The sequence below is a fragment of the Syngnathus acus genome, chromosome 11 (assembly GCF_901709675.1).
Source record: "Syngnathus acus chromosome 11, fSynAcu1.2, whole genome shotgun sequence".
NCBI classification, from domain to species: Eukaryota; Metazoa; Chordata; class Actinopteri; order Syngnathiformes; family Syngnathidae; genus Syngnathus; species Syngnathus acus.
The window spans coordinates 770,001-903,391 of record NC_051096.1 but is presented as its reverse complement, the minus strand read 5'-3'; the positions used below and the strand labels follow the sequence as shown (position 1 = coordinate 903,391).

General features: G+C 45.2%; 14 protein-coding genes across 32 annotated transcripts in view; 8 read left to right on the top strand and 6 right to left on the bottom strand.

Moving 5' to 3' along the window:
- The first annotated feature begins 8,565 nt into the window (after positions 1–8,565).
- On the top strand, positions 8,566–9,879 carry chrac1 (chromatin accessibility complex subunit 1). The gene is made up of 3 exons (XM_037264276.1): positions 8,566–8,794; positions 9,260–9,386; positions 9,479–9,879. Exons 1-3 carry the CDS (start codon positions 8,642–8,644, stop codon positions 9,565–9,567), a joined length of 369 nt encoding a protein of 122 aa, XP_037120171.1. The 5' UTR covers positions 8,566–8,641; the 3' UTR covers positions 9,568–9,879.
- Positions 9,880–9,976: 97 nt separating this feature from the next.
- On the bottom strand, positions 9,977–12,127 carry si:ch211-57n23.1. Of its 3 annotated transcripts, none has more exons than XM_037264186.1 (3): positions 11,672–12,127; positions 10,716–11,245; positions 9,977–10,350 (listed from the first exon to the last, which is right to left on the bottom strand). In XM_037264186.1, exons 2-3 carry the CDS (start codon positions 11,219–11,221, stop codon positions 10,209–10,211), a joined length of 648 nt encoding a protein of 215 aa, XP_037120081.1. In that variant the 5' UTR covers positions 11,222–11,245; positions 11,672–12,127; the 3' UTR covers positions 9,977–10,208. The 3 variants fall into 3 exon arrangements, with proteins under 3 accessions (XP_037120081.1, XP_037120082.1, XP_037120079.1); XM_037264187.1 differs by having other exon boundaries at positions 10,716–11,230; positions 11,767–12,125; XM_037264184.1 differs by having other exon boundaries at positions 10,716–11,230; positions 11,676–12,027.
- A 19,182-nt stretch (positions 12,128–31,309) lies between these two features.
- On the top strand, positions 31,310–34,401 carry pip4p2 (phosphatidylinositol-4,5-bisphosphate 4-phosphatase 2). Its single transcript, XM_037264189.1, has 7 exons — positions 31,310–31,562; positions 32,229–32,377; positions 32,486–32,592; positions 32,680–32,803; positions 32,972–33,024; positions 33,272–33,362; positions 33,454–34,401. The coding sequence occupies exons 1-7, from the start codon at positions 31,457–31,459 to the stop codon at positions 33,595–33,597; spliced, it is 774 nt and encodes a 257-aa protein (XP_037120084.1). The 5' UTR covers positions 31,310–31,456; the 3' UTR covers positions 33,598–34,401.
- Positions 34,402–34,755: 354 nt separating this feature from the next.
- On the bottom strand, positions 34,756–41,392 carry necab1 (N-terminal EF-hand calcium binding protein 1). Of its 5 annotated transcripts, none has more exons than XR_005099395.1 (14): positions 40,189–40,534; positions 39,390–39,414; positions 38,938–39,046; positions 38,674–38,699; positions 38,378–38,475; positions 37,747–37,883; positions 36,991–37,112; positions 36,723–36,799; positions 36,492–36,539; positions 36,241–36,353; positions 35,721–35,798; positions 35,440–35,531; positions 35,185–35,264; positions 34,756–35,142 (listed from the first exon to the last, which is right to left on the bottom strand). XR_005099395.1 is itself a non-coding variant. In XM_037264146.1 (14 exons), exons 2-13 carry the CDS (start codon positions 40,204–40,206, stop codon positions 35,387–35,389), a joined length of 996 nt encoding a protein of 331 aa, XP_037120041.1. In that variant the 5' UTR covers positions 40,207–40,262; positions 41,284–41,392; the 3' UTR covers positions 35,222–35,346. The 5 variants fall into 5 exon arrangements, 4 of the variants coding, with proteins under 4 accessions (XP_037120039.1, XP_037120041.1, XP_037120040.1 ...); XM_037264146.1 differs by lacking the exon at positions 34,756–35,142 and adding an exon at positions 41,284–41,392 and having other exon boundaries at positions 35,222–35,346; positions 35,387–35,531; positions 40,189–40,262; XM_037264145.1 differs by lacking the exon at positions 34,756–35,142 and having other exon boundaries at positions 35,222–35,346; positions 35,387–35,531; positions 40,189–40,262; positions 40,343–40,535.
- Positions 41,393–41,849: 457 nt separating this feature from the next.
- On the top strand, positions 41,850–45,211 carry tmem64 (transmembrane protein 64). The gene is made up of 3 exons (XM_037264152.1): positions 41,850–42,544; positions 43,808–43,963; positions 44,280–45,211. Exons 1-3 carry the CDS (start codon positions 41,873–41,875, stop codon positions 44,481–44,483), a joined length of 1,032 nt encoding a protein of 343 aa, XP_037120047.1. The 5' UTR covers positions 41,850–41,872; the 3' UTR covers positions 44,484–45,211.
- Positions 45,212–49,313: 4,102 nt separating this feature from the next.
- Positions 49,314–51,959, bottom strand: tdp2b (tyrosyl-DNA phosphodiesterase 2b). 3 transcript variants are annotated; one of them, XM_037264131.1, is made up of 6 exons: positions 51,655–51,959; positions 50,938–51,054; positions 50,628–50,783; positions 50,462–50,553; positions 50,256–50,377; positions 49,314–50,086 (listed from the first exon to the last, which is right to left on the bottom strand). In XM_037264131.1, the coding sequence occupies exons 2-6, from the start codon at positions 51,030–51,032 to the stop codon at positions 49,619–49,621; spliced, it is 933 nt and encodes a 310-aa protein (XP_037120026.1). In that variant the 5' UTR covers positions 51,033–51,054; positions 51,655–51,959; the 3' UTR covers positions 49,314–49,618. The 3 variants fall into 3 exon arrangements, with proteins under 3 accessions (XP_037120026.1, XP_037120024.1, XP_037120025.1); XM_037264129.1 differs by having other exon boundaries at positions 50,933–51,054; positions 51,655–51,958; XM_037264130.1 differs by having other exon boundaries at positions 50,256–50,374; positions 50,933–51,054; positions 51,655–51,957.
- A 3,875-nt stretch (positions 51,960–55,834) lies between these two features.
- Positions 55,835–57,365, top strand: acot13 (acyl-CoA thioesterase 13). The gene is made up of 4 exons (XM_037264263.1): positions 55,835–56,159; positions 56,255–56,439; positions 56,551–56,744; positions 57,247–57,365. Exons 1-3 carry the CDS (start codon positions 56,076–56,078, stop codon positions 56,708–56,710), a joined length of 429 nt encoding a protein of 142 aa, XP_037120158.1. The 5' UTR covers positions 55,835–56,075; the 3' UTR covers positions 56,711–56,744; positions 57,247–57,365.
- A 268-nt stretch (positions 57,366–57,633) lies between these two features.
- On the bottom strand, positions 57,634–60,684 carry c11h6orf62 (chromosome 11 C6orf62 homolog). Its single transcript, XM_037264203.1, has 5 exons — positions 59,348–60,684; positions 59,097–59,273; positions 58,799–58,924; positions 58,512–58,646; positions 57,634–58,428 (listed from the first exon to the last, which is right to left on the bottom strand). The coding sequence occupies exons 1-5, from the start codon at positions 59,474–59,476 to the stop codon at positions 58,303–58,305; spliced, it is 693 nt and encodes a 230-aa protein (XP_037120098.1). The 5' UTR covers positions 59,477–60,684; the 3' UTR covers positions 57,634–58,302.
- A 33-nt stretch (positions 60,685–60,717) lies between these two features.
- Positions 60,718–65,572, top strand: gmnn (geminin DNA replication inhibitor). 2 transcript variants are annotated; one of them, XM_037264201.1, is made up of 7 exons: positions 60,718–60,859; positions 61,078–61,155; positions 64,116–64,217; positions 64,311–64,455; positions 64,520–64,602; positions 64,948–65,058; positions 65,151–65,572. In XM_037264201.1, exons 2-7 carry the CDS (start codon positions 61,087–61,089, stop codon positions 65,334–65,336), a joined length of 696 nt encoding a protein of 231 aa, XP_037120096.1. In that variant the 5' UTR covers positions 60,718–60,859; positions 61,078–61,086; the 3' UTR covers positions 65,337–65,572. The 2 variants fall into 2 exon arrangements, with proteins under 2 accessions (XP_037120096.1, XP_037120097.1); XM_037264202.1 differs by having other exon boundaries at positions 60,767–60,859; positions 61,054–61,155.
- Positions 65,573–65,801: 229 nt separating this feature from the next.
- On the bottom strand, positions 65,802–77,299 carry tpd52 (tumor protein D52). Of its 6 annotated transcripts, none has more exons than XR_005099398.1 (8): positions 71,457–71,657; positions 69,064–69,206; positions 68,846–68,994; positions 68,637–68,738; positions 67,961–68,002; positions 67,455–67,503; positions 67,100–67,378; positions 65,802–66,897 (listed from the first exon to the last, which is right to left on the bottom strand). XR_005099398.1 is itself a non-coding variant. In XM_037264228.1 (8 exons), exons 2-8 carry the CDS (start codon positions 71,473–71,475, stop codon positions 67,271–67,273), a joined length of 612 nt encoding a protein of 203 aa, XP_037120123.1. In that variant the 5' UTR covers positions 71,476–71,521; positions 77,268–77,299; the 3' UTR covers positions 65,802–67,270. The 6 variants fall into 6 exon arrangements, 5 of the variants coding, with proteins under 5 accessions (XP_037120123.1, XP_037120125.1, XP_037120124.1 ...); XM_037264228.1 differs by adding an exon at positions 77,268–77,299 and having other exon boundaries at positions 65,802–67,378; positions 71,457–71,521; XM_037264230.1 differs by adding an exon at positions 77,258–77,276 and having other exon boundaries at positions 65,802–67,378; positions 71,457–71,521.
- Positions 73,291–87,211, top strand: zbtb10 (zinc finger and BTB domain containing 10). 2 transcript variants are annotated; one of them, XM_037263881.1, is made up of 5 exons: positions 73,291–74,193; positions 78,947–79,943; positions 81,675–81,731; positions 82,968–83,143; positions 84,057–87,211. In XM_037263881.1, the coding sequence occupies exons 1-5, from the start codon at positions 73,558–73,560 to the stop codon at positions 84,348–84,350; spliced, it is 2,160 nt and encodes a 719-aa protein (XP_037119776.1). In that variant the 5' UTR covers positions 73,291–73,557; the 3' UTR covers positions 84,351–87,211. The 2 variants fall into 2 exon arrangements, with proteins under 2 accessions (XP_037119776.1, XP_037119777.1); XM_037263882.1 differs by lacking the exon at positions 81,675–81,731.
- Positions 87,212–116,539: 29,328 nt separating this feature from the next.
- hey1 (hes-related family bHLH transcription factor with YRPW motif 1) lies at positions 116,540–119,049 on the top strand. Of its 3 annotated transcripts, XM_037264169.1 has the most exons (6): positions 116,545–116,787; positions 117,039–117,236; positions 117,326–117,401; positions 117,481–117,564; positions 117,632–117,713; positions 117,867–119,049. In XM_037264169.1, exons 2-6 carry the CDS (start codon positions 117,151–117,153, stop codon positions 118,451–118,453), a joined length of 915 nt encoding a protein of 304 aa, XP_037120064.1. In that variant the 5' UTR covers positions 116,545–116,787; positions 117,039–117,150; the 3' UTR covers positions 118,454–119,049. The 3 variants fall into 3 exon arrangements, with proteins under 3 accessions (XP_037120065.1, XP_037120064.1, XP_037120063.1); XM_037264170.1 differs by having other exon boundaries at positions 116,540–117,236; positions 117,362–117,401; XM_037264168.1 differs by having other exon boundaries at positions 116,545–117,236.
- A 906-nt stretch (positions 119,050–119,955) lies between these two features.
- stmn2b (stathmin 2b) lies at positions 119,956–132,598 on the bottom strand. Its single transcript, XM_037264247.1, has 5 exons — positions 132,432–132,598; positions 121,538–121,633; positions 121,285–121,457; positions 120,998–121,189; positions 119,956–120,729 (listed from the first exon to the last, which is right to left on the bottom strand). The coding sequence occupies exons 1-5, from the start codon at positions 132,448–132,450 to the stop codon at positions 120,670–120,672; spliced, it is 540 nt and encodes a 179-aa protein (XP_037120142.1). The 5' UTR covers positions 132,451–132,598; the 3' UTR covers positions 119,956–120,669.
- A 404-nt stretch (positions 132,599–133,002) lies between these two features.
- si:dkeyp-120h9.1 (uncharacterized protein LOC566469 homolog) overlaps positions 133,003–133,391 on the top strand; it is a 12,612-nt gene continuing 12,223 nt past the window's right edge. Inside the window, exon 1 of one of the 2 annotated variants that reach the window (XM_037263978.1) lies at positions 133,003–133,263. The gene's annotated coding sequence lies outside the window, so the exon portion shown is untranslated. Of the gene's footprint in view, positions 133,268–133,391 lie in introns of both variants that reach the window. The other variant, XM_037263980.1, reaches the window with a different exon arrangement.

Genomic DNA, 133,391 nt, shown 5'->3' with positions numbered 1-133,391 from the left:
TTCATGAAATTTTTCGCTCGAAAGTTTGAATCCATTAGGGATGAGATCAAGATGACCATTCCAATCGCTCAATCGAGACCGCCGATTACCGGCGCTGACGATCATGCAATAGCCCCAGTGGCGTAGCCAAGCCGGGGCGAGCCGGGGCGGCGCCCCGGTTAGGACTCCCTGCGCCCCGGTTGAAAAAAATCAAGCTTTTTCGATTCTTCATTTTCATGCCGTTTTTTTCTTTCGGTCTTGCGCGAATGTGCTTGCGCTATTCTATGTGCGCGATGTTATCCATTCACCGTTTGCCTCCCGGACCCGGATGTTGTTTTAGCGATCAGCGAACGGCGTGGGTGATGTTCGATTTCTTTTCCTGTGGGCGCGCGCCCCTACTGGAAAAATTCCTGGCTACGCCACTGAATAGCCCTCTCAAATTTTAAAAGCGTGTCCCTTGAAAGGCTTACACAATTGGTTAATGCGGCTAAACAAACAACATGTTTACTCGACCCGCTTCCAGCCAAACTATTTAAAGAATTATTTCAAATTTTAGGACCATCCGTCTTAAATATAATTAATCTGTCTGTCTCCTCTGGGATAGTGCCAACAGCCTTTAAAACCGCTATCATTAAACTGTTACTTAAGCGACCAAATCTTGACCCGGACTGTCTCAGTAATTATAGGCCAGTTTCAAACCTTCCATTCATAGCAAAACTTCTTGAAAAAGTAGTAGCGCAGCAGCTTATTGATTACATGGTCGCCAATAATCGATATGAATCTTTTCAGTCTGGTTTTAGAGCTAATCATTCCACTGAGACAGCACTTGCTAAAGTGACTAATGATCTCCTCATAGCTATGGATTCAAACACTTCATCGATATTGTTACTACTCGATCTTAGTGCTGCCTTCGACACTGTAGACTTCCATGTTTTATTAGAGCGTCTTAAAAGTTGTGTTGGTATTTCAGGGTCAGCACTAGGCTGGTTCTATTCCTATCTATCAGACAGGATGCACCGAGTGGTCCATGGCAATACGTCCTCTGAGCTCTATAACAGTGGTTCTTAACCTTTTTCCTTGTTCGCACCCCATTCAATTCACCAACCAGTTCTCGCACCCCTAACCCTAACCCTAAATAATTATTATAATAATAATTGGTTTACTTTACAGCTATAAGGCTTAATTAGCATTATCCCTAATGCCAATTAACACAATGACTTCTAGATTTCCAGAATTTTTCACTTTCTTCGGTTACCTGACCATTATCCCCGAAAAATTGTAAATTTCCCCCAGGGTATCCTCGCACGCCCTAGGAAGCATTCTCGCACCCCTAGGGGGTGCGAGCACCCCCCGGTTAAGAACCACTGCTCTATAATGTTACGTGTGGTGTCCCACAGGGATCGGTACTCGGACCAATTCTATTTAATATTTATATGATTCCGCTTGGGGACATAATACGTAAATATAATATTAGTTTTCAATGTTGCGCGGATGACACCCAATTATATATGCCGTTATCGATGACAGATCCGCGGGACTGTTGTAATCTTGAGGCGTGCCTTGCGGAGATCAAGCAATGGATGTCTCTCAACTTCCTTCGTCTTAACCCAGATAAAACTGAGATGTTGATAATTGGTCCAGCTCGTTATCAACACTTATTTAAGGAAACCACTATAACTATAGATAACCGTACTATCACTCAGAGCGATACCGTAACTAATCTCGGGGTAATATTTGACCAAATGCTCTCCTTTCAAAAGCACATTAAGAATATAACCAGAAATGCGTTTTTTTACCTTCGTAATATTGCTAAGATTCGTCCGATCCTCTCGACTGGTGATGCGGAAACTATTATACATGCGTTCATCACGTCGCGCCTGGACTACTGTAATGCATTATTCTCTGGTCTTCCTAAGTCCAGTATCAAAGGTCTACAGTTAGTACAAAATGTTGCTGCAAGGCTGCTCTCACGGACAAGAAAATGTGATCACATTTCCCCAATATTAGCCAACTTACATTGGCTCCCAGTCCATTTAAGATGTGACTTCAAGGTTCTTCTATTAACTTATAAATCATTGCATGGCTTAGCGCCTTCATATCTCGTCGACCTAGTTGTTCCTTATGTTCCGTCTCGTAACCTTTGTTCGCAGAACGCTAGTCTTTTAGTGACACCGAGGGCCAAGAAAATGTCTGCAGGGTCTAGAGCAGACATGGGCAAACTACGGCCCGTGGGCCACATCCGGCCCACGGGGCCGTTTAATCCGGCCCGCCAAACCTGAATAAATTGTATTATTAATTTTTTTTTGGGTCATTTTCCCTGCAATTACTATGTTTCCCCAGTAGATGTGGAAGCGCCCGCCCGCGCATTTACTCCCGGGAGCCGTGTCAGAAAGCTCGGTGCACACTCACAAGTGCGTGTGCGTACTCAGTAGTACGTAGTAATTTCATCTATCAGTGCCGAATTTCGAGTGTAGGCTGTGACGTCAATATTCTGGTAATTCGCGCACTGAGTTTTCAGATACAGTTTTACGCTAATGCCACCCACAAACCTTCCCCTGGAATCCTTCCATTAAAATGAGTGGCCCGAAGAAAAGAAAGGTGGACACTGAGTGCTGAATGTTAAAAAAGAGTGGACAATTTGGCTCGACCTACGTGTGTGAGAAGACGTTCAGCCACATGAACGTCAACAAAGCCCGTCACAGATCTAGGTTAACGGACCGACACCTCGGCTCTATCCTAAGAATTACCACAACAAATTGTACTCCAGACTATGATGCACTAGCAAAAAAGGGAAACCAACAATACTATTGATTTCTTTATTACTTTATTTAGATGTATTCTTTCACTGATTCTTCAAGATGATGAATTTGGTCAGAATGTTTGCCGTTGGATGTGATTTCGCCTCATTAGATAAACATATTTCATAAATCTGACCTGCAGGCGCTGAAGTGATGGAAAATGTTATTCATCATAACAGTGTCATATTTAATAAGAATCACTGATAGTAGTTTTTTGGTGAAATATTTTTTTAATGCTGTTAATAAATGCATTTGTTTTCAAAAAGCTTTTTTTTAATATCCATGCTTTAGTATCTACTAAAAGTAAAAACCTTTTATGCAATGACCTTTACATGTCATTTATATTACTTCACACAAACACTACATCCATCTGCTCCTGGTTCGGCCCCCCGGTCAAAATTTAGAACCCAATTCGGCCCGCAAGTCAAAAGGTTTGCCCACCCCTGGTCTAGAGCATTTTCTATTCGGGCTCCAGAGCTTTGGAATGCCCTACCAATGGATATTAGAACTGCTACCTCACTATAAACATTTAAGACACGTTTAAAGACACATTTCTATGATATGGCCTTTAATTAATCTGTAGTGGCCGATTCGGCTGGAGTTTGTTTTCGCTCACTCTTCCCACCACCCTCCCCCCACCCCTCCCCAGCTGGGGAGGTGGTTAGGTGACACCCAAGCTGACAGCGGCTATCTGGATTCTCGTGGACCAATTCAGGTTGAGGGAACTGCAGCTTACCCTCCTCGAAGACACTGCCAGGACAATCAAGGGCACCTCCGGCAGCTCTTCGCTTTGACTTGGACATCCCTTGGACATTGATTTTCATATTACGTATTTTATGTGCCCTCTCTGTATCCATTGCAGCCTGGTGATCCTGAAAGGGGGATCCTTCCATCTGTGGTCCCTTCTCAAGGTTTTTCAGTTTGAGAATACTTGTCAATATTTGGCTATGTGAAGCCCTTTGAGACTGCTTGTGATTCAGGGCTATACAAATAAACTTTGTCACGAACGGAGTGTAGAAATGGAGCAGGGCGACCAAGTGCAGCTTGGACCAGGGTTTATTGCAGCAAACTCAAAAGACAGACTCGGCAACCCGACGTGACTTAACATCAAAACTAACAGGACTGCCCGACAAAAACGTGATACACAAGACAGGAACCAAACGACCTCGTGGCAGTGACACATGCATTGTCCACAATGCTCCAACATCGAGTGGCACATAAACAGAACTTAAATACAACACAGGCAACAAGAGGCAGGTGAGTGTGATTACACTAATCAAGGGCACACAGGAAGGGAGGGGCGAGCACACAGACATACATCACAAGACTGGGGACGAGACATGACAAAACTTGACTTGACTCATACGATGCGAGGCAAATATAAAGGAGCTCGCCCGAGCTGTCAATCAAACGGCGCGCACACAAAGCAAACCGCGATCCAACAAACGGCACAACAGTGGACGGTAGTAACAATGAAATGTACAGTGCCTTGCGAAGGTATTCGGCCCCCTTGAACCTTTCAACATTTCGCCACATTTCAGGCTTCAAACATAAAGATATAAAATTTTAATTTTTTGTCAAGAATCAACAAGTGGGACACAATCGTGAAGTGGAACGAAATTTATTGGATAATTTAAACTTTTTTAACAAATAAAAAACTGAAAAGTGGGGCGTGCAATATTATTCGGCCCCTCTACTTTCAGTGCAGCAAACTCACTCCAGAAGTTCAGTGAGGATCTTTGAACGATCCAATGTTGTCCTAAATGACTGATGATGATAAATAGAATGCAACTGTGTGTAATCAAGTCTCCGTATAAATGCACCTGCTCTTTGATAGTCTCAGGGTTCTGTTTAAAGCGCAGAGAGAACCATGAAGACAAAGGAACACACCAGGCAGGTCCGAGATACTGTTGTGGAGAAGTTTAAAGCCGTTTGGATACAAAAAGATTTCCCAAGCTTTAAACATCTCAAGGAGCACTGTGCAAGCAATTATATTGAAATGGAAGGAGAATCAGACCACTGCAAATCTACCAAGACCCGGCCGTCCCTCCAAACTTTCATCTCAAACAAGGAGAAGACTGATCAGAGATGCAGCCAAGAGGCCCATGATCACTCTGGATGAACTGCAGATAACTGCAGCTGAGGTGGGAGAGTCTGTCCATAGGACAACAATCAGTCGTGCACTGCACAAATCTGGCCTTTATGGAAGAGTGGCAAGAAGAAAGCCATTTCTCAAAGATATCCATAAAAAGTCTCGTTTAAAGTTTGCCACAAGCCACCTGGGAGACACACCAAACGTGGAAGAAGGTGCTCTGGTCAGATGAAACCAAAATCGAACTTTTTGGCCACAATGCAAAACGATATGTTTGACGTAAAAGCAACACAGCTCATCACCCTGAACACACCATCCCCACTGTCAAACATGGTGGTGGCAGCATCATGGTTTGGGCCTGCTTTTCTTCAGCAGGGACAGGGAAGATGGCTAAAATTGATGGGAAGATGGATGGAGCCAAATACAGGACCATTCTGGAAGAAAACCTGTTGGAGTCTGCAAAAGACCTGAGACTGGGACGGAGATTTATCTTCCAACAGGACAATGATCCAAAACATAAAGCCAAATCTACAATGGAATGGTTCACAAATAGACGTATCCAGGTGTTAGAATGGCCAAGTCAAAGTCCAGACCTGAATCCAATCGAGAATCTGTGGAAAGAGCTGAAGACTGCTGTTCACAAACGCTCTCCATCCAACCTCACTGAGCTCGAGCTGTTTTGCAAGGAAGAATGGGCAAGAATTCCAGTCTCTCGATGTGCAAAACTGATAGGGACATACCCCAAGCGACTTGCAGCTGTAATTGCAGCAAAAATACTTTGTAGTATTAGCGCAAGGGGGCCGAATAATATTGCACGCCCCACTTTTCAGTTTTTTATTTGTTAAAAAAGTTTAAATTATCCAATAAATTTCGTTCCACTTCACGATTGTGTCCCACTTGTTGTTGATTCTTGACAAAAAATTAAACTTTTATATCTTTATGTTTGAAGCCTGAAATGTCGCGAAATGTTGAAAGGTTCAAGGGGGCCGAATACTTTCGCAAGGCACTGTATATACTCACTTTGTGTCAAACATAAGTCATCGAGACAACAAAATACATTTGCTGGCAACCGTTAGGCGCCGTGCCGCTGCATAACGGCTACTCATACGATGCGAGGCAAATTTAAAGGAGCGCGCTGGAGCTGTCAATCAAACGGCGCGCACACAAAGCAAACCGCAATCCGACAAACGGCACAACAGTGGACAGTAGTAACAATGAAATGTATATACTCGCTTTGTGTCAAAGACGCACACAATCACAGCAACATACTCAGTCGATACCGGGGCCGGCTCTACCCAGGGGCAAGAGGGGGCAACGCCCCCTCAAACAGATGTCCTGCCCCCTCGAATCAAACTTTTAGAAGTGAAAAATCCGCTGATAGAAACACACGTTAATCAGCCCCCTCTCTTCTCTCATGTCGGTGCAGTGTGTCCTCACACAGCCTGCTGTCAGGACTCCGTGCCCCTCCGTAAACATCCAATCACTGTGAGTATGCAAATGAGGCAAGACGCAGCCAGAGAGTGTCAAGTTACAGTCAGCGCGGTAGGAGTTGGAAGAAGCAGTAAAAACTCCACCAAACCCGTCGTAATGACCCGTGATATAACTAATGATTAACGACAACTCAAATAATAGTTAATATAACATTCATATTATATGTTCCCCCCCCTGAGAGATTGCCACCTTATTGTGGTCAGGGGGTTTGCGTGCCTCAGTGACCCTAAGAGCAATACCAGCAGAAGCTTTAATCTTCAGGTGGGACACCCAAGCTGGACAGGTCTTAGTGTAGAGGCCTGACAGAGTGCAATCCACTTCTCCAGGTTGAGATTGTTGGATTTTGTCCACAATTTAGGGAGCGCGCTATCTGCGCCTCACGGCAAAAGCCATTGCCAATCACCTGTTATCCAATTTACTCACTGGGTGCTCGTTTGATTTCTTCAGATTTAGGAAAATGCAAAGACACTGAAGCAGAAATTAGACTTACACAGGTTGGTTGAGTTCAATCACAATTCTTGTTAAGAAAGCTCTGTTTTCAGGAAAGTACAATACAGCGCTGGGCCTTTCAAGAGCAGAAAGTCTCCATTCAGAAAAGGCAACGTTCAAGGTTCTTTGGTCAGCTTATATTCAGTTGCACAGGCCGGTGTGGGGCGAGTTTGATGGGTGATGAGTCGTTGGGGTGGGGCGAGTTCGCAGTAGAGTTTGATTCAATGGGAGTGGGTGCTGGTTATGGACGATTCGGTGTGTGTGTGGGGGCTGCCGTCTTCCATCCTGTCTTTCGGCCTTGGTGATCATCTTTGGCCGAGTCCTTGGCTGTCTCCCTCTGGCACCTGCTGGTTTTATCTCCAAGTGACCTTCCTGTAAACATTCTGCTCCATTCTTACACTGTCGCACCTCATCCATTCGTCATTCTTTCAATTTTGTCATTTTGTACGGAATTATGTGAGCTTTTGGCTGTGACATCATCAATTTATTAATGTTCCCTGACTATGCAAAGTTTGTTCTTTTGATTCTCCATGTCTTTGCTTACATCATTACATTCTTAGTTTAATCATGCTTCCAACCGTATCTCTTCTTTATTAGGCAAAATATTTCCCTCTGTGCAGAGCGTTCAGTAGTAATCGAAAAGCTGGCGTCTCGCATTTAGGCGACATATGACGTTTAGTCAAAACACAAGATATAATCAAGTACTGAACGGTCAAGACGACTCTGGCCGTGTCCATGATTTAGAGAAAAAACATCAGGCATGCATTACACCAGTGGTCCCCAACCTTTTTTGCGCCACGGACCGGTTACGTGTCAGAAATATTTTAGCGGACCGGCCTTTATATAAATAAATAATACATTTATAATAAATATATAAATACGATGAAAAAAAATGATACGACTGGCATAAAAACAAGTATAAACAACATAATTTTAATTTTTTTTATTTATTCATTTATTTATTTGTTTGACCTGAATTAATTGATCGTCGAAAGAAAAAAGAATTCCTGTGCGGCTTGGCGGCCCGGTACCAAATGACCCACGAACCGGTACCGGTCCGCGGCCCAGTGGTTGGGGACCACTGCATTACACAGTTCCTTAAGGGTCATTAAGCTATTTAGGCGATATATCAAAAAACATTTGTTATTTCACAGTGCTCAGAAATATATATCAGATCATAAAGTTATAAAAACCTTTGTCATTACCACCTATTAAAAATGTCTAGTTATGTCTTCTTTATTGATTTGGTGTGTAGGTATAATTATATGCTTAAAATATTTCTTTTATTGATTTAATATGTGAATATACTTTTCTGCTTATGTACTTTATTCAATGAAGTTCGAGCATATCTGTTTTTGTAGCTAGGCAGGACTTTTTGTATTTCGACCCCATTCCTTCAAGATCTGGACACACAGCTAACAACTGCCGTGAAGAAAACACTAACAGTGTTAAAAATGTGTAAAAAAAAAAACATGCCCCCTTCACATTTCTGACTGCCCCCTCTTATGTGCATTCCTAGAACCGGCCCTGGTCGATACCAGCAACCTTTAACTTACCGCTGCACATAAGTGAATGGGTATAATGTCTAGACCCCGAATGTAAGACGACACCCACTTTTTCAGTCTTATTTCAATGCAAAAACATCGTCTTATATTCGGGCCAACACGGTATATCTTACCGGGAGGATCCGCTTCAACAGGGAGCGCTGAAGAAGTGAGCCCAGCGAAGAAGAGCGTTGCCGTTCAAAACAATAGAAGCAGTTGAATCCGTCGCCTCATTCGTACGACGGAAGATGTCTCAGATTAACCCCGACAAAGATGACCAGGCGCTGGGTAGCAAAAGGGGCCTTTCCCTGCCCATTTCCCGAGTGCGATTGATCATGAAGAGCTCCCCGGAGGTGTCCAGTATTAACCAGGAAGCCCTTTTCCTCACCACCAAGGCAACGGTAAAGAAATGCTAACTAACGTTCGATTTTCGGCTAATCCAAAGTGGCCATTCTGATTCGTGATCTTCAACACACTTTTCTATCTTATATTGAACCAAGAAACGTGTTTTACGTAAATCAAATCCCACAGCATATTACCACAGTGAAATATTCATGTTGTTTCTGAAATCTAGTGGAACACAGTTATGATTCTGTTGTATAAATGGCAACAGGTACAAATATGTGTATAAATACACGTTACCTGTTACTTTCTGCCATCGAAATGAAGAGCAATTAATTGTGTGTTACTATAGGTTGGTGACATAATTGTGTGTTACTATAAGTTGGTGACATAAACAGAAATATCTGTGGTAAAATGCTAGTTTTCTGATTAATTAGGTAAAATTTCCCCTAGCACACTTGACAGTCTCTCAGACACACTGGTTGGAACTGTTGTACAGTGCGTTTGTCGTGTTTTTCTCAAAGGAGATGTTTGTCCAACATTTGGCGCTATCGTCATTCAGCAACGGCCAAGGGAAGGAAAGCAAGAGTTTGTCGTACAGTGACCTCGCCAATGCCGCAGAGGAGATAGAAACTTTCCAGTTTCTAACAGGTGACACTCTCGGCTCACATGAAGCCTCTCAAAAGAATTGTACGTGTTCATCTCAATCTCTTGTAGCAAGACCGATGTTCTCCCCTCTGCAGATATCCTCCCTAAGAAGATCTTGGCTGGTGACTACCTCAAGTCTTTGGAGCAAGTGCGAGAAGAGGAAGAAGAAGCAGCTGACTTGTAAAACGAAATGGGCGTCATGTTTGGGGCAGATGTGATTGCTGAACTTTTAACCCCCCAAAAGAGTGATAGGAGTCATGTTGACTTGGCGATGGTGCCTTCAAAGGCGATTCCGTATCATGTGAATTTAGTACATGATGCTCACAGAAAGCTAGCGCTGGACACTGATCATCTGGTCAACGGTTTGAAATGTATGCAGTTGGGAAATTCAATAACTATCATGGCTGTGACCTTTCAAACTGGAACGGACACTGCATTGCGGCATGATCGTAAAAGCAAACATAGCAGGCCTGTCGTGTTGCATTTTTTTAAAAAACATCGTGTCACGCTAGAGCTGAAATACTTGACATTTGTTGTTTAAGACTATTTTTCCACATGTAGTAAGTAAACAAAAAGGGCTGTTGCTGAATAAACTCTGAATCATTTCATTAAATGGTTTTAGATCACCATGTGAGCGCCTCAATCATGCGTCGATTCAATTTTGTTCTGTTTGGTGGTTGAGACATTTTATTTAATATCAACCCTTCATCCTTGCACAGTTTACAATGAAATACATATTTTCAACTTCTGAACCATCCTTGAGCATCCTTTCATGAACCCAGCTGATGTCTCTCAAAAAGTGCAAGCCCAATCTTGTTCTCGTGGTCACTGGCGGATGAGCTTGTGGAGTCTGAGCTGCATGTGCATGAGATTCTCCTCCAGGCTGGACAAGTGCCTCTCCAGGGAGGATGCTAGGAGCTGGCGGGCGAACGCCGACTCCCTCGCCTGGGCCAGGTGCTCCTTGACACTGTGCATGGTGTGGAACACAAATTACAGGTAGCACAAGATGGGGGATGACAATGGCTGGAGCATAAATGAGCCAGATGTCAATCTAAAAATTACAATTGAGATTTTAAGTTCAGTATTGACAAATACATGCCACCAAATGGCAGTGTTGCCTTCTAATGTAATACTGTGTGCGTGCGTGTAAAACTCAATTTTAACGTAGTCCCACTTTGCTACAACGTTCCCAAAATGATTTGCCCTTTGTCAAGATGAAGGCCTTCCACTAAATGGTAGCTAATGACAGAATGTAGTTGTAATATCATAAAAAGGGGCTCTAATGCCTTCAAGAGAGTTGCTGTCCAGACTCATACAAAGACAGTGAATCACCTGGTGAGGAGTCCTCCGTCTTTGCCGTCTTTCCTCTTCTCCTCCAGGGAGACGAAGACCTTCTCCATGGTGTCCAGGGCCTCCGCCACACTGCGGTGGTCCGAGAGCACCCCCTCCACCTCGTCTCTGGCCTGCCGCTGGTAGGAGAGTCCCCCTTCCTCCACGCGGCAGGAGATCATCACACCCTCCAGGGCAGCCCGGTTCTGCAACGCCAGCAGGCGGGAGCGGGCCAGCTCCTCGGGCCTGGCTACGTTCTCCCAACAGATTCCCGGCGTGGACGAAGGCAACCAGAAGCGCTGAGTGCAGTTCATGGACCCCAGGGGACTCTGCCCTACTGCTGCTGCTTCAGGGGGGCTGTCAGCGAGAAAGCGGTATACAGGGGAGAAACCGGAACCCCACTCGTCATTGGTCCAGTTGTCCTCATCTACAGAGACGTCTTCACGGGAGGCGCACGCACAGAAGCCCAGCAAGAGCCAGGTCCAACTCCACATTAATCCGCAGAACATCTCCAAACTCTAGAAAAAAAAATTCTTGTAGATTGGGACATTTGTAAAATATTTTTAATACAATTTTGAACTGGTTTATGCAAATACTGTAGACACGCTGGAATTCTTTTTACCTATGTCATACTATGTATTAAATTAAATTTGAATCAAACATTAAAAGCAAAATCCCCCCAAAAATATTTTAAAAGCCTTTCCTTGCATGACAAACTTGTGTTAATTCTTGCAACCTCACAGGACGTGGCATAATAGGCCCACTCAAAACGTACTTCATAAGTCCCAATAAACATATTTTGGAATTTCTTCACATACATAGAGTATGAAAACTGCAAAGGTTCCCAAGCCCTGTTTGAGACAATATGTAAACAAGACTGGCAGGTAATTAGGACTGGAAAAACTGAGACACATCCTGTCATGTATATTGAATGCTGTTACGTCATCACACACAAATACTTGCCTTATTATCGAAACGAAATGTCCGTCCTTGCTTGCACGTAAACCTTCCAAAGACAGTGTGAGCGAGTGAAAGACGTGCGAAATAGTCCTGCCGAGCTCGTCCGCTCCGGCTGCCTGAAGTCATCGGAAAGAATGAGTGCTGGCCCATAACGCGCGCTCACCCTTTACTGGCCGCCGCCACCAGCAACACCGCGAAAACTTTAACTCGTCAAGAGCAGACTGCACACACAGGGAAGTATGTTGTTGTCTTGATGGAAAAATAGACAAAAACTGATCTGAGCTCCGAAACAACAGTTTGAAAATGTGTTCAAGCAACATGTTCTTTTGTGTGTGTTTGTGGTTGTATATGAACGTACCACATGTCTTTATAAAGCCCCAAGCCAGAAACTTGACATATGCACTTTGGAATTGGAAGTGAGTGCAATACATTTCTGCACAATCCTTCAAATCAATGCAGAAATACACACCGTGGTCACTTGATTAGGAACGCCCAGCAGTCAGCCTAATAACCTCTCTCAGATTTGTTTCGTTGTAGTGAAGTGAAGTGAAGTGAAATTTATTTTTGAACATAAGATCGACCAAACACAAAATCCTATTTTTTTCACATTTTCACATAATTTCATGGCACATAAATCAACATGTTCAAAAAAGGAGAAGGAAGAAGCTGTTGCTTGTTTTTTTCCTACCCCTTTTATACATCAACCTTCTCAACATGGTTGCTAATTAGTTTTTTTTCGAAGTACAGAAACCTGATTTATCGGAGGGAGATAATTTTAGAAATGAAAAGCAGTTTATACAATAATATTCTGGAAAGAAAAATAAATAAATAAGATATGGACTATATAGCTGAAAACAGACAGGCAGAAGATTTCAATTACTATAATTTTCTAGTGTAACATTTTTAAAGTGTTCTTTGAATTGGGCAATGTGTTTACTTTCTTTGATCGTTACAGGTAACTTATTCCATAGCTTTACCCCCTTGACAGATATGCACATGCTTTTCAGGGTGGTGTGCACCTTAGGTTGTAAAAGATTCCCTCCCCTTCTTAAACTGTAAACACTTTCTCTTTCTATGAACCATTTTTGTATATTATTAGGGAGTAATTTCTTTTAGCTTTATAAATAATTTGTGCGGTCTTGAAATCTACCAAATCCATAAATTTTAATGTTTGTAATTTAATAAATAAATTATTTGTATGTTCACAATAGCCAACATTGTTGATAATTCTAATTGCCTTTTTCTGCATTGTGCATACTGTCTTTGGGGTGGTTTTGTAGGTATTGCCCCATACTTCAACACTAGGGGTGTAACGATTCATCGATACACATCGATTCATCGATATAATGCTCTACGATTTATTGGCATCGATGCTAAACGTAAACATCGATTTATATCGCCGTGTTTGACCTCGGACATTAGACGCGACTTTATTTTGAAATCCAGTTCATTGTTGCTTGCTTCCTCTTTCCGGGAGCAGTTCGCGGCGCGCTGTGTTGTGAGCAGAGCAGGCACGTGAAAGGGGAGCCGACAACTACGCGGCTCCTGGGCTGGTGCTATGGCTAGTGTCCAAGAAGACGAGGAAATTCGCTCCCCTTTGGGCTTCAAGTCATTCGTTTGGAAGCACTTTGGATTCCAAAGAAAAGATGGCTCAACGGACAATTAGAATTATTGTAAATAAATAGTTCAGTAATGCACTTTAAAGTTAATGGTATTACAAAAAAGAAAGAATATTCATTTTTCTTTACTTATATGAGAAAAAATATAGGAATTTGATAAAGTTCAGTGTTAAAATAAGCACTTTGTATACTACAATACTCTTGTAATTTCCTAAATAAAGAGTTTGCAGTACCTTGTTGATTTTGCGTATGAATTGTTATAAATCAGGATATTGTTCTATATTTTTTATTTTAAAAAAAATATATATATATATCGATCGTGGAGCACTATATCGTGATGTATCGTGAATGAATCACAGCAGGCTTTAAGATATCGGCAATAATCGTATCGTGACCCCTTGGTATCGATATGATATCGTATCGTGACAAAACCCGCGATTTACACCCCTATTCAACACCATAGGACATGTAAGGAAGAAGCAGCGAGCAGTATAAAGTGTACATTGTTTTCTGGTTCAGTAAGCGTCTGACTTTACAAAGTATGCCCACGGTCTTTGCCAATTTTGAACAGATGTGTTTGACTTGCGGTTTCCACCTGAGACTGTGGTCAATTATTACTCCCAGAAAGGAGTTTTCATAAACTCTATCCAATCTGGTGTTATCACACAATACTTCAATAGTTATGTTTTCTGGGATTTTTCATTTCCCAAAGATCATAAAATTGGTTTTCTTTATGTTAAGAGATAATTTATTTGAGTCAAACAACAGTTTTAGCTTGGCAAGCTCATCAGAAACAGTCTTCATCAGTTGCTGTAGGTTCTCTCCTTCACAAAAGATATTTGTGTCATCAGCAAATATGACAAATTTTAAAATCTTAGAGGTGTTAATTATATCATTAATATATAATATGAATACTTTTGGTCCAAAATTTTGAACCCTGCGGCTTATAGTCAGGTGCGGCTTATATAAGGATTTTTTTCGTGATTTTTGTGATGACTTGATCACTTTTACACACTGCGGTATCTTGAAGAAAAAAACAACAACAAAAATACTATTTTGAAACACTACTATGGCTGCTGCTTATTCTGGGCTTTAGTAGGAATGCACGCTAGGTGACCTGCGTCAAAGGGCTCTAAACCCTTTCTCTTACTCTGCCATGAGACTCAGAGATTACACAAAGCAGTGGCGCTGTTTGGACCATCTGCATTGTATTAAAACCCAATCAATCAGCATTTAAATTCAATTCTTCTGACATTTTGCTCACCAAAAACAAGTTGTAATGAACGTGAACTTTTAATGCATTTTATTCAGAAGGTTACTTTGAACCCCGAGGCTTAAATGGCGGCGCGGCGTATTTATGGATTTTTACGGCCTCCAGGGGGCGCTCTAGCAGGAAGCAAGAGCGAGACAGACGAAGAAGAGATAATGCGCCGAAGAAGACGTGCTAGCTAGTTTGTGTTTTGAACATTTCGCGGATCACGCACACACCCTCATCATGGAAAACACACGAAGAAATGCATTTGATGCAGCTTTTAAGTTAAAAGCAATCGATTTGGCTGTCAAAGAGGGAAATAGAGCTTAAATGGCAGCGCGGCGCGTCGTATTTATGGATTTCTACGGCCTCCAGGGGGCGCTCTAGCAGGAAGCAAGAGCGAGACAGACGAAGAAGAGATAATGCGCCGAAGAAGACGTGCTAGTTTGTGTTTTGATAGGCGAATAGTGGCGTATAATTCACACAAAGAAGAGACAGAACGAGATCAAGACGGACATTACTGAAAGGAAGCTTTTATACACAAATCGTCATTATGGGGGACAAAAGAAATGCATATGAAGCCGCTTTTAAGCTAAAGGCAGTCGATGTTGATGACATTGTATTGCATCACCCTTTTCTTTATTTCGTGGTCCCGTCTACTCTGGAGCTATACGTGTCGCTCGCTAGTTTAATGTAATTTAGCGCTTCGTGCATGAATAAAATTAGCATGAACAGACCCTCATCACACTCGAAGAAATGCATAAAAGCGACGATGAAAGAGAGACTGAGAAAGTGTGAGGCGAAGGATATCTAACGCTATTCCAATCGGACGCTGAGGAGGAAGACTTCGATGGTTTCAGTGCACAGGAGGAAGATGAAGACGATGAAGCTCTTTTTTTACTTTTACTGGTATGTTTTTTAACGGGCCCTGTTGGTGCTGTGTTACCGCCGCGTCTCAGTGACTTTTACCGGGAATGTTTTTTTTAATCCAGCCCTATTAGTCTTGTGTTACTTCCGTGTTGCTGCGGTATTACTGCCGCGTCACGGGCAGTGTTTGGAAAGAAATGTTAAGGTATGTTATTAAAACTTTAAAAAAGCTTTGTGTGTCCAGTCTTTCTTTGTTAATAACTCGCGTGCACACTTCCGTGTGCAACAACAAGGAGATTGTTGTTGACTTCCGGAAGGGTCACCTGCCGCTGACCATCGACGGTGCTGTGGTGGAGAGAGTGAGCAGCGCCAGGTTCCTGGGGGTGCACATCAGTGAGGATCTCTCCTGGTCCACCAACACCGCATCACTGGCGAAGAAGGCCCAGCGCCGCCTGTACTTCCTTCGGAAACTCAGGCGAGCGGGCGCTCCTCCGGCCGTCATGACTACATTTTACCGCGGCACCATTGAGAGCATCCTCTCCAGTTGTATTGCTGTTTGGGGTGGTAGCTGCACTGACTACAACATGAAGGCCCTCCAGCGCATAGTGAACACGGCTGGTAAGATTATTGGTGCTTCACTCCCCTCCTTGAAGGACATTTACACCTCCCATCTCGCCCGCAAGGCGACCACGATTGTGAGTGATGTGAGTCACCCCGCTCACTCTTTGTTTGATCTTCTGCCCTCTGGGAGGCGGTACAGGAGCCTGCGCTCCCGCACCACCAGACTCTCCAACAGCTTCGTACTCCAGGCTGTTAGGATCCTGAACTCACTCCCCCTTTCTGCGTAGTATCCTGTTCTTTGCGCTATGCTTGCTGTCTGCTGTATGCGCACTGGCTCAGTTTTGCTCCTCTTATTATTGGGTTATTGGTTTATTATTTATTTATCGCTCATTTTATTTATTTATTATTTTTTATTTATTATTTATTGTTTGTGCCTTCTTGTTTTTATTTTGTGTCGTCTACTTGTATGTCTCGTCACCGTGGGATAGAGGAAACGGAATTTCGGTTTCTTTGTGTGTCTTGACATATGAAGGATTGACAATAAAGCTGACTTTGACTTTGCTGCGGTATTACTGCTGCGTCACAGGCAATGTTTAGAAAGACATGTTAAAGTATGTTATTAAAACTTTAAAAAGGCTTTCTGTGAACGGTCTTTCTTTGTAAAAAACGCGTGTGCACGTGCGGCTTATAGTCCGGTGCGGTTTATATAAGAAAAAACTAAAATATCCCCCAATTTTAGCTGGTGCGGTTTATAGTCCGGTGCGGCTTATAGTCCGGAATTTACGGTATATCAATTATTTCAGTTTTATCTGTATTTCTCAGAAAGATGGTAGCCGGGTTTCGTTCCCCAAAAAATTGTGATACACCTCCCCTTTGTGGAGGGATTATCTCATCTGCCAGTTTAGGCCCTACATTCACAAAGAATTTATTGAATCCTGCCACCACTTCATCACTATTATTAATTATCTTACCATTTTCAAAGAATTCATTTGCGAATCCGGCACTTAGACTTTTTCTTCTTATAATTGAGTTTAACATAATCCATGTGCTCTTTATATTATTTTTATTTGTTTCCAACAGTTTACTATAATAATCTTTCTTACATTTTCTGTAAATGATGCAAGTTTGTGCATGAAGCGTTCGCTGATTCCAGTGGATGGCGCTCTTGCTATCGATGTACTAATGATTTTGATTTATTTTGTTTGTACATTGTTTAAGTTGTGTACATTGTTTATGGCACTATTATCTCCATATTAGTAAATATATTCTATTTTTTGTAGCGAATTAGTCTAAAATGTGGGGTTTTACGTCACGTGAGTTTTGGCTCGAACTTCCGGTTCCCGTCCTGTAGCGATCAGTACGAGTGTATGGCGGACTCCGACGCTGGTGTTTAAATCCATATAAAGACTCATCTTGCAAGAAGATCAACCCCAGCCCTAGCCACAAGCAGGCAAAGTGGTGTGTTCGTTACTCTTTATTCGTGTGTAATGTGTTTACTTGTGTAATATGTATGTATGTACGAATTAACAGTTTTGTTGTTTCTATTTCTGTTAGTTCTACGGTGATATTTTGGCGAAGATCATTAAAATCATCTGTAAAAAGAACTCGAGTCTTCCCTTTGTGACTGAGGCTGGCATAGTAGAACACTTCACTGCTCCCGGTGAAGACCAACCTGAAGAGATCGACGCCAGTTGACGGAGCTGCTAGCAAGAAACGGGACTGCAACACGCGGCTGGACATAACGCATTGAGCAAGTAAAGCAGCAAGTGGACGAGCGACAAGGCTAAAGAAGCAAGCACTCAAGTTCGTGTCTTGAAAGAAGCAAAAGCACTCGTGAACGGTCTGTAAAGCCTCAAGTGTTATTAATAGAGCACGCAAGTAAGCAGTAAAGTATAAATTACACAATAATTATTTAAGAGTCAAAGAAAGTAATGACTACATTAAGTAATTAAGATAATAAGAAATCCAAGTCAAGTGGTATTTCATCTATTTAATTTGATACAGAGCATTGTGAGGTATTTTCAGTTTGTAAAAGTGCTAGTATTGAAGTTTAAATTTTGTTAATTGTAAATGAAACACCTTTTTGGGCATTTTAGTTCATTTTGCTGACTGCGACATCTTATGTTAATTGCATACAAGCATATCCTCACAGAGCATTAAGGCATTTACACATTTCACACCATTATAAGCCAAATACAAGTTAATGTTAATATACATCAGGTATTAACATGGCAGACAAAAATCAGATTACAACACACTCCACACAGAAAGACAGTTGTGTAGAGTCTGCTGTCCAAGAAGACCGTGATGACCAAATCACACAAGAGCAGGACACCAGAGAGGATGTTCAACAACCCCATGGATCCAAAGACGATAATGCTCCACAGGACATTCGCAGAAGTCAGCGTAGACGTACCCTCACTGAAAAGGGAAAAGCACTGCAAGATGCAAAAGTAAAAGACTGCAAAAGAGATTTAGAGCGAACATACAAAAAATGGAAGTACCATATAAATTGTTATAAGAATTTCCTGAAGAGAAAAGACACTGATATGATACTCGAAGCTCTAAATGTCATAGAAAGCCACCAATCAGACATAAGTTATCTGTATGAAGAAGTAAGAGACATTGAAGTTCCAGATGCTGAGCTAAGAAGGAAATGTGATGTATGCTGTGCTATTACTAAGGCAGCCAAAGAAAAGGCACAATGTCTTATTGAAGGAAATGGTGATCCAAGCGACATTCCTTGGCCTGACTCAGAATCAGTATTTCAAGACACACTGTCCAATGCTTCATCTGAACTCACATTCATGTCAAAACCCAAGTCCAGACTGTCCAATTGTTCCTGTCCTGATTCACTGCAACAAAGACATCAAGCAGCAGCGGAAGTTGCGGCTACAGAAGAGGTAATAAAATCAATGAGAACACAATATCAATATGAGGTGGAGATAAGAGAACTTGAAATAGAGGATGCAAAGAAAAGGGCACAGTTTTTAACGGAAAGTACCAACATAAAGACAAGGTTAGAAGAAAGGAGAAAGGAAGTTGAGCTATTGAAAGAGTTACAAAAGCATAACGCAGCACAAGCAAGGCTAAAGGTTTATGCTGAAAGTATTGCCAGTGAGAATGAAGACAAACCTCCTGTCATTGAAACTCCAGTAAAGCAAGAGGGCTTAACCAAACCAAGTTTTCCCAATATAGATGCACAACCATTTTCTCCTTTTCAAGCACCAAATCCTACCAGCCCGTCCTTGTATTCCTTTCCAACTCTAAGAACTCAAGCTCCTGTGTCTCAGCCAACCGTTATGGTAAGCCAAATACCTCCTGTTACATCTTCAGTAGCATCTATTGATCTTGTACAAACACTCACAGAAGCTATTACAGCCAATAGAATTCCAATACCAGAACCAGCAGTATTTCTGGGAGATCCTTTGCAGTATAATGATTGGAAGTTATCATTTCAAACATTAGTTGATCGTAAGAACCTGCCAACACAAGAAAAGCTCTTCTTCTTGAGAAAGTATGTTGGAGGTGCAGCAAAAAAAGCGATAGAAGGTCACTTTCTAGTTGGGACAGATACAGCCTATAGTAGTGCTTGGAAAACACTCAAGGACAGATTTGGAGACCCATTTGTCATAGGCAAGGCATATCGTGACAAGATTCAGTCCTGGCCTAAAATCACTAAGGACAGTAAAGATCTACGTGAATTTGCAGATTTCCTGAGCAGTGTAGAATCAGCCATTCCTTATGTACAAGGACTACAAATTTTGAATGACTGTGTTGAAAATCAAAGAGTAGCAGCTAAGCTACCCGATTGGCTAAGTTCACGCTGGAATAGGAAAGCGACTGAATACCTGGATGAACATAAAACATTCCCCAGTTTCAGCCATTTTGTCAATTTCCTCAATAAGGAGGCAAGAATTGCCTGTAATCCTATCACATCACTGCAAGCAATAAAGCCAGCTGAATCAGACTACAAGCAAGCCGTTAAACCCAAGCCAAAGGGAAACACTTTACATGCTAAAGCTCTTAGTACAAGTTCCAGTGAGAGGACAAACTTGACCTGTACTTTCTGCAAGAAATCTGGCCACACACTCCACAAGTGTCGAAAGATAATGGAAAAGCCAGTAGGAGAAAGAGTAAAGTTTGTGCAATCTGAGAAGTTGTGTTTTGGTTGCCTCAAGACCGGACATCACTCTAGAAATTGTACTTCCAGAAGTGTATGTGAAAAGTGTCAAAATTCTCACCCAACATGCTTACATCAAGATAGAGAGAAAAAAGACAAAGAACAAAGATCACAAGCAAACCAAGAAGGGATCAAAGAGAATCAAGAACCAGAAAGAAAGTCAGATCTACAAGAGATGAAGTCAAGGCAAGTGACAGCCAATAGAGTCGTGCAACAAAGATCAAAAGGTTGTACCTCGTCAGTCATTCCAGTTTATGTTTCAACTGTGGATGAACCAGACCAAGAGAAACTAGTCTATGCCTTGCTTGATACACAAAGTGACACTACTTTCATTCTGAAGGACACAGCTGAGATGTTAAATGCAAAGATTGAGCCTGTCAAACTCAAGATTTCCACAATAACATCCCAAAGTAAGACTGTACACAGTACTAAGCTAAGTAATTTACAAGTCAGAGGCATTAATTCTGAAGCAAGAATCAAATTGCCCCCAACCTATACTAGAGACTACATACCTGCCAATAGATCTCATATTCCCACAAGCAAGACAGCAGAAAACTGGTCTCACCTCAGACATCTAGCAAATGAGATGCCTCCAGAACTCGATTGTGAAGTCGGCTTACTAATTGGCTATAACTGCCCACAAGCTTTATTGCCCATTGAAGTTGTGACCGGAGAAAGAAATCAGCCATTTGGACAGAAATCTATACTAGGATGGAGCATCATTGGCTACAGTAATTCTGAGTGTGAATTTGAAGACGAGATTGGTGTTAGTCATCACATTACTGTAAAACAAGTCCTGCCAGCTGTTGAGTTTCACAACCTTAAAGATGAAGTACATTTTGTAAGCAGGAACAAAGTTAAGGAAGTAATCTCTCCAGCCGATATAATCAAAGTACTTGAAAGGGACTTTGTTGAAAAGACCACTGAAGAAGATCCCATGTCACAAGAAGACATGCTGTTTCTGACCAAGGAACTCAAAGAATCAAATTGGTTCACTGGGCCGAATTTTCTATGGAAAAAGGAACTTCCAAAAGACGAGGACAAAGTCAAAGATATTGACAGTAAAGACCCAGAACTAAAAATGTCACACGTTTTCAAAGTAGAAGCAAAAGAAGAGAATTCATTTATCAAAAGAATGCAAAACTTTTCAGATTGGAAAAGTTTGGTAAGGGCCATAGCAAGACTCAAACGCTTGGCAAAGTGTGTAAAGAGCAAGACAAAAATGTCACATGAAACGAGTACTTTGGAAGAGAGAAAGGATGCAGAAGAATTTATAATTCGAACTGTACAAAATGAAGCATTCAGCAAAGAAATCAAGTCACTGAAACGGAAGGGTGAACTTCAGACAGCACAAACTAACCTTCACAAGTTAAGTCCCTTCATTGACAAGAAAGATGTCATGAGAGTAGGAGGACGACTAACTGATGCATCACTACATCCAAATGTCAAACATCCTGCTATCCTTCCAAAAGAACACCATGTGTCAAACTTACTCATTAAGCATTTCCATGAAAAGATCCATCATCAAGGCCGTGGAATGACTCTTAATGAAATACGGGCCAATGGAATCTGGATTATTGGCTGCAGTAGTAGTGTGTCATCATTCATTCACAAATGTGTGAAATGCAGAAAATTCCGAAGATGTAATCAAGAACAAAGTATGGCAAACCTACCTCCAGAAAGGTTGGAAGCTACACCTCCATTTGTGTACACTGGTATGGATTGTTTCGGACCATTTTACATAAAGGAAGGAAGGAAAGAAATGAAAAGATATGGACTGTTACTCACCTGCATGTGTTCACGAGCTGTTCACATTGAAGTCTTGGATGATCTCAGTACAGATTGTTTCATCAATTCTCTACGCTGCTTCATAGCAATACGTGGCAATGTAAGTCAATTGCACTGTGATCGAGGCACTAATTTTGTGGGTGCGAAAAATGAGTTTCAGAACCTCATGGAAACAAGTAAACAAAAGCTCAAAGACTTAGGTTGCAAATTTGTTCTCAACCCACCTGCTTCAAGTCACATGGGAGGAGTCTGGGAGAGACAAATAAGGACAATAAGAAATGTTTTGAAGTCCATTTTGGATCAAGCTGCTCAAAGGCTTGACACCTCATCCTTGAGAACCTTTATGTATGAAGCCATGGCAATTGTTAATAGCAGACCACTGAGTGCAGAATGCATCAACGACCCTGTGGGACCTGAACCACTGACACCTAACCACATATTGACAATGAAATCTACAATCATTTCACCCCCTCCTGGAGAATTTGTCAAAGAAGATCTCTATCTGCAGAAAAGATGGAAAAGAGTTCAATATTTGGCCAACATTTTCTGGACCAGGTGGAGGAAGGAATACCTGTTGAACCTACAACAGAGAAGAAAGTGGAACAAGACTCGAAGAGACATGAAAATAAATGACATTGTATTACTACAAGATGATTGTCTACCAAGAAACCAATGGAAACTAGCCAAAGTGGTAGAAGTGTTTCCAGGAGCTGACAACAAAGTTAGGAAGGTCAAACTTCTTGTTAGTGACACCACACACGATAATAACAAAACACATACAACTAAATCATTTTTGGAAAGACCAATACACAAGACTATACTTTTACTTGAAGCTAAGGACTGATAAGACACAGCACCTATTTGACATTTCCACATGGTTTAATCAGTTTATTTTGTGTTAATTGTTAAAGAATCACACAGAGTGTGATGGTGGGAGTGTAAATGATGCAAGTTTGTGCATGAAGCGTTCGCTGATTCCAGTGGATGGCGCTCTTGCTATCGATGTACTAATGATTTTGATTTATTTTGTTTGTACATTGTTTAAGTTGTGTACATTGTTTATGGCACTATTATCTCATATTAGTAAATATATTCTATTTTTTGTAGCGAATTAGTCTAAAATGTGGGGTTTTACGTCACGTGAGTTTTGGCTCGAACTTCCGGTTCCCGTCCTGTAGCGATCAGTACGAGTGTATGGCGGACTCCGACGCTGGTGTTTAAATCCATATAAAGACTCATCTTGCAAGAAGATCAACCCCAGCCCTAGCCACAAGCAGGCAAAGTGGTGTGTTCGTTACTCTTTATTCGTGTGTAATGTGTTTACTTGTGTAATATGTATGTATGTACGAATTAACAGTTTTGTTGTTTCTATTTCTGTTAGTTCTACGGTGATATTTTGGCGAAGATCATTAAAATCATCTGTAAAAAGAACTCGAGTCTTCCCTTTGTGACTGAGGCTGGCATATTTTCTAAGAATTTCTGTTAGTTTATTTTTATATCTTTTATATTTAGTTTCTTTCTCCTCAGTTCTGTGTTTAATAAAGTCTTTATATAATTCATTCTTTTTTTTGCAGGCATTCAACAGACCCCCAGTGAACCACGGTTTATCTGGTCGTTTTGAGATTTTCTTTGGTCGCTGAATTGGACAGTTTTTATGATATAGAGTCAAAAAAGTATTTAGAAATAAATTATAGGCTGCATCAACATCCTCTTTTTCATAAACATTCCTCCAGTCTTGAGCTATCAAAGTCAAAGTCTGCTTTATTGTCAATCTCTTCACATGCCAAGACACACAAAGAAATCGAAATTACGTTTCCACTATCCCACGGTGACAAGACATAGTACACGACGTACATACAAGCAAACAACACAAAATAAAAACAAGAAGGCACAAACAATGAATAATAAGAGTGATGAATAAATAATAAATAAACAAATAACACAATAAATAAGAGGAGCAAAACGGAGCAAGTGTGCATACAGCAGACAGTCAGAATATAGCGTAAAAGTACAGGACGCTACGCAGAAGGGGGGAGAGAGTTCAGGATCCTAACAGCCTGGAGTATAAAGCTGTTGGTGAGTCTGGTGGTGCAGGCTCCTGTACCTCTTCCCAGAGGGCAGAAGACCGAACAAAGAGTGAGCGGGGTGACTCACATCACTCACAATCGTGGTCGCCTTGCGGGTGAGATGGGAGGTGTAAATGTCCTTCAAGGAGGGGAGTGAAGCACCAATAATCTTACCAGCCGTGTTCACTATGCGCTGGAGGGCCTTCATGTTGTAGTCAGTGCAGCTACCACCCCAAACAGCAATACAACTGGAGAGGACGCTCTCAATGGTGCCACGGTAAAATGTAGTCATGACGGCCGGAGGAGCACACGCTCGCCTGAGCTTCCGCAGGAAGTACAGGCGGCGCTTGGCCTTCTTCGCCAGTGATGCGGTGTTGGTGGACCAGGAGAGATCCTCACTGATGTGCACCCACAGGAACCTGGTGCCGCTCACTCTCTCCACCACAGCACCGTCGATGGTCAGCGGCAGGTGTTGGGCGTGACCCTTCCGGAAGTCAACAACAACCTCCTTGGTCTTGTTGACGTTCAGCAGGAGGTTGTTGTCCTTGCACCACGTGGCCAGAAGGTCAACCTCCAACCTGTATAGAGTCTCGTCGCCCTTGGTGATGAGACTCACCAGAGTCGTGTCGTCAGCAAATTTCACCATACGGTTGGTGCTGTAGGTTGCAGCGCAGTCATTAGTCAGCAGGGTGAAGAGCAGCGGACTGAGCACGCAGCCTTGGGGGGCCCCCGTGCTCAGCGTGATGCTGGCGGAGATCTTGTCGCCAACACGTACCACCTGAGGTCTCTGACTGAGGAAGTCTAGTAGCCAGTTGCAGAGGTAGGTACTGAGGCCCAGCTTGGCGAGTTTGCAGATGAGTCGTTGTGGCACAATGGTGTTGAAGGCAAAACTGAAGTCCACAAATAGCAATCTCACATACGAGTCCCTACTCTCCAGGTGGGTTAGGGCCGAGTGGAGGGCCGAGCAGATGGCATCCTCAGAGGACCGTTTGGCTCGGTACGCAAACTGGAAGGGGTCTATGGTGGGGGGTAGAATGGATCTGATGTGCTCCATGACAAGCCGCTCAAAGCACTTCATGATGATGGGCGTCAGTGCCACGGGGCGGTAGTCATTGAAGCAGGACGGGGCAGGTTTCTTCGGCACAGGTACGATGGTGGCAGCCTTGAAACACGAAGGGACGACGGCCTGCTGCAGGGAAATGTTGAAGATGTCCGTGAAGACACCCCCAGCTCCCCAGCGCAGTCCTTCAGCGCTCGACCCGGGATGTTGTCAGGGCCCGCCGCCTTACGAGTGTTGATAGCGGCAAGCGCCCTCCTCACGCTATCAGCAGAGAGGCACAGGGGCTGCTCTTGTGGAGGAGGAGGGGCCTTCAGCGGGCAAGGGCTGTTCTGAGCGTCGAAGCGAGCAAAGAAGCGATTGAGATCGTTGAGCAGACGGATGTCGCCCTCACAGCTCTGCGGCGCGGGCTTGTAGTCCGTGATGGGCTGAATGCCCTGCCAAAGGCTCCGTGCGTCATTGCTGTCCTTGAAGTGGGCGGTAATCCTGCAAGAGAACGCCCTTTTCGCCTCCTTGATGCCCCGGGACAGGTCGGCCCTCGCTGTCCTCAAGCCAGCCTCATCCCCCGCTCTGAAGGCTTTGTCCCTGGCCCTCAGCAGCCCGAGGACATCCCCAGTCAGCCACGGCTTCCAGTTAGCCCGAGAGACGATGTATTTCGAGTGGGTCACATCATCAATGCACTTCGCGACGTAAGAGGAAACAGAGTCAGTATACTCCTCTATATCCGTCCGATCATCGCAAGTGGCCACCTGCTTAAACATTTCCCAGTCAGTAGAGCCAAAGCAGTCTCGAAGCACATCAGAGGCACCCTCAGGCCACACTCTAACCCGCTTGCGAACCGGCCTGGATGCTTTCACCATTTGTCTGTATGCGGGCAAAAGCATAACAGTGATATGGTCAGAAAGTCCAAGATGGGGGAGGGGGGCGGCTTTGAAAGCTCCTTTATGTGAAGAGTAGACCAGGTCCAGGAAGCTGTCACCACGTGTTGGAAAATCAACATGTTGGTGAAGCCTCGGAAAAACAGACTTCAGGTTAGCGTGATTAAAAACCCCAGCGAAGATGGTGAAACCGTCAGGGTGCGCCGTCTGTTGTTCACTGACAGACTGGTACAGTTCACTAAGAGCCGCGATCCTGTCGCCTTCGATGTTGGAAGGCGGGATGTATACCGCGACTAGCAGAATCGCAGTAAATTCCCTCGGCAGGTAAAAAGGACGGCACTTAATGATCACAAACTCCGCCAGTGGCGAGCAGTGCTTGCATACCACGACAGAGTCCCGGCACCATTCGTCACGGATGTAGACGCATATTCCACCTCCTCGCGATTTTCCCCCTTTTACAATGGCCCGGTCCGCCCGATAGCACGCTAGCCGCTCCAGATGTACAGCAGAGTCCGGAATGTTGACAGTCAACCAAGTCTCAGTGAACACGAGCACACAGCAGTTACGCACTGTCCGGTTCGTAGATCTCAGCAGGCGAATGTAATCCATTTTGTTGTCCAGCGATCGAACATTCGCCAGAAGAATGGAAGGCACGGCCGGGCGAGCTGGGTTGGCCGCCAGCCTGGCCCGGACGCCTCCGCGCTTGCCCCTCTTCAGCCTCCTCGCACACCGCTTCCGACGCTCCCTAACCGGGGGAGGAATAGCAGGCGAGTCCGGCGATGTTTCAGGACGGAGCAGTCCTAGCTCCTTTAATGTCCCCGCTTCAAAGTCCAGAACGCCACAAAACTCGCTTTCGCCGATGTCGAGCAGAACCTGCCTGCTGTACTTGTAGCACGACTCAGTACGACGAGACGAACACACAAAAAATTCGGACAAACACTCATTAAACGAACAAAATACCGTACGGGCGGGACAGAGAGAGGTCGCTGCGTGTGCACGCGCCGCCATCTTGATTGTGTCGTTGTGGCACAATGGTGTTGAAGGCAGAACTGAAGTCCACAAACAGCAATCTCACATACGAGTCCCTACTCTCCAGGTGGGTGAGGGCCGAGTGGAGGGCAGAGCAGATGGCATCCTCAGAGGACCGTTTGGCTCGGTACGCAAACTGGAAGGGGTCTATGGTGGGGGGTAGAATGGATCTGATGTGCTCCATGACAAGCCGCTCAAAGCACTTCATGATGATGGGCGTCAGTGCCACGGGGCGGTAGTCATTGAAGCAGGACGGGGCGGGTTTCTTCGGCACAGGTACGATGGTGGCAGCCTTGAAACACGAAGGGACGACGGCTTGCTGCAGGGAAATGTTGAAGATGTCCGTGAAGACACCCGTCAGCTCCCCAGCGCAGTTCTTCAGCGCTCGACCCGGGATGTTGTCAGGGCCCGCCGCCTTACGAGTGTTGATAGCGGCAAGCGCCCTCCTCACGCTATCAGCAGAGAGGCACAGGGGCTGCTCTTGTGGAGGGGGAGGGGCCTTCAGCGGGCAAGTGCTGTTCTGAGCGTCGAAGCGAGCAAAGAAGCGATTGAGATCGTCGAGCAGACGGATGTCGCCCTCACAGCTCTGCGGCGCGGGCTTGTAGTACGTGATGGTCTGAATGCCCTGCCAAAGGCTCCGTGCGTCCTTGAAGTGGGCGGTAATCCTGCAAGAGAACGCCCTTTTCGCCTCCTTGATGCCCCGGGACAGGTCGGCCCTCGCTGTCCTCAAGCCAGCCTCATCCCCCGCTCTGAAGGCTTTGTCCCTGGCCCTCAGCAGCCTGAGGACAGCCCCAGTCAGCCATGGCTTCCAGTTAGCCCGAGTGACGATGTATTTCGAGTGGGTCACATCATCAATGCACTTCGCGACGTAAGAGGAAACTGAGTCAGTATACTCCTCTATGTCCGTCCGATCATTGCAAGTGGCCGCCTGCTTAAACATTTCCCAGTCAGTAGAGCCAAAGCAGTCTCGAAGCACATCAGAGGCACCCTCAGGCCACACGCTAACCCGCCTGCGAACCGGCCTGGATGCTTTCACCAATTGTCTGTATGCGGGCAAAAGCATAACAGTAATATGGTCAGAAAGTCCAAGATGGGGGAGGGGGGCGGCTTTGAAAGCTCCTTTATGTGAAGAGTAGACCAGGTCCAGGAAGCTGTCGCCACGTGTTGGAAAATGAACATGTTGGTGAAGCCTCGGAAAAACAGACTTCAGGTTAGCGTGATTAAAATCCCCAGCGAAGATGGTGAAACCGTCAGGGTGCGCCGTCTGTTGTTCACTGACAGACTGGTACAGTTCACTAAGAGCCGCGATCCTGTCGCCTTCGATGTTGGAAGGCGGGATGTATACCGCGACTAGCAGAATCGCAGTAAATTCCCTTGGCAGGTAAAAAGGACGGCACTTAATGATCACAAACTCCGCCAGTGGCGAGCAGTGCTTGCATACCACTACAGAGTCCCGGCACCATTCGTCACGGATGTAGACGCATATTCCACCTCCTCGCGATTTTCCCCCTTTTACAATGGCCCGGTCCGCCCGATAGCACGCTAGCCGCTCCAGATGTACAGCAGAGTCCGGAATGCTGACAGTCAACCAAGTCTCAGTGAACACGAGCACACAGCAGTTACGCACTGTCCGGTTCGTAGATCTCAGCAGGCGAACGTAATCCATTTTGTTGTCCAGCGATCGAACATTCGCCAGAAGAATGGAAGGCACGGGTTGGCGAGCTGGGTTGGCCGCCAGCCTGGCCCGGACGCCTCCGCGCTTGCCCCTCTTCAGCCTCCTCGCACACCGCTTCCGACGCTCCCTAACCGGGGGAGGAATCATTTCTAAATGCGTTCAGAGTGCCATTTGTTCTTAATCTCCTTTGTATGTTTACTTTGCTATTGTCTAAATTCTTATGTTTACATTCATGGATAACAAACACCGGCAGATGGTCAGTGATATCGTTTATTAATAATCCACTTTCTAAATTACTTGTCATATTATTAGTAAGAATATTGTCTATCACTGATGCCGAGTGGGTGGTAATTCTGCTTAGTTTGGTTATGCTAGGATATAATCCTTTACTATACATTGCATCTATAAAATCTTCTATCGCAGGTGTTTTATTTGGATTTAAGAAGTCTATATTATAGTCCCCACATAAAAAGGCTACCTTCTGCTCGGTGTTTGAAACCATGGCCTCAAATACTTCTTTGAAATTTTCAATACTAGAGTTGGGTGTTCTATAAACACAGCTAACAATGACATTCTTCATTTTACCCATATCAATTTCAACAGTAATGCATTCACATAAGTCATCAATAACAGTTGTCATGCTTTCTACAATCCTATACTTTAACCTACTGTCTATATACAGTGCAACTCCTCCACCCTTTTTATTTGTCCTATTCACAAAGTTGAAATTACGTATATCCTTCTAATTCAAAATCGGTCCCTTTGTCGTGGCTAAGCCAACTCTCAGAAATGGCAATTATATTGAATTGCATGGTGTAATGCTGTAAATAGTTCTTAATCTTATCAAAGTTTGCGTATAAACTCCTGCTGTTGAAGTGTATTATTGATATATTTTGCTCTAAGTTGAATTTCTCCTTGAATTGATTTTCAGTGTAATAACAACAGTTGCTAGTTACATAGTCAAAGAAATTGCTTTCCGGGTCTATATCTATATCCTGTATCTGCATGGTAATTGTTTAAGGTATACGCAAACAGTCGTCTTCCCATCCACCCACATCCAAATTTGAGCACATACACACCCACAGCTCCACGACACGCACACGCATACACACATATCATTTGTAATGGCAGCCAAATAGTTGAGACAATTTAACCAATATAAGTCCAGCAAAAAAGTTGCGTAATTGTGGTATAAAATTTCTGCAGGTGTATTTATGAAAAACAAGTCCAGTTTTAGTTCATGGGGGATATTGAAAGAAAGTGTGATTGTAATAGAGTCAGTCGGCGTTCCTAGCCAAAAAAGAAAAATTACCAGTAATCCGGCAAGACACCTACTCACCACTACCAAGCCGTGCTCTTCAAGTGCAAAAAAGGCATCCACAATATGAAAAAAAGAGTACTTCCAAGATGAGTCCAGCGACAATAGGATTGAACTTTTTCCAGTAATTCCAAAGAACAATTGGCGGAAGGATACCGAACAGTTACAAAAATAATAAATCTGGGCAGCAAAAGGATGTTCTATTCGGCTATGCAATTTCATATTTCTCCAGGTCTTTGAGGTCTCGGATAAGCAGGACCCTCGCCTCCTCACCAAGTGAACCATTTGTGCGAATCCAGATTTTACAGTCTCTTGTCCATGTTGAATAGATTTTCTTTTGTTTCCTCAGGACCCTCGCACGTTTGGCTATCTCGGCGTTCCTCTTCGTAAGGTGTTCGTTCACATACACCTGTGTGTTCTTCAGTTTCCTTCCTTGTTTCAAAAGGTCCGTTTTGTCTTCTGTTTACAAATCTCAGAATGATGGTTCGCTCTGATTGTGCATTTCTTTTGGGAAGAGTGTGGCAGGCAGCGATACTCTCCTTATGAATGGTGATGTCATTTCTGTGAAAGAACTGAATCACCTGTTCCTCCAGCGACTGCTTTTCTCCCTCAGTCAAGTCCTCCTCGTTGTTCTCTCCTCGGGTGACGTTGGAGTATGTGCGGTGTGTTGTTTTCAGACCGCTGATGATCACGTCCTCTTTCCGTGTATATTGCTCCAACTCGTCAACTCTCTTTTCCAACTCCGCAATTTTCTCGTCCTTCAGCGCGAGTAGTTTGATTAGTTTCCTCACATCTTCAACCAGACCACTTATTTTTCCTACATTTTCCACCATTCCGTCCATTTTCTTTGCCAGGTCTTTCAAGGCCATCTTAATCTCGTTTTTATCGTCGTCATCGTCGTCACTACCTTGGGACGCGCGCCTCCTCCTTCGCCGCCGGTCCGCCATCTTTCAATCAAGTCACTCCGGCGTTCTAGGAGAATCGCTTGGAGCTCAAGGTTTTGTTGATTCCTCGATCGAAGAACACAAGCGAGCTGGACGGCACAGCAGGGGCCCACACTGCGTCCTGATTTTGCTTACAAATTTGCTGATTTGAAGGCAAACGGGCGACGACAGACAACTAGCACGCCATGCTGAGCGAAGCTCAACCCGGAAGTGTTCCGGACTTGAGCTAGTCAAAACATAAAATTAAAAACTCGAAAGGTTTGTAAAAAATACTTCACATTCAATTCTGTACAGAATTATTAAAATAATTTGAAGAATTAGTGACACCTGTTGGGAGCGTTCTGTAACTGCATTCACCATATTTTCGTGCGTCTGCGCATGCGCCTCACTTCCGCACCTCCCCCTGTCTGGCAGGCCGTGGCGTGACGTCACTCCGGCCCCGCCGCTACTGCTGGCTGTTGTCGGACGGACCTCCGGAGAAAACAGCCGAGCCACCCCGCAAGCCACCGACGACAACGGGCTCGCCTCCTCCGGCCTTGCACCGACCATGGCCTCTGACGGCACGGACGAGCGCTCGCCGCTGCTGTCCACTCCCAACTCGGAGAACGTCACCCCCAACGCGCCGCCCTACCTGCACGATCCCAGCCCCCGAGGTAAAGTGCGTGGACGTATGTAATTGAGAAGCTTTTTGCAGCAAGCAAGGGCGCGGGTACGAGGGGGGGTGTTCTGTGAGAAGTGGAGCAGTGGGTTACTGACCGGAGGCCTGTCTCAAGAAATGCTACATCACCACTCAGGCTAGGCCTGGCAAGATAATAGAATGTGTTTTTATGGGTCAGTTGCGCTGGAAAGTGCGTTTGGTGTCGTCATCACTCACTCGGTCGTCACTATCATTGAGTGGAATCATCAAAGTAAGATGAGCTTAGTCAAATGTGGCCCATCATATGTTTGTTTGTTTGTTTGTTTGTTTGCTTGCTTTTACTTGTTTGCTTGCTTTTACGCAACTGCTCACTCACTGTCCTGCGACTACATTGCCATTTCAAGGCACAAAATGTCATGCTAATTCACTCACTGCATGTTCAGCAACGTACGACACCTGTGGTGTGGAAAGGGGGTTTTTGTCGCTACGCCAACCAGGCCGGGGCTCACATGGCGAGCAATCACATGCGTCACAAGGTGGGCAGGAATCGAGGCCCGTCCGGCGCCGTTTCTTGCAACTGAATTCACGATTTTGCTTCATTTGACATTTTCAAACAATCGGAACGTATCAAAGGAATGATTGATTTGTGACACAAACTAACGATTGTCGCTTTACCCGAAAGCGGAACTGCCTCCGCCGTACACGGCGATCGCCAGCCCGGACGCAGGCGGCGTCCCTGTCATCAACTGCCGCGTGTGCCAGTCGCTCATCCACCTTGACGGCAAGCTGCACCAGCATGTGGTCAAGTGCACACTCTGCAACGAGGCCACCGTATGTTGCCGCCGTGACGTTGCTGCCGCCGTGACGTTGCTGCCACCGCGACGTTGCTGCCGCCCTGACGTTGCTGCCGCCGCCATCGCTCACCTCTCTTTTTTGCAGCCCATCAAGAATCCGCCCACCGGGAAGAAATACGTCAGGTGCCCCTGCAACTGCCTGCTCATCTGCAAAGACACTTCCAGGAGGATAGGATGCCCGCGACCCAACTGGTACGCAGCCTTCCGCTGGAAGGAGACCCCACCCTAAAACCAGACCCTCAGATTTTTTTTCTTTTTTTTCTGGCTGTTGCTCAACAGTAGACGCATCATCAACCTAAGCCCGGTGATGGTGATCCCTGAGGAGCAGCCGGCCCAGCCTGCCCTCCCCGTGCAGCCCGAGGGCATGCGGGTGGTCTGCGGTCACTGCGGCAACACCTTCCTGGTATCTCCAAAATTTTGCATGCCATATAAACGGCAAAGGAACCGTTTTAGCGAGGGCATCTCATGTCCATGAGATTTCATTATTCTCATGATATTCACATAGTGGACACTTGATTAGGTAAGACTGCACCCACAATACGTCATCGTCCTCTCTTGTCTTTTGTCTCAGTGGCTGGAGGTGCGCTTCAACACGCTAGCCAAATGTCCCCACTGCAAAAAGATGTAAGTACACAAGCACACATTTTTGGGGGTACACTTGCGGCTCGACTGCTAATTTGCAAAGACTGATCTGAGAGGGCGAGAAATCAGGTGATGGTGAAGCCCCTCGGACCCCACCTCCCGCTGCGTCACATGGGAGGCATGTGAGAGCTGAAAAGAAAGTCGAGCATCCCCTGAATGCCGATCATGTGACCGAGTAAGCAAGCGAGAGTCATGTTTGAGCCGCCTCGGGTGACTATTTTTTTTGCAGCTCGTCTGTGGGCAGCGCGCTCCCTAGGCGGCGCTGTTGTGCATACATCACTGTCGGGATGATCTGCATCTTCATCGGCGTGGGATTAACAGTAAGTGCCCCCACCGTACTGTCCTGTAGGACAACTTTTTTTTTTTTGTGTTTTTTTGGTTTGTAATTTCTCTGTGCTTGCTTAAAAACAGGTGGGTACTCGTGACTTTGCCCGCCGCTACAACGCCACGTACGTGTCGTGGGCACTGGCCTACCTAGTGGGCGTCATCTGTTTGGTGCGGGCGTGCTATTGGGGCGCTATCAAGGTCAGCTACCCGGAGAACAGCTTTGCTTAGATTCTAAGCCTTAGAAGGTTCCCGGGACTGCCCCTCTCGCCTTTTTTGTCCCCACATTTTTTTTCCTCTCTGTGAATGACCAAATGGAGACAAATTGCAAAGAATAACATTTTGCTTGCTGCACTACAGGTTTTATTTTTAATCAAATGTGAATTTGAGGTCGTTTTTCTGCCAGTTAGTGACCAGCTGAAGGGAGTTGCGCAGCTCTTCCAGTTTTCATTCATGTTGTGTTTGTGGGATAACAATAAATCAGATGACCATTTTCATGCATCGGTGGCACCTATGCATAGCAATTGTCGCCCTCTGCTGTCCATCGTGGTTAACTACAAATGTTGCTCCCATACGTACTTTGTTATGCAGATGAAATGTTCGGACACTAATGTATACGGGCAGTCTCGCGTGTCTGCTCTGAAACTCCCACGTGTGCCAACGTTTGCCCCGCAGTATTACTCGAGTGTCTTTCTGTTACTTTATTGTCATCTGTTTGCTTTTAATGAAGCTAATGAAGCAATACTTAAGTTATTTCTTTTCTTTTTTTACCTCCCACTGTTTGCATGTTTTCAACCGGTTTGCGTTGTGTCCATCACAAGAATTCGCCTCCCGCCCATGAACTGTTTTTTCAAGAATGTAGAAGCCTAAAGTAGCGCTCAGCATCCTGTGGCCCACCCTGCACACGAGGTGGCATTTCTTTTGAATGTGACCTGATGAGCGAAACAACATGAAAGGATGTACATATTGTGGAGGGCTAAGTTTGGTTCTTTTAATAAGTGAATATTTATCAATAAAAAGATAAACAAACGTGGATTTATGTGGTTTTGTTGGAACCTTCAAGTGTGGGCTTCCATGGATGGATGGATGGATGGATGGATGGATGGAGAATGTTATATCAGATTTTTTTTCCACATTTTTAATCAAATCATGTTTTCATTGATGGTGAAAACAACTTTCAGGACAACTTTCGGGACATTGACAGGGTAGACTTATCTGTCTTGTGTGCTGACACCATGAGTTCAATTCCTGCATATGACGGTGTGAATGTGGGTGTGGGTGTGTGAGTGACGGTGTGAATGTGTGTGAGTGACAGAAAAAAAACGAAAAAAACCTTCGGGACCTGCCCGCCTCCAGAGAGAGACAAAGAAGCCCCACGTTGCAAGGTAAAAGAAACACATGAGCTACACAACATTTCTTTTATTTCACGTGTTTGAAGCTTTTAGCAACGTTGACTATGCACAAACGACTCGTGTAGGAATTAATTCATTTCCTACATTTAAACAAGCATGTGCTGTTGCTACAATCTCTGAAATGCAAGCGCAACGATGACATCACATTGATGAATACGCACACACACTGGCAACTTGCTCGTGTGTGTGTGTGTATTTTGTACTTTGTATTGATACAAAGAAGAAACATGGAAGTAATCAGCTCTATTAAGGGTTATGATGTGTGTGTGTGTGTGTGTGTGTGTGTGTGTGTGTGTGTGTGTGTGTGTGTGTGTGTGTGTGTGTGTGTGTGTGTGTGTGTGTGTGTGTGTGTGTGTGTGTGTGTCTGTGTGTGTGTGCGTGCGCGTGCGCGCGCGTGCGTGTGTGCGTGTGTGTGTGCGCATGTGTTTGCGCACCAAGTATGGGCGACATGCTGCTCTCAGTTGTTGTTGAGGACCCACCATGAAGCTGAAACACACAGAAATGTCATTAGAAATACAAATGCAAGATTTAAAATATTGCAACATACACAGAATGCAAAAATATTGCTATATTTAAAAATTATAATGTATACTGTTTGCAAAAATTGTTCATAAGGAACAGCTTTTGACGTGAGAATTGTTTTGATGTTTTGAGGCGGTACCCGGGAGCAGCATGGTGGTGACAGTCTCGGGGGTCTCCAGGAAGTCCACGTTGGCCCTCTGGAAAGTTTTGCTGGAGTTGCTCTGCAGGTGACTACGCAAAACACAAGAAATGCTTCAAAGCTTTTCAATTCCTCGGTCCATTTTATTTTGCTGTGTTGCAAGCGAAAATTTTGACTTGCGTGAGCTTCAGTCGCTCTGCCACTAGATAGCGCCAGCGACATTCACAACATTTGTGCAAGTCGATTTGAGTGCATGGCTGCAGGAGGGCGAGGATACTTACTTCTTCCACACGCTGTTGTGCTCCCAGAATTCGTAGAGGATGAAGCGCGACTCGTTAGCCAGCCGCTGAAGCGCCACGCTGCACAAAGGTTATTCAACGTTATCGTCGTGGCGAATTACATCACACCCCTGGAGATCGTAAGGGTTTTCTCAAGGCCAAACCCGTTGCACTGGCAGCGAGTCGCATGTTAAATGTCAGAAGCCGCTCGAGGCCGCAGCCTCTCATCCAAACTCAAAGCGACAGCGCCCACACAAGGATGGAAGGAGACGGGTGACGTTGGCTGAACAAGTGCAAACATGCTAATGGTTGCACCTTACTGCCATCAATTGTGTGTCATTGCCGTGTGATGTTTTTTCACACCGTCAAACCAGGGACGGATGCGTTCAGTCATCCTCCTGGACCGCTCCACTTTGCTTCCGACCAGCCATCGTGCATCCAGAACCCGACCTACTTACGGCAGCCACCTCCCTCCTCATCCACTTATCCATGCACTGGAAAATGTAAGCTTGTGTGCACTGACTGTAGACATCCGGTCTGGGCGCTGGCAGAGTCCATGTAGTGTCTGAGCGCCAGGCGAAACTCCTCCAGCTCGTCCTCCAGCACAGACAGCTGTCTCTGCACGATCAGGATGTGCTGTCCACGTGCACGCACACACGCCCGCCATCAAGAAAACGTGTTAAAGAAAGTACCATTGCCATGGCAACCGCATGTCATCATCATCATCACCACTTGGGGAAATGACACCAAGATGAAAATGTTGTAAGAACGCACCAGCTTGCTCTCTGGTACGTCGTCTTCGACGGGTTCCAGGCGGATCTCCTGCCGACATGAGACAGACGTGTGATGGCGCGTGCTAACGCTAACACGCCGAACACGGCTATTGTTGACGGGGGCGGTCCATCATTTGTGGCCATTATTGGACAAGCACACATGCCCTCATTGGGGGCTTACAGACACGCAGATCGGGAATGTTAAAAAAAAACTGCAAACATGAGGACGAACCTTCTGTTCCAGGCGATCGATGAGCTTCTGTAGCCTGTTCACTTGAACCGTCCACTGGCTCTCCTCGTCGTACGCACCTGCAAGAAAAAAAAAAACACAGAAATGAGACGGGATCAAATTATTCTGCCTCTGAAACATTTTGTTGCTGATGGTGTCCAAGTTTGTAAATCTCCTGGCTCAGTTGGTGCATGTAGTTGCCAAATGTTGATCAAGCTTCTGTATGATCTCTTCTGGTTCTTGTGCTAGCAGCTCTTCGACTTGGTCTTACCCGAGTTAACGAGGCCCATGATGGGATTGTTGGGGGAGAGGCTATTGTTCCTCTGGAGCCTCCGGTTGGACCTGCGACCCAACAACTGGATGGACAGAACCTCGGGTTTAGCCAGACCGTGTCTGAGGGAACAAAGAATATATCGGCGAGTCTCCTCTTCTTTCATGACAGAATCCCTGCACTGAAATCATTAGCCGGCCAGCGACGAGAAAGTCTCAGCGGCGTTCGAGTGTGGGTGCAGGTGCTAATGGGCCCGTTTGTCCACTTACGCCCTCTTATTCTGAGCGACGAGCTTTAATTGCGACGCTTAGGCCCCCTCAGCCTTCAATCTAAAAGCAAACAAGAGGCTTTCAACAACGCATTTTCACACGTCTCAAAGTGAAAAGCAATTTGGAAGCATGCGAGTCCTCTGGCAAGTACGCAAACGGAAACATTTTAAGATAATATTTGATCTGAAGTATTTGCCAACTGAAGTGACAACTTTATGGTGTGACGGCCAACAGGGAACAACATTTGGGAGCTGTGTTCAGAATATTTGGTGTGGTTCAGTCACGTGGAGATCCACATTCAATGGTCGTCTTATCGACAATCCCCCAAACAGACCAACTGGGATGGCGCCGCCATGGCAACAGGCGTGCGTGCGCCGCAGTCACGTGCTGACCTTCATCTTATACTTCTCGGCATTTCAAAGGAGCTCGCGCTTTCTCCCCGAAGGAAAGCCAGCCGGCGACGTGACGCCACGTTCCATCCACTCACTTTTCTCTGCGAGTCTGCTCGGCGGTGGTCTCGGCGGCGCATTCCAGTGAGCCCTGGAGTGAGTGCAGCTGATTGGTCGTCTCCTTCAGCAGGAAACGGGTCACAAACTGCTCCAGGTGGGTGGACTCTTGATAATCCTGTCAAGCAGGAGGAGAACAAAATAATGAGCAAAACAATCACAGGCGCGGCTGCACGAGGGAGGATGGGCTGCCCGACACGCCGACTCACCGTCATTCAACGTCTAATTAAAGTCAGGCCAGCAGGATCGGAATTCATTAGATTGTAGACGCCGGGATGAAAACAACGGCTTGCATTTGGTGTTTGAACGAGCACTGCCGTGGTTTGGGAACCGTTTGTGGGAACTCAAACTGGATGGCTCATATTACTAAGTTCTGTATAGTGGTGTTACTTTTTTTGAAGAAGACCTAAGTGTGTCTGTACACTCGTGTAAATAGCGTCGTCGTGTCTGCATGAAACATATTGGCTCTTTACATTTTCTTGCAGCACCGACACGCTCGCTCGCTCACTCACTTGTCAATGCACAAAGCGCAAAAGCAGCACCGTGTTGGAACACGCTCTCGCTTGATGAACAAATATGGGTCATCACATTTATGACTGGCCCATTTCTCACCTTCTTGGTCTTGTCCATGGCCTTCAGGATGGACATGTTGAGGGCTTCCAGGGCGGCCAGGACATTCTTGTACTCCCCCAGGTGCTGCGAGAAGTACTCTGCAAAGAAAACAAAAGGGAAGCCATGTGCAAAAGTGACACGGTGGCCGCAGGTGTCGCTTACGAAACGCATCAGTAGCGCGGCCCGCAGGGAGTGCAGCCCAATGCACACGGCGCTGGCCCGTACTTCCTGCGCCAAATTTTCAGGTCGTATTTGGACCTGATAAAATGGTACAACACAAAATCTAGTTCACTTACCACACAGTTCATCTGTGTCCACGTTGCTGCGGTGCAAACACACACACACACACACATACACACACACACACACACACACACACACACACATACACACAGTGAGGCACATGTAAAATTCCTAGAAAAGCAGCATCCCTTCTTGGCGGAGGTCATAATTCTTTTGCGCGCTGACGCCTCTGAATATTTCATGTGCCCTGTCTTACTTGTGATTGAAAGACTGCGTTCAATCCAGAAGGTGCGGAAGATGAAAGGACAGCGACCTACTCAGTGTGGTGGCTGTCGATAGCGTGGAAGAGTTCCTTCAGTTCATCCGACGTCAGGACACCATCCGAAAAGTAGGCCTTGAACTCGTCAAAGGACAGCTTGCCGTCGTCTGGGGACAGAGAACCAAATCATCAAAAGTGCCACTCTGTCTGCCACTGTGTCATGTGACACGCAGGTGTCCGTGGAGACATTGCAAGCACTCCATTTTGATTTGGCTGTATTTTTTAGGTGATTTCAACGATATCTTTTTCTATCTTCCAAAGGTCGCTCATGTTGCCCTCATGCAGCTGCGAACTATTTGGCAATCTTTCTTGATGAAAAGCTCTGATGGCGATGGGTCTGGTCACTCGGTTGTCTCCATGGAAACCGGCCATCAGTGGGGAATCACAATCTGAATGTCGCCATGAGAGCGAGAACACCACCACGCAAGACGTGTCGGGAGATTCACTTACCGTTTTTATCCGCTCGCCGCAAAATCTGCAAGAGAGACAAAAAAACTGGTGACAAATCTTTAAAGCTGTGCAGCTGTCTGTATGTGATTGATGACTGTCAAAGCAACGCCATGTTGATCAATTATTGGTGTGGATCTCCCACATTGGACATGAATGCGGGCTGACCACATCGCCTTTGAACACATGGGTCACTCGCTGGCTTGTTGCTTCCACGGGGAAAACAACAATGCCCGCTCCCTTCACTTACTCAATGATGCAACGGACCCCCACAAACTTGTTAGTCCTACAACGATTGTTGTCTGTGTAGTGGTCCACATGCATCTGGTTTGGGATAAATTCCCACTCTAAAGTGTAACGGTTCACGCCACCTCAAGGAAAACAAATAGATCAGCCCACACCACCAGTTTCACAGATCTGACATGTCCATCAAGACAAGACGGATGCAAAGGTTTCAAGGACCCATGTCTGAAATTGAACAGGAAGTCGGACAAATTGGCCATTTTGAACAAATGCTTGGAAGTTGACAAAGGCCAACTGGGGAATTTGTTTGAATAAGCCCCGATCTGAAGAACCCCCCCCCCACACACACACACAAAAACTGTCTGACATAATAATGCATTTCTTTATTGTAAGGTAGCATATTTCTTTACTGCAGGAATCCAAATGAGAGAAAGTCAACGCAATCATAACATACTATATCTAAAATTAATGTTCTTATGTTTTAATATATATTTTTAATTGGTTTGTTGAATGGTTGTTTACAAGGAAATTAAATTGGAAAAAACAATACTATACTTACATCAATGAAAATGGACATTCCCTTTTTCAGCTCAGTCTGGGCGCCTGGCTCCTCGCACACAGGTTTCAATTCCTCTGAGAAATCCATCGTCAAAAATATCAAATATTGTGTTTTTTCCTGTCTGGTAAAGTGCGCAGGAATGTGAAAGACTGACTTAAGCTGCGCTCTGCGTCTCGTTTTCTGTTGCTGGTCTGCAAGCTGTCAAGTTGTTAGAAATACTCCCACACCGTTTCCGTTTTTATAAAACAGAACACTTTCGATGCTGTTTTGTCAGTAAAACAAGATTATTCAGGATGTAGCATCTAAATAACCGTTAGCTGCGTGACTTCAAGTGAAGTATTTCCATTGACAACAGGACAGGTAAAATATGCTTTTATTTTGATTGCAGTACATGCTAGCATCCGTTTTTGTCAAGTTAACTTGACGCATAAGCGTGAGTAGAATCTCTAAAATCCAAGTAAATATTGACTAATTCATTATTTTCTTTATTTCGGAGATTTGACAGTTTGACATTTATGTGTCGTTTGATGCTATTTATATATAAATATAAACATAAATATAGCCGATGGCACATGTCGTTGTGCTTCAGACAATTACCACGAGAAGGCGACAGAGCAGTCAAAACATGCGCCCATCATCAATTCACACGCGGTCCGTCGCCTTACGTCCATAACCGTACGTGTTTTGCCCCCGAATGTGTCTTATGTACACAAAATGGGTCAGAGTGCATGTGAGCGTGAATAATAATTAACAGTAACAGCTCACGGAATGACAACGTTGCAGTGTGGTTTCTAGATAACGTAAATATAAAGAGTTACATAATACAATTATATTTATTTAGCGTGTTCGAGAGGCCACGAGCATTCTGGGATATTACAACACGTCAGTTTGTTTAAATCAACAAATATTTATATTGGTATAAAGTGGGCAAACTGTAACAATACGAGCGAAAAATAAATAACGAGCGTGTTCATTTTGTATATATTTGATGTGGCTACGTTGTTGACATTTAACGAGATCACGGGGAAAACTAAACGTCACTGGTGAGCAATTCTCGCGATATCAAAGGAGAGCTCTGTGATTGGTCCGACGCACCAAAAAGGGGCGGCTTCGTGGTCACGTGCGGGGCAGTTGCCACTTGCTTGGCATCTGGGACACCAACATCAGCGGGAAGTAGGAGTAGAAGGAGGAGAAGGAGCCCTTGCAGGAAGCGACTTGTCGACGACAGGGATAAAAATGAAGGTTGTAGAGCGTGCTTTGCAGTATCGCAATGCAGTCTGACGAAATTCCTTTGAAACGGTGGCGGATGGATTTAGCCCTGCAGCGACGCAGCTAGTAGCTAGCCGTGCAGTTATTTAAAGCCATTCAGCTGGACAGGGTGAGTCTCAACAAACAACTTTCTCTACTTAGCACCCCCTCACTTGTTGGTTAGCTTCTTCCGTCCAATGACCGTAACATGATCCCAAGAAAGTGTCCGGGCCACAGAGCCAGGAGACGTGATGACGTCACGTCCACCACCACGAGTTAAACGATTTGTGCAACAGCAGGACAATTTGTGTCTCCGGTCGGCCACGAAGAATGTCTGTGAATTCCAGTTTGCATCCACTATGAAGGAACAAGAAGGCAACTGTTGAAAGGTGTCAGGTGCAGCCCCAGCTGGCATCCGCCCCCTTCCTGTTGAACAATGTCGCTGACGGGATCACCCCCTGGCGCGCAGCTGCTTGCCAAACTCGCCAAACACGTTGCCGGCAGGGCACACAACCAGCTCAGCCGATGGCTGCACAAGAGCGGCGCAGGTGACGAGTGCAACAAGATGGACCTGCTGGCGTGCGGCGGGGACGCGGACGGTGACCCCGAGGCGGCGGCAGGAGAGGTTGGCGTGGAATCCCGGCACCCATGCTCAGTCACCCCCTTCTGCCTGAAAAGCGCCCTGCTGGCTTGCGTCCTCACGGGCCTGTGCTTCTCCTCAGTGGCGCTGGTCCGCCAGCACCTGAAGGACCTCCTGCTCTGGGTGGAGGGCCTGGACAGCCTGGCGGGGACCCTGCTCTTTGTAGTAGGCTTTATCGGCGTGTCCTTCCCGTGCGGCTGGGGCTACATTGTGCTCAACGTGGCGGCCGGATACCTGTACGGGTTCGTGCTGGGCGTGGGGCTGGTCATGGTGGGCGTGCTGATCGGCACCTTCGTGGCGCACCTAGCCTGTAAACGACTGCTGACGGACTGGGCGCTACGCAAGGTGGGCGCCAGCGAGCGGCTGAGCGCCATCATCCGCGTGGTGGAGGGCGGCAGCGGACTCAAAGTCGTGGCCTTAGCGAGACTCACCCCCATCCCCTTTGGACTCCAAAATGCAGTTTTCTCCGTGAGTAGCCCCAGCAACACACTTCACGTTCCAAAGAGCGCATTTCGTACACCAAGTAGCGCACCGTCAACATTTAAAGACAAAACACAACATGAGAGGTTTAAAAAGTAGCTTCCTGAAATATGACTAAAAGCAGTTCTACTCGAGCTGTGTATTAATATTTGGAAAGAGGCACCAGAATGACTGCATTCCTCTTGTGACGGCTTCTGGAAACGTTATGACCTCACATCATTCCCGTCAAATTACGCAACCTTGACTTTGTAACCAAACTTCATTTTCAGAAGAGCGCAACACACTTTGCTAAATTTTCTGACTATTGAAACATTGCAACTTGATGGCGAAATTATCGCCAGTGGCACTTTTAAACACGTCTCAGATTTCAGCGCAGCGTGCAGCGGTTCACTCGTACGATGGGCTTGTCTTTCGTGTGCCCTTTGTGTCGATAAGCGTGGTCGGCCAGGTCAAGCAGAAGCCCCTCACAAGCCACAATTCCAGTTCTTCACTTAAGTAGCATTTCCATCCTCAGTTTTTTGTCATCAATTAGAGAGAGTTGTAATTAGTTCAACCGTTAGCTTTCCAAAAAACCCTTTGTTGTAGCTTGTAGCAAATGAATCTGGGGCAGTAACATCGCAGAGGGCGAAGCAGCGAGCACGAAAGGCATTCGGAGCCGGCTTGGGCCGACTCACTCGCTTCTTTAGTCATTGCTTGCGTTGCCAGCTGCTTGACGTGGACAAACAAGGAAGACTCGTAGTGGACAAACAAGGAAGACTCGTATGTCTGCTCGGCTCGTTCGCTCACTCTCCGGCATGCCGCTTGGAACAGGCAGGTGCTTTTGCATTCAGCCTTCTGCTTGTCGCAGCTGTTGGGTTGTAGCTCCGGGGTCAAAGGTCTCTTGGCCCCGCTGCATTGAATATGAATTAGATCATTGCAAGGATTTTGAAAGGCAACAAAATTGTCCCTGACACCAGTTTCATGGACAGACTGACTTCAGAGCCCTGCCCCCCCCATTGCACAATCACGCTGTGAACATAAATGCGCTCTGGCACATGGCGCTGTCTTGGAGCAATTGCACGGCGCCTGCTCACTGCTATCGGCCACACTGCAGTCCAAGGTCACGCACACATTTTATCAAGCTCTCGGACGGAATTCATCCCTGATAAGAGCTGGACTTTTTCCGACATGTGATCAGGCAGCACCTTTTTGATATTGCGCGTAATTGTGATGCGGTAAGCGTTTGCTGACAAGTTTGTACATTGGTGCCAGGTGACGGACGTGTCCTTGCCCAACTATCTCGTGGCGTCGTCGGTGGGCCTGCTGCCCACCCAGCTGCTCAACTCCTACCTGGGCAGCACGCTGCGCACCATGGAGGACGTCATTGCCCAGCAGAGCGTCAGCGGCTACTTTGTCTTTGCTCTACAGGTAGCCCACTGTCGCCAATGAGCGGGATGTCACAGCGCGAGTGCGGCTCGAGAAACCAAATGTTCCGTTCCATCCGCTAGCTCACTATGAAAACATTTACTGCACGCGCAGTTAAAAATGCCGAACAAGTGACAGGTCTGACCGGAAGGTTTGTTGCTTTAGGACGTTGTGGCAAACAGGCCTTTCTGAATTTTCTGAATTCCTCCTGGAAAAAATATTGATATGAAATCTATATTCCAAAATTATATATTCCAAAATAATCATAGTATGAGTATTTTATTTTATTTTTTTACATTTCTCCATTCGCTGGTTTCAGATCGTGATTAGCATCGGGCTGATGTTCTACGTGGTTCACCGCGCTCAGGTGGAGCTCAACGCCGCCATCGCTGCCTGCCAGATAGAGTTCCGATCTTCGCACATGAACGGCTTGTCTTCGTCACCCTCCGTTACCGCCGCCGGCAACCACGCAGGATTCACGTACTGCGGCAAACGCACGGCGGCCATCGTCAACGTGGTGTGACCATAAAGCGATCGCGTTGGACTCTGGAATGCCCGGTAGGTGTTTTGCTCTGTTTTGTTTTTGGACCGAGCGGTGAAGGGACCTCAAGAGATGTCAGTGAAATAACACTTTGAATGTCAACTTGATTTGTTTGGACGAATGGCCACCTATGCACCTTCTTTCCTAACACGTTGAGTGTGTCAGCAACTGAAAACAAAGCATAACAACAATCATAACGGGACTAAATGGTATTGATAAGGGCATTGTTCATCTTTTGTGACTTTGAGTGCTTTTGAATTCAGTGTCTTACTTTTGGGACGGTGACTCACTCCGATCGGTTGAGACGTAAAACTCAGGAATGTTTGAAGTACGCTGAGAGAAGCCTTTCCTGTCGATTATTAACGTGAGAAAAAGAAAAAAAAATTTGAGACTTTTTTTTTTGAGAGTAGTTCATTCCAGAATGTTGCAAACTAAGCTAAAGGAAATACTATGACGAGATTTTTTTTTTTTACGTGCTATCATTTCTTTTCATATTTTTTTAATACCACCTTGCAACTGAAAACTATGAAGGAGGTTTGAGTGAAATTAGGACTCAAAGAAGGCAGTTGTGATGACAACGCTAGTAGCTTCATGAGTACCGTATTTTTCGGACTAAAAGTCGCTCGGAGTATAAATCGAACCAGCCATAAAATGCACAATAAAGTGGGAAAAAAACATATATGTCACACCGGATTATAAATCGCACTTTTGGGGCAAATTCATTTGTCAAAATCCAACACCAAGAACAGACATGAACCAGCAACAACAGACTAAACGATACGGTATGCTAACGTGACATATACACAAACGAGGAGCTGAGAACGGGCCTGATGTAACATTCAGAGTTATTCAAATAACTATTACATAAATAACACGTTAATCAAACCATCTGTGTCACTCCAATTCATTAAATCCATCGATCGTCCTTTATGTAAACGATGCCGCGTATGCGCCGCGCCGCTGATGTCGGACTCGTCTTGAATTGCAGTTCTAAATATTCCACAGACCCATATAACAATATATGAAGTATATATCAAATAACTATCATATAAACAACAATATTATCAAACCATCTGTGTCACTCCAAATCATTAAATCCATCGATCAAATTCCTCGTCCTTTGTCAACAACGCCGCGCGTGCGCCGCTGACGTCAGCCTCGTCGTTATTCCACAGATCTAGTATATAAGTATATATAACTATATTGTAGCGTTAGCAAAGTACCAGGAAAGACGTGGGTTTGGTAAACGGCTCTTTTTTTAACAAAACAAGAGTTCAACGAGCCAACAACTACTGAACTGTAACGATGAAAACATATACAAGTTGCTACACGAAATAAAATATATCAAATAACTATAACATAAATAGTTCACCGCCACACGGCCCCAAGCACCGGCGTGGACTTCCAGGCGTGTGGCGGCGTGGACTTCCATCCCCGAAGGTGGCTGGGACCTCCGTAGAGTAGGACCGGGCGTGCGTAGGAGCAGTGTCCGACCCTCATCCACCGTCCCCGGACAGCCATCTGCTGAGCGCCGGCGCCCAACTTCCAGTCACGGAGGTGGAAGAGAGCTCCGTAGAATAGGACCGGGCGTGCGTAATGTCCGAGCCCAATCCACCGTCCCCGGACAGCCACCCGGCCCCCGACTTCCATCCACGGAGGTGAAAGAGAGCTCCGTAGAGTCGGACCGGGCATGCGTAAAAGCCATAATAGTTTTTCAAACCTTCTGTGTCACTCCAAATCATTAAATCCCTCAAACTCTTCGTCCTCCGTGTCACTTACAAACAAAGCCGCTAATGATGCCGGTAGTATGTGGGGCCCTTCGTCATCCCGTGATCGAATCCTTTGTCCTTTATGTAAACAACCGCCGCGCCGCTGACGTCACTTGCAGTTCAAATTACCGTAATCCCTTGCGACATCGCGGTTCGTTTATCGCGGTTTCACTTTTTTTTTTTTTTTTTTGAATTTTGAAAATTTGTGAAAAAAATTCACATATAAGTCGCGCCTCAGTATAAGTGGCCCCCCCACCCAAACTATGAAAAAAAACGCAATTTATAGTCCGAAAAATACGGTAAGTCAAAATTCTGTCAATGAAGTTGACAAGATTGTGAGTCGTAGCTTGATGACAAACGTTGCGGGCGTAGCCACATGTTTCCATTTACAAAGTCATGTGAATATTCAGAATATTACAAGAACAAAATTGTAGCTTTACAAGTACCATTTTAGCAATATTGTGACAATAAAGTCGGACATTAAAGTTTTTAAAAAATCGTATCGTTCAAGCAAAGTTGCAGCCCCGCAAGTAAACGTACAGGCCAAGCTGCGCTTCGATTGTGACAAACGTCAAGATGCAAGTCCAATACTTACAATGAAAAAAAGTTGCGTAATAGAAAAAAAAAGTCTTAATAAATTTGAAAATGTAAAATTACTTTTTTAACAACAAAAAATGCAACTTGAATCTCAAGATTTACTTCAATTTCACCTCAATGTTGTTTCTTTGGCGGGGGGGGGAACAACTGGAAATATCTTTGCATTTACCTCAAAGCCTCACGTCTTTGTCTTTGCTTTTATTTTGGGCATTTTTCTGACAGCAAGCTGACAATCAACAAAGGCACTCAAACAATGAATGTGCATATAAGCTTTTTAAGTTTTTCAACGATTTGCAAAGTGTTGTGGAAGACACACAAGGGCTCCTCCATCCATCGTTTTTGTTTTTCTGCTTTTATTTGGTGGCTTGCTGGTTGAAGGGGCCCCCTCCGCTTTTGACCTCAGCAATAATATTTGCATGGCCTCATGCAAAACATGATTGATTTTGTAAAGCGAACGAGGCGGGGTGCCCACATTCCAGAGTTTGCATCCCGTTGCCTCGTGAATAATTAATGAGCCGCGTGACACCTTGTGATTGGCATGCACGCAAAAAAAAAACATTTGACTTTTTTTTTTAATTTATACGTGCAGAGTATTTGATTTTGGGTAGTATTAATCAATGCAAAAAAAAGGAAGAGGTTCTGTATGAAATTAGTGTTAGTTATGCAACAAGTAACTCAAAGGGAAGATGACGCTTCCCCGGTCGGTATTAAGTGCATTACTGTACACACATGCTGTATTTTCTTAAAACACACAATTTGACAGTGCGTAAGTATGCATATACATACGTGTAGACATATGTGGATATTTATGCACAGTGTGACACCTTTGTTCAGTGTTATTTATGAGAGAAACTGATTAAAATGGCTTTTACTACATCCTGTTTGACTTGTTTTTATTACTTTTATTCAATAATTCATCTACAACAAAGTATATACAGGACTGTCTCAGAAAATTTGAATATTGTGATAAAGGTCTTTATTTCCTGTAATGCAATTAAAAAAACAAAAATGTCATACATTCTGGATTCATTACAAATCAACTGAAATATTGCAAGCCTTTTATTATTTTAATATTGCTGATTATGGCATACAGCTTAAGAAAACTCAAATATACTATCTCAAAATATTAGAATATTTCCTCAGACAAAGTAAATAAAAAGATTTATAACAACAAAACAAAATCAAACATTTGAAAATGTCCATTAATGCACTCAGTACTTGGTTGGGAATCTTTTTGCACGGATTACTGCATCAATGCGGATTGGCATGGAGGCAATCAGCCTGTGGCATTGCTGAGGTGTTATGGATGCCCAGGATGCTTCAATAGCGGCCTTTAGCTCATTTGCATTGTTGGGTCTGGTGTCTTTCAGCTTCTTCTTCACAATACCCCACAAATTCTCTAGGAGGTTCAGGTCAGGGGAATTGGCAGGCCAATCGAGGACAGTAATGCCATGGTCAGTACACCATTTACTGGTGGTTTTGGCACTGTGGGCAGGTGCCAGATCATGCTGGAAAATGAAATCATCTCCATAGAGCTTTTCAGCAGACGGAAGCATGTAGTGCTCTAAAATCTCTTGGTACACAGCTGCATTTACTCTGGACTTGATGAAACAGTGGGCCAACACCAGCAGCTGACATGGCTCCCCAAACCATCGTTGACTGTGGGGAACTTCATGCTGGATTTCAAGCAACTTGGATTTTGCTCCTCTCCAGCCTTTCTCCAGACTCTGGCGCCTTGACTTCCAAATGAAATACAAAACTTGCTTTCGTCTGAAAAGAGGACTTTGGACCACTCTGCAACTGTCCAGTGCTTCTTTTCCATAGCCCAAGTCAGATGCTTCAGAAGTGGCTTGACCATGGGAATACATCCATTGTAGGCCAACAGACCTTTTGTGGATGTGCTTTGAAACTGCACTCTGAACAGCTTGCTCTTTGAGAAATTTCTTTTTGTGTCTTATCCTCCTGATGGAGGGTGTCAATGATGGTCCTCTGGACAGCTGAGTGTTTTTCAAGGCTCAGGAAACCCTTGCAGGTGTTTCGAGTTAATTAGACTATTCAAGTGATTAGTTGAATACCCTACTAGTTTACTTTTTCATGATATAATATTTTGAGATAGGCTATTTGAGTTTTCTTTAAGCTGTATGCCATAATCAGCAATATTAAAATAAAAGGCTTGCAATATTTCAGTTGATTTGTAATGAATTCAGAATGTATGACATTTTTGTTTTTTAAATTGCATTACAGAAAATAAAGAACTTCATCACAATATTCTAATTTTCTGAGACAGTCCTGTAGTTGTAAATTCTTAATTTACAACATGATCAGATAATTTACCCAAAAAAGTTAGTCTATTGGAACTTTAGAAAAAACGTACAAAACAGTTATTTTTTTTAAGAAAAACAGAAATTCTTAATTTGAGAAGTTCTAAAAGAAAAAAAAACTGCTCAACTAATAAGGGTTTATTTTGTCAAAAAAGCGTGAATTTGAAAGGCTTCAACTTTTAAGGTTTTCAAGAACAAACGGTCTAATAATTTTATAATAGAATTCAACAATCGGTTAAAAAAGAGAACAGTGTAACCATTAAACATTAAATTAAATTTGATGCAGTGTCGCCCTCTGGTGGCCGCAAGCCAATACTACATTGTCCATGTTGGACAAAAAAACAAAAATTTGTTGTCACGTGTATTAGTACAAATATTTATCAGATGACGACATGAGGAGAGAGCGGCTGAAACAATGGCACTGCTGCCCTTAAGATGTGTGGTTGACGGTGGTGCTCAAGCTGCAGTAGATGCCCCAGTGGTCACTGATGAAGCGGCCGCAGGATAGCTTCTCCAAGCCCACTAGGACCATACGGTGGGGATCCAGGCGGATCACTCGAGAGTGGGCGGCCGGCCGCAGGAGCACGCGGTCGAAGCGGCAGCGGGAGGTGTAGGGCAGGCTCTTGTTGGAGTTGGCATGGGTGTCCCACGTGTAGCGGCAATGCTCCTGGCGCCCGAGGCGCTCCCAAACGTCACACACGTCGGTGGGCAGGCCCACCTTCACCACCTCGGCGTCACGCAGGTTGGTGTCGCCAGCGAACAGCACGTTGACGTCATCGGGCGCCTTCAGCATTTGCCGCGTCACCTCACGCAGCTGCTTCATACGCTCACCTGAATGCTCCTTGCAGCTCTCCAGGTGGGACGTCATCAGCCATACCTTTGCGCCCCTCAACGTCACCTGACGGCATTTTGGGCAAAAGCCACCAGCCCAAAGTTGTTCATTCATGACAAACTTTTTTCAATCACAGGATAAAAAGTGATATACGATGTTACTTTGAATAATTTTACAAGAAGAAAAATTGCCAATAACTTTTTTTTTTTAATATTTCTGTCATGTTTTGGTGTACCTGCGCCATGAGCAGATTCCGTCCCATCCGAGTGGTGGGGTAAGGCACAATTTGGCTTTCCAGCAACTTGACACTCGTCTTCTTCAGCATCATGCCGGTAAAGTAGCCGCCCTCGCCACCTGCTAAAAAAACAAGCCAATGACAACAAGAGTGGGCTAACTTAACCAAAATATGACCACCTAAAGAATTCCCATAAAGCATTTCACCTTCAATGATCAAGTAGCTGACAGCGCGTTTCTTCAAATACTGTACGTAAGGCGGAATGAGCTCCTGCAGGAACACCACATCAGGAGTGTATCTATGTGGGAGTGGAGGAAAAAAAAAATCTTAAAATATATCAAAACAAAAAAGGTGATGTTAAAGGTGTCTTACAACACCAAGTAGGAGCACAAGCCTCTGGCACGCTCTGCCAGGTTCTCTGTGTCCAGACCGTCCACGTTCCATGAGATTAGCGTCAGTCTTGAGCCGCTGTCGATGTCCTTGGGGGGTTGAGGGGACGAGCCTAGACTGTCTGCCATTAAATCGATGCTGCAATTAATTCAATGGGAACACGTGGTAAGACAGGGAGGAGCTCATCACATAAAGCATAATGCACATGATGTAGTCCAGCTGCTCATTGGTATTAGCACTCCTTCACAGTTAACTGTTATACATGTTGAGCATTGTGCAGTATTGACCTTACTGCTGCAGGAGCTTTTGCCTCCTCCACTTTTTGGTTCTTGGTTGGAGGCTCCTGGTGTGAAAGCGACTCCTCAAACACTTTCTCCATGTCAGCATCGAAGAAACGGTTCAACGCTCTCTGGACAAGGAGCGAAGAGCGGGAGTCCACGCATTCATTTAAAGCAGGGGTGTCAAACTCCTTTCCTTGGGGGCCGAATCCCTACATGTTTTCCAAGTTTCCCTTGTTAAACACACCTGATTCAAATGACCAGTTCGTCCTCACTTTCAGCAGGAGCCTGATTAATTGAATCAGGTGTGTTTAACGAGGGAAACTTGGAAAACATGTAGGGATTCGGCCCCCGAGGAAAGGATCTTGACACCCCTGATTTAAAGTTTAAAGATTAAAGTCCCAATGATCGTCACACACACATCTGGGTGTGGTGAAATTTGTCCTCTGCATTTAACCCATCCCCGTGTGATTTTGATCCATCCCCTGGGGGAGAGGGGAGCAGTGAGCAGCAGCGGTGCCGCGCTCGGGAATCATTTGGCGATCTAACCCCCCAATTCCAACCCTTAATGCTGAGTGCCAAGCTGGGAGGCAATGGGTCCCATTTTTTATAGTCTTTGGTATGACCCGGCCGGGGTTTGAACCCACAACCTTCCAGTCTCAGGGCGGACACTCTACCACTAGGCCACTGAGCTTTACTAACTACACTTTTCGGAAAATCAAAACGTGTACCTCCATGTCCCAGTCGTTCTCCGCCAAGTAGCACTGCGCCACGATGTTGTCAGTCGTCGTTAACCCGGCAAACTCCTCGCATAGTCTAGTTCGCCTGTCTTCTTCATCCCCGGCGTCGGACGTCGAAGCCATACTGTCAAAAACTTAACTAACCGCTTATAAAATGCACTTTCATAAGGAGACTTTCGAAAGGGTAATGCGATTACAAGACAAAATAACACGACGCAGCTGACATATGCATTCTTGTTTATGCGAGCAAGCGCGTGAACAGTTGTGCTCGATTTGGTTCCCCCGTGAGATTTTGTTCCCCCTGCCGCGGGAGCGCGCACGTCTTGTTTGGAAAGCGAAAAACCGATGCCGTACGGCGTCGTACGGCGTCAGCACTGTGTTGTTTTCAATAAAAACATGAACTCACGTTTGCGTCAGTCAATTTTAATTTTTAGAAAGGATTATTCTCATTTGATGTCTTTAAGTTCATCCGCGTTCTGCCGTTGAAGCGGGGTGCATTCAAAGACCAGTCGTACAGACGGAACACTCAGTTGCTTCACCAAAAAGCAACGATATGATTACGTGAGCTCTTTGCATAAACCTCGACGCAAAGAAACTCCTCTTTTTGGGTACCATTACATGCTACAAGGAGTATATATTACAAAGGAGACTTTATACTTAATTGTGATCATCATTCATCGATCCATTTTATTACTCAGGTATTTTCAAAGCAAATTAATATTGTTGCATTTATTAATTTGCTTTAAAATGACAGCGCAATATAATTAAAAGCTGACACTATAGCAATGTCAAACGTGTTCATTTAAGAAAAAGCCACGCACGTTTTGTGATCAAATCTTTCATAACGAGAATGATTTGAGTGAATTGATTTGAATGAATAATTGAGAAGACATTTCAGTTCTGAAGGCTCCTTTTGTTCCAAGCAAAGTGACAGGTGGTGGGGAGGGGGTATAAAAAATGTAACAGGAACTCTATAAAAAATGTCAACCCGTAAGAATTTGTGCCCCCAGAGGCGTAGCCAAGCCGGGGCGAGGGAGGGTTAGGACTCCCTGCGCCCCGGTTGGAAAAAAAAAAAAAAAAAAATCGAGCTTTTTCGATTCTTCATTTTCATGCCGTTTTTTTCTTTCGGTCTTGCGCGAATGTGCTTGCGCTATTCTATGTGTGCGATGTTATCCATTCACCGTTTGCCTCCCGGACGTTGTTTTAGTGATCAGCGAAAGGCGTGGGTGATGTTCGATTTTTTTTCCTGTCGGCGTGCGCCCCTACTGGAAAAATTCCTGGCTACGCCTCTGTGTGCCCCCCTTCCATTTTGAGAACGGTGAGTGCTGGACTACAACTGTTTTTTTTGTTGTCTGTCTTCCTTCACGGCGGCCCCGTGAGGAAATGTTCCCCCCATTCAAAACGGTGTATAGGTGTGTGTGTTTAATTAATGAGGTGCACTTCGATTTACATGTTTGAAAAGCTAAACCAATACATATTTTAGGAGAGGGTTACAAATGTTCCTTTTAACTGTTGTATGACTGAGTACTCATAGTGAAGAAATTATTGAATGCATTGTGCAGTTCGAACTTAATAATAACGGAGAAGAAAAAATAAATAAATGATTTGTGCAATGATACCGTTATTACTGCACTTTATCAATTTCGTTGTCCTTATTTTGGTCAAACAACTTTGTTTCTTAATCATATAACATACATCAAAACAATAACTTTATTAAGAAATAAAAAAAAGCAAAATGTTCTTCAAGCAAGCTTAAAATATTTAGCATTTAATTTCTGTACATGTACACAAAAAAGAGCCTTCGGTTGGAGGCTCCCCGACACATACAAGATGGAACCACCTGCAACACTCGTCACACTGAATCTGGTAAACAAAGAAAAAAAACAAGATTATACAATGCAGCACATACATTTTAAAATATTACACGTTATATTCTCACGGGGCCGCCGTAAGGATGTTTTCCCCCCTGTAATTTGGCCTAGGAATGAGGGAACCTGTTCAAATTTGCCACACTACCTGAACAGACCCTCAGGAAGACAGAAAAAGAGCCAGTTGGAGTCCAGGACTCACTGTTCTCAAAACAATGGGGGGAACATATCCTCACGGGGCCGCCGTGAGGATGTGTTCCACCCCTGTAATTTGGCCTAGGAACGAGGGAACCTGTTCAAATTTGCCACATGACCTGAACAGACCCCCAGGAAGACAGAAAAAAAAGCAGTTGGACTCCAGCACTCACCGTTCTCAAAATAAGGGGGGGGAACATATCCTCACGGGGCCGCCGTGAGGATGTGTTCCCCCCTGTAAATTGGCCTAGGAATGAAGGAACCTGTTCGGATTTGCCACACTACCTGAACAGACCCCCAGGAAGACAGAAAAAGAGCCAGTTGGAGTCCAGGACTCACTGTTCTCAAAACAATGGGGGGAACATATCCTCACGGGGCCGCCGTGAGGATGTGTTCCCCCCCCTGTAATTTGGCCTAGGATCGAGGGAATCTGTTCAAATTTGCCACATTACCTGAACAGACCCCCAGGAAGACAGAAAAAAAAAACTGTTGGAGTCCAGCACTCACCGTTCTCAAAATAAGGGGGGGGAACATATCCTCACGGGGCCACCGTGAGGATGTGTTCCCCCCCTGTAATTTGGCCTAGGAATGAGGGAACCTGTTCAAATTTGCCACACTACCTGAACAGACCCCCAGGAAGACAGAAAAAAAAACTGTTGGAGTCCAGGACTCACCGTTCTCAAAATAAGGGGGGGCAACATATCCTCACGGAGGTGCCGTGAGGATGTGTTCAACCCCTGTAATTCGGCCTAGGATCGAGGGAATCTGTTCAAATTTGCCACACTGCCTGAACAGACCCCCAGGAAGACAGAAAAACAAACAGTTGCAGTCCAGCACTCACCGTTCTCAAAACAATGGGGGGAACATATCCTCACGGGCCGCCGTGAGGATGTGTTCTCCCCGTGTAATTTGGCCTAGGATCGAGGGAATCTGTTCAAATTTGCCACACGACCTGAACAGACCCCCAGGAAGACAGAAAAAAAAAACAGTTTGGAGTCCAGCACTCACCGTTCTCAAAATAAGGGGCGGGGGCATATCCTCACGGGGCCACTGTGAGGATGTGTTCCCCCCCTGTAATTTGGCCTAGGAATGAGGGAACCTGTTCAAATTTGCCACATTGCCTGAACAGACCCCCAGGAAGACAGAAAAAAAAAACAGTTTGGAGTCCAGCACTCACCGTTCTCAAAATAAGGGGCGGGGGCATATCCTCACGGGGCCACCGTGAGGATGTGTTCCCCCCCTGTAATTTGGCCTAGGATCGAGGGAATCTGTTCAAATTTGCCACACTACCTGAACAGACCCCCAGGAAGACAGACAGAAAAAAACAGTTGTAGTCCAGCACTCACCGTTCTCAAAATGGGAGGGGGGCACAAATTCTCACGGGTTGACATTTTTTATAGAGTTCCTGTTACATTTTTTATCCCCGCTCTTCACCACCTGTCACTTTGCTTGGGACAAAAGGAGCCTTCAGAACTGAAATGTCTTCTCAATTATTCATTCAAATCAATTCACTCAAATCATTCTCGTTATGAAAGATTTGATCACAAAACGTGCGTGGCTTTTTCTTAAATGAACACGTTTGACATCGCTACAGTGTCAGCTTTTAATTATATTGCACTGTCATTTTAAAGCAAATTAATAAATGCAACAATATTAATTTGCTTTGAAAATACCTGAGTAATAAAATGGATGGATGAATGATGATCACAATTAATACCCAAAAAGAGGAGTTTCTTTGCATCGAGGTTTATGCAAAGAGCTCACGTAATTATATCGTTGCTTTTTGGTCAAGCGAATGAGTGTTCCGTCTGTACGACTGGTCTTTGAATGCACCCCGCTTCAACGGCAGAACGCGGATGAACTTAAAGACATCAAATGAGAATAATCCTTTCTAAAAATAAAAATTGACTGACGCAAACGTGAGTTCTTCATGTTTTTATTGAAAACAACAGTGCTGACGCCGTACGACGCCGTACGACATCGGTTTTTCGCTTTCCAAACAAGGCGTGCGCGCTCCTGGCAGGGGGAACAAAATCTCACGGGGGAACCAAATCGAGCACACCTGTTTTTGAACACTTCCGGGTGTTTTTACCTTTTGTTTCCGAGCACGAATGTCAGAAGTACTAAAGCTTTTAAAATTTCAGATGAATGCGTTTTAAATTATCTTACGGAATTCATGATTTTTAAACCTATAATTGTGGTAGTTTATCATATCTGATATATTTTATAATTTCATTTGCCTTTCTAGTCATGTTTCGCCCCGGAAAAATCCGGGGAAAAAAACAACTTCCGGATTTTGTTTGACATCGCAAGTAAAGGTGTTGATACGGTAAGGTATCAGTTATTCGAATGGCATCGGCGTCTTTAAAAACAATCCAACAAATAATGCGGGTTATGAAAGACAAGCCAGGCTTTGACCGAGTCCTAAACAAGGTGAGTATTTCAACAACAATGGAATTATTTCAGTCGAGTGTCCAGATGTTGAGGCGGTCCTGTCTTTCCGTTTGTACATTGTCCCATTTGTCCAGGTAGAAGTGGTCTCGGCGTCGCCGGGCAAGGTGGTGTGCGAGATGCAAGTGGCCGAGGAACACACCAACGGCTTCGGGACGCTGCACGGCGGCCTCACGGCCACCCTGGTGGACGTCATCTCCACCATGGCTATCATGTACAGCGACAGAGGAGCGCCCGGAGTCAGCGTCGACATGAATATCACGTCAGTTGCTTCTTAACACATCTTTATCTCTCACCCCCTTCCCCTGTAAAATGTTCCTCTTTTTTTTCTTCGTCATGAAAGATTCTGATCTTTCCTTGTATAATTGTGCAGGTACATGAACGCAGCCAAGCTGGGCGAGGACGTGCTTATCACGGCTCAGGTGCTGAAGGAGGGACGAACGTTGGCGTTTTCTACCGTGGACTTGACCAGCAAGGCCACAGGAAAGTTGATCGCGCAGGGACGGCACACCAAACACCTTGGCAGCAGCTGAACACATGCTTACATGGGAGGTAACATGTCAAACAAGTAGACTTAGACAGAACTTTATTGTCATTTTGTCAACACTAGGTGTGTACAAAAACGAAATTTCGTTGCATACGGCTTTCAGCAATGTAGAGGTATTTCGGCTGGTTAAAAAAAAAAAAAAAGTGACATTCTATATAAAAAATATGGAATAAGATAATTATAAAGTACAAAGTGCAGCAGTGATAAAGTATGTGAACAGTGCAGGAGACAAAAGCAGTATTTACAAGTGTGCAGAGGAATGCTACGTTTGAATGTTCAACAGTCTGACGACAGCAGGGAAAAAACTATTGCAGAACCTGGTGGACCTGCAGCGGATGCTGCGAAACCTCTTCCCAGAGGGCAGCAGGGAGAACAGTCCATGGTGGGGGTGTGATGGGTCACTGATAATATTTCGGGCTCGGGACACGCAGCGCTGGGATGACAAGTCCTGAATGGAGGGAAGAGGAGCACCGATGATTCTCTCTGCTGTCCTCACCACTCTCCTCAGGTTCTTCCAATCGGAGTATGACATGTTATTGTTATATATGTTATACACATGTTATAGTACCCTTGTATCATTTTGCCTTCATTTTTGTATGAAAACTTCATTCACTTGACAATTAAAACAAATTGCAAAACTATTTTATTCCCCAAAATAATTCAAACAGCTTAAAATATTTCATATTGTCAGTTTTGTTTTTACTCCATAAATAATTTTTGCCAAATATCAGGTTTTATTTTTCACCTTTTTAAAAAGGTGACTGGTTACTTTCATTTTGTCTCAAATTGTTAGTTTGTAAAGTTCTCCAATAGTTATTTATTTTATGGCTCCTTTGAGATTTATGCATAACAGGCTTTATGTTGTAAAAGTCAGTAATACAATAACAATAAAAAAAAAGAAATAGAGAATTTTGAATTGACAATTTTTATTGATATATGCTCAGCAGTATTGATCAACAGAACAAAAAGGAAAAAAAGCCTCAAACTTTCAACAGGACACACTTGTCATGAACATGAAAAAACAATTGAAGCAATTTGATCAAATCAAAACAGAAAATGTTAGTTTGCTTTAGTTAGCTGCATAGTTATTCTCATCATTGAAAGAGCGTGTATCCCAAATCAGACATCAGTAGTGATTCCAGCATAACACAATCCCGTGCAAAAGTGAAATCCCCAGCCCAGAAAAGAAGCGATCGGCACATATGATTGAACGTCATATTGTTCGCGATGTTATTACAATTGTGTTACACCCCAAAGTTGGTTTTCCCGGAAACGACAAATAAAACAAAAAAACACTTTTTCCTGTGACAACAAGGGTTAAATATGTCCGTGTTTCTCTTCCAACATAAAAGAAGAGTTCCTGCCTGCCGCTGTGACTGCCACAGCGACCCATCGCTCCAAATCAATGTTCGTGCAGGTTGCCGGAAAACAAAATAGATGACTGAGTGGGAATGAGAGGGGGAGAGAGGAGGGAGGAGAAGGGGTCAAAATGGCTCCTGAAGGCAAGACAGAGGGATGGAGGATCGAGAGGTGGAGTTTTTTTTTTTTTTCAGGGCGTTTCCGCCCTTGGGAAGTAGCCTAGTCAGGCATGTAAGGTCTGAGGTGGTCCTCGACGTCGCCCACGCCCCAGCAGGTCAGCTGGTCCTGGGGGAGGTGCAAACACAGGCTGCACAGCTTCAGCACCGTTGCCCTGCTCTGAACGGTCTGCAAAAACATGCATGGGAAAAAAATCGCTGCCTTGAAAACCAGGTTCAATCGCCCTGTTGACGCTAGCAGCTGAGTCTGACCTGTAGGTGGTGTCTATCCATGAAGAGAAAGACCGACTGCGCGGGGTTGTTCATGATCATTCCAGCTTTGTCCTTGCGAGTGAGCGCGTGCAAGCACTGCTTCTCGTAGTCGCCGTGCTGGAACTCAAACTTGGCCTGAAACAATGACGGGAATTTAACAGTGCCCCGCCGACATGACAAGCTGGATCCAAATTCAACACTTAGCATGGATGTCAATGTGTTTTTTTCCTACTCGTTCAAAATACTTTTATAAATGTAAAGTGTATTTTCCCGCCACTGGTTCTGACCTGAATGGGCCTGAAGGGCTCGTCGTCGGCTCCCTTCCACCTGGAGAAAAGCAGACAGACGATCTTGTCAATGTCGTTGCGCGGCCAAAGAATGAAGTCCATCTCCTGCGTGCAGCCAATCACGTCCTGATGTAGAGAAAATGCCGTCATTAAGGCATGTATTCCACCACAGCACCGCGTGCTTGTAGGCTATCAATTTTTTTACATTGTCTCATTTCAATAAGATAAAAATCTAACGGCTAATGGTAAAGCGCCCTTTCACGTAATGAAAAGCGGCGTCACGCGTTCATGAGCATACCCTTCGCATGGACTGGTATCGGGGGGCGTGGAGCTGCACCACATCCTTGTGTAGGAGCTCTATGGAACTCTCCAGCGAGTAGCGAGAATCCCGCACGCCTCGCAGGATGTCCTCCTCATAGTTGTTGGTCATCACCGGCACCACTTCAGCAACCTCGAAGAGCGCCGACTTCTTTTTCTGCCGAGACAGCCAAATGAGCGTATGAGGTGATGGTCAACATTTGGTCAGTTTTGGTTGGTCTGCACAACAACCTTGTCCTTGAAAACAAAGGCGATGTAAATCTTGAAATCGAACTGATCGGCCAACGATTCCCGTTTCTTCCGCAGTTGGGCGCGGAGACGATTTCTGGTTTGGTTTCGTCGCGTGGTTGGATCCCCCATGGTCAGTTGCGATGGTGTCTGCTTTTTGACCCTTTTTGACTACTAATTTTTAGGGTTGCGCTTCTAGTTGATGGAGCGCTAACCGCGTCTGTACACTTGCCACTCGAGGACTAAAAACTGAAACAGGTCTTCTAACCAAACAACACCATATCAAGTCATTTTCCTGTGGGTTTTCAGGGGGACAAGGTTTCTCGCACGAGATTTTCGCTAAGACTACATCACCTTGTTGGTTATTCATAAATCCATCATTTTAAGACGCGAAGACAGCTGCCTACAGATTTTCTCAGCAGATTTGAAAATAAAACAAGAGTGAAAATGTGGCTGGTTATTAGAAGTATTACTTCCGAGAGTAAAGCCCCATAGCGGCGCTAGGTGAAATGGAGGGCTAGCGGGCTAAGATTCGGGGTAGGTTCAAAGCGCCTCATCCATGGCTGAGTGTACTGGACCGGAAATACGGACGAGCATGGCAGGGAGACGTTGGCACACATGGAAGAGGAACAAGACGACTAAGGCTGTCTGACATTTTCCTTGCCGCTTTATGGCTTGCGGCCTACTTGCTCCTGCAAGTCCTCGTGCTGCTGCTGCTCATGCTGTATTTTTAGCACTCTAGCTAAATCGAGCTAGCAGGCTAACAGTTGACTAAACAGCGATCAAAGCTACATTTTATCTCCTAACGGGCCCGAGTTACTTTTTCTTATTTTCAGGAAGGGGAACGCTTCTCGATTACGACTCGGTCATCTTTCTTTACATGTCCTCGCCAGTATTGCGCGATGCTAAAAGGCTAACAGGCAGCTAGCGCGTGAGCTCGACATTTCGTCTCCCTAGTCAAGTTCAGATCGCGACGTCAACAACTCGGTAGGGATTGCTTATTTTAATCGGTAAACTAAAATAACCCCACGTCTTGTGTCGCGTCTTTTAAGAGCTTGTGGATCTTTTCCTCCGTCCGTCGTTGCCCTATATGCTGCCGCATGCCATGTCAAGATAAATCGACGGTCCAGCTGAAGTCCCCCGTTCTTTCAGTCGACGTGCGGCGCGGTCTGTCTCCCGGCGGCGGGCCCATTATTTCGCCTCCAGCGGGTTTATTTTGTTTCGCACACACTCGGTACGTCGCCCTTTTTCGGTCGGATTAATGACTGCCACAAAAAAAAAACAAGCTTCGCGAAGCCCTCCTGTGTCGGAAAGCTTCTCCAAAATGGCTGCCGGACAAACACGTGACGTTTGTTTGACGCGTCACGCACACAACGTGACGTGACGCAGAACGACAGGGCGGGGCCAATTGTGGGCGAGTTTGTCACGTGACCCCTCGCGAGCGTCCTTAAACCAGTGGCGCGAGTCTTTCTGCACACGAAGCATTTCCTTTGTTAACTTTTGCACCTTTTAACGGTAAGTTGACAATTACGTGGCTCAATTTAAATCATATTTACAGCACTATTCAGTGGCTGGTTGTCACGTTTCCGCTCGTTAGCAGACCGTAGTCTTGCTAGACGGCCTAAAGTTGGTTTAAATTGGCGCTACCTTTGCTAGGATACCATGCTGCCGACATTTAGTTGGTTTTGTTCTCCGTTTTAAATCTGCAGTGTCACTTTCACGGCGGATTTAAGGACTGCAAGATGAGTTTCGGTGCCAAAGTGAGACATGGCCGAGCTAAGAACAACGAGAACGCAAAAGTGGGCGTCAAGGTGAGGAAAAAAAGCTAGACATTCTGGGGTTGGTTTTTATGGGTGGTGCAGAAGCTGTTAAAGCAGGTGTCAAACTCTTTTTTTTTTTTTTTTTCGCGGGCTGCATTGTAGTCATAGCTTCTTTCGGAGGGCCATTATGACTGTCAACCCAAATGTATGAACACCTCATATTATGTACAGTAAAAGCTACAAAACAAACTGACAAATAACTTTTTTTTCAAATCAGATGAGTAAAAACTGGTCAAATATTTTAAAAATAGATATGATTAAAAGTGAAGACAATTTGCAATTCTAGTAATGACACGAATTTGATGCACAATTTGTCTTTGCGGGCCACATAAAATGATGTGGTGGGCCGTAGCTGGCCCCCGGGCCTTGAGTTTGACACCTGTGTGTTAAAGAGTGCATTTGAGGGCAACATATTGGCGTTTAAAAGGATTCCTGATATCTGCAAATCTGTTGAATTTTCTCTTGAGGGATTCAAATCAGTAGTCAGTAAGTACAAATCTTATTGGTAACACTTGTACTTATTTCAGTACTTATGAGTACTGTCTCTAATGGCTGGTGTAAGTCAATCAAGAACTGTCTATTTGAATATATATATAGTTATATGAGTATGTGTGTGTGTGTGTGTATATATATATGTATATGTGTGTATATATATATATATATATATATGTGTGTGTGTGTATATGTATATATATGTATATGTGTGTGTGTGTATATATATATATATATGAGTTTGGTTGTACTTTATTCTGCTGTTTAACCATGTACTCTACTGTACTCACATTATTGTTACCGTATTTTCCGCACCATAAGGTGCACTTAAAAGCCTTTAATTTTCTTAAAAAACAAAGGTGTGCCTTTTGTGTGGACCAAATTCCCAAATCTGTACAGTCGTTTTGTGTGGCTTCCATGTTTATATAGGTGTAATATGAAGACCCGATGAACCAATCAGAGGACATTATGTTTTACATACGTAGATCGGGGCAAAAAACAATCAGGACTGTACGTAGCACATAGAGTACGTACCTCCGCCGTCATTGATAAATACTATTGTTTGTGCAAATCTGTAAAGTTGTTTTGTGTGGTTTTCGCCACGTAATATACAGGTGTAACATGTACCCGATGAACCAATCAGAGGAGATTACGTTTTACGTAGATCGTTTTTTTTAGGGTCCTAATGCTGTTTTCCTTGCACAAACGATTGTATTTATTTATCAATGGCGGCGGAGGTACATACTCTACGTGTTACCTGAAGTCCTCTGATTGGTTAACCCCCCGATCTACGTAAAACGTAATGTCCTCTGATTGGTTCATCGGGTCTACATATTACGCATGTTTATTACGTCTCTGTGTGGCGGAAGCCACACAAAACAACTTTACAGACTTGCACAAACGGTAGTATTTATTTATCAATGGCGACGGAGGTACGTACTTTTCACGGACGATAGTATTATTTACCAATGGTGGCGGAGGTACGTATTCCTCTACGTGTCACGTCCAGTCCTCTGATTGGTCTACCGCCCCGATCTACGTAAAACGTAGTGTCCTCTGATTGGTTCATCGGGTGCCTGTATATTATGTCTCTGTGTAGCAGAAGCCACTCAAAACAACTTTACAGATTTGCACAAACGGTAGTATTTATTTATCAATGGCGGCAAAGGTACGTACTTTGCTCAAACGATGGTATTTATTTACCAATGGCGGTGAAGGTACGTACTCCTCTACGTGTTACATCCAGTCATCTGATTGGTTTACCGCCCCGATCGACGTAAAAGTCCTCTGATTGGTTCATTGGGTGCCTGTATATTACGTCTCTGTGTGGCGGAAGCCACACAAAACATCCATCCATCCATTTTCTGAACCGCTTCAGTCCCCACGGGGGTCGCGGGCGTGCTGGAGCCTATCCCAGCCGTCATCGAGCAGTAGGCGGGGGACACCCTGAACCAGTTGCCAGCCAATCGCAGGGCACACAGAGACAAACAACCATTTGCACTCGCACTCACACCTAGGGACAATTCGGAGTCTTCAATCGGCCTACCAAGCATGTTTTTGGGATGTGGGAGGAAACCGGAGTGCCCGGAGAAAACCCACGCGGGCCCGGGGAGAACATGCAAACTCCGCACAGGGAGGGCCGGAGGTGGAATTGAACCCGCACCCTCCTAACTGTGAGGCGGACGTGCTACCCAGTGCGCCACCGAGCCGCCCCCACACAAAACAACTTTACAGATTTGCACAAACGATAGTATTTATTTACCAATGGCGGCAAAGGTACGTACTCCTCTACGTGTTACGTCTAGTCCTCTGATTGTTTTTTTTTTTTATCCCGATCTACGTAGGTAAAACAGATGTTCATCGGGTCTTCATATTACGCCTGTATATTACGGAAGCCACACAAAACAACTTTACAGATTTTTGAATTTGGTCCGCACAAAAGGCGCACTTTCATTTTTTGAGAAAATTAAAGGCTTTTATGTGCGCCTTATGGTCGTGAAAATACGGTAACAATAATGTGAGTACAGTCGAGTACATGGTTAAACAGCAGAATAAAGTACAACCAAACTCACTGTCTTGCTTACGTGACTTTTTTTTGGTTTACCGTAAGTCATGGCATGCAAGCGCCCTATAATACGGTGCGCCCCATGTTTGGATTAAACACAAAATAGACCCCGCAATTGAGCGCGCCTTTTAACCCGTAGCGCCTTATGGTTCAGAAAATACGGTATATTAAATAACCAACTTAAAGGTTGCCATGTTTGGCCTCAAAACAAACATTCATTGGCTTTTTTCAATCATTGGACTTAAAATAAAAAAATCTTAGGAAGGTAATAGCCAATTTTCTAAATAACAACTTTGTAATTTACTTTCACCCCAATTGGAATAGGTTTAAAATGACAGTTTGTATCAATTAACTAGTCATCTTTGTCATATTTCACGTGACATTGCTCTTTCAGAGCTTTTTCTCGCAAGCGCCTGAGTCCTCGAGTTCTTCCAGGACGAAGTTGCAAGTCCTCCAGCCCTTGTCAGTCAACAGTGATTTGGGAAAGTCGACTCAGGTGACTGTTTTTTTTTTTAGTAAATTAGTTTGAAGTTGTTGGGTTTTTTTTCATTAAGACAAAAAGTGAATTTGGGCTTTTCTGTGGTTCCAGGCGGCAAAGGGTGCCATCCCCAAACGCAAACAGTGGCTTGACCGCCAAAGCAGAGGCTTGAAAAGGGTGAAGGTGGAAGTGAAGTCAACACAGACTGAAGATGTTTCTGCTTTGAACGATGATGCCTACGAGCTTATGATCAAAGGCAAGATGACATTTTTTCTGCTAATATTTCCTCTACTTGAGCTAACTCTTTGTTGTTTTTGTAGAAACGCCTCCTCCTGCTTACTGGAAGGAAATGGCAGAAGAGCGTCGCAAGGCTTTGTTTGATGTTCTACAGGAGAATGAAAAGGTGAGTTAAGGTGCAAATGTTTAGTTGGCCAGTGGAGCCGAGGAACTATTACATACACACTTATGGGGGAATAATTCAGTTTCACGGTGGGATTATTTACCTACTTTTTACCCCCCCCCCCCACCCCCCCCCCCCAATTTAAAGTTTACTTTTTTACGTTTATTTTCTGGCCGTTTTTAAACTTTGTTGGATATGTATATTTTTTTAGTTAATGACTTTTTTTTGGTAAACGCAAGCCAGCGCTTGAATGACACTTAAGGAAGTCCTTTTTTCATAAATCAAGTTGAGCCCGACCTGCCAATTCCCGCCCGCATTTTTTAATCAACCGCTTTGAAAACCAACCAGCTGCACAAAGACATTGAGGCCAAAGATGAGCAAATTGCTCAGCTGAAGAGCGACAACGAGGAGCTTCGCGAGCTGGCCGATCACGTCCAGTACATGGCCGACATGATCGAGGTATGCGCTCGACGCGACACGATGCGCTCTGCTGAATGTTCATGAGTGCTTCCTTGTCGGGGTCGCAACTAAAGCCGCTAGTTTCTGTTCAGAGGCTGACTGGGAAGGGACCGGACAACCTGGAGGAACTGAAGGGCCTTGCACTGAATGAAGAACAAGGGCAACGTGATGTGGCAGAAGATGAAGATGATGGTGAGGAACATGAAGATTACAGTCACAGTGAGGCAGAGGAACAAACTTCAGATGATGTGGATGAAGAGCAGCAGCAGCAGCATTAACTCTTCCCAAGGGATATGAGAGGCATGTCCAAAATGGCTCCAAATAAAGTATGTTTTCTCCAATTGAAATGTATTTTAAAGTTGTTGGAAGTCCATAGGAGTGGCGTCCTCCAACACATGTGGCCCTGTCAATGTTCCGAGACCAAATGACTACTTTTTTTTTTTTCATTTGCTGGGAGGCACTTGAATGTTTTGATGTACATGCTGTATTTTAAAATAAATGTTTTACACAACGTCTAATGTCATGTTCTACACATCTGCAAAGGTCAAGTTTTTGACAATGGTTTGGATTGTTTGCTGCCGTCGTATGGTGGCAGTTTGACATGACACTAATACTTGCACGCTAGCATGTTGTGTTTGAGCAATTATTTTCCAAATATGAAACTGAGCAAAAACCGGGCTCAATTCAGAGTGGTGTTGCGTTTTGTTCAAGATGTCTGTCGTTGAGCAAGGAAAACAAAGATGTGGAGCAATAGTTGGTTCTTTATTTGCACGATCTTGGGTTGTCTCACGGCAGTCAGTACACAATGCACTTCAACAAATGAAAAACAACCAGGTCAGACTCCAGATCAGAAGGTTTTATACAGTCCGCAAGCAGGAATACGGAAGGGAAGAAATGGGAGGGAAAAAGAAGGAAAAACATATCCTCATAAGAATGTCTTATCTACTGCTATCTACTTATCAATGTGTCATGACGTTAATGAGCTCTGCCTTATGTGTAATGGAAAAGTTTCCAAGCTGTCAGTGTTCTGATTGAATAACTGTGTGCATAACTTAATCAGAGTATTTAGACATTGCTGTTGCTCCCTCTTGTGGTTAAAAAAATAGTGACTAATTTGAATATTTTCCGACCCACTTCTCGCATAGCAGTGAGGTTGACATTTGCGTGAAACTGCCGACGCCACAGGCACAACACTGCACGTTGTCTCCCTCATTGGGAGCCTATTTTCCCTCAACCTGATCTACTTTTGTTTTCTCACGCAGTATGATCCCATTTCAACAGACGATAATAGCATGACAAAATGACCGAGAAGGCATAAACTCTGCCCTCTTTTCGTAGTGTGGAAGCGAGCAATTTCCATCAGCACGTAAGAGTGCACGTTCTTTCGGCAAAAAAGTCCCTTAACCCCGGGGAAAATCATTTCCTAAACATTAGATTGCTTATTATTGAAAGTTAAGGGATCACAAATGTCCATTATGAGGATAAAACAGTCGTAGCTGTGCGTATGTAACGTTCCTCATGTCAAATGTAATGTTCCACATCTAGTACCATCTCGTGCTCAAATCGTGAACTGCAGTTAATATGCATTTTCTCATGTTCACCAAATTCACCAGTCATTTTTAATTCTGGTACTTGTTTTGTTTACGTTAAAGACAGACGCTATAAAAAAAAAAACGACTTTAGAATTAAACAAGTAAAGCAGTTTGTTGGCATGAATAATTTGTATACATTTTATAATCAACGGAGTTTTGTAGTATTTTTCTGCTTTGAAGTTAATTAAAACAGCTGTTGCAGTTCAATTTTTCTTTAATTTGTTTGACAAAAGCCATGATGATGCGAGAGACTTAAACTAAAAATATCTTTAAGTGCACTGAGGAAAGAGTGTGTTTTATTTTCTACATATATATTTTTACAGTGTGTGGTTAGTAACATGCCAACCTGAATCAACAAATTGTACAAATGTACACTTTAGTTTTACTACCTTGGCTGTGTATGTGTGCATGCTACACAGCTGCTTTGGCCCCAAAAATTTACAAAACGAAAATGCTTGTGTGTGTGTGTGTGTGTGTGGGTGTGGGGGGGGGGGGGTGTTAAGGTGAGTGGGCGCGTGACACAAAATGTGATGTCAAGAGGTTGCACAGTTCTAATGGTCAGGTTGCCAATATGTTTAAAGACTTGTAGAAGGACATTATGGAGGGTCAAAGGTTGGGGGTCAGTGCAAGGGTGCGTCTAGGTTGGTGGGCGTGTCCTGGTGCTGAGCCTCTGCGTCGGGAACATTCATCTGCTCGCCGCCGTCCATTTCCGACGGACTCATCTTGTTCTGAAACAGGAAATGGATTTGAAGATTCTTTAATGTCATTGCTATTTTTTTCAGGATTTTTTTTTTTAATGTATACCTTCCATGTTCCCACTTTCTCCTCAAATGACTTGAATGTGGGAGCGTTCCTGGGAATAGAAATTCCGGAATTCGTAAGAAGGTGATATGTTTGATGTCAAAGAAAATCACATGCACATTTATTACAACAATATAGCAAAGTAAAATAAACATTGCATTTGCAAAAATGCACTTCAAACTTGGAATTTTTATGGAAAAAAATTGATATTTTGTACCATTAGTTATTTATTAAGAAATATTATGACATTATGGTAAAAAAAAAACCTGCTAATTGTAACTGTTTCTGTTGAAATTATTTTCTAAAAACAACTTTAAAACTAGTTATTGCTTAAAATATTAGCAGATACAGTACGTTAGTATATCCTCAACAATTTGTCCCAGTAGTTAAAAAAAAGTTAAAACAGTTTGTGTACAACTTTCTACTTGACATGACAAATTCAAATGTAAAGTTTGATGGTAGACAAACTTGCCTAAAATGTGCGGCGGACACAACGGCGACCTTCTTACCTCATGACAGGCATGCTAGCCGAGTGCTGCAAAGAGCGCTTGCTAGTCAGCAGCGTTAAGAAGAAGAGGGGGTGGGAGTCAGTTAGAGGTCGTTTCAGAATAGCAGTCGGCACACGTGTACACACCCATCCCGCTATGACCCGTTAAGCCTGATTGAGGGTGAGCTTGTTGATGTTGCTTTGTGTTTTGGGGGGCCCGGGGTTTTGTGTCCACCACGAAAAACACACACAACCCGTCAGGCGCTTGCACAAGGTTGAGGAGCCCGTCAATCTTGTTTGCAGTTCGCTAATAATCCACGGAGGAAGGATGACAGCGGAGAGGTTGGATTAGCATTCTCGCTTGGGAAGGCGATGTTGAGTGGGGCCGTGGGGGTCTCGGGGTTAGTGGGTCCCGACTGTCAGATTAAGCCGGAAACAATTAGCGAGAGTCCAGGAGCTTTGGTTTAATAAATGACGACCAATAGAGGCCATTGCGCTAATTAACAGACGTCGTGCCTCCATCAGCCACCGTCGCCTCAAGATGAGTAAAGGGTTTAGCAACCATAACCATCTCAGTTCATACATGCTTGTTATTAGTTAGTTGTTATTAGATGAGTTGCTTGTCCATTTAGGTTATGCCAGTCATATTTTGTTTCAAGGTCTCCTGCCACATGCAGTTGCGTGCACTCATGGCTCACCTGACGTCATCCAGTTTACGGCTGATGGCCAGACTCATGTTGGAAAAGGCCGATGTGGCCTTCAGGCCAGCGTGTGACAGCGTCCCCGATGTCCTCTTGTACCTGAGAAGAGCAGCATAAGGCTGGTCAGTCAGTGAGTTTGTTTGTTGGTAACCTTGCAGTCTAGTCCAGTTCAGCGGACCAAAGGAAAGAGGAAGTGCAGGACATACGCCGAAGAGGTGGTGACCTCCTGCCAGCTTCTGGTGAAGTTCTGCTTGAGCTCGCTGAGCGGCGTCACCCCCAGCTTCCTCTTGATGTCGGCCAGCTGCCTCTCTTTCGCCGCCAGAACCTGAGACAGTGTCAGGATCTCGTCCTCCACCTGCAGGCGCAACCTCACTTGGAACATTGCGAGACTCGAGCAGGAGCACCAAATGAGGACAGCACTAACCCTCAACAGCTCCACTTGTAGCTCCTGGCGTTCCTCCTCCGTCATGGTGGGCGGTGGGGCTTCCGCGCTCACTGCCGCATCCTGACCCACCTCAGCTGCTTCCTGACCCACCTCGGCCGCTGGATCCAGATGCTGCTGCGAGCCTGAAAGGTCCGCAAACGCTCATTTGCTTTTGCCTGACAGTTTGGGTCGCCATCGGGTGGCGACGGAGGGCAGTCGTGGCGGTGAGTATCGACTAGCATAATGGAAGCCGAGCGTTCCAGCACTCTGATAGCAATGGGAGCAGTAGCGCATCAATAATACAAAAAGTCTAAGGGCAAGCAGTACTCGTCCGTGTCGTCCCAGCCCGCCACCATCGCGTGCACGTGACCCGCCGCGTTCCTCTTCCACATTAGGGATGTCGTCCTTTGCGCTCGTCAGAAAGCACTGCGGGGTTGTTGCGTGACCCCCCCCACCACCCGTCCTGGCGCTCCCCTTCATGCGTCACGTGAGACAAGCGAAAGCGTAATCCGCCGTGTCCCAGATTACAGCCCGTTTAATCCGGGCAGGGGCCTGTCTTGGGTTGGGGGCCGCGATGGACACCCGAGGGGTTGCGGTGGGAATTGTGTGTGCTCATAATGAATGTGTGCATGTGTGTGTGTGAGAGGCAGCTTGAATAATATGACAAGATCCTCCAGAAGAGCATCAGTGTAGGAGTCAAGATATTTTTTTTCGAAGATCCATTTTGTTATTATATGTATGACTGTTAAAATGTTTTCTAAAAGCATCAAGACATTGCGTGTTTGTCTGTTCAGTTAAGTTTTGATCAGATCTTCCAAGGGGTCAAATGTATGTAAATTTGTCTGTTCAGTAAAGTTTTGATCAGATCTTCCAAGGGTAGTCAAATGTATGTAAATTTGATTTATTTTCTCATAATTGTTAATATTTGTACGGCGGTGAATGTTTATAAATAACATGCATCAGGTAACTGGGGGAAGGCTAAATAGTTTTACTTTATTTTAGTTTGATTCCAAAACAATTCACTGTTAAGAAAAAACATGCAAAAGACATTAACTCATTACGTACATGGTTAATGCTTTTATGAAAACCAGACCCTGTTGCTTATGTCCCCTTCTACCAAATGAGAACAAGTGTCCATTTGAGCGGCTTGATGGGTCGCAGCATCAAATCAATTAGCGTAATTTTTGCTGCATAGCGTGTCACATGATGGCCTCTGAAAACCAAAATCACGGGGTGGCGAAGGCCCACCGTGCCAAACTCTTGTCCTATGAAAAGTGGCTGCGGGTCCCTGGACAAGCGCGGAGATATCTTTGCTCACATGAAAAACCTGCTAAATTGGTCAAATATGGTGACATCTCAAGTGTTGCTGCCTTGTGGATGTATGCTGATGCAAATCAATTCACAAGCAATCCACCACGCTGTTAATGATCGATCGCATACAAAGGATGCTAAGAGAAGAAAAACAATACCGGCCAGCGTCTCCAGGCTGAGGCTGGATGGGAATTCTGTTGCCATGACAACAAAGCGCCTATAAAAGGATTAATGTACACCTTCGTTGTTGCGTTCGCCTACAAATAGAAGGTAGCTCATTAAATTGTCCGCTTGCGAGGCTACAAAACAGATGGATTGCAGCATCATTTACACTTAGCTACAAACATTTAGCTGCAAAAAGAATTTCTGTTGGAAGTGGTGTTAGACCTCTGAAGGTCCATTCTGAACTATGATCCAGAAAAAGGTCAGAACAGTTAATCATTATTATGAACATTTTGCGCCTTTTACAGCACTTAATCTGAGGTTTGATTGGTTGTATTTAAAACTGACAGCACATGGTACTAACAAAATGCTCAACATAAAGTGTACTCGTGCATAATCTACTCAACACTTTGTGTGCTGAAACGCAAACTATTCATTATGCATAGCACTGTAAGGTAAGGCAACTTTATTTCTGTTATGTGTATGACAAAATACATTTGGCATGCTTGTGCCACTTGACTTCCTGCTTTTATTTACTGACATGCGCACTCGACACTGTTTGGCCTCTCAAAGATTATATACCCAGTCAAGAAAAACACATTTAAAATATATGTATGTTATAAGCACGCTGTACACATGGCGTTTAAAACCATTATTGGAGCTCTTTTTTTTTTTTTGTGGTTAATTGGGCCAAGTGAGTTCCTCGTTCACACACGGACACGTCCACTTCCGCGTTAAATTTTCTTGTCATTTAAAATCCACAAATGAACATCTTGTTGTTCACTTTGGGGCGTCAACGTAAAATTGGGGAGCAAAGCAAGTTGGTTCGCTTGCCTGAAGCTGAAGTTTCGTTCTTTCTCGTTTTTTAAACTCGACAGCAACCCAAAGCATGACCGAGACATTGAAAATAAATTGATTACCTTTCTCGTTGTTGTCCATAAATGCGTCTTGGCGTGGATGCTATGGTGTGTGTGTGTGTGTGTGTTTGGTGCTCTTAGATCCAATCACGGACACAGGCTTTTTCTGTGTTGAAACTGAAGCTCTTTTTCTTCGTCGTCTTCTCTTCCTGGTCTCTGCCTTCTTGTCTCTGACTGGATGCCATTCATGTCGTGGGGGCGGGGCGCGTAGCCTTTACGTCATCACGTACAAGTGTAAACAGAGGTGAGCACGTGGGTGTCAAAGCAACGCCGCTAACACCACGCATGCGCAATAAACAACCCATTTCGGTTGAAGTGTTTCTGTCAAAAATAACGGCGGAATTCTTTATTGAAGCATTTAATGGTGACCAGGTGATGAATGTAACATCAAATGTACACGAAGCCAAATTGACGCGTATTCCGTACATTTAAATACATGTTTTCATGCTTTGTGTATTGGAACATTCAGAAAGGCACCTAAAAACACAAATTTACTATATTAGGGATATAAAATATAAGTTATAAAACCAACTTTATTGATATTAAAAAATAATAATAAATAAATGTCACTGGCTGACAATAACCTTTATTAAAATTAGTAAATAAAATGATTCGGTGTAGGTGAAATATATTATTGTGGCGGATCTTAGGACCAGGCCTTTCACCCAGTAGGCCTGCATGACTGACCGACCTCTTTCCTACTAGGTTTCAAGAACCACTTCCTCGTCACACGTTACGCTTCTAAAATCATTTTAACACGCGCTGCATATTTTAATGGGAGTGGTAAGAGTGTGCGAGAACAAGATGCACCTGCAGGGCCGTCACTCAGCCACTACGCAAGTGTGACACATCCCCACATAGCCACCTCAATGTTAACTAAGGGCGGCTTATGCCCCCGTTGCTGTTCACACGCTGTCTGCAAAGCCCTTAATTGGACGCCAGTGAAACTTTACACCCGGCTATGCAAACAACTATCACAAATGCACAAAGCAGGTCACACACTTTCACAGAGAGGGAGGTTCTCATGAATGACCGCCTCTTGCCCAGCCTGCATACAAGTGCAAGGAAGCTGAAGTGGACATTCTGTACTGTTCACTGTAGAGGACAACAGCATTGTGGGACAGGTGCTTGCTGTACCTGTACTCTATTGTCTTGTTCACAGACTTCAATTAAGCTCAAACCACAAGAAAATACTTTCTAGTTTCACAGGCCCTGCCTGAAAGGGGGGGGGGGGGGGGGGGGGGTTGATGGACATGCCGTACAGTTCTGAGAACAAATATTCTAAACGTGAATGATATGAAAAATCTCCTATCATAAGGTGTATTTATTATTACATTAAATATTTTATGTTATAATTTATTCTTGAGTGCCATGTAATGCTTTAAACAATGGATTATTTTATACTATTGCAGTTGTATTTAAAATATTTGTACATACGTATATAAAAGTATTAACTCACAATAAACAAAAAAGTACTAAAATGCAACATAATTATAGCAGAATTATGTGGCATGTCATTGAGGATTTTATTTATTGTTATCAGTCAGAATAATATAATAACCGTCTCCACACGGCAGACTCGTATTACGTCACGTGATCATACTACGACGTACAAAAGAGATTGAAAGGTCTTCAAAAAGTCTTGTGCTTTGAGCAGAGCCTGAAAGCGTTAAGGAGATAACTAAATGAAAAAAGGCGAGCGCGAGGGACTGAGCGATATGAGAGGCATGCGGAAAATGGGTGCAGCCTTGCACACACAAAAGCCCCCATTGGCAAGCCACGGCACCCCAGCTCCCCCTCATCCAAGTCCCCCCCCCGCTCCTCCTCCAGCACCAGTCGAGGTGCATTGTGGGGAGGAAAGTCGTTGCCATTCGACCTCTGCGGGGCCTGCGCGGACGCAGCCAGAACCCTGAAAATGTCAGTATGCCCCTAAAAGAGCGATTGTTTTCCGCATAACTGAAACACTCGTACCGGCCGGGCACCTCGCGACCGAAAGACGACGATCAACGACGGCGTGGGTGACAGAGAGAAGACGGAAGGGGAAAAGGAGCATTTGCCGTGGCGGGGGGGATCCTGGTGAGACATTTGTCATAAGCGCAAGAAAATGTCCGGCGAGAGAAACCGCAGGTCGCTGGCGTTCCGAGGCGGTGGACTTGCCGGGCTAACGGGCTCCGCAGGCTGCGGCGGGGGGAACGGTAGCAGCTGGGAGGCCCCGGCCTGTCAGGACCGACATTTTAACGGCAACCGGCCGGACCAAGACGACGACGGGGACCTGGGGACGACGGGACCAACGCGGAAGCGACTGGAGGGCGCCGGCTCGGTGAGCGACAGCACGGAGCCGGACGCGGAGGAGGAAGAGGACACGGAGGGGGCGGCCGGGAGCCGCAGTCGCGGCGACGCTGACACCGAAGGTGACGCAGTCGCCAACGGCTACAAGGAAGCGTGCACTCAAGACCTGGCGGAGTCCGGGAGCGCCGAGGCGGGACCCAGGAAATGCGGCGTGGGGATGAGACCGCAGACGCTACTCCAGAAGCATTCGCTTTTCCACGCGTCGTGGCTCCACGAGTTCCCATGGCTGCGCTTCTGCCAGCAGACGGGGCTCATGTCGTGCTGGTGGTGCCGCGACGCCGCCACCCGGAACGGCGACGAGCTCACCAAGGGTAGCAGGAGCTACAAGCGGGCCCTGCTCCTCCGACATCACCTGTCGGCCGAGCACGGCATGAATGACCCCAGCAAACAGGTAACTCGCACCCCACACTCCTGAACCGCTATCAAACCTTGACATAAAAGACACTTTCAAACCACCCAAACACATTTTATCGACTTTTAACACCACGTCTTATGGTTGACATTTGAGTAACTTTATCAATCATTTGCAGTCGAGAACCAGCTTGTCGGAGATCCCCGCTGTCCGCTATGAAGCTAATTAGCTTAGGAGCTAGCTTAGGGCTAAGCTAACTGGTAGCTTGTTGGCCGTGTAGCCGGAATGAGACGCTCGAGTCTGGAGTGAAATTCTCGATGCAAACGCTGAAAATCGTGCAAGTTAGCTGGCTATCGAGTACAACCGTGAGTTTTTGTGATCCCCTCAATGCTTCGTACTCGTGTTTTTTTTTTTTGGCAGTAAACAGCAGAAAAGTATTTGTTCAAGGCCAGTTGTAAGCAAAATATAGCCCGCGGGTCCATCAAAGCTCCTGGCTTAGCTCTTTAATCCGACCCTGGATCTGTTCATAAAGTATAACCATAATGTAAAGTAGTTCATAATTCAAAGGAATCATTTGACATGTATATAATTTTACTAAAACATTTTACATATGCACTTACCATTTTATTTATCGTTAACAATTTAATTGCATTTGACTATAAATAACTGATTAATATTTTACAAATGCGTTTAATGACCTGGCTTCCTAAAAACAATTCAAATTGACCCTTAAGTACATTTGTTTGCACACCCCTGAAGCAGTTTCATTCAGTTGGTACTGTACATGTGCCCCTTCCTTTTTCCTTGTTTTCCGTTGCCTCGGCATCTATCTTGATTACTATCTCGCCAGAGGTCACAGTGACGAGGGGAGCTGCATGTACACCCCCCCCCACCTTCCTTTGTGCCCTCCTCTCAAGGCTTGTGCTCCCTAGTGACCTCTGTTGCTTTTACACAACCTTCCCCCTCCTCCCCTTGGGGAGCTAAATTAGAGGCGTTGTGCCAGAACGACCCCCGGAAAATCCATACTGGACAAGAGCAAAAAAAAAAAGAAAAAGGAGGGTTGAGAGCAGTGTGAAATGGATGTCCCTAATCCAGAGATGTCAAACGGTGAGCCACATCGCAGTCATGATTTTGAGGTCAGAGTTTAGTTGCCAAAAATCGGTAACCCTGTACTAAAACAAAAAGGAAAATAATTCTGTGCGAGTGGTCTTCGAAGATCGGTAGGAGACCCCGGGGACGACCCAGGACGCGCTGGAGAGACTATGTCTCTCGGCTGGCCTGGGAACGCCTTGGGATCCCCCGGGATGAGCTAGATGAAGTGGCTGGGGAGAGGGAAGTCTGGGAGTCCCTCCTGAAGCTGCTGCCCCCGCGACCCGACCCCGGATAAGCGGAAGAAGATGGATGGATGGATGGATGGTCTTCGAAGAATTAACTCATTTCATGGCGCCGCGACATCGATGAAATCAAGGACAATTTTCTAATATTGTTTTTTGTTGTTGACGGTCGTCCCTTTGGGGTGTATCTTGTGATTCAGGCTTGTTGAAATCTCCGCTCGAATATTTGAGGGCTACGTGACTGTAAAGAGTGGATGTGTGTGTGATAAAATAACCTTTTTTTTTTTTATGGTGCAGACATTTGCACGGCGTTCTCAGATGCCATAAAAGCAAGGAGTGTTCGGTCAACGTTGCGGACCATTCCAATCAGGTGTCAAAGAGCGTTTGTGGCGCTGAGTGAGCTATCGCAGCTGACTTGCGAGGCCCAGTTGGCTCGCAAGAGGATTGGACTGCCGCATTTAGTCTCTTTGCTTGCCACTGGCACTTGCTAATCGGAATGACTTAGTGATCCACTAACTTGTACACTTGTCTAATTGGGAAGGAGAGCGCCGCCAGTGGATTAGGGCGCTCAATGCTTCTGATTCTGCCTGGAAACTAAATGTAGCCAAACCAAAATTTAGTCTGGCCTTCAGAGGGGCAAAAGACGCCGTCGCACCCTTGCGCTTCATGTGAGTTGTTGAAGCCCAGCCCCCGCGGTTGGGTCAAAGATCGGCTAGCTCAAGTGATCCCCATGGGTGGAAAATTGGGGGGTCATTTCACCCCTTGATTGTAGCTCTGACAAAGACAAGGCCATCCCCGTGTTTGCGGAGTGTTTGCGATCTGCCATCTCCCGTGGACGGGATGTTTATTGGGGGCTGCAGGTCAGTGGAACGGGACAAGCTGGGGACAGGGAGAATTCTTGTTGAATTAGCAACTCGCACACAGCTGTATTGTTCTGCTAACTGGGGACCGGCCGGTCGGGTTGACTTGAGTTGTGGGGAGGGGGCTGTGAGTTCTGGGTGGGGTTCTTCAGGGGGGCTTTAATTTCTGCTGGTTTACTGTTCAAGGCGTGTCGTGTTTGGGACGGATCTGCCGTCCCTTGAGGGGGCAGAGCTCCACGGTTTGTTTAGGTCTGAGCTTTATTTGTGTCGTGGCCTGTTTTGATGCCTCGCTCAACCCCTCCGTCGTCGATTGTTGTCGTCCGCCTCCCATCCCATTTGCGGTTGAGCTTTTCCTTCTTGTGTCAGCGACTGTGGCGCTCCTTGCCCACACGCCAGCGTAGTACACGTGCAAAAGGAAAGGAAAAAGCGTGAGTTCACAAAAGACCCACAGTGAGTGGACAATGAGCCTCGGGGAGAACGCAGGCCATTGTGAAGGCCACTCAAAAATGGGGTGGCCTTGTCGACTTTGGTGCTTGCTCGCGTTCCTTTGCCTAACGTGCACCCCCCCCCAGGTCCACGTTTTCTCTCAAGGTCTGCCGACTATTAGCCATCTCTTATCTTGCCATTGTAACTTTTCCTCCACTCTAAGCTTCCTTTCAGCCGTTATGGCGAGCGTGTTCCCATTCGCTCTCTGGCAATCCCTCACATCCCATCGCTCTCTCCCTCCAGCTGTGTGGCCGAGGATGTAGGATAACACCCCCACCTCATCCCACCCGCTCCTCTCTCCTCTTTGTATGCCATCTCGTGTGCCCGGGCTGCTGCGCGGACAGTGGGGGCTGGGTGGGGACCTCCGCGAAATGAATTTAATCGGCTGAAACCCCAGCTGTGTGTGTGTGTGTGTGTGTGTGTGTGTGTGTGTGTGTATGTGTGTGTGTGTGTGTGTGCGCGCGCGCGTGCGTGTGTGTGTGCGCGCGCGTGCGTGTGTGCGTGCGTGCGCGCGCGTGCATGTGTGCGTGCGTGTGTGTGTGAGTGCAGCTTGCTTTCTGTGTGTTGGCGAGGGGGGGCAAAAATGCCAGAGGAATGTGAATTATTCTGGATTAGGACATCTGCTGTGCAATTTTGTTGCAAAAAATAAACTGTCAATGTAGGCGTCCTGTATATGTTTTCGGTGCGGTTTGTATGTACGATGAAGCTCACGGTGTGTGTGTGTGCGTGCGTGCGTGCGTGCGTTGTTTTGTGTACTCCCCCATCTTACTTGCCCGGTACCAGGCTGGCTCTTTGGCTTGTGAGGAGTACGGGTGGGGGATAGTTCAGCTCTTCTGCCAACTCCCCTCCCCGTCATCCATCCTCCGCCAGGTCTCTCTTTGTTCCAGTGTGCAAAAAGTCCACCATGAGATTTGATTCATCTACTCCTCAAGCAAGCCAGAAGGTTTTCCAAACAATTCCATTCAACTTGGAAAGCGGGAGGTGCCGACGGCTCCCGGTCCAGGCAGCCCGTCCCTCCATTGTAGCAAGCTCATTTGTATCCCCTCCCCTTTTGGAAGCCCGTCGGACCGGTTTGTCCACCTTGAGCAGGCGTGTCGGGAGCCCTGGGGGTGTTTACCCACGCCAGAGTGTTGAGTAAAGATGAGGCCAGCGCCAGGGAAATACTGTTCGATTTGTATAAAAACACAACCCGTACACGGTGTGCTCAAATTGTCCTTCAGCAAGCTTTCCAAGCCATTCGTCCCCTTAAACTTACATTTGTGTCTTCAGGGCAACAAAATAGAAGACTGCTCAAAGTATATGGAGAGCCTAAAAGGTGACTTTTTGCAAATGTGTCCAGCTTGATGCCAGTTGTTCCAGAAAAAAATTACATATTACATACCTACAGTGCCTTGCGAAAGTATTCGGCCCCCTTGAACTTTTCAATATTTCGCCACATTTCAGGCTTCAAACATAAAGATATAAAATTTAATTTTTTTGTCAAGAATCAACAACAAGTGGGACACAATCGTGAAGTGGAACGAAATTTATTGGATAATTTAAACTTTTTTAACAAATAAAAACTGAAAAGTGGGGCGTGCAATATTATTCGGCCCCCTTGCGCTAATACTTTGTAGGGCCACCTTTTGCTGCAATTACAGCTGCAAGTCGCTTGGGGTATGTCTCTATCAGTTTTGCACATCGAGAGACTGGAATTCTTGCCCATTCTTCCTTGCAAAACAGCTCGAGCTCAGTGAGGTTGGATGGAGAGCGTTTGTGAACAGCAGTCTTCAGCTGCCGAATAATATTGCACGCCCCACTTTTCAGTTTTTTATTTGTTAAAAAAGTTTAAATTATCCAATAAATTTCGTTCCACTTCACGATTGTGTCCCACTTGTTGTTGATTCTTGACAAAAAACAAAAATTTTATATCTTTATGTTTGAAGCCTGAAATGTGGCGAAATGTTGAAAAGTTCAAGGGGGCCGAATACTTTCGCAAGGCACTACATACTACATGTCCTTCTTGTAAATGGACGGATTCAGAACAATATTGCGACTGACAACATTCAGAAACCTCAATCTACTAATTTAGCGCCTTCCATCACCTAACCGTGTGGTTTTGCTATGACCCAGGAGTCAGGAAGGCCATCGGACAACGCCAGCCCCTCCACCAACTCCTCGGAGGAGGACTACCACAACAAGTCCAATGAGAACTCCTACTGCTACCAGCTGCTGCAGGAGCTGGACAAGCAGCGCAAGAGCGGCATCCTGTGCGACGTCAACATCGTGGTGTCGGGCCAGGTGTTCCGCGCCCACAAGAACATCCTGGTGGCGGGCAGCCGCTACTTCAAGACCCTCTACTGCCTGACTCAGAGCGAGGTGCAGAACCAGGCCACCGTCACGCACCTGGACGTGGCCGCCGTGCAGGGCTTCTCGGTCATCCTGGACTTCCTCTACTCGGGCAACCTGCTGCTCACCAGCCAGAACGCCATCGAGGTCATGTCGGTGGCCAGCTACCTGCAGATGACCGAGGTGGTGCAGTCGTGCCGGGCCTTCATCAAGGACGCGCTCAACATCAGCATCAAGCAGGAGGCACCCGACTCTGTGCTGGTGGACTACAACAAGCGGCAGACGCTGGCCAAGGAGGGCCAGCGGGGGCGCCCCGACCGCAAGCCCAGCAACTTCTGGGCCACCACCATCCTCTCCAAGTTGTCCATCAAAGCCAGCGGCAACAGCCAGGCCAAGGAGGCGGCGGGGGAGGCCGACAATGGCGCCGGCCGGCTCAAGGAGGAGTCCAGCGACGTGGAGGTGACGCCGGTCGGGGCCGGTCCCCCCGGCGCCCCCACGGGAGCCTGGACCCAACACCACCACGAAAACTCGTCCGACTCGGCCGACAACGAGGCCCACGCTCGGGTTTTCGTCTGGAACAAGCCGGGCGCGGCCGCCACCATTAAACGCGAGACCCCCGACGCTGCTGCTGGCAGCGGGCGCCGGAAAAAGCAGGCCACCACACGCCGCTTTGTCTACAACTTCCCGCCCGAACCCGAGGAGGGTTTTGATGAGGGCATGTTCATCCAGCCGTCCGCCTCCTACCCCCGAGAGGACTTCTCGGCGCTCTCGGAAAATGCCGGTAGGACGCACATTTGCACTCTTCATGCATCCTCCCTCTGCCCAAATTAAAAAAAAATTTTGCTGACATGTTGACACCGTGCAACAAATAATTTCCTTTGTGGGGCTGAAATCAGAGGATTTGGACAGCTTGAAGTCAAACACCGGCTCCAAACGGTTAAGTTGATAATCGATTAGATTTTTCATTTTGACATCACCAATACAGATGCACGTCAAGCGCTCTAGAGCAACTGGAGCGGGCTGCCCGCGTGTGCGCGCGCGATGATCCAGCAGGCTCAATCTGGCGTGGTGTTCCCTCCTGATGATCCCCCGCTAATCGCTCTGGAGGTGGGGCGGGAGGAGAGCACGGAGGCTTATCGCCACGTTAACGCCTACTTTGCGGCCGCTGCTTCGCCAACGCCGCACGAGTCCTCGCCGCGCACTCTTGGCCTTCCACAGTAAAATAAAATTTGTGTGATTTCCATTTGGAAATCCTCTTTGTGTCCTTCCATACATGTTGATTCCACCCGCTGGGATCCTTGAATAACCTTTTAATCTACCCGCCGCCCTTTCGCCACTGTAAATCTCTCCTTCGGCCATTAAAGCGGCACTCCTCCACCGTGACGGAAGCGAGGGATGTGCTTTTTCCGACATTTGCTTCCCTCCCTAATGCAGGATAATGAAGAAAGCGCTGTGGGGTGGGAGGGGTCGGCTCTTCTCCCTCAGGCCTCCCCTCTAAATGCATTGCAATGCTCTTAGTGCCTGCAGCTCCATCTAATGCGCTCCACAAGTGATGCCTTGTGGGGTTTGGGGGGTGTGGCGCTAATGGTTTGCGCCCAAGGGTGCGCTTATACATTGGCTGCGTCTTTTGCAGCATTGAAGAAAGAAAATGTGCACGCTGCAAATCATCCTTATCAGCAAAATGGATCGACTTCTCCCCGCAGTCCCATGGCCATGTCCGATTAGGTGCCGCACAGTGGCATGTTTTGTTGCACGCGTCACATGGCTTCCGCACAGAAAGCCGAGAGCAGCGTGCAATTGATTTTGGGGCAAGTTGGCCACGTTAATCAACCTCGCTTGCACTTTCACAATCGAGCGCCGAATGCACGAGGTTGCCAACGTGCTGCTATTCACGATCTGGACCTGTACAACTTAAGTCGAAGAAAATATCGTACAGCTAGTGAGACCATGTGTGAGCTACTCCAACATCTGAACTTTAGAATCAATAATGACAGTTGTTTGATTTAGTCGGAGTTTGAATGTGATTGTTGTGTTCTGAGCATTGTTTAGTAAGAGGGTGTGCACACTTTTACAACTCACCTGTTTTACTCTATTGGGTTGTACAGGTTGAGATTACAGTGGCTGAAAAATTTTGTAAATGAGTTGGCTTTTTTTTTTTTTTTTTTAATACCTCCAACCTTGGTATTAGTGGGTGTGGCCACCTCTGCAGCCAGGCCCGTTTCTAAATATTGACCAAGGGTGCGTGGCGGCCATGTTCTTAGTGGGATGTAGGAACACAACATGGCGGAACCGGTTACATGCACTCGCAGGTGTGCCCCCCCACCATCTACTTTACATACAATAGGGCATATATATGTGCGTGGATGTGTGTGGAGTGGTTAGTTGTGTACACAAAAATGCCGCGCCCGTCTCCCCTCTGACAAACCTCCCACCTCTCCCTTCTAATGTTTTTTGTCTCCCTGTCATTGGTTCCCTCCCTCCTTTATCCTAAACCCTGCCCTCCTTTTCCCAGAGCTGGCCAATCAGATCCAGTATAGCATCATCCAGCCTGGGGAGTCCTGGGAGAATGGTAAGCGGCCACAAGCATCCTCAAACATTTTCATCGAGGCCACCTTGCAATATCAACAAAACCACAAACGCACAATGTCGCAGATTTTTTCAGAGGAAATTGGTCATTCAACCACAGTGTTAACATTTATAAGCCAACACACCAACCAGCCTGTTTGTAAAATGTAGTACAAGTTGTTACAAAAGAAGAGGGTTGTAACAGAAAGAAAAATGTTCTAAAGAGTAATAATGGTTTTGTATTTTTTAATTTTCTTGTTTTGGTAAAGCAGCATTGAGGTGGGTTTTTCTTTGGGTGCAAATTTGAATGTTTTATTATTATCTACTAAATCCGCAAATGTGTTTCACTCAAATTAAGACTTGCCAATTCTGTCATGCTTAAGTTTATGCTTGTCATTTCAATTCAAATGATGAATAGAAGGTTGGGCTGAAAGCGTGACATCACCGTGACAACAATGTGGTTGTACGCAGTACAAGAAGTTTTTGTTGTACTTGTCTGTTAAATTGCTTCTCGGTGTCGGGCTCCCCAATTGTGTTGCAGGTGAACAAACAAACAAATGTATGCCCTCCCATTGCATGTCAACTGAGTGGAGGTTAGGGTGGAAGCGTGTCATCACCATGGCAACAGTGTGGTTGCATGCTAAGTGCTTGCTAAATTAGGGAAAAGGTGCACCACCCCTTTGTTACTTGAAATGAGCACACTGGACAAGAAGTGTGCTTGCCCCAACACACACACACGCACACTCAGCACAGGTAAGCTGGGATTCAACTCTTCCCAAGCCTTCACTTCCTCCCCCCTTAGCAACCTGCCTTGTCGACTGCACCGTTGTGAGTTCAAACAAAAGGCCGTGACTCTTCACTTCCCCGCGGCGTGCTCCGTTTTCAAGCGCCTTCACAATCAATAGGCGACTAATTTACGCTCAAAACCATCTGTCTGCACGAGCTCGTTATCATCCTCGGGTGGCAGGCGGGCGGGCGCGGGGAGAGCAGCTGGCATGATCCTCTTGGTGCCTCTTGTCCAAGCGGGCACAATGTAGCTTGCTAGCTGCAGTTGGCCATGTAGAACCCTCGCGATGTCAAAGTGCATCGCGGGGAACCAGCCAGCAACCATCTGGTGATCACGTCTGCCTAGTTGTGAACCTTCACGATGCAGTTTAAAAGTTGCCGTTTTGATTGACGGCCCTTGACGCAAGTAAGGAACACGCCAGTTCCCCGCTGACTTTTTCCCCTTTGCTACCAGGCGAGTCGTCGCTGCTGGCCATCAACAAGCTGAAGTGTCCGCACTGCAACTATATCGCCAAGCACCGGCGCACGCTCAAGAGGCACCTGGTCATCCACTCGGGCGTGCGCTCCTTCAGCTGCGACATCTGCGGCAAACTCTTCACCCGCCGCGAGCACGTCAAGAGACATTCCCTGGTAAGTACGCCCAAGTCGCCGGGAAGAATGCCGGCTTGCCACTGGCCATGGTGCAATTATTCACTTGACCTAGAATCCTAAATCAGCCAATCCAAAAAGCAGAAAATTGAGAAAAATGTCCATGATGGTTTGGTAAAGTCAAAGCGAAGATTTGCAAATCTTTTTGATTGAACAAAAAAAAAATTGCCTGCAGAATTCCCGAGATTATCGTTGAGGCTGGAATTCAGAGCAATTAGACAGTTGATCTAAACAATTTATTGTTCATTAAAATAATGAATTGATTGTTGCACCGACTGTATATTAAAGTAAGTCTGTTGCAGCCCAATGAAGGGCTCAATAATAATCTGTTGAATATTTTCTTAATGATTGAATGGCATCTGAAAAGAAATGTGAATTTCTGCCCCTTTATTTATTTAGTTACTTACTGTTTTAGTCTGTATGTCAGAAAATCATCAAAAAAAATGTGTTCAGTAAAAGTGGGTCTCTGATGAAACGCGTTTATGGAAGGTTACAGAAATTGGAAAAGTTGAGGCTGAAATTCTGAGAAAGGTTTATCGATTATCATGTTGTTGGAGATCAACATGAGAACTGATAATTGCTCCTTTATTTTGACCCGTTTCGTTGAAAGGCTAGAGGAGTTTCACATTTACATGTTGGTCCATCACAAAATAGTTGTCAATTATTTGGCATTCAATTCATTTTGCTACCTCTATTTAAAAGGGTGGATTTCCAAGACGTTTGACAATTTTAAGTCAATGTCTCGAGATGATGAATCAATTGTCAACATAGTTGTCAATTCATTTCATAAAGAAGCGCAGTCCATTCCAAAGAAAGGCAACGAAAGAAATTAGCTCCGTATTGTCGAACAAAAACTGGACTGACGGTGTCCGTCCCGTCCCATGCGCCCTGGCAGGTGCACAAGAAAGACAAGAAATACAAGTGCATGGTGTGCAAGAAGATCTTCATGCTGGCGGCCAGCGTGGGAATCCGCCACGGCTCGCGGCGCTACGGCGTGTGCGTGGACTGCGCCGACTCGCACCAGGCCAGCCAGGAGGGCCTGGAGCCCATGGAGTTCCCCCGGGATGACGACTTTGAGGCCGACGACGCCGACGACCTGCTGGATGCCGACAACGACTCGGCCGACCACGAGCGAGCCGGCTGGGCCCGCCGGGGCGCCGCCCCTCTGGAGGACAACAAAGAGTTCTAGCCTCGCCTCACCCAAATTATTTTTGCTTTGACTATGTAAGCTGGTAAACAATCAACTCCAAAAGTGCTCTCCAAAACCTTGCGGTTGCTTGATTATGCGAGTTTGACAAAAAAAAAAAGAAAAAAAGAAAGCTTTGGTAGCGTGGGATCCCCGCCATGTACAGATTTAATTATTATTGTAATTATTATTATTAATGCTCACAAAGAAAGATTATATAAAATCATCAAGTTGTTTTTTTGGGGTTGTATATTTCCTTTGAAATAGGCGGGGAGGGCTAGCTAGACCAATCATTGGATACAAAATATGTTAATTATTTAATTTAAGAAGATTTTATGGTCTTATCACAGATGATCTAATTTTTATCGTTATGGTTTTTTTTTCCTTTTTCTAACTTGCTGCGTAGATGGCATTTAGTTGCGCTAAAATATTCTTTATTATTCCATTTTTCTTTACTTTTTTCGTTTCCCTGTGCAAGTCTTGGAACCAAAAAATCTGTTTGGTGACTTTAGCGTTCTCACAGCCATATTTATGTTATATTAATTTAAAAGACAAAAAAAAAATGAAAATGGCGCTGTGCTGACGTCATGCCAAACAGAGCGCACACCAAGATGGAGCAGGAAAAACTACTGAATATACTTCAAAGAAAAGACACCTTTATTATTTCATTTTGTTCATTTAGAGTTTTAAGACAAATTATTTAAAAGTATAAGAAGTAAAGTGCGGGGGGGGGGGGACTGTTCTATCTAGCTTTATACCAATCGCCACGTCACGCTAACACTTTAAAAAAGCATTTGACCTTCACTTAAAGCTTGAATCATTTGATGTTTTGTTACCTTTTTTTTTAAAACATTTTTTTCCAAATGACGACGTTTGGTGCTGTAATGCTTTGTCGCAGAATACTGGACCTATAAAACAAGCGAGGCTTTAATTTTCATGACGTCTGTCATCATGAAAAAAAAAAAGCTTCAATTGTTCAACTGACGCTTCACCTCCTCTACAACACTATCGCCTCTTTCACGCAGAGACCCCGCCCAAAAACAAACCAACACCCGGCATTTGTCCGCTTTTGCCTTTCACGCCAAACCCAGCAAAAACTGGCCTTTAAGTCTTATCATAGTCGTCCTAAGACTCCAACAAGACTTGCCCCTTTTGTGCACAGATTAAAAAAAAAGGGGGGGGAGGTGGAAGAGTGAGTGAGGGTTAAAGTTAATAGACAATAGCAGCGCAGTATACATTTAAACAAATACTGGACCGACGGTATAGCTTTAATTTTTATCATTTCGCTTTCTTCCTACAACAACACCAGCTAGCCTCTCTCACACCAAAACAGATGCAGAGAATTTGAGTGTTGAACTCCACATTCCCGTCCCGCATTGCAGAATTCCGAACCCAAGCATGGCTTTAATGGTTATTGTCATTCCAAACATAAGCAACCCTGCAAAAATGGGCGAGAAGTGAGTGCGGCCGAATTCGGCTCCCCTGGCCCGACAAGGCGCTGGACCTCAAGTGTAGCTTGAATTCTTGTGACACCCAAAAACCCTCCCCCCTATCTTGACGCCGTATAAAAGACTTTGATACAACCTCCGAGGCGGGTAAATTGCCGGGCCGTGACGAAAAGAGGCGGAAAAATGCCGGTTTTCAAGGGGCTTCTGTGGACTATCAGGTAATCTTTGCCATTTTTTAAAAATTGTTGCTTTTATAAGGCAGTACATTTCTGTGTGAAATATGCGTTACGAGGACCTAAAGCGGATGTCTTTTTTGTTTCTTTTTGGTACAGAGTTGTAAACGCCATTTATATCGCCGCATATATTTGGAATCAAGTTAACGGTGACTGGACGTCCAAAGTTGTTTTGAAATGTTTAATTTGGTCTGCCAGGTAGTTTGTGTGGTTCCGCCAGACAAAAATGAGTGAAGCTCTATGGCGCCATCATAGACATGCACTTACTTTTGATCTTTATTTTTTTTCTCCCAAAAGTGGGTCTGAATGGAACTTTTTCTTTTCTTTTTTAGCGGTTTATTTAATATATATCTATATCTAAGTGTATATTGACTCCTAAAATGCAATCAAGACTGTTAATTTCTATTTTGTCCAACCAAAATTGTTATTTCATCTTAATGTACGGGAGGGAGGAGCCGGGCGACATTCCCTTGGCCCCTCCCCTTGGTGATTGTCCCCTCCCACAACTTCAGCACATGTTTTTCAAATGGCACACGGGGGCGGCAGTATTTAGCAAAACGCAACTAAAAATATCGATGTATAGCCCGTGTGTGTTCATATGCAGTTCGTACCCCTCATCTTCGTCCTCGTGTCACTTTCAAAAATCACTGTGGGTGGGGCCTGTGATGTAATAAATACAATATGGAGAGTCTATGAATAAAAATATATGGAAAATTTGATATTTAACTCCCTTCCGCTTTGCCGTGCGCTGCTTGTCCTTGACTTTCTGTCTTTTTTTTATTATTCGCACCATCCTACTGATTTTTTTAAATTATTTTTAATGCTGTATTTATGGACAATAAGCAAAACAAAAGTATGCCACCACACTACAGATTTTTGTTTCCCCACATACACACATCCATCCACTTCCCGGCTGTATTTTTTTTACACTTTAAAGATTAAAAAAAGACAAAAGTTGTGTTTTTCAACTTATTTGCTCTGTGACAGCGATGCAAAACCCGGTGCCCTCCGAACACAAAATAAGCAAAATTCAGGTTACTCTTTTTATGTTTTTACTAGAACTTTTGAAAGATTGAACTTAACATTGTCCTGGTTTGTTGCTCTTCTCTCTGTTTTAAATCAAATTGTACTACTGTTCCTCTCTATATTACATTTTAAAAATAAAACTTTGATATTGCTGAAATTGTTGGGGTATTGTTTTTGTGTCTCAGACATTGTGAAAGAAAAAAACAAGCATTGTCTTAACCTTTGATGCAGGAGATGCATCCAAAGCGGGATTAATTCACTTTTGCATTATAAATTCAGAATATTTCAGCGAGTTTTAGATTATTTTAATTCGTGTCTTGAGATGAGTCATTCCACACTTTAGTATTGCCAATCATGTTTTTTTCCCATAGATGACAACAAATATGGGCTTGAGTGTTGTAGCGTCAGTCAATATGAGTTGTTGCACCATTTGTTTTCAAATGTCGTCCTGAAAAGGTGAGCACGAGCAAAATGCTAGTTTCATTAGCTAGTCCATGGCCTTTTTTGGTGGTGTTTTTTTTTTTTTTTTTTTTCTGTCTTTGACACAAACTATCAAGGCGGGGCGACCAAATGCAGCAGCACACTGCTAGACAAGAAGTTGGGTCCTCTGAGCGAATCGTCTTTGGTTTTAAAATAACTATAAAAATTCAGCGATTTTGGTCCAAAATGATACAAAACTATTGAAATTAAAAGGAAAATTACTTTATAATAAAAACAATTGAATTTGTTTTTCCCCTTTTCATGATGGCAGGGTAGGCGTAGCCTCCCTTGCCTCCTCTGACCGCACGTCCCTGGTTTAAATAGTAGTCAGCTGCTGAGCAGAGGCGGGTGCAGGTGATTGAGGTGATGAGTGGCCGTGGTTACGACTGACAGCCCCGCCCGAACGAGGGAGGGCCCAGCCCGGCAGTGCAACATCGATACGTCACAGGTTGGCCACCCCTGTAGCGATCATGCCGCCGGCCCCCACCCGCGCGCGCACAGCATACGACCACGCGCAGAGACCAGGCCCCGCCCCGCGGCCACACGGCCTGGTAGGAGCGCATGCACACTCATCAGTCTCCCCCGCTCAAACCGTAGACCAACTTTCCTCCACTGGAGCCATGCTGTTCCACCTAGCGCCAATCACTCATTCAAATAAACACACACGGGGATCCCCAACTTCTTCACACGCATGCACAAACACACAGAAGGACGACAACAGACAGACATTAAAATTTCACAGACATCATGCACAAACACATAAGAACAGCAGTCAATTCTTCCAATCTGAAAACCAATTTAGCTTCAGTTTTTTGTAACAATGCCACACATCAGTTTTGTGATCATCAGTAGGGAAGTGTCCAAATCTTTGAAAGTTCTTTATCCAATCAGTCATTTCTTTTCGTTTTGCATTGTGCTCTTTTGGCGGAAAATTTTCCACTTGAATTGCAACTGCAGCACTCAGTTGAGCTCGCACACTCTTATCTGCCAATGGGAGTGCTTTCAAATCAAACCAATCTTTTCCTGCGATCAAATTCACCTACCATTTTCGTAATTAATCCAAATTAGCACTATTAATATGTCACAGTAACAACAACAACAGTAACAATTATGTATGGACAACTTCAACAATATTACAACCAGACACTCAAGGGACAACGCCCTAAATTCAAGATTCAAGAGTTTTTATTCGCCATGTTTGAGCGTGCCAAACAAGGAATTTGACTTCGGTAAAACACACCCTCTGTTCAACATATAGGTGACTAACAACACTCAGGACATGTGAATAATGGCAAGAACAGTGTAGACAAATTCAAAAGGTGTGAAGAGCAGGATGTTATTGCACAGTAATGCCTCTGAGACTCTATGAGTGGTGTGAGTTCATCAGAGCAACAGCCTGGGGGAAGAAGCTGTCTCGGTGTCTGCTGGTTTTGGCGTACCGAGCTCTATAACGCCGTCCGGAGGGGAGTAGTTCAAACAGACTGCAACCTGGGTGAGAAGGGTCTGTAGAGATGTTCCTTGCACGTTTCCTGGTCCTGGACAGGTACAAGTCTTGGATAGATGGGAGGTTGATTCCAATGATCTTTTCTGCAGTCCTGATTGTCCGTTGCAGTCTGTGCTTGTCTTGTTTGGAGGCTGATCCAAACCAGACAGTGATGGAGGTGCAGAGGACAGACTGGATGATGGCAGTGTAGAAGGTCTTCAGAAGCTCTCGCGGCAGGTTGAACTTCTTGAGCTGTCTCAGGAAGTACAGCCTCTGCTTGGCCTTCTTCCGGACAGAGTCTATGTGGCCGGTCCATTTCAGGTCCCGAGAGATTGTGGTTCCCAGGAACTTGAAGGTGTCTGTGGAGAGAATAGTATTACTGCGGATAGTGAGGGGTAAAAGTGGTGAAGGGTCTCGCCTGAAATCCACTGTCATCTCCACGGTCTTGAGCGGGTTCAGCTCCAGATGGTTTTGGTTGCACCAGTGGACCAGCCGCTCCACCTCCTGTCTGTACGCAGTCTCATCACCGTCCTGGATCAGTCCGATGAGAGTGGTGTCGTCTGCATACTTCAGGAGCTTCACAGGAGAGTCACCTGAGGAGAAATCGTTGGTGTAGAGAAGAGCAGAGCAGTGGGGAGAGGATGCATCCCTGAGGGGCTCCAGTATTGGTGGTCCGGGTGTCAGATGTGATGCCCCCCAGCCTCACACTCTGTCTCCTGTTGGTCAGGAAGCTGGTGATCCACTGACAGGTGGGGGCAGGCACCGCAAGCTGGATGAGCTTCTGTTGGAGGATGTCAGGAGCGATGGTGTTGAACGCCGAGCTGAAGTCCACGAACAGGATCCTGGCGTACGTTCCTGGGGTGTCCAGGTGGTGCAGGATGTAGTGCAGTCCCATGTTGACCGCATCATCCACTGACCTGTTTGCCCGGTAGGCAAACTGGAGGGGGTCAAGCAGGGGGCCCGTGACCTCCTTCAGGTGGTTCAGCACTAACCTCTCGAAAGATTTCATGACCACAGATGTCAATGCGACGGGTCTATAGTCATTCAAACCTGTGATGGCGGGCTTCTTGGCCACTGGAACGATGGTGGAGCTCTTGAAGCACGAGGGCACCTCACACAGCTCCAGAGAACAGTTGAAGATCCGTGCAAAGGTGGGCGCCAGCTGCTCAGCGCAGACTTTCAAGCAGGAAGGTGACACGCTGTCTGGGCCCGGTGCCTTCCTGGTCTTTTGTCTCCGGAACATCTGGCGCACTTCCTCCTCGCGGACCTGGAGTGCGGGCGCGGCCTCTGCAAGAGAGAGAGTGGGTGACAACGATGATAGAGGTGTGGACAGAGCAGTTGTGGGGAGAGGTGAGTATGTAGATTGTGCTGCAGGAAGTCCCGTTGTGTGGGAGGACCGATCAAACCTGCAGTAGAACTTATTCAGCTGGTTAGCAAGCCTTGGGCTCTCCACAGGACGGGGGGTTCGTTTCTTGTAGCCCGTGATGCTCTGCAGACCTTTCCACACTGTTGAGGGATCAGGATTGGCAGGGAGGTGTCTCTTCAGGTTCTCCCCGTAACACCTCCTGGCTTTCCTGACCTCTCGGTTCAGTGTGTTTCTGGTCTGCCTGAACAGGTCGCGGTCGCCGCTCCTGTAGGCCTCCTCCTTGACTTTGCGCAGCCTCCTGAGGTACGGTGTAAACCAAGGTTTGTCGTTGTTGTACGTGCAGAAGGTCTTAGTCTGCACACACAGATCCTCACAAAAACGGATGTATGATGTGACAGTGTCAGTGAGTTCATGCAAGTCTGAAGTATATGTCTGCTCTGCTTTAATCTAGCTCAGTGGCCTAGTGGTAGAGTGTCCGCCCTGAGACTGGAAGGTTGTGGGTTCAAACCCCGGCCGGGTCATACCAAAGACTATAAAAATGGGACCCATTGCCTCCCTGCTTGGCACTCAGCATTAAGGGTTGGAATTGGGGGGTTAGATCACCAACTGATTCCCGAGCGCGGCACCGCTGCTGCTCACTGCTCCCCTCTCCCCCAGGGGATGGATTAAAATCACACGGGGATGGGTTAAATGCAGAGGACAAATTTCACCACACCCAGGTGTGTGTGTGACGATCATTGGGACTTTAATCTTTAATCTTTAATCTTTAATAGCAACAGAGCCAACGCCCTATCACCAGCCCTCCACAATAAAGTCAATACACGAGCACAACAGCACAAAAACACTCACAAATGAAGCATAAAAGAAAACCCCGGATTCCACCTCAATATAAAAGAAAACCCCGGATTTCACCTCAGAGGTTTTAACGCAATTGTCAGGTCTAAGTACCATCAGACATTAAACCACACGCTGGAAGGAAGAGGAGAAGACAACCAGAACAGGTTTACTCGCGAGGAGAACAATAGAGAAAGGAACCTCAGTTACAATCTCCATCAATTCTGAGTCCTTACTCCACGTGTCCCTCTTTTTAATGTTTTGGTTGCCCTGGTTACAGAGGCGTTGCTACACTAAAGGGAGGGGAGATTGTGGCTGTGGCAACGCTGATTAGCTAAGGAATGTAGTGGGGTGTGAATTAGCACTTCATTGTCGGTCCGTGACTCCCGCAGAATTTGCCCTCTTTCCTCAACCAGCTGTCTTCCCCCATGGTTGGCTGACTCGTCCTCGACTGTGATCAGATAACTTGAATTGCCGCTTCCCTGTGGAACAATGCAACTAAACCTTTGCTAACTTTATCTACTTGGTAAATTAACACACAATAATAATGAGTCCTAAACACTTCAACACACATCAAGTAAATGTGAGATAACGGGTATGCAGTTCCTTAAACAAACATTGAGTAAATATGGGATAACTTGTATGCAACTACTTCAAACTGTATATAACAAACAAAGAAAAACTGTTCTGATCAACAACAATCTATGAACCAAACCTACAGTTAACTAAAAGGAGTGAAGTTCCTTTGAACCAAACAAAGAACATTTCGCCTATGCAAATAAGCTTTGCTCATTGTTAGTGAAGGCTTCTTACAGGAAGAAAAACACACAGACAACATAAGGACAGGAAGGATACATATGGTTGACAGGGATCAAAAGACATCCCTGTCACTAAAGAGGAAGAACCTAGATAAAAGGAAAGTCATAAACTCGTAAAGACAAGGCCTCCAGGTCTGGCAGGCCAAGGCTTCACTTAAATTATTCCAACAGCAATAAAAAAAAAAAACGGATTCCACCTCGGAAGTTTTAACACAATAGAAAAGAAAACCCCGGATTCCACCTCGGAAGTTTTAACACAATAAAAAAGAAAACCCTGGATTCCACCTTGGACGTTTTAACGCAATAAAAAAGAAAACCATAAAGAAGCAACCACCTCCACATAAATCATAAAAGTATCTAATTTGGGGTCAGGAAAGACAATTCCTCTACTGTGCGGAGGCCACAGTTTATGAAGGAAAAAGCCTTCTTACCTTCTAAAGGTGGGGCCCCGGGCCTCCAGACCACAGAAGAAGCTCTACCTCTCGGAAGTCTTAAAACCGCTCAACTGGACATCGCGTCGGGGTCACCAATTGTTGGGTTTTGTTCAAGATGTCCGTTGTTGAGCAAAGAAAACAAAGATGTGGAGTAATAGTTGGTTCTTTATTTGCAAGGTCTTGGGTTGCTTCACGGCAGTCAGTACACAATGCACTTCAGCAGATGAAACAACAAGGTCAGACTCCAGATCAGAAGGTTTTATACTGTCCGCAAGCAGGAATACGAAAGGGAAGAAAAGGGAGGGAAAAAGAAGGAAAAACATCCTCATAAGAATGTCTTATCTACTGAATGTTTTGTATCAATGTTTTGTATCAATGACGTTAATGAGCTCTGCCTTATGTGTAATGGAAAAGTTTCCAAGCTGTGTGTGCCGTATCTGTGCTCTGATGGAGCAACTATGTTTGTATGAATTAATAAGAATACTTAGACATTGCTGTTGCTCCCTTTTCAGAGGTTACCGGCAGAGTCACAGATGGCAAGGCTTGTAGAATAGAATAGAATAGAGCTTTATTGTCATTGTCACATGTACAACGAAATTTAAAAAGTGCCAACCGATCCGCGCATGCGATAAAAAATATATAGAATAAATAGAATAAAAAGATAAAAAGAACAAGCTAAAAACCCACAGAAGAACATACACAGACATAATCATTTACGTTTAGCTGCATTCAATGTGACTACCGCTGTAGGGTAAAAACTGTTGGCGAATCTGCTAGTCCTTGTGTCCTTGTGACACAAACAGTATTTTTTGTTGATTTGCTGCGAGGATTTTATTCCGGTGAAGCCATTACACACACACAAAACAACATCTCTGCTTGTACGACTCGAAGATTTACTTAAATTTTGATTTTTTTTTTGTTTACTTTTTTTATTGCCCTAACTCAGTCCTTCTCAAATACAGGGGGGCACGGTGAGATGCCAAGGGGTGTGTGTGACACCAGGGATCATGCTTTTCTTGGCTGTACTAGATTAAAGGGTAATTAGACATCCACTGCAGTAGGTGGGAGTGGCGCAAGGAGTATTCGCTCTATAGTGTAGACCAGGGGTGGGGAAACCTTTTTGACTGGCGGGATAAATTTGGTTCTGAATTTAGACCGGCGGGCCGAACCAGGAGCAGATGGATGTAGTGTTTGTGTGAAGTAATAGAAATTACATGTAAAGGTCATTGCTTAAAAAGTTTGTACTTTTAGTAGGTAGCATGAATATTCAAAAAAAGCTTTTTGAAAACAAATGCATTTATTAACAGCATTAAATAAATATTTCACCCAAAAACTATCAGTGATTCTCATTATATACGACACTGTTATTATGAATAATAGTTTCCATCACTTCAGCGCCTGCAAGTCAGATTTATGAAATATGTTTATCTAATGAGGCAAAATCACATCAAATGGCAAACATTCTGACCAAATACATCATCTTAAAGTTAAAAAAGTTAAAGTTATCGTCCCAATGATTGTCACACACATATCTGGGTGTGGTGAAATCTGTCCTCTGCATTTAACCCATCCCCGTGTGATTTTGATCCATCCCCTGGGGGAGAGGGGAGCAGTGAGCAGCAGCGGTGCCGCGCTCGGGAATCATTTGGTGATCTAACCCTCCAATTCCAACCCTTAATGCTGAGTGCCAAGCAGGGAGGCAATGGGTCCCATTTTTATTGTTTTTGGTATGACCCGGCCAGGATTTGAACCCACAACCTTCCAGTCTCAGGGCGGACACTCTACCACTAGGCCCACTGAGCTGGAAGAATCAGTGAAAGAATACATCTCAAAAAAGTAATAAAGAAATCAATAGTATTGTTGGTCTCCCTTTTTTGCAAGTGCATCATGGTCTGGAGTAAAATTTGTTGTGGTAATTCTTAGGATAGAGCCGAGGTGTCGGTCCGTTAACCTAGATCTGTGACGGGCTTTGTTGACGTTCATGTGGCTGAACGTCTGCTCACACACGTAGGTCGAGCCAAATTGTCCACTCTTTTTTTACACTCGGCACTCAGTGTCCACCTTTCTTTTCCTCTGGCCACTCATTTTAATGGAAGGATTCCAGCGGAAGGTTTGTGGGTGGCATTAGCGTAAAACTGTATCTGAAAGCTCAGCGCGCGAATCACGAGAATGCTGACGTCACAGCCCACACTCGAAATTCGGCACTGATGGAAATAGAGCGCGGAGTGCGCCTGGGCCGTAGTACGTACACGCACATATGACTGTGCACCGAGCTTTCTGACACGGCTTCCGGGAGTAAATGCGGGCGGGCGCTTCCCCATCTATTGGGGAAACATAGTAATTGCAGGGAAAATGACCCAAAAAAATGTTTAATACAATTTATTCAGGTTTGGCGGGCCGGATTAAACGGCCCCGCGGGCCGTAGTTTGCCCATTTCTGGTGTAGACTCTACAAATGGAGGTACGCGTACCCCTGGGGGTACGTGGAGGTACTCCAGGGGGTACGTGAGATTTTACAAAAATATATACCGATATTAAAAAAAAAAAAAAAAACAGTAAGCCAGATTCTCTTGAGAATTAGTTGTGTGAAGGCGATGGCCTTCACACATGTTATTCTACACCATTCACTTTATTAGTGTGAAGGTGAAGACCTTCACACTATTGTTATTCCTGTCCTTTATTAGTGTGAGGGTGAAGACCTTCACACTATTGTTATTCCTGTCCTTTATTAGTGTGAAGGTGAAGACCTTCACACTGTTGTTATTCCTGTCCTTTATTATTAGTGTGAAGGCGAAGGCCTTCACACTATTGTTATTCTACTTTATTCAAAGTCAAAAGTCAAAGTCTGCTTTATTGTCAATTTCTTCACGTCAAGACACACAAAGAGATCGAAATTACGTTCCCACTATCCCACGGTGACAGGACATAGTACACAATATACATACAAGTAAACAACACAAAAAGTAAAAACAAGAAGGCAGAAACAATGAATAAATAAGAGTGATGAATAAATAATAAATAAACAAATAACATAACTAATAAGAGGAGCAAAAATGGAGCAAGTGTGCATACAGCAGACAGTCAGAATATAGCGCAAAAGTACAGGACGAAAAGTTGACGAAAATACCATATTGAACTCAAGTGAAGCGAACACGCACAAAAACAAACAAATAAACCCACAAATGTTGATATGAACGTAAAGGAGCCGCATGAAACCCGGCAAGGAGCCGCATGCGGCTCGCGAGCCGAACGTAAAGGAGCCGCATGAAACCCGGCAAAGAGCCGCATGCGGCTCGCGAGCCGCGGGTTGGCCACCCCTGTTCTACACCATTCTCTATTATTGTGTGAAGGCAATGGCCTTCACACACGTTATTCTACTCCATTCACTTTATTGTGTGAAGGCGATGGCCTTCACACATAGGTTATTCTACTCCATTCACTTTATTGTGTGAAGGCGATGGCCTTCACACGTTATTCTACTCCATTCACTTTATTGTGTGAAGGCGATGGCCTTCACACATATGTTATTCTACACCATTCTCTATTATTATTGTGTGAAGGCGATGGCCTCTCGACATTCCCAAAATTGCCAAATTCAAAAATTTCACGTTTTCACGTTTAAAATTGACAACATTTCACAACATTTCGTTTTTCACCTCTAATTTCTACATTTTTCAACCGATTCAACCCATTCCAACTTTTAACTGTTCATCTTTTGTCTACCTATTCCACAACTTCTCACCTACCAAAAATTCCAAATTTTCAAATTTGAAATTCAACCAAATTCTCCAAAATTTCGTTTTTCTACTCTTCTACGTTTTTCAACCGATTCAACCTATTCCAACTTTCAACTGTTCATCTTTTTTCTACCTATTCCACAACTTCCCACTTACAAAAAATTCCAAATTTTCAAATTTGAAATTCAACCAAACTCTCCAAAATTTTGTTCTTCTCCTCTAATTTCTACATTTTTCTACCGATTCAACCCATTCCAACTTTCAACTCTTCATCTTTTGCCTACCTATTCCACAACTTCCCACTTACCAAAAATTCCAAATTTGAAATTCAACCAAATTCTCCAAAATTTCGTTTTTCTACTCTAATTTCTACATTTTTCAACCGATTCAACCCATTCCATCTTTCAACTGTTCATCTTTTGCCTACCTATTCCACAATCTCCCACTTACCAAAAATTCCAAATTTGAAATTCAACCAAATTCTCCAAAATTTCGTTTTTCTACTCTAATTTCTACATTTTTCAACCGATTCAACCCATTCCAAATTTCAACTGTTCATCTTTTGCCTACCTATTCCACAACTTCCCACTTACCAAAAATTCCAAATTTGAAATTCAACCAAATTCTCCATAATGTCGTTATTCTACTCTAATTTCTACATTTTTCAACCGATTCAACCCATTCCAACTTTCAACTGTTCATCTTTTGCCTACCTATTCCACAACTTCCCACCTACCAACAAAATTCTCCAAAATGTTGTTCTTCTACTCTAATTTCTACATTTTTCGACCGATTCAACCCATTCCAACTTCATTCACTTTGTTCACCTTATGCTTACCATATTCACTCCCATTCACCCCCACTTCCACTATGCTTACACAATTCAACCCTTGACCCCCAATTCCAGTGTGACCGCCATCTTGGATTGACCCTGAAGTGCCCCCAATGAACCCAGAATGAACTGGAAGTGCCCCAAATCAAACCGGAAGTGATCCCAAATAGACCGGAAGTGACCTCAGGTAAACCGGAAGTGGCCCCAAATCAAACCGGAAGTGACCTCACGTAAACCGGAAGTGACACAAATAAACCGGAAGTGACCTTTTTAAACAGGAAGTGACCCCAAATAAACCGAAAGTTACCTCTGCTAAACCGGAAGTGACCTAAATTAAACCGGAAGTGCCCAAAATAAACCGGAATTGACCTTATTTCAACAAGAAGTGCCTTAAATGGAACCAGAAGTGACCTAAATATAACGTTTACTCTAACTTTTACGATTTTTGTCTGATTTTACCCGTTTCAACTTTTGAACTCCAAATTGAACCTCTTGAACCTGTAGTTTTCGTTTTGTTACAAATTTAAAAAAATATGGCGCAATTTTTTTTAACATTCCCATTCATGGTCTTAGCCTTCACACGCAATTTCTCCAGAAATTGCATTTTCTAGTTCTTAATGGCACATTCGACATTTCACATTTACGTCGTTCCAATTTGAAATTCACATCATTCAGCACATTTGAATCACATTCGGAAAGATTCTCGACATTCCCAAAATTGCCAAATTCAAAAACTTCACGTTTTCACGTTTAAAATTTCGACAAAATTTCACAAACTTTCGTTTTTCACCTCTAATTTCTACATTTTTCAACCGATTCAACCCATTCCAACTTTCAACTGTTCATCTTTTGCCTACCTATTCCACAACTTCTCACCTACCAAAAATTCCAAATTTTCAAATTTGAAATTAAACCAAATTCTCCAAAATTCCGTTTTTCTACTCTAATTTCTACATTTTTCAACCGATTCAACCCATTCAAAAATTTCACGTCTTCACTAGAGGTGTAAATCGCGGGTTTTGTCACGATACGATATCATATCGATACAAAGAACCACGATACGATATTTGCCGATATCTTAAAGCCTGCTGTGATTCATTCACGATACATCATGATATAGTGCTCCATGATCGATATATATATATATTTTTTAAATAAAAAATATAGAACAATATCCTGATTTATAACAATTCATACGCAAAATCAACAAGGTACTGCAAACTCTTTATTTAGGAAATTACAAGAGTATTGTAGTATACAAAGTGCTTATTTTAACACTGAACTTTATCAAATTCCTATATTTTTTCTCATATAAGTAAAGAAAAATGAATATTCTTTCTTTTTTTGTAATACCATTAACTTTAAAGTGCATTACTGAATTATTTATTTACAATAATTTTAATTGTCCGTTGAGCCATCTTTTCTTTGGAATCCAAAGTGCTTCCAAACGAATGACTTGAAGCCCAAAGGGGAGCGAATTTCCTCGTCTTCTTGGACACTAGCCATAGCACCAGCCCAGGAGCCGCGTAGTTGTCGGCTCCCCTTTCACGTGCCTGCTGTGCTCACAACACAACACGCCGCGTACTGCTCCCGGAAAGAGGAAGCAAGCAACAATGAACTGGATTTCAAAATAAAGTCGCGTCTAATGTCCGAGGTCAAACACGGCGATATAAATCGATGTTTACGTTTAGCATCGATGCCAATAAATCGTAGAGCATTATATCGATTAATCGATGTGTATCGATGAATCGTTACACCCCTAGTTTTCACGTTTAAAATTTCGACAGAATTTCACAAAATTTCGTTTTTCACCTCTAATTTCTACATTTTTCAACCGATTCAACCCATTCCAACTTTCAACTGTTCATCTTTTGCCTACTTATTCCACAATTTCCCACTTACCAAAAATTCCAAATTTGAAATTCAACCAAATTCTCCAAAATTTCGTTTTTCTCCTCTAATTTCTAAATTTTTCAACCGATTCAACCCATTCCAACTTTCAATTGTATTTCCACATTTTAAAATTTGAAATTCGACCAAATTCTCCAGAATTTCGTTTTTCTACTCTAAATTCTACATTTTTCAACTGATTCAACCCATTCCAACTTTCAATTGTAATTCCAAACTTCCAAAATTTCGTTTTTCTACTCTAATTTTTACTTTTTTCAACCGATTCAACCCATTCCAACTTTCAATTGTAATTCCCAAAATTTCGCTTTTCTACCTTAATTTCTAAATTTTTCAACCGATTCAACCCATTCCAACTTTCAATTGTAATTCAAAATTTTCAAATTTGAAATTTGACCGAATTCTCCAAAATTTCGTTTTTCTACTCTAATTTCTACATTTTTCAACCGATTCAACCCATTCCAACTTTCAACTGTTCATCATTTTCCTACCTATTCCAAAACTTCCCACTTACCAAAAATTTGAAATTCACCACAAATTCTCAAAAGTTCCATTTTACACTTCTATTTTCTACATTTCTCAAGTAATTCAACTCGTTTCAACATCATTCGGCAGAATTCCCCAAGACGTTATTCAAAGTCTTCGCCTTCACACGCAATTTCTCCAGAAATTGCATTTTCTAGTGATAAAAAGTTTGATGAAATACAAATGTATGTTTTATATTCAGTATTCAATTTTAATCCTTAATAAACGGACTCTCCACAAACCAATAGCAGTCACCTGCGGTTGCCTTGATGACGCACTGTAACATGGAGATGTGGCTAAAGCGTAGCAGCGATGCTGCTGTTGAAAACACGGAGAAACAAGTAAAAATGAAGGCAAATCCAGAGCCGACAAAGTACCGACAGTACATGGAAGACTATTGTTTGATGGGATTTACGTCCACAAGTTGTAACCCACCCAAAGCGCTGTGCTTTTTTTGCTGGGAGAAATTAGCCAACGTTAGCATGAAGCCGGCACATCTCCAGCGGCATCTCACAACAAAACACGGATGCCATGTTGGTAAGCCACCGGAGTTCTTCAGGAGGAAACTTTCTGACTTAAAGTCATCCCAAGACACAATGCGAAAAGCCTCCACTACATCAGCCAAAGCCCTGAAGGCTTCTTATGCGTTTTTTTTGCTCGTAGCTAAAGCCAAAAAAACGTTCACCATAGCTCCATGTCTCTCAGTATAATGTAGTATGCGTGCAAAAGACTCATTCAAGCTTCAACACTGTTCAATGCTTGTTCACTGCTTGTCAAATCAAAATCGAATATTCAATGCAACAATTCGATTTTAAGAGGGAAAAAAAGTCATTTTTTTATCCCAAAAGAGGTAAAGTTGATTATTTTTTATGAGCAAATCTTTATTTATTATTAAGTTAGCAATTTATTTTGTAAACAAGATATTATTTATTTATAATTAAGTTAATTTTTTTTTGTGAACACATTTTTAGTTATGTATATTTTTATTTCCTTGCAAGAGATTATTACAAAAAAGATTCATATAAATAGGGCAGTGTTCTGCATACAGTATTTGAATTTTGAAAGGGTTTATGCCTTCTTGGTGGTCACTGTTTACTGTTTGTTTTTGTTTCTATATGCAATGTTTGAAACATAACTGACGTCTGTCAGGTACATTGCTACAAGTTGTTTAACTTTAATAAATCAAACACTTATGGGACAATCCTGTCCCTCTTTCTTTTCGACCAGAAATGTGTTGGTCAGGGGGGTACTTGGCTGAAAAGATATTTCAAAGGGGGTACATCACTGAAAAAACGTTTGAGAACCACTGCTCTACACTATAGATCGAATACTCCTTGCGCACAATCCAAGGGGTGTCCAAACTTTTTGCAAAGTGAGCCAGATTTGGTTAGATGAAAATGTATAGGGGCCATTCGCACCGACATTCCTCGAACATTAGCGTTGTAAATGAACTTGTAAATATGTAACTATATCCTTTGCTGTCTGCAGATAGGTTGATATTGCAAATGAGAATCTATTGTCAATTGCACTACCAGAAAAGTTAAAAATTAAAATGATAACAAATTAAATACAAATGAACAATTTTAGGAAAGTTGAATGAATTTTTTATTAGATTTATTAATTTTGTTTTATTATTGTTATTGTTGTATTAATGAGAAGGGTGATATTGATGTTTTGACTGCAGTAAACAGGCCAGGTTGCATCATGTCAGATTTTTAATCCAAATAAAATCGTTCTCCATTTTATCTTTTTTATTTCTACTTCATCCATCCATCCATTTTCTGTACCGCTTTGTCCCCACGGGGGGTCGCGGGCGTGCTGGAGCCTATACCAGCTGTCACACCCTGAACTGGTTGCCAGCCAATCGCAGGGCACACAGAGACGAACAACCATCCGCACTCGCACTCACACCTAGGGGCAATTTGGAGTGCTGAATCGGCCTACCAAGCATGTTTTTGGGATGTGGGAGGAAACCGGAGTGCCCGGAGAAAACCCACGCGGAGACCGGGAGAACGTGCAAACTCCACACAGGGAGGGCCGGAGGTGGAATCGAACCCGCACCCTCCTAACTGTGAGGCGGACATGCTAACCAGTGCACCACCAAGCCGCTATTTCAACTTCATACACAACAAATTACTTCATAATCACAGAATAATAATCCATAGTCTTTTTGTCGTTTGCGATCACTGTGAGTGGGCGGTGCAGTAGTTTCTAGCGTTAGTACGAAGTAGACATTTTGATCACATTACCCCAATATTAGCCAACTTACATTGGCTCCCGGTCCAATTAAGATGCGACTTCAAGGTTCTTTTATTAACCTATAAAACACTGCATGGCTTAGCGCCTTCGTATCTCGTCGACCTAGTTGTGCCTTACGTTCCGTCCCGTAACCTCCGCTCGCAAAACGCTAGTCTTTTAGTGACCCCGAGGGCCAAAAAGAAGTCCGCAGACTCTAGAGCATTTTCTATTCGGGCTCCAGAGCTTTGGAATGCCCTACAGATAGATATCAGAACTGCTACCTCAGTCGAAACATTTAAGACACGATTAAAGACTAGGGGTGTAAATCGCGGGTTTTGTCACGATACGATATGATATCGATACAAAGAACCACGATACGATATTTGCCGATATCTTAAAGCCTGCTGTGATTCATTCACGATACATCACGATATAGTGCTCTACGATCGATATAGAACAATATCCTGATTTATAACAATTCATACGCAAAATCAACAAGGTACTGCAAACTCTTTATTTAGGAAATTACAAGAGTATTGTAGTATACAAAGTGCTTATTTTAACGCTGAACTTTATCAAATTCCTATATTTATTCTCATATAAGTAAGTAAAGAAAAATGAATATTCTTTCTTTTTTTGTAATACCATTAACTTTAAAGTGCATTACTGAACTATTTAATTACAAAACAAAAATAAGTTCTTTATAATGAATGTAGTAAACATTACACCTTGACCATATGTTCTAATCCAAATGCAAAAAAAAAGTGCTTCCAAACGAATGACTTGAAGCCCAAAGGGGAGCGAATTTCCTCGTCTTCTTGGACACTAGCCATAGCACCAGCCCAGGAGCCGCGTAGTTGTCGCCTCCCCTTTCACGTGCCTGCTCTGCTCACAACACAACACGCCGCGCACTGCTCCCGGAAAGAGGAAGCAAGCAACAATGAACTGGATTTCAAAATAAAGTCGCGTCTAATGTCCGAGGTCAAAAACGGGCGATATAGATCGATGTTTACGTTTAGCATCGATGCCAACAAATCGTAGAGCATTATATCGATTAATCGATGTATATCGATGAATCGTTACACCCCTATTAAAGACACATTTTTATGCCATGGCCTTTAATTAACCTGTGGCGGCCGATTCGGCCGGAGTTTGTGTTCTTTTTTGTTTCCTTTAATGTTAATAAGGTTACAAGCATGGGGGGCGCGAAATGTTTTCTTCTCCCTAGGAGGGGCATCACAGAAAATAATTGAGAAGCACTGCCCTAACTTTTATTTCATGAAATTTCTAGCTTGCAAAGGTCATAAATAATGCATATTTCATTTAGTAAAAAAAAAAGTATTGACACCAGAGTGCTTGCCCCCTGCTATCTACTTCTTTTTCATGGCGTTTGTCACATTTACCAGCAGGTGGCAACACCCGCACATACAAGTCAGTTGTGTGCGTGTGTTTTTAGTGCATGTTTTGCGGAGGCTTTTCGTGTACGCGGGTTTTCTGGACGTGTGTTGTGTGTGTGTGTGTGTGTGTGTGTGTGTGTGTGTGTGTGTGTGTGTGTGTGTGTGTGTGTGTGTGTGTGTGTGTGTGTGTGTGTGTGTGTGTGTGTGTGTGTGTGTGTGTGTGTGTGTGTGTGTGTGTGTGTGTGTGTGTGTGTGTGTGTGTGTGTGTGTGTGTGTGTGTGTGTGTGTGTGTGTGTGTGTGTGTGCGTGTGTGTGCGTACGTGCGTGTGTGTTGTTTTGAGTTTATCGTGTTGCTACATGCGTGTATTATTTTCGCCCGTGTTTTTGTGTTCGTGTCTCTTCGTAGTTTTACGTTTCTCAGTTCTTGTTTGTGTACTTAAGAGTGTGTGTTTGCATATTTGGGTGCATGTCTATGTTTCTTTTTAGGTTTATGCCTGCGTGCCTGACTGACTGTATGAGAGAGTGTCAACGCGTGTGGGTGTGTGCGTGCGCGGGTGTGCACGCGCATCCCCTTGGAAGTGTCGTGTCCACAAGTGACAACACGTGTGTGTGTGCGCGTGTGTGTGTGCGCGTGCGTGTGTGTGTGGTGTCGGGAGAAGGTGGCGGTTCCCACAGTTGAGCTCGAATTTGTAACCCAATCTCCGTGTGAGTGACGCTCCGCTCCCTCTGTTGTGTGTGACTTTGTGTGCGATATTTCCCCTCACAGACCCCTCAGGATCAGTTTACCATGTCAACACCAGGGGATGGACAGCAGCAGCAACCGCACGCGTGCACACACACACACGACACTATATATAGAACATGACGTTATGGGGTGCTGTGTATTAATGTGCTTTTGGTTTATCTGTATTTTTCTGTTATTGTGTATGTTTTTGTGAATGTGTGTGTGCGTGTGTGTGTGTGTGCACGCCTGTACACACAGGCACATCTACGTTTAAGCACGTAGATGTGCGTGGGCGCACCTCAGCTATCAAGTGTCTGCATATTCAAATGTGTAGGCGTGTTTATCAGCGAGAGGGGGGAGACAGCTGGCGTGAGGCTGGGAAAGATTTTTGTTGACCTTCAGAGGTCAAACAAAATGATTAAAATGTGGGACTTAGTTCAGCCACGAGAAGTCGGAAATGAGTGGGTGTGCGCCGATTTAGAATGTCGGCAGGTGTACGTTGACGACCTCGTGAGATCTGAGGAGGGATAATGGTGGTCTGTTCAAAATTAAAATGTCCAACTAAAGGTGTGTTAAAGCAGAGCTTCGTTAGCTTTTGATCATTTTGTGCACCCCCATCGACACCCTTAAAGCTCTGTTAAAAACCACCGACGTGACTTTTCAAGATCAATTATGCAATTCCTGTCCTCGCTTATCAGGTCCGCCCCTCCCTACTTTGATCACACAGCCCGAGGCCCGCCGACTAATTAGTGAGTTGCTATCCATTAGTCTCGATTACACCAAACATCAAATAGATGGCGCGCTCTGATTTACGTCCGACGTCCGTTTGCTCCGCTTCAAAGGCAAACACGCTGTCTGCGCCGTCCACCGCCGCGTGACCGCCGCCCGGTGGGAATGTTGAGCCGCCGCCTGGTGCGTGACGTGGGAGCGCGGCCCAGGAGGCCAACGGGATACTTGACATTCCTGCGCTGGCTGGGGGACTGTGAGAAAGATGTCTTCTAAAGTCCCCCGCAGCCCTCTGCAGTTAATAATGGATGTTAGAGCTGTCCCGCACAAATTCAGTGTGTTCAATTCTACGAAGGTGCGCCGGCCAAATCATGCGGAACAGAGCGTGCCGGATGCAGTATGACATCACTCTTGTCGCGAGCACATCTTCATTGGTCCCAAATTATTAGCATTGGTGGCTAACTCTGCCTCCTGACAGCTGAATACACTTCACCTACTTTCCCATGCTGTCACAGGTCAAAGGTTGTGGGCGCAGTTGTCGCACGCACACACACAGCCTGTTCTGTGTGTGTATGTGTTGTCCACAACGGTGCACTACTCGCATACGTTGAAACAGGAGAGGCCACCAGGGGGAATTCCGTGCGCATGGTTGTGTTAGTGTGACACAACAATGACCAAACATGCGTGTGTGTGCGTGTGTGGTGGCCTCAGTAAGACTGGATAGCCTTGTGAGGCCTCCTGTTTGTTTCACTGTGCCGATTTGCCGTCTTTGTGTGTGCACACGTTTCAAGTGTTGGCATTAAAAATTAAACCCTTCCTGCTTTTCTTGCAGATAAAAAAAATCTCAAGTTCATACTAGAGATGCACCGATCCGATATCTGGATCGGATATCGGCCCCGATATCAACAAAATTGATGGATCGGGTATCGGAAAATGCAGCCGATCTGTGAGCCGATCCTTTCCTTAATCTATTGGGACGCGGGCTACGTCATACGTCAGCAGCACGTGTGCCGCGGGACGCGGGCTACGTCATACGTCAGCAGCACGTGTGCCGCATGCCACGAGAGTTTTCTAAACAAACGCAAACATGGAGCGAACGAAAGAGTCAGCTGTGTGGAGGTACTTTAAACTGAACACGCCAACTAGCTCGACGGCAGTTTGTAATGTCTGCAAAGCTAATGTTGCCAGGGGTGGTGGTAGTACTGCCAGTTATAGTACTAGTACTAAGCGGAGCTTGTTTTCAGGGAGCACTTCTCATTGCTGCTTAAATGAGCATTTCAACAGGTCATGAGTGATGTGGAACGGCACCTAATGTTTACATGTTTACTATTTATTTTAATATTTGGTTACTGTGTGCTTGATCACCCTTTCTATATTTGCCCAGTGCAGTTTCAGCTGCAACATTTGTATTTTTTTTTTAAGAAGTTTGTATCCTAATTTACTTGAATTTAAATGCTAATACACTTTATTGCTGCTGTTGCACAATTTTTGTTGCAAATAGTTCATTGCATTAATCTGCTTTATCTTGTTACATTTTGTCTTAGGAATGAACTGTGTAGTCATGCCTGATGCCATTGCCTTTAGTCTTTTCTGTTCCACATGTAGAGGTATGTAGCTTGTTAAGTCAACCATAATATCGGATCGGTATCGGGTATCGACCGATACGCAAACTCACGGCATCGGTATCGGTATCGAAACTGAAAAAGTCGGATCGGTGCATCTCTAGTTCATACTAGCCGTGTTTGTTTCTTTGCGACACTTTTATGGCGCGGGCCTTTCCGAGACAGGCGGCGGCGCCCGCGCATGGCGTTCAGGCCCAAGGCGCTCGACTGTCACGTGTCGAAGAGTCAGGTTGCGAGCCGGCCTGCAGACACTGCCAAATTCATGAATAATGACACTTTGTTGTGATTTTGTAGGAAATGGTAGGAAAACGTGAGCAGGCAGAATTGAAAGCAAACGCCCGTCTAATTTGCCCTGGGCGGACCTCTCCCAGGGCACCCGCGTCTCTCCTGGGGCCGCCTCGTTTTCTTTTCTCAACGTCCCAAATAAGACTCGCACAGAAATAGCTGTGAGATTGCGCGGCGGCCATCGCGGCCTTCTGAGAGGCGGTGGCCGGCCGGCGGCGGGGATTTCCACTGTGCCGCTTGGCGGGAACACACGCACAAAAATGCAAAGATGCCCACAATGTCCAGATCGACATAAAAAAAAAACAGATAATCAAAGAGACCCACTTCCCCCGAGGGGGACAATTCACAAAGCCTTGAAAATAGATGGCGATGTTTTGTTTATTGACAACTTATCAGCAAGTTTGCATCGTGGTCACTCAACGAACGCCTCATCGGGCTGCGCAAGATTTTACAATGTGAGGTGAAAATGCACGTTCAGTTCAGGTTACTGTGACATTTCCAATCATGTCGTGACTACTGAACTTGAATCATTATTGGAATTTGCCATCCTTTCAACATCGGTGGCGGCCTTTCCCAGCACAAACAATGCTTTGTATCCCACAAAGGAAGCCCTCATCCCGGCTTCGGGGGCCCCGCCGCGCCGCCAAAAAAAAAGATTCTTTCCAAACCCCGAGAAAAAGCCCCAGGTCACCCCAACCGCAACCCGGCGAGGTGCCGAGAAGGAACATCTGTGCAACTTGGGCGAGGGGGTGGTGGGCGACAGGGCGTCCCCACGCGAGGGTCCTCACAATGACGAGTCATGTTGCAGGAAGTGGCGGGTGAGCCAGAGCCTGACCTTGGCCTGTCAATCAACAAAAACGCACGACCACCCATTTCGGTTCTTGCTGACCTTGACTGAAATTGACACGTAACAGACACGTAACGTCGTTGACCATTTCCACTTGAGTACGGAAATTGTACTGATGTTTGTTGCCGCCCTTCCATTTGGACTGGCTGATGATCTCCTTGTTCTGGGCCGTCACACTCCTCACACACACGCACACACAGGGGCGTGTGTGTTGCGCAAGCGGCGTGCCTCATCGCAAGCACGCATCGATAACCGCAAGCGTGCACGGCGCGAACAAAGCAAGTATGTGCAGTCGTCGGCCGAGTCACGTCAAAGCATTTCTCGTACGGCTGTCACGTGACTTTCTGTCATTTGCCGCAGCTTCAAATGTGGGATCGCAAACATGAAAGCCGGCGAGGCTAGCACATGCGGCCTAATAACGTCATAGCGGCAAACACTTCCAGGAAAACCAGACCGAGACCCGCTCCGTGTTTTTGCTTTTGAAAAACATGTCGGGGTTGGAGCGAATCGTAAAAGATTCGATTTAAATTCAACTGATTTGTATCTTGGCACAACAAAACCGTTTCACTTTGAAATTGTTGTTTGAGTTGTGTTTGTTGGCAGCGTTGCCAGACACAAACATGACACAAGTTAGCTTCATCTGTGCGAGGTCAGCTGATGTGTGTGCATGCACGTGCGTATGTGTGTATGTTGCTCTTTGTTTTCCTTCCATGGGAAACAGTCGTGGGGGGGCTCTCTCACAGACGCACACTGTCCTACTACAAGCGTGTGTGCATGTGTGTGCGTGTGTGTGTCCGTGTGTAGCGGACAGCTGTGCCGATAGCTGCCAGCCGTTGTTCCGTACGCACACACAGCATGCCACCTCCCCCGATATTCTCACGAGTATGTGTGTGTGTTCTGGTCTTTCCACGCTTGTTGGCACAAAGGCTCAAGCAGTCAAGCGTCTGTCTTTGGGTGTGTGTTTGGTGTCTTCTTGTCACCAATGCACTCCGGACGTGTCTTCTTGTCACCAATGCACTCCCGACGTGTCGCTGTTGAGTGTGTGTGTGCGTGTGTGTGTGAGCGTGCGTGTGTGTGTGTGTGTGTGCGTGCGTGCGCGTGTGTGTGTGTGTGTGTGTGCGTGTGTGTGCGTGTGTGTTTGCATGCGTGCGTGCGTTTTCTTGTCTTTTACTGTGTGGGGACACAACGCCTGACATGACTCCCTTTATCTCGAGTGTCGTGTTGTATGCCCCTGCTTGATTGTGGGAAAGTGTATGAGTGTGTGCGTGGCATGTTTGTCCATGTGGGGAGCACATGTCATCTCAAGAGAAGCCAAAAGCGGTTTGACACGTCGCACACCAATCAGAATCAGACAGGATTTACCCGCCTTTTCCCCCACGGACGGGGGGACGGGGGACGAGGGGACACGGCGTGGTGGGATCAGACATCACAAGCCTACGCTAATCATCGCCATTGTTGGGAAATGTCTACGCAAAGCCTCTGGAGAGAAACAAAAAAGGGGGATGAGGCGGGGGAGACAGACAATCAAGACTGATGGAAGACGCTTCGAAGGTTTAGAAGGAGAAGAAGAAAAGAAATCACACCAGGTCCTCACGAGGTCTGCGGCCTCCTCAAATCTGGAAGAATTGAGAATGCCACCAGACAGCATATGCGGAGCTTTTCTTTTGTGGCTGGTATAAAAAAATAAATAAATAACACGACGTGACGTAATCGCATTCATATCGAACACACGCAACACAGAATTTGACGGGCATTGTTTTGGTTCCCAGGGGCTCGTCACGCAAACGTTGCTGTCACGGCAGCTGACTCCTGACCCGCCGCCATTACCGAGGTCAGAAGGAGCGACGACCCCCCGCTGTCGCCCCGGGGTGGCATTTTTCTCCTTCTTCTTCTCCCGCCTCCCTCTGCCGCCGTTCACCTGCGTGAAGCTGGCCCCCCACCCCACGCAAAATTTAAGTAAAATAGTCTGTTTCGTTTGTGCTTCGTTTGTGCTGGTTTGTGCAGCAAAAATTTTCGTTTGTGCTGCTATGGTTTTTTAGTTATGAACGATTCTTTTATAGGTCATCCAGAGTTCACCCAGCCCCCCATCTGCTCAAAATGAACCCAAAATGGTACCGTTCGTTTGTGCTTCGTTAGTGCTGGTTTGTGCAGCAAAAATTTTCGTTTGTGCTGCTTCCGTTTCGGAGATATTACACATTTATTTTATAGCGATGACGTCACCTAGCCCCCCACTTCGCTCCAAATGGACCCAAAATGGTACCGTTCGTTTGTGCTTCGTTTGTGCAGGTTTGTGCAGCAAAAATTTTCGTTTGTGCTGCTTCCGTTTCGGAGATATTACACATTTATTTTATAGCGATGACGTCACCCAGCCCCCCACCTCGCTCCAAATGGACCCAAAATGGTACCGTTCGTTTGTGCTTCGTTTGTGCAGGTTTGTGCAGCAAAAATTTTCGTTTGTGCTGCTATGGTTTTTTAGTTATGAACGATTCTTTTATAGGTCATCCAGAGTTCACCCAGCCCCCCATCTGCTCGAAATGGACCCAAAACGGTACCGTTCGTTTGTGCTTCGTTAGTGCTGGTTTGTGCAGCAAAAATTTTCGTTTGTGCTGCTTCCGTTTCGGAGATATTACACATTTATTTTATAGCGATGACGTCACCTAGCCCCCCACTTCGCTCCAAATGGACCCAAAATGGTACCGTTCGTTTGTGCTTCGTTTGTGCAGGTTTGTGCAGCAAAAAAAATTCGTTTGTGCTGCTTCCGTTTCGTAGATATTACACATTTATTTTATAGCGATGACGTCAGGTAGCCCCGCCCCCCTGTTTACTTCCAAATTGACCCAAAATAGTGCCGGTCGTTTGTGTTTCGTTTGTGCTGGTTTGTGCTGCAAAAAGTTTCGTTTGTGATGCTACGGTTTTGCAGATATTACACATTTAATTCATAGCAAAGACGTCACCCAGCCCACGTCACTGTATTTTGTCGCGAATTTCAAGCTCCTGGACTGGAATGCTCCTGATGCAGGACGAATACAAGGTAAACATGTTCTTAGCCTTTTTTTTCTTTTCTTTTTATCTTACAGAAAACTTTCACTGCGGGGAATGGCTTTTAGTACGAGGATATTTCTGTAATTATGTTTGTATCGTGCTCATTGATTAATTTCCTTGTTTTCAATAAGCCTATGTGATCATTTTTTTCAATTACATCTGACATGCAAAAGGTTCACCGCAATCTAAATACCTGATGAGTCTATGTCTGCTCCAAAACATTAATTAATGCAACAATTAATACATGTATGTGAAGTTGATGACAGCCAGAAAAAGAAACTTGAAAACGTGAAAAAATAACTTTCTTTGTCAAAGGGAACATTATCAACATTTTTTTCCAACAATTCAAACAATGCATCACTGCACTGTGTAGAACAGCATGTGGGAAGATCTTAGTATTTACTGATGCTGCTTTCACTCCACTTCCCAGGTCATTATAGATCTCCCAGGCATATGCAGTCCTCCTGCAGTATGCCACATAATGCCCGAGAGAATCCTGGGTCAGTCCTGGTTCAAAGCCAATGACTGCTCTCAAAGTAAAGGTCTTCTCTTTTAGCTCCAGACTGGAGGGAAATTCAAGCAAGGCAACTTCCTTGCAACTGCTGCCAAGGTCAGTGTCAATCCACACAAACTCTCCCAGATTGTAGCTGTGAGTAACATTACCTGAACACAGAGCCTTGCCTGTATTGTTGTCCTGTGTTTTGAATGAAGACGGACAATGGGAAGGATTTTCAATTGGCCTGAGGCAGAGAGAGTCAGGAAGGCTGAGTCCCTCTTCAGCAGCAGTCTGAAGAGAAGCCATGCCACAGGTCTGCAGGACAGCAACGTTTGGACAAACAAGTGAAACTTGCCTTGTTACTTGTTGGCTTAAACTGCAGTACTGTGAGGAGCATTGTTTTATCAAATAAACACTTGGGATATTCCTCATTGCGCTCTCAATTACAGTGGAGATGTGGCATTGTGCATCAATTTGGAGAGCACCAGAGGTCAGGAGGACAGGTTTGAATATTTCCCCCAGCAGTTCTGCCCTCTGTGAGTATACCTGTGGGTTCACACTCTGTGTTGTGATGGTTTTCACCAGGTGGAGGAATTGGTTCCCATGTTCATAGTTCAGAACAGTCTTTTCAAATGAAAAACTTTCACAGAAAGAACAGCATAAGCATTGCAAGACAGAATCAAATGCACAAGTATTGAGCACAAACACTTTTGATGTGCGAAGTTTAACAGGCTGTTGATGGTTCCCGTTTTTCAACAATGGTACCTTGACTTTTTTCCAGCCCACTTGTGTGCCAATATGCAGCCATTCAGGACAAGGAGAGAGATATGAAGTTATCTTTCTTTTTTTCGGTGGGACCGCTAAACCTCTCCAGTTTTCAACTGCACTGTCAGTAGATGCATCTGGCTCCGCTCCAGGATGAGATTTTTCTCCCCTTTTGTTTACTACTTCAGTTTGAGAAGTACTGCAGACATTGTCAGGCTCTCTGACGGTCGTGGCATCACACACATCACTTTTTTGTTTTGCAGAGCAAATCCGCATGTTTCCCTCAATGAAGGAAAGATGACGAGCAACAAACCGGTCCACACGAATGGGTAGGCTTTCATGCTTGAAAAGGCCTTTTTTTATGTTTTTGAACTCTGCTTCAACAGCTGCGGAACTTGCAGTGATGCTGGCGCTTTTGAAGAGAGGGACCATTATTGCTGTCCAGAGTGGCAAGTAACTTCCAAGTCTTGTTATTTGGGGAATAATCTCAGGGAGGAAGTGGATGTTGTCTCTATCCCCATCAGCCATGGCAAGTGACCTGCTCTCCTCACATATTTCTGTCACCCACTCTCGGACATTAGTCTGGATGTGCTGATTTAATGAATCACCTGGTTCTTGTCCCTCAACTTCCTCATCTGAAATGGGGACAAATTCCTCTGCGATTTGCGCTCTCAAGTATTTCTTGCACTTTTCTGATGGGATAGGGGCTCCAGAATTGTCATTACCCTCTGTCTCACTCAGTGCCACAATGGTGATAGCACAAAGAAGTTCTTTTGCATGTTGCAAACATTGTGACTTAAGAAGCTGTGCTATTGACCTAACAAAGAAATCCTTAACACGAGGTCTTTTGTTTTTCAGGCAGTCCCATCGGCAGATCATCTTAATGCAGTGTGCTACATCTACCCTGACAAAACATGGGGGTAGATGTCCAGGTTGATTCCCACGTGAAATGTTAAAGCACTCATTGATGTAGCTCTTCAGATCAGGATGAGGGGTAAAAGCTTTGACTAGAGCTCCAAGAATCGCCAGAGAAAAGTCACTCACTGCTTCTTTAGGAACAGATGCACCTGCATGGATCCATTCCTTCAGCCACTGTGTGATAGCATTAACATCATGCTTCTCTGACAGCATCTGCACGACTGGGACACTGGAGCTGGTATGCCCTGTCATAACACCCTGATACAGGAAGATATGGCCAGACATGCCATTCGGCCTCATCAGTTTTTTAACTATTGAGCCAGTTGCATCAACACATAATATTGGGTGGGATTTCTTTAAGCTCTTGTACACATGCATTTGTGTTTGACTCCAATAGTGACAGAAAAACTTGTCAAGTCCAATGTCTTTGATGCTGTCACTGTGAGGTGCACTGTATTTCAACATCTGCAATGATAAAATTGGATTTTTGTCACCTAATGCCAAATCATTTTTCTCTTGCTTTGCCTTGCGCAGGGTGGCCAAATTTGGCAGGTGGCGTGGCTCAGGGTCTCCGAAGTCCATCGATTTATTTGCCTGTGATGCTCGCCATACATGTGGTTCCATCCTGCCCTCACAAAGTTTTTACTTACATTGGTCGATGGTCACTTCCCAGAAAAAGACACTTTCTGTCACTCACTGTTATTAAATCTTCGGAGATAGTTGTGTATTTGTCGCTTGAAAAAGTTGCACGTCTTTGTTTTTCGCCACCCTGTTGCGATATGTCTTACCGGCCTGCAGAGGTCACTTGGCATGGTAATTAGTTGGATAATACATGTGTAAGAATTAAGGAGTTATCATGATGTCAAGTGAAAAAGAATAAAATACATGACAGGGGGTTAATGAAGATGCATGATTTTAATAATGAAAAATTGCAATGGCACAAACAAATGGTTAATTAACGATCCATGGAGCAAGGATTTGACATCTCTAGAAAATAAATTAGTATTAAATAAATGACAAATTGAATGATTCACTGAACGTCAACAAATTTTTTTGCGGCACAATCGGTACCATTTTTGCAGCACAAACCAGCACAAACGAAACACAAACGAACGGCACTATTTTGGGTCAATTTGGAAGTAAACAGGGGGGCGGGGCTACCTGACGTCATCGCTATAAAATAAATGTGTAATATCTCCGAAACGGAAGCAGCACAAACGAAAATTTTTGCTGCACAAACCTGCACAAACGAAGCACAAACGAACGGTACCATTTTGGGTCCATTTGGAGCGAAGTGGGGGGCTAGGTGACGTCATCGCTATAAAATAAATGTGTAATATCTCCGAAACGGAAGCAGCACAAACGAAAATTTTTGCTGCACAAACCAGCACTAACGAAGCACAAACGAACGGTACCGTTTTGGGTCCATTTTGAGCAGATGGGGGGCTGGGTGAACTCTGGATGACCTATAAAAGAATCGTTCATAACTAAAAAACCATAGCAGCACAAACGAAAATTTTTGCTGCACAAACCTGCACAAACGAAGCACAAACGAACGGTACCATTTTGGGTCCATTTGGAGCGAGGTGGGGGGCTGGGTGACGTCATCGCTATAAAATAAATGTGTAATATCTCCGAAACGGAAGCAGCACAAACGAAAATTTTTGCTGCACAAACCTGCACAAACGAAGCACAAACGAACGGTACCATTTTGGGTCCATTTGGAGGGAAGTGGGGGGCTAGGTGACGTCATCGCTATAAAATAAATGTGTAATATCTCCGAAACGGAAGCAGCACAAACGAAAATTTTTGCTGCACAAACCAGCACTAACGAAGCACAAACGAACGGTACCGTTTTGGGTCCATTTTGAGCAGATGGGGGGCTGGGTGAACTCTGGATGACCTATAAAAGAATCGTTCATAACTAAAAAACCATAGCAGCACAAACGAATTTTTTTGCTGCACAAACCAGCACAAACGAAGCACAAACGAAACAGACTATTTTGCTTAAATTTTGCGTGGGGTGGGGGGCCAGCTTCACGCAGGTCCGCCGTTCCCACCGAGGCCAGCAAGCCAAGTGTCAAACGCTAAAAGCTGCACCCGCCGTTCAGGCTGATTTAGCGGCTCAACATGACGGATTAGACGTCAACGCGCACGTGCCATAGGGAAAACCCCACCCATACTAGCCTTAAAAAACATTTTGAGTTTTCCCCCCAAGAAATGATCATGAATATAATCCATTTGAAAACCAATTCAAATTTTTAAAAAAGGATTTTCCCTCATCCTGAATGCCGCAGCTTTTAAATTAACTAACAACTAACCAGAAGTGTCAGCTTGCCACTTCCTCAATACCAGCATGTGTGTGTGTGTGTGTGTGTGTGTGTGCGTGCGTGCGTGTGTGTTAATATTAGGCCACCAGCTAACAGTGCCAATAGGGAAGCGACAAATTGAACAATGACCCCTCAGCACCCAACCTTACAAAGGACAATACGAGTCACATAGACACGCGCAACGGTGTGGTGTCACACACGTCTAGAGCAGAATTAGGCGCCGCTTTCTTTAGGGGGAACAAGCGAGTTTGCGAAGCAATAAGGAACCTCCACGTATTGTTTGCTGCCAAGCAACATCATTTGTCAGCCACTTGTTGCTTCACTACATTTTTGTTGGTTGATGAGCCACCCAGGGTAAAAATGCTCGGGTTTTGCGTAAATGCTAAACTGCTGGAGTCCAGCCTATGTTGCCACTCTGATGCTATATAGTATATACCTTCGAAGCCATAAAAATGCTCGCTTGCCTTTGACGAATAATCAAGCGTCTCCAGAATAGCAATATGGGCGGTAAGATGTGTGAAAGGGGCTGTCGTCACAGAAACCGGTTGCACAAACTAAGTGTCAGACGTCGTATTTCCTCTGGCGAAACGACAGGAAAACGTCAGTGCTCGCCTCTCAGACGCTTCAATTAGCATTCGCCGTTTTTAAGGTTAGGGCGACTTCCTGAAGGTCAGTCATCGGCATCACTCGTCATCCGTCATCCTCGTCGCTTTTTGCTAGGAGGTCCGAAGCAAAACAAACAATTAGCAGTGAGAACAAATATTGAACTCTCTGTTGTGAAACACTGCAGGAGTCATGCGGCATTACGTCACCTCAAGATTGAAAGTCGGGATGTTTTTTTGTGAAAATATGTAGTTGCCTTTGAGTAAGCCTGTTTTATTGAATATGGACGTTTGTTACCCCTTCAAAGTGCAACCTGACGACCTTTCAAAATCAAAGCTCATCACGTGACTCAGGTCGCCTTGAAGCGTACAAAATAAAAGAAGGCCAAGATTAGATCCAGACGCCCAAACGTCACAGAAACCGCGATTGTTTGGAGTGCAATTTGGGTTGGTGGCCTGATTTGCAGACAGAGGCATGGGGAGGGGGAGGCCGAGGCCGAAGGGGGTGTCCCTCACCTTCAAAGGGCAGCCCGACTAATCACGATATGTGACGAGGCGCCAGAACAAAGAGTGGAGGGGCAGAAAATAACAGCGTGGGAACTCTGGCTGAACTTGAAATACAACAAATGAGCCCCTCCCTCAAAACATTCAGCTACTTCTTCCCCCGTCCCGCTCGCTCACGCACACACCTGTGTTGATTGTGACAAGCGTGTGCATTTTTTACGATCCCAACCAACAACCTGTGCAAACTCTGCTATGGATTGTTCTGCTATGGACCCCCCCCCCCCCCCCCCCCCTGCCTGCCTGTGTGCGTGCGTGCGTGTGTGCGTGCGTGAGTGGTATTGGATTACACGTTCACACGCTCGCTCGCAGACGGCCCGTCGCCCCGCCGACCAATTGCTTCATTCAGAGCAGAGCCGGAGGAGACGGCCGCCGGCTTCTGATTGGTTATCAGCGCCGGCCGGGGGGAACTTTCCCACGGCCGAACGAGTGCTGACAGCCGGCCAACCGCTGTCGCGGCCACCGGGACCCGCACGCACGCAGACGCGGAGGGGCGCAAGGGGCCCACACGGACCAAACGTCTATTGGACCGCTCTCAGTTGCTCCCAAGATTATCTATTTAGGGGATGATGCATCACTGGTCAGGGCCCTTTGTTCCAGCTGCTTAATATTCAAATGTGGAGATGAGTTGGAGCCCCCTCGAGCTACCCTCATCTTCTTCTCCGCCTGTAACCCATAGCAGTTGGGAGTAGCACTTGTCGCGGCCTGGCCCACCGGGAAGTTGCCTGAATGTCCAGATGACCACTCCGGGCTCTTTATTGCAGGTCAAAAATAATTAAGTCATGAAGTGAGTTGTAGACTAAATATGAACTGTTGTAAATGGATACTGAAGAGCGCAGCACAATGCAAACCCCTTGACGTCAGGCTTGGCGCCCGCGAGTCTCACGCTGTCCATCACAGTGAGACCTCTTCAGTTTGCAAATTCCTCTCCTGCCTCTGACTGCATGGCCGAGGCTGGTGCACAGTGTTTCCGTCAGTCAAAGCGGCAGGTCGATGCCTCATTGGCTGTCCGCAGGAGGAAACATGCCCTCGCGCTCGGCCCCGCCTCCCGCGCCTTCAAATGACACTGTGAGAACGCCGCTCCAGCCATACGCAACTCGCACGCTCGCGCTGGCCGAGAGGACAAGATGAAGAGGAGCCACGATTTCAGCTCGTCGGACAGCGAGCTGGACGAAGCCATCGAGGTGGAGAAGGAGAGCGCAGATGAGAGCGGGTGCGTTGCTTTCTCCCATCCTCTACTGAGTGGGGACCACTTTCGAAAAAAAACTTCAATCATGTCTTTTTTTATTGGTTATGATGCAGCAACATTCGCTCTCCCCTCTGTTTGGCATTTCCAAGCGCTTCTATTCAGGTGCAGGCGAGGAAGAGGCGGCGAGGAGTGAGTGCAATGCACTGTTTGAAAACAAACCCAAAAGTCAACCGTTGATTCAAGCAGCGTGTTTCTCTCTCGTTCCTAGATCATTGAGAAACGTCGTCGTGACCGAATCAACAACAGCTTGAGTGAACTCCGCAGGCTGGTGCCGAGCGCCTTCGAGAAGCAGGTGTGTGCGCGCTTGCGCTTTTCAACTTAACAAATGTACTTATTGATGCTCTATGCGCACTTTGAAGGGTTCAGCCAAGTTGGAGAAAGCTGAAATTCTGCAGATGACTGTGGACCATCTGAAGATGCTCCATGCTGCAGGTGGCAAAGGTACATTTTATTTGTGTCTTAAAAATTAAAAAATGGGTCCTTGTTGCATCAAAGACCAAAACGGCTTCTGGTTGAACATGTTTTGAATGCGGACGCCCCTCTATTCATCTGCACCAGTGGAGGTTAATGGATGCGCCTCCCCGCTCCCTTTAGGGTTTTTGGACGCACACGCCCTGGCGATGGACTACCGAAGTCTGGGTTTCCGGGAGTGCCTGGCGGAGACGACGCGCTACCTCAGCGTGGTGGAGGGTCTGGAAAACGCCGACCCCCTGAGGATCCGGCTGGTGTCGCACCTTAACAACTACGCCAGCCAGCGCGAGGTCCACATGGGGCTGGGCCAGCTGGCTGCGTGGGGTTCTGCCTTCGCCTCGCCAACGGTGCCCCACATGCCCCGCCCGCCGCTCGTGGCCGGGTTGCCCCGCAGCGGCAGCCCCCAGTCCTCGTCCTCTTCCGCTTCGTCGCCGCCGTCTGCAGAGAGGCGAAGTGACACCGCCACCCCTCACCTGGAACAGTTGCCGCCCAGTGTGTGCGGGCCCTCTGCCACCGCCGCCCCCATCTTGCACCCCGCTCTGGTGTCCTCATCGACGGCCAAGCACCTCGTCTCAGCATTCCCCTTCCCTTTGGGAGCCTTCCCGCTCATGTCTCCCGTCGCGGCCGCCGCCCTCTGCCCGCCAACCCCGATACTTTCTGCTGTGGGCAAACCGTACAGACCCTGGGGGATGGAGATTGGAGCTTTTTGACTGGCCCAAAAAGACTCGCAAATGAGCTGGACTCGTCCAAAATGTTTTTGTTTTTCATTTGTACCTTGTGCCACTCCACACCTGTGACGTGTTCCCTTCTCGTCTGCCATCCTTTCGGACCTTCACCTGTCCCCCCCAACTTGTCATCTGTAACCTCCACCCAGCACACATCCACACTGAAACCCTTGACCCGTTCCATCTACGCTTGAGACTCGCAATGAGCTGGACTCTTCAAGACTTTGTCACATCCTTGTGTAGGGCCACATCAGGAGAGGTGTGCAACCAGAGTGAGTCAACACGTTGATTGATCGCTGTGCCTTCCCGTCTCTCCTTTTCTCTTTATGATGAAGTTTCTCCTTCAGCTCATCCTTCTTTAACCCGTCTTCACCAACACGCCTCCTTCGACATCCCGACAGAGATGGCGCACCCCTCTCCCTCTCACAGTCCCTAAAAAAATGTCAAAACAAATTCAATACTCTAGACCACTATCACATTGTATATCTTGCCTACCCGCTGGGGTTGTTCACACCTCCGTTTTGATGTTTGTCTTGTTGCTCATTGCAAGCATCCTAAAATAAACAAGCTCTGATGAATCACCCGTGGCGTCTCTGAAAGCCTTTTGTGCCACACTCCCCCTTCAATATCACGACGGGCTTTCTCGGGCACCCCCGTATGGTGCACCATCGTTGTTGCCGGTAGGTCACGACAACTTCTTTGAATAGACGCACGCCATTGAGGAGTGTACTCGTTTGTGTGTGTGTTGTTGTGTTTGGCACACAGGAAGCCATTAGCTAGGAGGGGATATCCTGGCGGCCTCCCTGCCTGAGCACCGCGTGGGAACAAGTTGAAGAGATCTGACCAGCCAACTCATTAGGTACACCTACAACAATTCTGTTATTTACCAATTTGCTCAGTATAAAGAAAACTACACAACAAAAACATACTCTGCTGTAATGAACATATAATTGTGACTTTTAGACTGTTTTAATTACATATTATTAGTCTGTTGTTGTCTGGCTCTATCTTGGCAGTGGTTTATCCTGTTCTATTCTTGTTTTTTGTCCTCGCAGCTGTCTGTTTCCAGTGTTCGCCAAGCCTGCAGGTAGCATTGTGTCTTATGCTGGGCATTATTCATAACTGTGTATGTATGACAGGGCAAGTAGCCACAAGGTGGTGCATTTCCCTCCAAACTCTTCAACTTTCCAGCTTTCCGCATGCTTGTCGTTTACGATTTATCTTGAAAAAATAAATGCACTTTTGCCGCCATAATTTGGCTAAACGTAGTACTGCAACAACTTAAAGTACTGGACGTGTAAAATGCGGTAGGTTGTTAATATTGAAAAACTGCACTTTTGTCGCCCTCATGTGGCTTAACGTAGTACTGCAACAATTTAAAGTGAAGATTATTATAAACGCTATGAATTTGAGCTAATTTAATTGAAAAAAATCTTGTCATATTTTATGATGAATAGCTGGCTAATGATCCAAAGCATCCCACATCATTATCATCGCAGAGAGGCCACGTATTCAATGAACTCCAAATCTTTATTAACCACAGCTTGCTTGTTGACAAAGGTATACAGTAATGCGGAAAGAGAGAGCGGATCTCAGACACACACACAAATGGAAAGAGTCACATGACACGGCACCATGGGGTTCAACCTCAGGCGTGGCTCCTCCCTGCTAAAAGTGGGTTACGAAGATGGGTGGGAAACTTCCGGGTTTTGTCTTTTGCAGCATCGCTAATAGCTAATTAGCCATGTGCTATGCTAAACTCGTGTGGCTGAACAAGGAAGAGAGATAAGAGATGCAATGCATTAGCTTCGCATTGAATGCCAATGGGTGGGACGGAAAGGGGGAGCTTGCAAACGCACCACCAAAACATCAAAGCCACTAAGCGAAATAAAAGATCATGAAAAATGTCACACTGCAATCGATACTTTTTGTACTAGTCATAAGAAAAAAAAAAAGTATTTACACCTCCACTGTCGCTTTCTGGCAATCAGATTCCATCTTTGCTGTTGTTGAGAATTGTGGCGATTTATGTTTTTCTTATGATTAAGGACACCATTCCAAACCCTCCCATGTGTGTGTGCCACTGTCTCGAGATGTTGTATGGAAAGGAGGAGGGAACAAGAGGCGTTCAGGTGACGGTTTATCCCAGTTGAGTGGACACCAAGACCCTGGGGAGGAGAAGGGGGTGGGACGAGAGTTCCTCACGCTGTCACCTCTTCTCTCAACTCCTTGTTCCTGCGCACCTCCTGAGCGTGCCTCTCCTGGGAAAAACCAAAACAAGTCAGCACATATTAGTACGACGAACCAAAGTGATTTGCGCTCCTGAGCGTGCTTCTCCTGGGAAAAAACAAAACAAGTCAGCACGTATTAGTCCGGACCAAAGTGATTTGCATCAAAGTAGATTCATTCGTGTCAGGGCCAAACTGAGGCCACGAAGAATTTTCAGAGCTGCCCTCGTGTCATTTTGAATTGTTATAAGATGAAAATGCTGAGAGAGACGAAGACTGCTGGCTGTGGGTGGACACTCACCCTCTGTTGCAGGCGCTCCATGAGGGCGTCGATGTAGGCCTGACGGTTCTCCTGGATCTGCTCCATCTTCAGCTGCAGCTTCTCCTCAGCCATGCGGCTGAAGTTGCTGTTCTCCTCCATGGCCTTCAGCAGCACGTAGCGCTCGTGCTCGCGCTTCTCCGCCAGCGCCTGCAGCACCTGCGCCTCCTGGGACTGATGGCCATCACAATTAGCGGCACTAAGCTAGAAGCCGTGCTAACAACAAAACCGTCCAGGTCGCAAAAGCAAATTTGAGCCTTTGCGCTTACTCTCCTGCGGTCCTCAGCGGCCTCCAGCTTCTTCTGGATGTCGTCCAGGGAGATGTCCCTCTTGGGGGGCGTGGTGACACTGTGGGCAGCGTCTGACACAGGCGATGTCGGCTTCAGGAAGACTTCGAAGGCCTGGCCTGACGCACGCTTGTTGATCGGCTTGATGTCCAGCTCTGGCAAACGACACGGCTCGCGTCGGTAAGTGTTCGCTGTACTGACTCATGCATCCATCACTGGCGGCGCTGCAAGTTACCTTCAAAGTCTCCCAGGGGGTTCTTGTGGCTGTCGGGGTACAGACAGGAGCAGATGAGCGAGAAGACGGAAATCTCCTTCATCTTCTCCTTGTAAGCTGCAGAGACAAAAACATGACATTTCACTGACCCACTTTTGAGGCCACTGGAACACCTGTTGGTGATTATTTTGCAGCTCAGTTGTTCTACAAATAGCAACACTGTGAAGTGGCTTCTGCATAATCATGAGGCTCTTTTTTTTTGTGTCTACCGTCTCTCTTATTTGATCAGCCAAGAGAGAAGCTTTATTAGGGAAACGTGAGAGAGCTTTGCGGCACTGCCCAGACCACATTGTTTAAAAAAAAAAGTTTCATGCTGCACTAAAAGTGGTTGACATGCAGTAGTTTTCTGAAAAGTAGTGCAGTAAAAAATGTCTGTTGAGAATTTGTGGGTCGGCGGTTTTGCTGTGTTTTAATAACAGTCCCTTTGTTTTTGGAGTTAAGCGGCGGGCCGGATTAAATGCACTCGAGGGCTGTAGGTTGCCCACCCCTGCTGTTGCACACGAAGAATGGAAAAAGTCAACCGGATACCTGAACTGATTCACTCGAGGGATTTCACTCGACAACCACCCAACACATTACCATGACGGGAGGCGCAAAATCATCTCAAATCCACAGTTTGGATGAAGGTGACATTTTTTCCTTGTCAGTCATCTTCACAAGCGCTTAATTAAAGGACACGTATCATGGAAAATCAACATTTTTTTCTTTTAAATTCTTTTTCTTGTGTATCTGGAGTATCCAGGAGTGTAGAAAAGTGTAATATATCCCTCCAGGTGCTGCAGAGATACTGTTATGATCGTTTTGAGGGCTATTTTTTACTCTGTTCAGATTTCTCAGTTTTCTATGTTTCTTTATCTATTACATCACATCCGTTGGGGCGGGATAAACCAAACAAGGCAATGGGTGTTGCCAAACGAAAATCCGAGTCATAAACATGGCGGATTCGTAAATCCGCCATGTCTAAGACGAATCCGCTTTGTTTATTACTCTGTGAGACTTTTGTAGTCCAAACAACTCAAGGATGCCAAAGTGGAGAGATCAAAATGTTCCGTTGTTGGATGCATCAATCCACACAAATCATTGCACAACATCAGAAACTCAAAGAAGTGCCTGGTCAAATTTCATTTTTCAAGCAGTGTTCTCACGTCTGTGGGCAAAGTCCTGCTTGTTAAGGAGTGTTTCAGAAATCTTTTGTCAGTATTGAGAAGGATTTGCCGAAAGACTTCATTTCGTTGATGGTTCTGTTCCTTCAACCTATGGAAATGACGGACACAATAAAGCGGTAGGAGGGAGCGAAAACACAAACTCCAGCCGAATCGTCCACTACAGGTCAATTAAAGGCCATATCATAAAAATGTGTCTTTAAATGTGTCTTAAATGTTTCTACTGAGGTAGCAGTTCTAATATCCATTGGTCGGGCATTCCAAATAGATTCCGAATAGAAAATGTTCTAGACCAACGGTGGCCAACCCGCGGCTCGCGAGCCGCATGCGGCTCTTTGCCGGGTTTCATGCGGCTCTTTTACGTTAGCTTCGCTTCGGAGGGGGGGGGGGGGGGGTGTTAATGGGACATCAAACGCTGCGCGCGTTCGCTTCGCTTCGGGGGGGTTAATGGGACGTCAAACGCTGCGTGTTCGCCTCGCCTCGCTTCGTGGGATGTGGCTCTTTGCGGTACACAGTAAAAAAATGTGGCTCTTAGTCTCTGACTGGTTGGCCACCCCTGCTCTAGACCCTGCAGACATTTGTTTGGCCCTCGGGGTCACTAAAAGACTAGCGTTTTGCGATCGGAGGTTATGGGACGGAACGTAAAGAACAACTAAGTCGACAAGATATGAAGGCGCTAAGCCAGGGGTGTCCAAACTACGGCCCGCGGGTCCAGTTTTTATTGGCCCGCAGCAAATTCTGAAAACATAATTGAATATGGCCCGCACAAGAAGCTTGAGCTCAACTCTGTTGCACCTCTCAGTTTCAACACTAGATGGAGCCCGCCACACAAATGAAATCAAGCGAAGAAAAACTTTTACCGCGAGTCCCCAGAAATGGCTGCGCCGAAGAAACGCAAAATAGCAAGTGAGTGTAGAATATTTCAAACACGTTGGGAAAATGAGTATTTCTTCAAAGAAATCAACAGAAAGTGTGTCCGTTTGATTTGTAATGAAGACGTTGCTGTGATGAAAGAGTATAATGTCCGCGCATTTACTCCCGGGAGCCGTGTCAGAAAGCTCGGTGCACACTCACAAGTGCGTGTGCGTACTCAGTAGTACGTAGTAATTTCATCTATCAGTGCCGAATTTCGAGTGTCGGCTGTGACGTCAATATTCTCGTAATTCGCGCGCTGAGTTTTCAGATACAGTTTGACGCTAATGCCACCCACAAACCTTCCCCTGGAATCCTTCCATTAAAATGAGTGGCCCGAAGAAAAGAAAGGTGGACACTGAGTGGCGAATGTTAAAAAAGAGTTGACAATTTGGCTCGACCTACGTGTGTGAGAAGACGTTCAGCCACATGAACGTCAACAAAGCCCGTCACAGATCTAGGTTAACGGACCGACACCTCGGCTCTATCCTAAGAATTACCGCAACAAATTTTACTCCAGACTATGATGCACTAGCAAAAAAGGGAAACCAACAATACTATTGATTTCTTTATTACTTTATTTAGATGTATTCTTTCACTGATTCTTCAAGATGATGAATTTGGTCAGAATGTTTGCCGTTGGATGTGATTTCGCCTCATTAGATAAACATATTTCATAAATCTGACCTGCAGGTGCTGAAGTGATGGAAAATGTTATTCATCATAACAGTGTCGTATTTAATAAGAATCACTGATAGTAGTTTTTTGGTGAAATATTTTTTAATGCTGTTAAAAAATGCATTTGTTTTCAAAAAGTTTTTTTTTAATATCCATGGTTTAGTATCTACTAAAAGTAAAAACCTTTTATGCAATTACCTTTACATGTCATTTATATTACTTCACACAAACACTACATGGCACCTGTCACTCCTCCCCCACTCTGTTGTCTTCCGGGTTAGAGCACGCTGGCGTCAGATTTGTTGACTGCCGCTTCTGTCCCGGACCGTGTCCGTTACTTGTTTTTCGTTTTCTCGTTTTCAGTGCACCCGTCTCTTCTTTTATTTTTCTCGTGTTGTCTTCCGTCCACCTCGCATCCCCGCAGCTCCGCTCTCACCTATCTGTTTCCTCTCCCTCGGACTACCAACTACGTTAGCCAGCTAGCGAACAGCCAACTGGCCAAAACCACTACCGGACCCTCCTGCCTCCCGACTCGGAGCCTGTGGCCGCCTGCTGTGGACTCGACGGCAGCTCTGGCCCGGCTCTCTGGCCTTCCGTCCGGCGTCCTTGGGGGACGGGCTCCACTCCCTGCAGGCTCGCCAACTGTGGCTCTGCTGTGTGCCGCCGTGGTGCGTTGGGGCCTGCCGTTCGAGCGGGTGCAGTCGAGGTCGACCGGCATCACCACCTGGTCCACTGCTGCTTCCACACGAGGCTGGGATCCTTCGCCGTCGCCGCTACATCTGACCGGCATTTCCCCGATGGCTCACCCATCTCCTCTTTTTGGACTACCAACCCCCCGTCACCCCCACCTCCCGTACTGGCAACCTCAACAACCTCCGCTCCCGCCCCTCCTGCTCCTCCATCCATCTCCTTCGCACTGCTGACCGATGTCTTGTTAACTATAACCTACTGTCTCTCTCCCCCCCCCTCCACTCTTTTTTATTCCATGTAAAGCGTCTTTGGGTTATTGAAAAGCGCTATATAAATTGAATGAATTATTATTATTATTATTATTACATCCATCTGCTCCTGGTTCAGACCCCCGGTCAAAATTTAGAACCCAATTCGGCCCACAAGTCAAAAAGTTTGCCCACCCCTGCGCTAAGCCATGCAATGATTTATAGGTTAATAGGAGAACCTTGAAGTCACATCTTAAATGGACCGGGAGCCAATGTAAGTTGGCTAATATTGGGGTAATGTGATCAAATTTTCTTGTTTGTGAGAGCAGCCTTGCAGCAGCATTTTGTACTAACTGTAGACTTTTGATACTGGACTTAGGAAGACCAGATAATAATGCATTACAGTAGTCCAGGCGCAACGTAGTAATAAACGCATGTATAATACAGTCAAACCTTGGTTTTCGAACGTCTCGGTTCTTGAACAAATCGGAATTCGAACGAAAAATTCGGGATTTTTTTGCTTCGGTTGTCGAACAAAATTCGGAGGTCGAATCTCGCGAGATGAGCCGAAAGGACGCGAGAAAACCCGACCGCGCGGCCCGGATGCCGACTGACTCTTACTTTGAGGATTGTATCCTAATCATGAGGATTTGTAGCCTAATCATGCCTCCAAAGAAAGCAAGTGGGAGCAGTAAACCCATCCTAAAACACAAAGACGCTCTTAAAGCAATGTGACAGTGAGCGCCCGGCGCGCTGCGGTTGCTCAATCGGACCAAATTAAGCTCCCTGCTCACTGAGGTCCACTTACAATTTGGAAAGTACATCAGGACTTTAAAAATATTTTCTAAATTTCAGCGACGGCTCTGTCACAATAATGCGACCAACGCGGTGCAGTTGCGCGGTCGGCGGCGCGCTACGGTTGCGCGGTCGGCTGCAGTTGCACGATCAGACAAAAATGCGCAAATGAAAAAATGCTTAAAATTGCTTGGAACGGATTAATATTTTTTCCATTATTTGTAATGAGAAAAATTTATTCGGAATTCGACCGATTCACTTCTCGAACCGCCTTCTGGAACGGATTGTGGTCGAAAACCGAGGTTTGACTGTAGTTTCCGCATCACCGGTCGAGAGAATCGGACGAATCTTAGCAATATTACGGAGGTGAAAAAATGCGATTCTAGTTATGTTCTTAATATGCTTTTGAAAGGAGAGTGTTTGGTCAAATATTACTGCGGGATTAGTTATAGTATCGCTCTGAGTGATAGTACAGTTATCCATAGTTATAGTGGTTTCCTTAAATAAATGGTGATACCGAGCTGGAACAATTATCAACATCTCAGTTTTATCTGGGTTAAGACGGAGGAAATTGAGTGACATCCAGTGCTTGATCTCCGCAAGGCACGCCTCAAGATTACAACAGTCCCGCGGATTTGTCATCGATAACGGCATATATAATTGAGTGTCATCCGCATAACATTGAAAACTAATGTTATATTTAGGTATTATGTCCCTAAGCGGAATCATATAAATATGAAATAGAATTGGTCCAAGTACCGATCCCTGCGGGACACCACACGTAACGTTATAGAGCTCAGAGGTCGCATTACCATGGACTACTCGGTGAGTCCTGTCTGATAGATAGGAATAGAACCAGCGTTGTGCTGACCCTGAAATACCAACACAGCTTTTAAGACGCTCTAATAAAATATCGAAGTCTACAATGTCGAGGGCAGCACTAAGATCGAGTAATAATAATACCGATGAAGTGTTAGAATCCATAGCTATGAGGAGATCATTAGTCACTTTAGCAAGTGCTGTCTCGGTGGAATGATTAGCTCTAAAACCAGACTGAAAAGATTGAAATTGGTTATTGGCGACCATGTAATCAATAAGCTGCTGCGCTACTACTTTTTCAAGAAGTTTTGCTATGAATGGGAGATTTGAAACAGGCCTGTAATTACTGAGACAGTCCGGGTCGAGATTTGGTCGCTTAAGTAGCTGTTTAATGATAGCGGTTTTAAAGCCTGTTGGGACTATACCAGAGGAGACAGACAGATTAATTATACTTAAAATGGACGGTCCTAAAATTTGAAATAATTCTTTAAATAGAAGCGGGTCGAGTAAACATGTTTGTTTAGCCGCACTAACCAATTGCGTAAGCCTTTCAAGGGACACACTTTTAAAATTTGATAGCGTTATTGCATGATCGTCAGCGCCGGTAATCGGCGGTCTCGACTGAGTGATTGGAACGGTCATCTTGATTAACATGAACAGACCTTTATCATGGAAAATGCTAGAAGAAATGCATAAAAGCGACAACGAAAGAGAGACTGAGAAAGTATGTGGCGAAGTATATCTGACGCTATTCCAAACGAACACTGAGGAGGAAGACTTCGATGGTTTCAGTGCACAGGAGGAAGATGAAGACGGCTCTCAGTGACTTTTACTGGTATATTTTTTTAACCAGCCCTGTTAGTGCTGTGCTACTGTGTGGCTACTTTGTTACCGCTGCGTCTCAGTGACTTTTACTGGTATGTTTTTTTGTATCCAGCCCTATTAGTGCTGTATACTTCCGTGTTGCTGCGGGATTACTGCCATGTCACAGGCAGTGTTTGGAAAGAAATGTTAAGGTATGTTATTAAAACTTTACAAAGGCTCTCTGTGTACCGTCTTTCTTTGTACATAACTCGCGTGCACATGCGGCTTTTAGTACGGTGCGGCTTATTTATGAGAAAAAAAAACATTTCCCCTAATTTTTGCTAGTTTGCTCGTTATGAAGCTGAGTGCTTGACATGCAAGGCAGGCACTTAAGTGTCTGTGGCAAATAAAGGTGCCAACGCATCCCACAAGTGGAGAACTGAAGAGTCCTTTTTTCTTCTTCAAATGGTGCACCGATGGCCGTATTTCTTTTATCTTTTTTTACTTAGTGTACCACTATAAAACTAGTTAGTGTAAATATGTTTTTGTTATTGTATATATGTTATTTTGTGTTATTCGGGCCAATAAATGCAATTGCTATACAGACCCCATGTCATTTGTGTCATAACACAAGACGCTCTTAAAGCAATGCGACAGTGAGCGCCCGGCGCGCTGCGGTTGCTCAATCGGACCAAATTAAGCTCCCTGCTCACTGAGGTCCACTTAAAATTTGGAAAGTACATCAGGACTTTAAAAATATTTTCTAAATTTCAGCGACGGCTCTGTCACAATAATGCGACCAACGCGGTGCAAAAAACAAAACAAAAGAATGACCTCCTCCCCCCCCAAAAAAATGACACTCCCCCCAAAAAAGGTGTCCTCTTTTTCAGAAACCCAAATCTGGTCACCCTGATTCTTGGGGAACACTAATATGTTCAATGCATTCGTTAGCTTCCCTAGAGTGACCAGATTTGGGTTTCTGAAAAAGAGGACACCTTTTTTTTGGAGGGGGGCGTGGTCATTTTTTGGACCATTTTCCCAAAAATTTCCAAAATGTCATTTTGGGTTTTTTTTGGGAGGGGGGGGCATTTGTGTCATGTTATGACACAAATAACATGGTATAGCGATTTCATTTATTGGCCTGAATAACACAAAACAACATAAATACAATGACACAAATATATTTACACTAACAAAAACATATGTGTACGCTGACATTTTTTAGTTTTATAGTGGTACACTAAGTAAAAAAAGACAAAAGAAATACGTCCATCGGTGCATTTGAAGAAAAGAAAAGGGCTTCTCTTCAGTCCTCCTCTTGCGGGGTGCGTTGGCACCTTTATTTGCCACAGACACATAAGTGCCTACCTTGCATGTCAAGCACTCAGCTTCATAAGGATCACAACTCTGGCGAAAGCATGGGAATTTTTTATTTAACTCTTCTGTGAACGTGCATTTTCGTTTCGGCATTGCTTGTAAACACTCGGTGTAGACTGGCCAGCCCACCCTACTTCGTAGTGAACTGGGAGAAACAGCAACGTGTACATATTTTGTTAAGTTAGACAAACTCATATACTTTTTCATGTTCATATGTGTGCAAATCCTCTTATTAATTTATATAAACATAACTGCTCAATCAGAACACGGATACAGCACCCAGAGCTTTGTGGTCTCCCAGTACACATGGGCACAGACGGCGGACCCAACGCACGCGCGCGCGCGCGCGCGCGCGCACACACACACGCACACACACGCACACACACGCACGCACGCACACGCACGCACACGCACGCACACACACGCACACACGCGCACACACGCACACACACACACACACAGGGCGGTAACCTCCCAATACACATAGGTACCAAATGGTCAGGTGACGCTTTCCCGCCTTTTCCGGACAGTATAAAACCTTCTGACCTGGAGAATGGGGGTTGTTGTTTCATCTGCTGCCTCGTGGACTGGTTGCCATTAAACAACCCAAGATCTTGCCAATAAAGAACCAACTGTTACTCCACATCTTTGTTTTCCTTGTTCAACAACCGACATCTCAAACAACACGCAACAGTTGCAAAATGATTAGATTTGTTGAGAAGAGACTTATTTGCGAACGATACAGAAAAACCTGGAATTGAGTGAAGGGGAATGGACTGGCAATTCTATTCTATCTACTGTACATGTATTGTTTGAGGCAGTCCAACAAAATCCCGGACGATTTTGAAATAACCCCCCGGACATTTTATTAGGGCTCAAAAGTAGGATATGTCCGGGAAAAAGAGGACGCTTCTCTCTAGCATTAGCTTTCTTCGGAGCTTGACTGCAGTGCTTTTAACAAGACGTCCATAGCATTAGCGTCAGTCTTTCTGCTGAATTAGGGGCTGTGTGCTCCATGTTTTCACTTCTTGATGAATTGTTTTCACTTATCAGATGAATTGAATCGAAGGTGTTGTTTTATTCTTGGGGAACACTAATATGTTCAATGCATTCGTTACCTTCTCGCTAGCGCTAGCATTAGCTTACTTCGTAGCTTGACTGCAGTGCTAATTACAAGACGAAATATGTTGAAGGGATTTATTTTATTATGTGTCATATATGGTTGTATGGACAAGTCTTCTGCCAATTATGTATTTTAATCAATCAAAAACTTTGCGGCGCAAGTAAACGCTACCTCGTCTAAAAAAAACTACAAATGTCGACCGGAAAGGGAGGCGCAGATCTTGCGGCCTGAGGGGTGTGAATTATCTCATTTGCATTTAAAGAAACCGCACCAAAACAGCTTGCTCTGAGCTGCACCTCAGAACAAGTAGAAAATAGGGACCTGTGATGGTATCAAAACGAGGAATTCAGACAAAAGCATGACTGCTAAAATAAATTAGTAAAACGTAAAACAGTAGAATTTATTACCGTGATACTTGGGCTTTAAACATGACCAGCTCAGTGGCCTAGTGGTAGAGTGTCCGCCCTGAGACTGGAAGGTTGTGGGTTCAAACCCCGGCCGGGTCATACCAAAGACTATAAAAATGGGACCCATTGCCTCCCTGCTTGGCACTCAGCATTAAGGGTTGGAATTGGGGGGTTAGATCACCAACTGATTCCTGAGCGCGGCACCGCTGCTGCTCACTGCTCCCCTCTCCCCCAGGGGATGGATTAAAATCACACGGGGATGGGTTAAATGCAGAGGACAAATTTCACCACACCCAGGTGTGTGTGTGACGATCATTGGGACTTTAATCTTTAATCTTTAATCTTAAATGAGCTAGCTGCTAGCTTCAGTGCGCACAAAAGTGCTGTCTGCACACGTGTCAAGAAAGTGAGGTCTGCTAGTTGCCATTGGAAAAAGCTTCAACCTACAGTATCTTAGGGGACCTTGATGGGTGGGGTGGGGTGCTGGTTGACATCCCGCTCATCATCTGATGTCATTTCTTCCTCTCAGGTTGCTTTTAAAGAGCAATCGTCATCTGAGCCATCTGAGCCATCTGAGCCATCTGAGCGGTGCGCCTCGCTGACAAATGCACGGTGACAGAAGGGAAATGGGGGAGGGGGTGCCGGCCACACCTATTTGGACAATGGACGAGAAAAAGGCGCCCAAGTGTGGGCCCAATTCCCCTTGGGCAAGGGCAGACGCCGGATGTGCCGCCATGAAGAGGCCACCATCATCGTGCTGCTTTGTCGCCCAATAAAGGGACAGAACATGACTTGAAGTGGAGGGGCTGCAAGGGCCGCACGCTTGTTTGCTTGGTTGGGATGGACGTGTTACTTTCTCATGTGCAGTCTGGTGAGAGGCGCCGCAATTTCTTGTCTACATGCTGTTGGGAAGTCAAAGGCTTTACTCCAGAGTCACTTTGGAGGATTTGTTCAGGAGATGAACATGGAAACTTTCGAGTGTTTTAATTCTGGCAAATCACTTTCTAGTCGACACTCTGTAGCAATGCTGAAAGTGGTGCAAGACGGCACACCGCTTTACAGTTGAGCCTCAAGAGGACTTGTGTGAAATAATGAGGAGCAGCTAGAAACCTGCCTTGCCCTTTTCATTTTAGGCCAAGAAATGGGGCAAAATGAAGGGCGGTGGTCGCAAATAAATATTAAATTGCCATGGACGCCAGCGCCCCCCTCCTCGCTGTCTGTCTGCGCGCACCCCCCATCCATCAAGCACTTCTTTGAGCAGAACACAAACAAGACCGCCGCTTTGACAATAAATCAGTGCTGCTAATGCTCAGACCAAAACCAATGCAGAGGCCGAAAACGCATGCCCTTGTATTCCATTTTGCACATTTTCGCACGCCGCCAATAATCTCATCACCATCTCACCAGTCAGCCACAAAACGATGACACCCAAGCACAATAGAAATTGCTCCCGGCAAAACGGAAAGCGCACGGTGACATGAAAAGAGCAAATTTGCAATGAGGATGGCAGGGCGAAGGAGGAGAAACAGCAGAAGGGTGGGGAGTGGCGACTGAGGGGGGCCGCCAACGATGTTGGGTGGGGTCGCTGGCTCTGCATGATGCTGCGTGGCCGTGACTCAGGTGCAGCCGCTGCTGCAACGCCCGTGTAAGGGGGAAAAAAAAACCTTGATTTGTTGGATAATTAATCAAACGTGGCTTGCAAACGGTGCCATGCTTCATAAGGGTTCTGATTCAAGAGGAGAAAAAAGGTTTTGCATCCAAAATATGAATTTGCCCCCCAATATACGTATATATATATATTGGTGGTGATAATGACGGTGAGAAAAATCCAAAGCTCACCAATTGCAGTCTTGGCCATTTGCACAGTGCGGGGCTGCTGCTGCTGTTGCTGCTGCTGCTCGTTCTCAGGGATAGGCACAACTGATGCCAAGGCACCGAGTCAGCAAAGGCAAAATGGGGCTGCCTGTCCGCCTGCTGCTTCGTTATGAGCTACAGGAAGCAGGTGGCAGGGGTCTGCGTGTGCCGCCTGGCCCTTCAGAATAAAATCAAACGAAGGACCCCAAATGGCCCTCGATAAAATCCATGAATGAAACACCAATGCGGCTGGTAAAATAATGCTCCAAATGAAGGCCACAATGCTCCATATGAAACCTCCAAAAATTGCTGCATTTGGACCTAATTGGGTGCCATTTGGGTTCCTATTTTATTGAATCAATCATGCTGACAGATAGTACCTATAATGCAAATTGAGGGCACAATGATTTATTTGATGTCTTATTATCACAGGAGTCTACAACGTGGGTATTTAATACCTGCGTGAAGGGACTAACCTCACCTCGGGCGGAGGGATCCTAATTACGTGATGACATAGCGACTCATACCCCTCTGCCTGCACTAAATTCCTGCGCAAAGCCACCGCTACGGGGTTCCGCTGGAAATGAATAAACAAGAAAACCATGTCACGGTTTATGAATGGTGCAGCTGTGAATGTGTCGGCCGGGCAGACAAGGTTGCAAACGACCACGGAAGCATCCTTGGTGACTTTTGAATTGGGGAGGAGGAGCTTAGCCGGCTAGCTAACGACAGATGTGGGCAGGCTAGTTCATTCACACCGCCCCGAAGAAGCCGCGCGTCTCGCCTCACGCATTCTTCCTGGTGGCTGCACACGCCGGTATGTATGTTCGTTTTTTCTACCCTGAAACATGTCTTCCTCTTTCTCCCTTCCCAACCTACACGTTTCCCCTTTGTAATTGATTATTAGCCAGGGAGGGGATGGGAGCAAAGCAAAAGAAGCCAAGT

Excerpts from the sequence above, each read along its gene's own strand:
- chrac1 (XM_037264276.1), top strand. The coding sequence starts at position 8,642 with ATGTCTCAGATTAACCCCGACAAAGATGACCAGGCGCTGGGTAGCAAA. Across the intron at positions 8,795-9,259 it reads TCCTCACCACCAAGGCAACG|GAGATGTTTGTCCAACATTT; the intron begins GTAAAGAAATGC and ends TTTTTCTCAAAG. Across the intron at positions 9,387-9,478 it reads AACTTTCCAGTTTCTAACAG|ATATCCTCCCTAAGAAGATC; the intron begins GTGACACTCTCG and ends TCCCCTCTGCAG.
- si:ch211-57n23.1 (XM_037264184.1), bottom strand. The coding sequence starts at position 11,822 with ATGGGCCAGCACTCATTCTTTCCGATGACTTCAGGCAGCCGGAGCGGA. Across the intron at positions 11,231-11,675 it reads CATTTCGTTTCGATAATAAG|AGTTTGGAGATGTTCTGCGG; the intron begins GCAAGTATTTGT and ends TTTTTTTTCTAG. Across the intron at positions 10,351-10,715 it reads GACGGAGGACTCCTCACCAG|TGTCAAGGAGCACCTGGCCC; the intron begins GTGATTCACTGT and ends CACCATGCACAG.
- pip4p2 (XM_037264189.1), top strand. The coding sequence starts at position 31,457 with ATGGCCTCTGACGGCACGGACGAGCGCTCGCCGCTGCTGTCCACTCCC. Across the intron at positions 32,378-32,485 it reads CACTCTGCAACGAGGCCACC|CCCATCAAGAATCCGCCCAC; the intron begins GTATGTTGCCGC and ends TCTTTTTTGCAG. Across the intron at positions 33,025-33,271 it reads TGTCCCCACTGCAAAAAGAT|CTCGTCTGTGGGCAGCGCGC; the intron begins GTAAGTACACAA and ends TTTTTTTTGCAG.
- necab1 (XM_037264143.1), bottom strand. The coding sequence starts at position 40,275 with ATGGATTTCTCAGAGGAATTGAAACCTGTGTGCGAGGAGCCAGGCGCC. Across the intron at positions 39,047-39,389 it reads GCGGCGAGCGGATAAAAACG|ACGACGGCAAGCTGTCCTTT; the intron begins GTAAGTGAATCT and ends CTCTGTCCCCAG. Across the intron at positions 36,354-36,491 it reads ACGTACCAGAGAGCAAGCTG|CACATCCTGATCGTGCAGAG; the intron begins GTGCGTTCTTAC and ends GCACGTGGACAG.
- tmem64 (XM_037264152.1), top strand. The coding sequence starts at position 41,873 with ATGTCGCTGACGGGATCACCCCCTGGCGCGCAGCTGCTTGCCAAACTC. Across the intron at positions 42,545-43,807 it reads TCCAAAATGCAGTTTTCTCC|GTGACGGACGTGTCCTTGCC; the intron begins GTGAGTAGCCCC and ends CATTGGTGCCAG. Across the intron at positions 43,964-44,279 it reads ACTTTGTCTTTGCTCTACAG|ATCGTGATTAGCATCGGGCT; the intron begins GTAGCCCACTGT and ends CGCTGGTTTCAG.
- tdp2b (XM_037264129.1), bottom strand. The coding sequence starts at position 51,786 with ATGGCTTCGACGTCCGACGCCGGGGATGAAGAAGACAGGCGAACTAGA. Across the intron at positions 50,554-50,627 it reads TTGTGCTCCTACTTGGTGTT|ATACACTCCTGATGTGGTGT; the intron begins GTAAGACACCTT and ends ACTCCCACATAG. Across the intron at positions 50,087-50,255 it reads GGAATCTGCTCATGGCGCAG|GTGACGTTGAGGGGCGCAAA; the intron begins GTACACCAAAAC and ends AAATGCCGTCAG.
- acot13 (XM_037264263.1), top strand. The coding sequence starts at position 56,076 with ATGGCATCGGCGTCTTTAAAAACAATCCAACAAATAATGCGGGTTATG. Across the intron at positions 56,160-56,254 it reads TTGACCGAGTCCTAAACAAG|GTAGAAGTGGTCTCGGCGTC; the intron begins GTGAGTATTTCA and ends CCATTTGTCCAG. Across the intron at positions 56,440-56,550 it reads AGCGTCGACATGAATATCAC|GTACATGAACGCAGCCAAGC; the intron begins GTCAGTTGCTTC and ends ATAATTGTGCAG.
- c11h6orf62 (XM_037264203.1), bottom strand. The coding sequence starts at position 59,476 with ATGGGGGATCCAACCACGCGACGAAACCAAACCAGAAATCGTCTCCGC. Across the intron at positions 58,647-58,798 it reads AGCCCTTCAGGCCCATTCAG|GCCAAGTTTGAGTTCCAGCA; the intron begins GTCAGAACCAGT and ends TCATTGTTTCAG. Across the intron at positions 58,429-58,511 it reads TGGATAGACACCACCTACAG|ACCGTTCAGAGCAGGGCAAC; the intron begins GTCAGACTCAGC and ends ATGTTTTTGCAG.
- gmnn (XM_037264201.1), top strand. The coding sequence starts at position 61,087 with ATGAGTTTCGGTGCCAAAGTGAGACATGGCCGAGCTAAGAACAACGAG. Across the intron at positions 64,603-64,947 it reads TTCTACAGGAGAATGAAAAG|CTGCACAAAGACATTGAGGC; the intron begins GTGAGTTAAGGT and ends AAAACCAACCAG. Across the intron at positions 65,059-65,150 it reads ACATGGCCGACATGATCGAG|AGGCTGACTGGGAAGGGACC; the intron begins GTATGCGCTCGA and ends GTTTCTGTTCAG.
- tpd52 (XM_037264228.1), bottom strand. Across the intron at positions 68,739-68,845 it reads GAGGTCACCACCTCTTCGGC|GTACAAGAGGACATCGGGGA; the intron begins GTATGTCCTGCA and ends TGCTCTTCTCAG. Across the intron at positions 68,003-68,636 it reads CGTAAACTGGATGACGTCAG|CAAGCGCTCTTTGCAGCACT; the intron begins GTGAGCCATGAG and ends GCTGCTGACTAG.
- zbtb10 (XM_037263881.1), top strand. The coding sequence starts at position 73,558 with ATGTCCGGCGAGAGAAACCGCAGGTCGCTGGCGTTCCGAGGCGGTGGA. Across the intron at positions 79,944-81,674 it reads GGCGCTCTCGGAAAATGCCG|AGCTGGCCAATCAGATCCAG; the intron begins GTAGGACGCACA and ends TCCTTTTCCCAG. Across the intron at positions 83,144-84,056 it reads ACGTCAAGAGACATTCCCTG|GTGCACAAGAAAGACAAGAA; the intron begins GTAAGTACGCCC and ends GCGCCCTGGCAG.
- hey1 (XM_037264169.1), top strand. The coding sequence starts at position 117,151 with ATGAAGAGGAGCCACGATTTCAGCTCGTCGGACAGCGAGCTGGACGAA. Across the intron at positions 117,402-117,480 it reads CGAGGAAGAGGCGGCGAGGA|ATCATTGAGAAACGTCGTCG; the intron begins GTGAGTGCAATG and ends TCTCGTTCCTAG. Across the intron at positions 117,714-117,866 it reads CCATGCTGCAGGTGGCAAAG|GGTTTTTGGACGCACACGCC; the intron begins GTACATTTTATT and ends CGCTCCCTTTAG.
- stmn2b (XM_037264247.1), bottom strand. Across the intron at positions 121,190-121,284 it reads CCGCTGAGGACCGCAGGAGA|TCCCAGGAGGCGCAGGTGCT; the intron begins GTAAGCGCAAAG and ends GATGGCCATCAG. Across the intron at positions 120,730-120,997 it reads TGGAGCGCCTGCAACAGAGG|GAGAGGCACGCTCAGGAGGT; the intron begins GTGAGTGTCCAC and ends GGTTTTTCCCAG.